At 45.2% G+C, this 144,179-nt stretch overlaps 1 protein-coding gene across 1 annotated transcript; it reads right to left on the bottom strand.

Moving 5' to 3' along the window:
* Positions 1-26,026: 26,026 nt before the first annotated feature.
* Positions 26,027-104,557, bottom strand: LOC141155453 (vomeronasal type-2 receptor 26-like). The gene is made up of 6 exons (XM_073642318.1): positions 104,431-104,557; positions 43,593-43,708; positions 41,492-42,247; positions 29,409-29,621; positions 28,038-28,161; positions 26,027-26,931 (listed from the first exon to the last, which is right to left on the bottom strand). Exons 1-6 carry the CDS (start codon positions 104,555-104,557, stop codon positions 26,027-26,029), a joined length of 2,241 nt encoding a protein of 746 aa, XP_073498419.1.
* Positions 104,558-144,179: the final 39,622 nt, after the last annotated feature.

Raw genomic sequence — 144,179 nt, 5'->3', positions numbered from 1 at the left:
GTGTAGCTTTATGTCTCAGGATATCGTCCCAGTTTATTTCACTAACATCATCTCTCAACCGTTGGAAATTTGCCTTCCTAAAGTTTAGTGTCCTTGTAACCCCTCTACTACACATCTTATTAAAGGTTACATGAAAACGTATTATTTTGTGATCGCTATTACCCAAGTGACCCCCAACTCGTATTTTTGATATGCGGTCTGGCCTATTGGTTAATATTAGGTCTAGCAGTGCCCCCCTTCTTGTTGGGTCCTGAACCAGTTGTGAAAGGTAATTGTCTCTCATAGTTGTCAAAAACCTATTACCTTTGCTTGAACTACAGGTTTCTGTCCCCCAATGTATTTCAGGGTAGTTGAAGTCCCCCATAATAATGACTTCTCCTTGAGTTGCTGCTTCATCTATTTGCTTTACGAGGATATTCTCCACTGCTTCCATTAATTTTGGAGACTTATAACAAACCCCTATCAGTAATTTATTATTTTTTTCCCCCTCCCCTTATCTCCACCCACAGAGACTCTACATTTCCATTAAATTCACATATATCCTCCCGCAAGATGGGTTTTAAGGATGATTTTACATATAAACACCCCCCGCTTGTTTGTACGGTCATTTCTGAACAGACTATAGCCCTGTAAATTAACTGCCCAGTCATGGCTCTTGTCCAGCCACGTCTCAGATATCCCTACCATGTCATAATTATTTTCCAACAAAATTAATTCTAATTCCTCCATTTTGTTGGTGAGGCTTCTGGCATTAGTGTACATGCATTTTATGTATCGCTCTGTACCGCTATTCCTTCTTACTTTATTGACTGCTCTAACCCCACCCCCAATTTCTTTATTTGGGCCCAGGTCACTATCTCCACTATCTTCCCCACCAATAAAATGAATACCCTCCCCCCAATCCCTAGTTTAAACACTCCTCCAACCTTCTAGCCATTTTCTCCCCCAGCACAGCTGCACCCTCCCCATTGAGGTGTAGCCGGACCCTAGCGTATAGTCTGTAGCCAACTGAGAAGTCGGCCCAGTTCTCCAGGAACTTCCTTCCTACACCAGTTCCTGAGCCACTTATTTATCTTCCTAATCTCCCATTGCCTCTCTGGCGTGGTGCTTGATACCGGTAGTATTTAAGAGAATACCACCTTGGAGGTCCTTGCTTTCAGGTTGCAGCCTAATTCCCTGAAATCATCTTTAAGGACCTTCCACCTACCTCTAACTTTGTCATTTGTGCCAATGTGCACCATGACCGCTGGGTCCTCACCAGCCCCTCCCAGTAATCTGTGAACCCGATCAGCGATGTGCCGGACTCGAGCGCCAGGTAGGCAGCACACTGTTCGATGATCCCTGTCTTTGTGACAGATTGCCCTATCTGTTCCCCTAATAATTGAGTCCCCCACTACCAGCACCTGCCTGGCCTGCCCTGCTCTCCTATTTCCCTCCTTACTGGAGCTGACACTCCTCCGGCTTTCAGGGGACATGCCTTGCTGCAGCAGTGCTACCCCTGTACCGTCACCCCCCTCATCTGCCAACTTTGCAAAATTATTGGGGTGTGCTAGATCAGGACTAGCCTCCCTGGCACACTTCCCTCTACCCCCCCTTCTAACTGTCACCCAGCTAGCGGCCTCACTGTCCTGCAGCTCCCTACTACCACCCTCCCCCACATCTACCCCAGTGAGCAGCTGCTCAGTGAGCAGCAGTCTCCTTTCCATATTGTCAATGGATCTCAGTGTTGCCAGATACTCATTTAGATCCAGGACCTTGGCTTCCAAACGCACAATCTGCATACATCTCACGCAGCAGTATGCAACCCCGACCGGCTGTTCAAGGATTGCATACATGTGACAAGATGTACACTGGGTAGCATTGCCAATAATGGAGCTAATTTCCTAATGGGGATTGCACTAGATAGAAATGTTAAGTAAAAAGAAATGTACAGAATTAATAAAATACAGACAGCAATTCAGTCCAAATTCCACCCTTCCAAACTCCCTGAATCCAAAGTCACAGAAAAACAAGTCACACACTTACGTCCGTTTGCACTTACGCTCCGGTCACACTCGGTTCATTGACACTCGCTAAGGAAGAAGATTTAAAGAGTTTTTTTTCCCCCTTTTGCAGCAATGCACCCTAAAGCTCAATGAACTTCCAATGACACACTAAAGGAAATTTTTAATGGAGGCCTGAAATAGCAGTATTTTCTGACAACGTATATGTGATCCGTGTGACGGAGAAAACAGAGTTTTGAATACCTGGCCTGTAGGTAAGTAGTTTGAACAGCACAACAAACTGCAGTGAATTGCTTCAATGACACACTAAAGGAAATTTTCTGACAACGTATATGTGATCCATTTGACGGAGAAAACACAGTTTTGAATAGCTGGATTTCTAGCGCTCTAATATGGAAAGGACCTGGCTGTATTCTGCAGTGCCAACAAGCAAATGGTGCAGAAAAAATGGTGTTCTCTGGATTGCTTTTTAAGCAAATAATGAGGATTAAGATTCAAAGAAAAGTAATCCTGGCCCCTGAGACCTGGGCCCTTGTATAGAAATATCTAACAGCAGCAGAAGGCAGAATTGGAATGGAGCCTCTTGTGTTATATGCACTGCAGTCTGCTATATACACTGCCTGCCTAAACACCCTGCCTGCCTATACACCCTGCCTGCCTGATATCTCTGCAGATGGATTAGTCCTCAGAAGGACTGTTTGTTAAGATGGATATGTGTAATGTACGGTTTTTCTCCCTACACTACCTAATACACAAGCAATTCTGTCGCTGACACAGCAGCTCCTCTCCCTACACAAGCAAATGGTGCAGAAAAACAGTGTTCTCTGGATTGCTTTTTAAGCAAATAATGAGGATTAAGATCCAAAGAAAAGTATTCCTGGCCCCTGAGACCTGGGCCTTTGTACAGAAATATCTAACAGCAGCAGAAGGCAGAATTGGAATGGAGCCTCTTGTGCTATATGCACTGCAGTCAGCTATAAACACTGCCTGCTTATATACCCTGCCTGCCTGATATCTCTGCAGATGGATTAGTCCTCAGAAGGACTATTTGTTAAGATGGATATGTGTAATGTACGTTTTTTCTCCCTACACTACCTAATACACAATCAAATCTTTCCCTGACGCAGCAGCACCTCTCCCTACACTGTCTGATCCGGAGTGACTGTGACGAGCACAGCGGCGCCAGGTCTGATATAGACCAGATGATGCTGTGCGGCCAGCCAATCACTGTAATGCGAACAACCAACATGGCTACGGCATTACAGTGCATGGCAGGCAATCCCTGCATGTTCATTGGCTCTCTGAAGAGCGCCAAACATGCTGGGAGGGGACTCGAGTTCCCGCCCAAGCAACCCGGAAATACTCGGCGAGCGCTGAGCATCTCGAGTAGTGAGATGCTCGGCAAGCACTGAGCAGTAGCGAGCATGCTCGCTCATCACTATTGTTATTGATATAAACTTTAAATTGTTCAAAATTATTTATGTCCCCTATAAGGATCATTATAATATTGTCCACATACCGCTGTAAAAAAAGAATTTGTTCTTTAAAAGCATTGCAGTCAGAAAACATCATTTTCTCCTCCCACCATGCAGCGTAAAGAAATGCCATGGAGGTGGAGAAATGTGAGCCCATCGGGGAACCTGTTACCTGTATAAAATACTCTGAATTGAACATAATAATAATAATAATAATAATAGTTTTTATTTTTATAGCGCCAACATATTCCGCAGCACTTTACAAATTTTAGGAGTTTTTCCATCTTATGTGTGCGCCATTTTTATACTTTGCATCTTATGTGTGTTATCGTACCCCTATTGCTAATAAATTTATACCTTTTTACCATTATGGATCATCCCTTTTTTTGGGCTTTGGCCCCCTCCCCCCTCTTTGTGTAGTGCTACACGATGATCCTTTATTATATTAGTCCGTAGGTGGGCAATCTACTATAGATATGGAACACATTGTGCGTACTAGGATCACCATAACTATTTTGCCTCTATCCATTAAGCTCCTTTGTCTAATTATTTCTGTGTTTTGCACAGGTTTTGCTGTGGATACAATGGACTATAGAGCCAAAGAAAAAGCTTGGCTCACACAAATTGAGCAAACGCTTGGGGGTGATCATGTGGATGTTTCTTTGCATGGCAATCACAGTTGGGATGAACAGTTCACTGATATTCAATATATGATGATCAAAAGAACCAAATTGTGGTGGAACCGGGTGTTCCTTGAAAGATACATTAACCGTAAAATAATTCCGAGAGGCCTAAGAGTAAGGGTGGTCCCCACTTTCCCCATAGATGATGAGAATTTTATTTCAAAATGGGAAGAAGCATGTAATGTCTGCTCCAATAATTTTATGACACTACTGATTGAGTCTAATACCAATACTATTACGCATCTAGACAAATTGATTGATGTAGCACAAACTAACTTGAAGTCTAATTGTCCAACTGATAAACTGACGCAATTTGAATTACAAATGGACACTACTATTGACAGTATGGTCAAAAAGATCCATGACTCGCAAAGCAATAAGCTTAACCGCGATATGCGCGATTACCAAATGAAAACGGTTTACCGTTGGCGTCAGCCTAGAAACCACTTTTTCCATTCGTCGCGGACTCCATCCGTTACTTCGGTGACGTCTTGCAGTGAGGCTTCGGACACCTCATCATCATCTATGATGACTAGATCAAGCACCGCTAAACAACATGGTTATAATTTTCATCCATATAGAAGACATGAATCCAGTTCAGCAGCCAAAAGGAGAAAAGATAATAAGGTAATCAACCTTAGTAATCATGTCCTCTCTGTGGATGATCTATCCTTACTACCTAAGGGTCTCACCTTCTCCCCTTCCTCTGGGTTTGATCAATTCACTGCCATTAAAGATTTACATATTTTTGCTAGGTCGTTGATGTTCAAACGTTATTTCCATGACACTAATCTTGACAAATTGTTCCCAACAGAAGAGGAACAACTGACCTTAAGAACCCTTGAAGAGCTTGCCATTGAACATGCCACTTCTGAGCATGGTAAGATTCCTCCATCTATTGCACCTCACTCCAAGAAGTTTCCTCCCCTTTCGAGTTGTACCAATGTGGATTTGTTTGTACAAATTGTAACGAATGAGTTCCGTAATATACCCAGTCAAATCTATAGTGATAACCTTACTAGGGTTGAACGGACTAGACTACAATATTTGAGTAGCCTGTCCGATGTCGTGCTGAAACCTGCGGACAAGGGTGGTAACATTGTAATCTGGCCTAAGAATATGTACGAGCGTGAGGCATTTCGCCAGTTAAATAATAATACATGCTATAAAAAACTGACCTATAACCCCTTGTCCGCTTTCAGCCGACAACTACAGGCTATTCTCAACAAAGCATTGGATAATAAAGTGATTACTCGTGACCTTTTTTTGGCATTAACTATTAGTGAACCTACAATACCTACTCTTTACCTCTTACCTAAATTGCATAAAAATGCATCTAATCCCCCCGGTCGACCTATAATATCTGGGGGAGGAAACTACTTGGAGTCGGTCAATAGATGGATTGACTCTAAACTCCAACCCCTTGTCGAGACCTTACCTTCCTTTATAAAGGATACCATGGACCTACTACGTAGGATGGATGGATTATATCTAGATACAGATACTATTTTTGTAACAGCTGATATAGAGTCGTTATATACGAACATTAAACACAAGGATGGCTTAATGGCAACCAAATATTTCTTAGATGGGTCTGACATCCCAGAGTCTATTAAAAAATTGGTACTCGAATTATTAGAATTTACCCTCACTCATAATTTTTTTACTTTTAAGGGGTCCTTTTTTCTGCAGCTCCAGGGGACAGCGATGGGAGCGGCCTTTGCGCCCTCCTACGCCAACCTGTTCCTGGGGCTGTGGGAAAGGGACCTCTTCCTGTCAGATCGACTGCCGTCAATGTGCCACGTCCTGTCTTGGACGCGGTACATCGATGACATTTTGATTATCTGGCAGGCTACAGATTCTGATCTGGTACCATTTATGGAAATGTTGAACATCAATGACCTTAATATTCATATTACATATCAATTTAGTGCAGTGAAGGCTGAATTTTTGGATATTTCCCTGAGGAAGGATGGAGAGGGTCGAGTACAGACCAATATTTATAGGAAGCCTACTTCAACTAACATGCTTCTACATGCTTCATCATCTCACCCTCACCATGTAATACAGTCGGTACCAATCGGACAGTTCCTGCGCTTGCGCAGGATCTGTTCGACGGATTTAGACTTCGAAAATCAAGCTAAAGATTTGATATCGAGATTCCGTGAACGAGGCTATAGTGGGAGATCCCTTAAAAAAGCTTATCATAGAGCGAAATTTTCATCACGCCACGATCTATTATATAAGACGCAAGACAAGCCACGGAAGGAGGTAGTTAGATTCATTACTAAATTTCACACACAGGTCCCTGCTATGAAAAATGCTTTAACTAAAGCATGGCCAGTGTTAAAATGTGATCCTATATTATCCAAATTTGTTTCTTCTACACCATCTATTACATTTCGCAGATCTAAGAACCTTCGGGATCATCTCACTAGAAGCCACTATGTGGGTGAATCCAATCCTTCTTTTCTTGATATGTTATCAAAAAGAAATGGTTGTTCACCATGTGGCCAATGTAGAGCGTGCAGTAATGTCGATAGAGCTTTTGATTTTTGTGACTCCAGTGGTGAGAAAGTTTATAAAATCAAACAACGCATTAATTGCCTTACCAAGAACGTAATATATTATGCCACATGTCCGTGTGGCCTTATCTATATTGGGTTAACTACACGACAACTCAAGATAAGGATTAGGGAACACGTTCTGGGTATTTTTGCGGCATTGGAGCAGACTGACATGTCTAGTCTTAAAACTATCCCACGCCATTTTAAACAGCATCACCAATGTAATGGCAACTTGCTGAGAGTTAAAGGAATTGATTGCTTAGATATGGGGATTCGTGGGGGGCCCATTTCCAAACGTCTGGCCCAACTTGAGGCCAGGTGGATTTGGACACTTAATACCACCAATCCACATGGCCTCAATGAGAATTTAAGTTTCGTTCCCTTCTTGTGATTGCCATTTTCCCCCCTTCCCCCTCCCCCTTCCCCCCCCCCTTCCCCCCCCCCTCCTTCCCCCCTTCCCCCCCCCCTCCTTCCCCCCTCCCCCCCCCCTTCCCCCCTCCCCCCCCCCTTTCCCTCCCCCTTATATCCCCCCCCTCCCTCTTCCCCCCCCCGTCCTTTCCTCTCTTTCTTCCCCCCCCCCCTTCCTCCTTTCATCCACGTGTACACCATGGATTCATTGTATTTGTGTTTTTTTTTACATCTGCTTTGATTTTAATTTATACCTTTTATCTTAGGTACTTCCTCCAATGTCCTACTCTGCGTTTTCATGATGCTTATGATCATTCAAGATCTGAATTATGTGTCATGATGTATACAAAAAGCCTCCCCGCACAACCACAATCGGCTCTACATTATTATGTTGTATGAGATCTTGGTTCTTACATTTATAATGATTATATTGCTGCTAATATATTATACTGCATTTTCTGTATTCATATATCCTCTTTTTTCTCGGTGTATTGATTATTATCATATACATTATCACTGCTTTGTCTATGTATGTTGTAATTATTTCTGTATATGTATTCCATTGCAATTTTATTTTCTTACATATTGGTCATTAGACAAGAGGTATTCTAATTTGCATATACTCGGATACATTGCTGATATATTACTACATACATATGATACTTTGTCTTAATTGTCCATAAATCTTACATATATTTGGCTGTATATATTCATCTTTAACCCACTCCTTGGGTATTTAGATTCACATTTTTTGTGGCTGTAACCCCTCCCCGCCTCTTTAACCCGTTTGGGTGCTTTGCTTACCTGTACGCGCGCGTCCCGTGGTCCCTGCACTCCCTCCAGCTGGCGACGTCCTAGTGACGTCGCTGCTGGAGCGCGTCCTGGTTACCTCGGGAACGGGCGCGTCATTTCCGGTTTGCGCTTTGCATTCCTGGGTAATATGTGTGGGCGTCTCCTTCAAGCTACATGTTAGTCTCCATGACAGCGGTATATTACTTCCTATTAGCGCGTCACGTGCGAGACACTCGACAAATACTTTGCTGTTGCATAATTAATTGGCGGGGGGGCGCGGCAGATTGGACCTTTTCTATTGGCTAGTCGTACCTTTTTATACTGCACTTTGATCACTTTGTACATACCCCTTGACAAAGGCTGCCCGCCGAAACGCGCGTCGGGGTTTGCGCACACATACCAGGTACAGGTAGATTATTCTTTGGAGACTTACTGTTATGCTATATAGTAAAGTTTATGTATAATTCAAGGTCTCTATTTACTATGTTGGACATTATAAATGCTATATGTTTTAGCCAGTTCTAGTCTTCTGGTTATTGGTTACCATATGTATATCTCACCTGATCCTGAGTTTTTCCATCTTATGTGTGCGCCATTTTTATACTTTGCATCTTATGTGTGTTATCGTACCCCTATTGCTAATAAATTTATACCTTTTTACCATTATGGATCATCCCTTTTTTTGGGCTTTGGCCCCCTCCCCCCTCTTTGTGTAGTGCTACACGATGATCCTTTATTATATTAGTCCGTAGGTGGGCAATCTACTATAGATATGGAACACATTGTGCGTACTAGGATCACCATAACTATTTTGCCTCTATCCATTAAGCTCCTTTGTCTAATTATTTCTGTGTTTTGCACAGGTTTTGCTGTGGATACAATGGACTATAGAGCCAAAGAAAAAGCTTGGCTCACACAAATTGAGCAAACGCTTGGGGGTGATCATGTGGATGTTTCTTTGCATGGCAATCACAGTTGGGATGAACAGTTCACTGATATTCAATATATGATGATCAAAAGAACCAAATTGTGGTGGAACCGGGTGTTCCTTGAAAGATACATTAACCGTAAAATAATTCCGAGAGGCCTAAGAGTAAGGGTGGTCCCCACTTTCCCCATAGATGATGAGAATTTTATTTCAAAATGGGAAGAAGCATGTAATGTCTGCTCCAATAATTTTATGACACTACTGATTGAGTCTAATACCAATACTATTACGCATCTAGACAAATTGATTGATGTAGCACAAACTAACTTGAAGTCTAATTGTCCAACTGATAAACTGACGCAATTTGAATTACAAATGGACACTACTATTGACAGTATGGTCAAAAAGATCCATGACTCGCAAAGCAATAAGCTTAACCGCGATATGCGCGATTACCAAATGAAAACGGTTTACCGTTGGCGTCAGCCTAGAAACCACTTTTTCCATTCGTCGCGGACTCCATCCGTTACTTCGGTGACGTCTTGCAGTGAGGCTTCGGACACCTCATCATCATCTATGATGACTAGATCAAGCACCGCTAAACAACATGGTTATAATTTTCATCCATATAGAAGACATGAATCCAGTTCAGCAGCCAAAAGGAGAAAAGATAATAAGGTAATCAACCTTAGTAATCATGTCCTCTCTGTGGATGATCTATCCTTACTACCTAAGGGTCTCACCTTCTCCCCTTCCTCTGGGTTTGATCAATTCACTGCCATTAAAGATTTACATATTTTTGCTAGGTCGTTGATGTTCAAACGTTATTTCCATGACACTAATCTTGACAAATTGTTCCCAACAGAAGAGGAACAACTGGCCTTAAGAACCCTTGAAGAGCTTGCCATTGAACATGCCACTTCTGAGCATGGTAAGATTCCTCCATCTATTGCACCTCACTCCAAGAAGTTTCCTCCCCTTTCGAGTTGTACCAATGTGGATTTGTTTGTACAAATTGTAACGAATGAGTTCCGTAATATACCCAGTCAAATCTATAGTGATAACCTTACTAGGGTTGAACGGACTAGACTACAATATTTGAGTAGCCTGTCCGATGTCGTGCTGAAACCTGCGGACAAGGGTGGTAACATTGTAATCTGGCCTAAGAATATGTACGAGCGTGAGGCATTTCGCCAGTTAAATAATAATACATGCTATAAAAAACTGACCTATAACCCCTTGTCCGCTTTCAGCCGACAACTACAGGCTATTCTCAACAAAGCATTGGATAATAAAGTGATTACTCGTGACCTTTTTTTGGCATTAACTATTAGTGAACCTACAATACCTACTCTTTACCTCTTACCTAAATTGCATAAAAATGCATCTAATCCCCCCGGTCGACCTATAATATCTGGGGGAGGAAACTACTTGGAGTCGGTCAATAGATGGATTGACTCTAAACTCCAACCCCTTGTCGAGACCTTACCTTCCTTTATAAAGGATACCATGGACCTACTACGTAGGATGGATGGATTATATCTAGATACAGATACTATTTTTGTAACAGCTGATATAGAGTCGTTATATACGAACATTAAACACAAGGATGGCTTAATGGCAACCAAATATTTCTTAGATGGGTCTGACATCCCAGAGTCTATTAAAAAATTGGTACTCGAATTATTAGAATTTACCCTCACTCATAATTTTTTTACTTTTAAGGGGTCCTTTTTTCTGCAGCTCCAGGGGACAGCGATGGGAGCGGCCTTTGCGCCCTCCTACGCCAACCTGTTCCTGGGGCTGTGGGAAAGGGACCTCTTCCTGTCAGATCGACTGCCGTCAATGTGCCACGTCCTGTCTTGGACGCGGTACATCGATGACATTTTGATTATCTGGCAGGCTACAGATTCTGATCTGGTACCATTTATGGAAATGTTGAACATCAATGACCTTAATATTCATATTACATATCAATTTAGTGCAGTGAAGGCTGAATTTTTGGATATTTCCCTGAGGAAGGATGGAGAGGGTCGAGTACAGACCAATATTTATAGGAAGCCTACTTCAACTAACATGCTTCTACATGCTTCATCATCTCACCCTCACCATGTAATACAGTCGGTACCAATCGGACAGTTCCTGCGCTTGCGCAGGATCTGTTCGACGGATTTAGACTTCGAAAATCAAGCTAAAGATTTGATATCGAGATTCCGTGAACGAGGCTATAGTGGGAGATCCCTTAAAAAAGCTTATCATAGAGCGAAATTTTCATCACGCCACGATCTATTATATAAGACGCAAGACAAGCCACGGAAGGAGGTAGTTAGATTCATTACTAAATTTCACACACAGGTCCCTGCTATGAAAAATGCTTTAACTAAAGCATGGCCAGTGTTAAAATGTGATCCTATATTATCCAAATTTGTTTCTTCTACACCATCTATTACATTTCGCAGATCTAAGAACCTTCGGGATCATCTCACTAGAAGCCACTATGTGGGTGAATCCAATCCTTCTTTTCTTGATATGTTATCAAAAAGAAATGGTTGTTCACCATGTGGCCAATGTAGAGCGTGCAGTAATGTCGATAGAGCTTTTGATTTTTGTGACTCCAGTGGTGAGAAAGTTTATAAAATCAAACAACGCATTAATTGCCTTACCAAGAACGTAATATATTATGCCACATGTCCGTGTGGCCTTATCTATATTGGGTTAACTACACGACAACTCAAGATAAGGATTAGGGAACACGTTCTGGGTATTTTTGCGGCATTGGAGCAGACTGACATGTCTAGTCTTAAAACTATCCCACGCCATTTTAAACAGCATCACCAATGTAATGGCAACTTGCTGAGAGTTAAAGGAATTGATTGCTTAGATATGGGGATTCGTGGGGGGCCCATTTCCAAACGTCTGGCCCAACTTGAGGCCAGGTGGATTTGGACACTTAATACCACCAATCCACATGGCCTCAATGAGAATTTAAGTTTCGTTCCCTTCTTGTGATTGCCATTTTCCCCCCTTCCCCCTCCCCCTTCCCCCCCCCCTCCCCCCCCCCTCCTTCCCCCCTCCTTCCCCCCTCACCCCCCTCCCCCCCTCCCCCCCCTTACCCCCTCCCCCCCCTTTCCCTCCCCCTTATATCCCCCCCCCTCCCTCTTCCCCCCCCCCCCGTCCTTTCCTCTCTTTCTTCCCCCCCCCCTTCCTCCTTTCATCCACGTGTACACCATGGATTCATTGTATTTGTGTTTTTTTTTTACATCTGCTTTGATTTTAATTTATACCTTTTATCTTAGGTACTTCCTCCAATGTCCTACTCTGCGTTTTCATGATGCTTATGATCATTCAAGATCTGAATTATGTGTCATGATGTATACAAAAAGCCTCCCCGCACAACCACAATCGGCTCTACATTATTATGTTGTATGAGATCTTGGTTCTTACATTTATAATGATTGTATTGCTGCTAATATATTATACTGCATTTTCTGTATTCATATATCCTCTTTTTTCTCGGTGTATTGATTATTATCATATACATTATCACTGCTTTGTCTATGTATGTTGTAATTATTTCTGTATATGTATTCCATTGCAATTTTATTTTCTTACATATTGGTCATTAGACAAGAGGTATTCTAATTTGCATATACTCGGATACATTGCTGATATATTACTACATACATATGATACTTTGTCTTAATTGTCCATAAATCTTACATATATTTGGCTGTATATATTCATCTTTAACCCACTCCTTGGGTATTTAGATTCACATTTTTTGTGGCTGTAACCCCTCCCCGCCTCTTTAACCCGTTTGGGTGCTTTGCTTACCTGTACGCGCGCGTCCCGTGGTCCCTGCACTCCCTCCAGCTGGCGACGTCCTAGTGACGTCGCTGCTGGAGCGCGTCCTGGTTACCCCGGGAACGGGCGCGTCATTTCCGGTTTGCGCTTTGCATTCCTGGGTAATATGTGTGGGCGTCTCCTTCAAGCTACATGTTAGTCTCCATGACAGCGGTATATTACTTCCTATTAGCGCGTCACATGCGAGACACTCGACAAATACTTTGCTGTTGCATAATTAATTGGCGGGGGGGCGCGGCAGATTGGACCTTTTCTATTGGCTAGTCGTACCTTTTTATACTGCACTTTGATCACTTTGTACATACCCCTTGACAAAGGCTGCCCGCCGAAACGCGCGTCGGGGTTTGCGCACACATACCAGGTACAGGTAGATTATTCTTTGGAGACTTACTGTTATGCTATATAGTAAAGTTTATGTATAATTCAAGGTCTCTATGTACTATGTTGGACATTATAAATGCTATATGTTTTAGCCAGTTCTAGTCTTCTGGTTATTGGTTACCATATGTATATCTCACCTGATCCTGAGTTTTTCCATCTTATGTGTGCGCCATTTTTATACTTTGCATCTTATGTGTGTTATCGTACCCCTATTGCTAATAAATTTATACCTTTTTACCATTATGGATCATCCCTTTTTTTGGGCTTTGGCCCCCTCCCCCCTCTTTGTGTAGTGCTACACGATGATCCTTTATTATATTAGTCCGTAGGTGGGCAATCTACTATAGATATGGAACACATTGTGCGTACTAGGATCACCATAACTATTTTGCCTCTATCCATTAAGCTCCTTTGTCAAATTTTAGGGGGGACATATGCAGACAATACAGAATAAGCATATCTCATATCGAAAGGAGTGAGGGCCCTGCTCGCAAGCTTACAGTCTATGAGGAAATGGGGGAGACACAAAAGGTAAAAAGTACATATATTGTATAATGCAGCCTTGATATACTAAATAGGATAAATAATAATACATGGACTGGTCGCCAGCCAGTATGTGTGCAGTCCTGACAGAGGCTATTATGTGCATGGTTGGTATGAACCTGAAGTTGAAGAAGATTTTAATATGGGGGAAAACTGGGACGGACAGAGTGTGTTTAGGCGATACGTCAGTCTAAACAAATGTGTTTTTAGGGTTCGCTTGAAACTGTGGGTATTGGGAATTAATCAAACTGTCCTGGGTAGTGCATTCCAAAGTATTGGCGCAGCACGCGAGAAATCTTGGAGACGGGAGTGGGAAGTTCAGATTATGGAGGATTTTAGATTTAAGTCATTTGCAGAATGGAGGGCACGTGTAGGGTGGTAGACTGAGACAAGGGAGGAGATGTAGGGGGGTACTGAAGCATGGAGCACTTTGTGGGTAAGCGTGATAAGTTTAAAATGAAGTCTATATTGGATGGGCAACCAATGCAATGACTGGCACAGGGAAGAGGCATCGGTGTAGCGGTTGGCGAGGAATATGATCCTGGCTGCTGCGTTAAGGACGGATTGGAGAGGGGAGAGTTTAGTAAGAGGGAGACCGATTAGTAGAGCGTTGCAGTAGTCAAGACGAGAATGAATAAGAGCTACAGTAAGAGTTTTGCTGAGTCAAAGGTGAGAAAAGTCCTGATTCTTGAGATGTTTTTGAGGTGTAAATGACATGAACGAGTGAGTGATTTGATGTGAGGAGTGAAAGAAAGATCTGAATCAAAAATGACCCCAAGACAGCGGGCTTGTTGCTGGGGAGTAATGGTGGAGCCACAAACGGAAATGGCAATATCAGGCACAGGTAGGTTAGTGGAGGGAGGAAAGACGAGTAGTTCAGTTTTTGACAGATTCAGTTTTAGGTAGAGGGAGGACATAATGTTAGACACAGCAGAAAGACAATCACTGGTCTTTTGTAGTAATGCAGGGGTGATGTCCGGAGCAGAGGTGTATAATTGGGTGTCATCAGCATACAGATGGTACTGAAAACCGAATCTACTGATTGTTTGTCCAATAGGAGCAGTGTATAAGGAGAAAAGAAGGGGGCCTAGGACTGATCCTTGAGGAACCCCGACAGTAAGGGGAAGTAGTGAGGAGGAGGAGCCGGCAAAAGACACAGAGAAGGAGCGGTCAGAGAGATAGGAGGAGAACCAGGAGAGAACAGTGTCCTTGAGGCCAATAGTGAGGAGCATAGTGAGGAGGAGCTGGTAATCCACAGTGTCGAATGTTGCAGAGAGATCCAGGAGAATCAGCAGGGAGTAGTGACCATTAGATTTAGCTGTTAGTAAATCATTAGAGACTTTAGTGAGGGCAGTTTCAGTAGAATGTAAAGAGAGGAAACCAGATTGTAAAGGGTCAAGAAGAGAGTTGTCTGAGAGATAGCAGATGAGTCGGGAGTGGACCAGGCATTCCAGGAGTTTAGAGATAAAGGGAAGATTGGAAACAGGTCTGTAGTTGGCCGTGCAGTTCTGGTCAAGGGATGGCTTTTTAAGTAATGGTTGTATGCTGGCGTGTTTAAAAGAAGAGGGAAAGATACCAGATGAGAGGGAAAGGTTGAAAATTTTAATTAGGTGAGTGGTGACAGCTGGAGCAAGGGACTGAAGGAGATGTGAGAGAATAGGGTCACTGGTGCAGGTGGTAGGGCGAGAAGATGCAAGGAGCCTGATCACTTCATCTTCCGTGACTGGTTCGAAGTCAGAAAATGAGCAAGATACAATGTGGTGGGGGAGAGCATGCATAACATTTGGGGATTGTGAGAAAATTTCCTGTCGGATATGGTCAATTTTTTCTTTGAAATAATTGGCCAGATCGTCAGCGCTGAGGTCAGTGGTCGGGGCCTGTGTTGTTTGATTGAGGAGAGAATGAAACGTGTCAAAGAGTCGTTTAGGATTATTGGAAAGTGAGATTATGAGGTTGTTAAAGTAGGTTTGCTTGGAGAGGTGAAGCGCAGAGTTATATGTTTTCAGCATAAATTTATAATGGAGGAAATCTTCGGGCAGATTTGATTTTCTCCACAGCCGTTCAGCGCACCTGGAGTACCTTTGGAGAAGACGTGTTTGAGGCGTGTGCCAGGGTTGTCACCGTCTATGCCAAATTTTTCTTTGTGTAGGAGGTGCGGCTTCATCCAGGGCGCATAGCATTATTTTGTTATAATGCTTCAATGCAGAGTCGGGACATGAGAGGGAGGAGATTGGGGCCAATGATGATTGCAACCTTTTTATAAATTTCTGGTTGTTAATGGCGCGTAAATTTCTATAAGTGTGGACGGTGGGAGTGTCTTGAGTAGAGTCACAGTTCTTGACAGAGAATGAAAGAAGATTATGGTCAGAGAGTGGAAGGGGAGAGTTAGTAAAGTCATGTACTGAGCAAAGCCGGGAGAAGATCAGGTCCAATGTGTTCCCGTCCTCATGTGTAGGAGAATTAGCAAGCTGTTAAAGGCTGAAGGAGGAGGTTAGTGATAAAAGATGCGTGGCAGATGGGGAAAGAGGATCGCCAATTGGGATGTTAAAATCTCCCATGATTATCGTGGGGATGTCGCAGGATAGAAAATTTGGAAGCCAGGCAGCAAAGTGATCCAGGAATTGATGGAGGGGACCTGGGGGGCGATAGACAATCGCCATTCGCAGGGAGAAGGGCCGGTAGAGTCTGACTGTGTGGGCCTCAAAAGATGGGAAGATAAGGGAGGGTACAGGGGGGATAACCTGAAAAGTACATTTTGTTGAAAGAAGCAGACCAACACCTCCCCCTGATCTGTTGTCAGGTCGCGTGGTATGAGAGAAATGTAGGCCACCATAGGAGAGAGCTGCAGTGGCGGTGGTGTCCGACTGCTGGATCCAGGTTTCAGTGAGAGCCAGAAGGTTGAGGGAATTAGAGAGGAAAAAGTCATGGATGTAAGAGAGTTTATTACATGCTGAGCACGAATTCCAAAGGGCACAGTTGAATGAGACAGAAGATATGCAGGGAATATTAATGAGATTAGCAGGGTTTCTGAATATAACAGGGAAAGAGTTAGTGTTATTATTACTGGAGGGTCCTGGGTTGGGAGAAATATCACCTGCGACTAATAGAAGGAAGATACAGAGAGTGAGCAGATGATTGAGTGATTTGTGAGAGCGTTTCCTGTGTTGTATGGTGGGAATGAATGGATCTGCGTGGTATAACATTGTGAAGAGAGCATGACAACTGTACATAGGAGAAGAGAGGAGTGAGGGATTAATATGGATGAAGTGTGCCGCATTTGTGGGAGAGTGGTGAATGTGGATGATTGTAGCAGCCAGAATATAAATGGCACAAATACAAATGGTGAATGCTGTTTGCCAAAAACATGACCTGGAAGCAAGTTTGTTTAAATGTCTTGCATGTCTCCTGCCCTGTCCAACTGCCATTTTCTAACTGCCAGGGCACTTTGATAAATTATGGCACTACGATAAAGTATGCATAAATGCTATATGCATAAATGCCCCCACATAAATGCTGCCCCTTGGCTATTTCTCAATATATAGGGACATATCTGCTTAGATCTACACGGATTTAACTTGTTAGCAATCAATCACTAGCTTAAGAGACAACAGGAGACCATAAAGTGCAGGTAAAAAAAAAAAAAAAAACAGACTGGCAAACTGAACATGGATCATAAACTCTTAAAGTAAGTGTGATGACCTTAAAGTATCATGGATTAAAAAACGTAGAGGAGTGAAAAATATATACCAGTGATTGATAGGCTGCAGAGCATTGCATGGAGGTACAATGCAGTTTTCAGGATAGATCACACAAGCAGTGAAAAATATATACCAGTGATTGATAGGCTGCAGAGCATTGCATGGAGATACAAGGCAGTTTTCAGGATAGATCATAAAGAAATTATGTGCAAGTAGATATTCTGTACTCCGTATTATCATCTCTTTTATTTCATCGGTGTAAGCACTATATCTCTGGAGATGATAGTTAATTGCTTCTATAGCAAGCTCATGTGGAATACATGAAAATAGGTTTACTATATCACATGTAACAAAGTACATGTCTTTTTCCCCACTGAAATTTCTTGATGGATTCAATCACTGCAGTAGTCTCTTTTAAGTAGGCTGGTGTTCTCTGTACAAGTGGTTGCAAATGGAAATCAACCCATTTACTAAGTCCTTTGTTTAGTGAATTTATACTAGCTATAATTGGGCGAAGAGGTGGGGAAAAGACCACCTTATGCGTCTTGGGAAGACCATGAAAGATGGGCATAATGGGATTTTGTGGGAGCAGAGTTTTTTTTCCTCTATCTGAAAAAACTCCCATTCTCTCACCATCCTCCACAAGACGCACTAGAGCTCGCCTGTAATCCTCAGTGGGATGTGACATGACCTTCCTATATGTATTATTATCATCAAGAATATCATAGACTGATTTTTCATACAACAGAGAGTCCACCACGATAACACAGCCAGCCTTATCTGATTTTTTGATAACTAAATTTTTATTCTTCGACAGTATCTTTATCGCAGACCATTCATCTACAGAAAGGTTATGGCTACGCTGCTGTGATGACTCAATACTTTTCTGCAATTTCCTTAGATCTTTTTCTACCAATTTCTGGAATACAGTGATAGCTTCTACCCTCGATTCTTTGGGTAATAACTTGGGTTAGGTGTTTGGAATTGTCGATCATCTACTGTAATCAAGTTGCTTTCTTTATTGTCATAACTTAAATGCTCTAACACAAGATGTGCACATTGTTCACTATAGGTAAGTCGATTAATCATATCACTCTTGTAAAGGACATTTTCAGATTTTTTACTAAACAAGTCTAAAGATTCTGACTTGTGAGTCACTCGGAACAATAGCAATATTATCAATATCAATGTTATTAAGACTTCGACTGTACATTCAGTTTCACAACCAAAACTATTACAAGAAAAAAAATATTTCTTAACAGTAAGAAGACGGGCCAATTTATTAACATCAAGCATAGTCTGAAATATGACAAAATCTGGACATGGCCAAAATTCATACCTCTGCTGAGAATTTTTAATTCTGGTTGTGTAAGTACAGTGGGAGTTAACACCATTACACTTGATATATTATCGTCAATCAATGATATTTGACTGCCCTCGTATTGTATCTTGGAGGGTCCTGGCCAATTACCACGTTTCCTCGGCCTCCTCCTCCATCAGTTTTTGATATTGTAGGGGAAACATCACCACATGAGCTAGTTATAGAAAAGTCAGTGGGAGGGTCAGTTATTTCTCCAACTTTAGTTGTGAAACTGACTTTTCGCTGTGATTTCTCACCGTTCTTTATACGATTTCTCAGAATTGATTTAGGAACAGGTGTACACGGTGTATTAGTCCTTTTCCAATCGTACACGGTGTCATTTTTATAATCAAGTCTCGTCGACTGTGGAAACCTTCAAAAAGAGCCTGAAGACCCACCTCTTCCGACAAGCCTACAACCTGCAGTAACCACCGCTCCACCATAAAGCTGCACGACCAGCTCTACCCTCACCTACTGTATCCTCACCCATCCCTTGTAGACTGTGAGCCCTCGCGGACAGGGTCCTCGCTCCTCCTGTACCAGTCGCCGTCACATTGTGTTCAAGATTATTGTAATTGTTCTTGTATGTATACCCCTTCTTCACATGTAAAGCGCCATGGAATAAATGGCGCTATAATAATAAATAATAATAATAATAATAAATCCCGCTGAAATTTTCTTTTCTTGGTCCTCATTATAGTTGACTCCAATTTTTCTATATTTTTCAACAGTTTCGCTTGTAACTGATCATATTCAGCAGTGTTGTTATAAGTGGAAAGATCAGTTTTTACTTGCTCAGTTTTTTTTATCAAGATGAATAAGTCTCTCCTCCTCCTCCTCCTCCTCTATAATAAGCTTGATAAGGTCAGTAGAGCATTGTCTTAAGATCTTATTCCACTTTTATATATTTTATTATTTTGCACAAATAAAGTGAGAATTATTTTTTATTGGATACCTTTCCCACTTTTTATTTATGCTCTTAAACATACTGGCTGATGACCGGATCATGCAGTCTTATATGAAAATCCCTACTTATTATAATTGCCAGACCTGAAATAACCTGAAATAACAAGCACTTTTCCCCTATTGTGTCCACCCTTTTCCTTGTAGACTGTAAGCTTGCGAGCAGGGACCTCACTCCTAATGTAACTGTTTAAACTGTCTTACCTTGCATTGAATTTATTGTCTGTACATGTCCCCGCTTAATTGTAAAGTGCTGCGGAATATGTTGGCGCTATATAAATAAAAATTATTATTATTATTACCATTTCCAAACTCATGTTTGTGCATTTGTGTCTGGACAAGGTATTGCAAGTGTGGCTGCTTTTTCTCTTTCAGTGATGTTTTTATTGATTTTTATTGCCTTTTTCCCTTTAGTCCCTTTTTCAGTGAATTGAGATCAGCATATGGCCTGCAATGTCCCCGGACTTTTCTCCAATCGAGCACATCTGGAACATCAATGTTTGGCAATTGCAAGGGGAGCTGCCAGCAGGGGATCTTGATGATTTGTCCAAGTGCTTTCATTGTGGCAGAACATTTCTGAGACAACCATTAATAACCTCATTGATAGATCGCTACTTGATACTTGCTACTGAATAAATCGAGATGTTTTAAAAAATGGTCTTAATTTTTTTAACAATTTGCACATGAATAACAAATCTATCAATTCTGTGATTTTTAGAAATCCACGACTCTTCTTTCTTGCAATTTCTATTTTGAGGAGTTTATTAAAAAATGTATAAAAATTCAAGTCATTCCCCTTTTTATTAAAACTAGTGATTAGCGAGCGTGCTCACTACTGCTTGGTATTCGTCCGAGCATCTCACTGTTCAAGATGCTCGGCGCTTGGCATGTTCAGACGGGAGCTCGAGTCCCTACCCCGCATGTTTGGCGCTGTTTACTCAGCGCATAAAAATGCGGGGATTGCCTGCCACTCACTGAAATGCCGCAGCCATGTTAGTTGTGCCATTACAGTGATTGGCTGGCCGCATAGCTTCATCAGGTCTCTATAATCTTCTTTTCTCATGATGCCAGCTATTTTGTGAAGTGCACCAATCCCTCCTGCAACAAAACAACCACACAACATGATGCTGTCACCCCCATGTTTCACAATTAGGATGGTGTTCTTAGGCTTCCAAGCTTCTTCCTTTTTCCTCCAAACGTAACGATGGTCATTATGCCCAAAAAGTTTCATTTTAGTTTCATCAGACCGCAGGACAAGTCTCCAAAAATTAAGGTATTTTTTCCTGTGTGCATTTGCAAACATTTATCTGGCTTTTTTATGTTTCTTTTGGAGTAATGGCTTCTTCCTGGCAGAGTAGCCTTTCAGCCCATGTTGATACAGTACTTATTTCACTGTGGATATTGACACGATCTTACCAGTTTCCACCATCATCTTCACAAGGTCTTTTGCTTTTGTCCTTGGGTTGATATGCTCATGTCGGACCAAATCACGTTCATCTCTGGAACACAGAACCCATCTCCTTCCTGAGCGGTATGATGGCTGGACATTCCCGTCTTGTTTGTACTTGTGTATTATTGTTTGTACAGATGAACAAGGCACCTTCAGGTATCTTGAAATTCTACCCAAGGATAAGTCAGACTTGTGCAAGTCCACAATTCTCTTCCTGATATCTTGGCTGATTTCGTTAGACTTTCCCATGATGCTACACAAGGAAGCAGTCTGTTTTAGGTGTGCCTTAAAATACATTCTCAGGTGTGTCTCTAATTTACTCAGATGTTGGCAAAAAAAATATTAGAAGCTTCCAAACACATGACATCATCATATGGGCAGCCCAGAATTGTTTAAAGGCATAGTAATCTTAGTGTATGTAAACTTTTGACTTTGCAGTAAATAATAAAAATGCCTTAAAACATTCTCTCTCTCTAATTATTCTGGCATTTGGCAAATGTTAAAATTATGATAATCCTAATTGACCTAAAACAGGAAAGGTTTATTCTGATTTCATGTCAGATATTGAGAAAAACATGCAGATGTGTCTTTATATATAGTGGATGGAAACTTCTGGCTTCAACTGTATATATACATCTGAACTAACAGTCCTTCAAAGGACGAATCCAGCTGCATATATTAATCTGGGTGACAGCAGGAGTTTGTGGAGAGTGTATAGAGCAGAATAGGGTCTATGGCATGTGCTGTCTGCTGCTGCTGTTACAGATATCCATAGCCCTAAAAATCATGGCTAATATTCTTCTTGCTCTTAATCCTGAATATAATACACTATTTTACTGCTCCATTTGCTTGTTAGCAGCCTACAGCTAGATTTGTTTCATTTTATTTGCATTGCTGTATTGTGGAAGCAGAGAAACTTGTCAATCATCAGACGTGATCCGATATTACTGCGGCAATAATAGTGACATTTTGTGGAGCGTGCCAAATATTACACTCCATTTAAAGTCAGCCAGTTGTGTGTTGTTCAACCTATTCACACTTGGTCGCTGACCAATACCATACTATAGGGCCACTGCTTATAACAGTGGTCATCAGACGTGATCTGACATTACTGAGATAATAATCCTTCAATTTATTGGGAACATGCCAAATGTTATTCTCCATTTAAAGTCTGTGTGTTGTTCAAACCTATTCACACTTTGTCACTGACCAATAGCAAATCTGGGAACAATGTTGTCAGAGTATTACACCACTTTTACGGACTGACAATAAAACATACAAAGACGAAGCTAAAATAGAAGAAATTTTCCTGGAAGAAAATTTAAGAAACATTCTTTGCAGGGTTATGACTTGTATATAAGGCCAAATAAATGACAAAAAAGCTCCTCCACACTGTGGCCTATGTTCACACATAGTGTTTTTGATGTGTTTTTGCACTTTGGCATTACTTTCGATGGTAAAAAATACATTCACCAGTAAATGTAATTTTAACATTTAATTACCTTATCTGGCCATGTGGTGTGTGAGACACGATCAGACACATCCTGTTTCATTTATGAAGGAGGGACTCTGAGACTCTGAATGTCACAAAGCCTATTTTTACAGGGCCATCAGGCACCCCTTACTATTGTTAAAGGGCCAGCAGTTGGCCCTCACTATTGTTAGAGGGCCATCAACCAGCTATGATTTTCATATCCACACATTGCTATTGCAATATAATGTATCCTTCTGAGGTGGTCATATTTTATTTTTCGTATATATTCTGTCAAGTTCGAAATTTCATGTCTATCAGACGGCCCTCACAATTTATGGATGTCCAGCAGGCCGCCCACACATTTTATAGTGTGACAGCAGGCAGCCACAACTATTTTTAGAGAGCCAGCAGGCGTATTGGGGACAGATGAGACCAAGATAACGTTTTTTGGTAAATCAGCACATCACTCAACTGTTTCCTGTAATTGGAATGAGGCCTACAAATTAATGGAACACAGTATTTACAGTCAAATATGGTGGAGGTTCAAATATATTTAGCGATTGTTTTGCTGCCTCTGTCACAGGGTGTGTGACTATTTAGGAGGCTATGTGGGGGCTCATACTGTGTAGGGAGGAGCTATGTGGGGCTCATATTGTATGTAGAGGGCTATATGCGGGCTCTTATGGTACATAGGGGGCTCTGTGTGTAGGCTCAAACGGTACATAGGGGGATGTGAGCATACTTAATTCTGCTCAATAGTAAGTGATACAGTTAATATTAATATAACATAATAATTCTATAATTATAATTAATATGTTAATATTAATATTGAGCAGAGTTATTTTTCAGTTTATTTGTTCAGCACAAAATCACAGATTATAATGGAAGTGTATAGTATTTAAACAAGTTCACCCCAAAAATACACCTAAAATCTTATGTTTATTAGTATCATTAAAGATTCAATTGTAACTGACCCTGGAAAAAACAAACAAAAAACACCAAAAAATGGTTAAAAGGCTGTAAAATATTCTGAGCCCAAAAAGAGATTCTCATAAAGTGGGGAAGGGGCAATGCCCTAAGCTGACCCCTAATCTGTCCCTACCTCACTGCGGAGGTTGGCATCCTCTTGAATGCAAATGGCGCCCCCGCTCCTCTTTGGCTCACCCTAAAGGATCCTATAAGTCCCTGATTAGGTGAGAGTGGTGGGAGTCAATTATCAGTGTAAGGGGTCGCATTCAATCCCCAAGACAGATGGGCCACCACCACTGCACCTGCAGTGTAAAGGTGTGGTAAATTAAAAAATAGGAAATTAATGGGTATTCATTTCCTAACAGTCAGTTATCTTAACGGCCCAGATACTCAAGAGGAAATCAATCATCAAACAATTAGTAATACTTTATATAGATCTCAATCTGGCTGTAAATACAGAACAATTATATGTGTATTAGTAACAAAAATGATCCCAGGGAATATTCTTGCGTCCCTCACCAAACCTGAAAATAGATGTCACTTTATACCAATATATACAATAGACCAATCTTCAAGTACAATAAGCATAAAAAGATTCACTAGTCAGCCAGAAAGTCAAGAGATAAAGTATGGAGGTGTCCTTGGACCCTCCTATTCATAGGGACAAGATCAGCAATGCAAATAGACCAACCCCACAACTACACCGCTAAGTTCAAATACAGATGCAGGTATGTATTGCTCGACGTTTCTCCTGCTAATCGGCTCATCAGGAGCCACATACCCTATAAATTTAGATAATATAGTATGAATGCTTAATAAGAAAGACTTTGCTTTGATGAATCTTGTTGGTAGGTGTCAGTAAGGTGCCAGTAGTCAGTGTAGGTGTCAGTAAGGTGCCCTTACCCTGGTGATTTTGGCCTGATAACATGCACAGAATTTGACACACATGGGTTTGAATGGCTACTAAAGGTAACATCCTCATCTGTGACCTGTTTGATTGTAATCAGTGTGTGCATAAAAGCTGAGTGAGTTTCTGGGATCCAGACAGACTCTTGCATCTTTCATCCAGCCACTGACATTTCTGGATTGTGGGTCATGGGTAAAGCAAAAGAATTGTCAACGGATCTACGGGAAAAGGTAGTTGAACTGTATAACACAGGAAAATGATACAAAAAAATACCCAAGTAATTGTTAATGTCAGTTAGCAGTGTTCAAGCTGTGATTAACAAATGGAAAATCAGAGGCTCCGTAAAAACCAAACCACGGTCAGGTAGACCAACAAAAATTTTGGCCACAACTGCTTGGCCAAAATTGTTTGGGATGCAAAGAAAAACCCACAAATAACATCAGTTAAAATTCAAGACTCTCTTAAAACTAGCGGTGTGGCTATTTCAAGATGCATAATAAGGAGGCACTTGAAGAAAAATGGGCTGCATGGTCGAGTCACCAGAAGAAAGCCATTACTGCGTAAATGCCACAAAGTATCTCTCCTACAATACGCCAAACTGCACAGAGACACGCCTCAAAAATCTGGTACAAGGTAATTTGGAGTGATGAGACCAAAATTGAACTTTTTTGGCCACAACCATAAACGTTACATTTGGAGAGAGGTCAACAAGGACTATGATGAAAGGAACACCATTCCTACAGTAAAGCACGGAGGTGGATCGCTGATGTTTTTGGGATGTGTGAGCTACAAAGGAACAGGAAACTTGGTAAAAGTTGAAGGAAAGATGAATGCAGCACGTTAACAGCAAATTTGCACTCATCAACCCGGAAGCTGCGCATGGGACGTACTTGGACTTTCCAACACAACAACAATCCAAAACACAAGACCAAGTCGACCTGTCATTGGCTAAAGCAGAACAAAATGAAGGTTGTGGAGTGGCTATCTCAGTCTCCTGACCTCAATATCAATTGAACCACTCTGGGGAGATCTCAAGATTGCAGTTCATGCTAGACAGCCCAGGAATTTAAAGGAACTGAAGGATTTTTGCCAAGAAGAATGGTCAGCTTTACCATCTGAGAAATTAAAGAAGCTCATCCACACCTACCACAAAAGACTTCAAGCTGTCATTAATGTTAGAGGGGGCAGTACACGGTATTAAGGAATGGGGTATGGGAACTTTTGATTAGGGTCATTTGGATGTTTTTGGTTGTTATTAAGATTTAAAAAGAGAAAACACAGTCGTTTGACAATAAATGACTTCACCCAACCAATAACCATGAGTGGAGAAAAAGTTCTTTTGTTATCATTCATATTCTCTGAAACAATTCCAAGAAATGAAAAATTCTGCCGGGGTATGTAAAGTTTTGAGCACAACTGTAAGTATGAATATTTTTATTTGTTACTTTTGTTAGAATAGACCTCATTTAGCTGACATTAGTAGTATTAATAGTAGTAGTAGTACAGCTACTTCAGTTCTCAAAATATAAAAATACAATAGAATCACACTTAGTACTTTTTATTATTTTTTTTTAGTAATTTTTATGTGTCTTCTATCATTGAGCTCTGGCTTTAGAAGGATGACATAACATTTTGGGGTAAAAATACACACCAACAATCCTGCTGTAGAGATTAATATGGCAAAAACTTCTACTGCTACCGTGTACTTGCCCTTAGTGCTCAGGTAAGTGGGTATAAAGGACAGCCAAACACTGCAAAACATGAGCATGCTGAATGTGATATGCTGAGCCTCATTGAAGTTGTCTGGAAGTTTTCGAGCTGAGTAGGCGACGATGAAACTTAATAAAGCCAGAAAACCAATATAGGAAATTGCAAGATAAAAGTAGAGCATAGATACATCCATACACTGCAGTATCAGCTTATCATATGATGTCTTACTATCAAATTCTACAATTGGGGGGGCACATATTGTCCAGGTAACACAGATGAGAAATTCCCCTAAAGAACATAAAGTAGTCAAGCCTATGGAGACCCTTGAACCCATCCATTTTTTAAACCTGCTCCCCGGTTTGGACGCATTAAAGGCAGCGATGACTGTAATGGTTTTTCCCAACAGAGAGGATATGGCAACTGAAAATACAAAGAGAAATAGTGAATGTCTCAAGAGGCAGGTGACTTCTGTGGGATGACCAATGAATAAGAGTGAGCAGATGAAGGACAGGATAAGTGCTATGAGGAGGACATAGCTAAGGTGCTGGTTGTTAGCTCTGACTATAGCAGTGTTCCTGTGCTTGACAAAGGTGATCATTACTAAAGTTGAGGCTACAGCAAAGGTTATGGCTATGGTAGCCAAAGTTGATCCAAGATGGTCATCATAAGAGAGATATTCTATGGTCTTTCTTATACAAACAGTCCGGTTTATGCTTGATGAGAAAGTTTCAGGGCACTTTATACAGTTTTCCATTCCTACGATTAAAAAAACATAGTTTAAAACATTCTCATTAATGATATAAATGCAAAATACTATATTTACATCTATCTATGCTTATACCTTCCTACAAGGACCTACTGTAATATCATTCCCTATTAGGGTTGAGCAAGTATGTTCTGTCCGAGTATGCTGCTCCATTCTGACACCCATGTCTTATTATGTTTTCTGAAGCTGTGATTTATTTTAGTGCCTTTCTTCCTGTTATTCCTCCTTGTTTGTGAGCTCGTATTTTGTTTTCTCCAGTGCCACCATGTTCTGTTCATCCATGCATTACAGAGAGAGGGTTTTCCTTTGACCTTCTTTATCACGTCATTTCTCAAAGTCCATTCTGTAAATTACCAAAAAGCTCCTCCATAGCATCTTCTACACTGGATTGTCAAAATGGCCTACATGTTATAGTCCTAGCTAGAGAAGTGTTGCTAGAGAGTTCGCTATCTTCCATTGTTGCTACACATCCCTCAGAGACCTCAGAATGCTATTGATTGCAGATGAGCTGATCACTTTGTGCAACCCTGGTCGACAGACCAGAAAAGTGCTCTCTGGCTATGGACAGGAACCATGTGAATTTCCGTACCCTCATGGATCTCAGGCTCGGCTTATGATTAGCCGAGAAAGAGAGATTTCACCTGTGCATCGGTGAATCAAACACCATAACAATGAACCCAGAAGCACTGGGAATTCACGTAGCTCCCGCCCACGGCCAAAGAGCACTGACCGTAGGGTTGGGCAAAATGATCTGCTCATCTCTATTATTAATACTTTTATGATGCCTTCTGTATATTTTATGTCTCTTATTCATCCTACTGACCCCATCTCTAATACAACAATCTACCTAAAATTATCCATACCTAGTTATTAGACTTTGGCAGATTTGTTTGACTTGAATTTAATTCTTGTCAAATTTAACAAAAAACAATATTCTCCAGAATGCAGATTTTTTGTAATTCGCTCCTCGCAAATTTAGCAAGATGGAGGCTGGTCACCTTTGGCCGCCATTGTGCCAAATTGTAGAGGGCTGACAAAACATTTAAAAAAAACAATCTATCTAATCTGTTACTAATATACTTTGTTTAAACCGCACCAGATATATTTGCTATTTCCCCATCGGAGCATGGAACACAGTCAAAGCAGCAGGGTAACATTCCCATTTGGAGGGATTTTCTTTTTCCATGAGTACATATCTCCCTGCACATGGACTGAGGAATCTTAAAGAAATATAAGTATAAAACAGATCAACAAATCAATATCATTTGACAATTTTGGAAAAAATATAAAATTGTGTGATGTGAAGCTTTCCTATAAAGTCAAAAACATCTCCGTTTATGGAAATCTGGTGAGCTTCTCATGTCAGTGTTGTGATGGTGACATGGAACAACCACTTTAGGGGACACATAATCTATAGCTCACACTATGCAGCAAGGTAGTAAGGTTCAAGCTAATAGGTTTTTTTTATAGTTTTTTATTAATTTAACAATAATTTATAGTAGAGTTGAGCAAAAAAAGATTCACAGGTCCCTGGTTCAATAGCTACATCTGTAGTCCGTTGTCCGCTGCTGCCGGACGAGAACACTGCAAACCTCCAATTACTAGAAAAATTACTAATTATTAAGGCCTTGCGAAGTCATGTCTGTGTCTTACCCCAACATAGTGACATCTGTCATGGGGCCTACTGATCAGAAGAGGCGCTTAACATGCCATGGGCAGTTAGAGATTCCGATTGCTCTGGTCCAGCGCCCTACCAACATGGCTACATGACCAAGGTCTTATAAATCTTTTTGCTCATCTCTAATATACAGTACAAGGAATGTATGACTTATATTAAGGCTGTTGTCTAATTTCTCAAAATTTCCAGAATTTGTAGTTTGAAAGCCAAAGCGTGCCAAATATATTTTTTGCAGTGGTCACTACAAGGAAATAAGCAGAATTTCATGTAGCCGGTGGTAATAATGACTGTCTATGCAAGTCACGGTTTGTTAGAGACTCTTCACTTTGTCTCATAGTGAGAATATCCTCTATGATGTTCATATCCCCCAATAGTTGGGGTTGGTGCCAATTGATTCACACAATCCTGTCCATTGTCTATGACAGTGGCCTGTAGTCGCTGGATAAGAATAGGAGAATTGTCTCTCACCTGATTGTATCTGCTACTCTTTTTTGGATTAGCCGGCCTGGCGCGACGTCACCTATGCATCATGCCACAACAATTCCGTCACGTCAGGCCGTCTAATCAAAAAAGAGTCACCGCACAAGGTAAGAGTTCGTTCTTCAACTCCCGTTCGGCAACTACAGACTACTGTGATATTGAAGAACTGGATCATGCGAATCAATTCGCACCAACCATATTAATGGGCAATATAGACTGAGGAAGTCCTAATGGGACACCTCTTTTAGTAATTGGGTAAATTATTGTTTATTACTTGAATTTATGAATTCTGGAATACTCTGTTCTTACCTTTGTAAAATATGGATTCCACATAATAGCACTTGTATTAATTGCTAATTTCTGTGATGGCAAGAAAGTACCGACGTGCCTGCTCACATCTGTGCCGTTTGGATAAAGGACCCAGTTTAGAATAACAAAGCTATTCACTATATCACCCTGCGGGGTGAAAAAGATGTCTTCTCCCATTTTTCTTACATGAACATGTTTCAAATAAATATTCAGCTAAAGATAAGATAAGATACATGTTCATTTTACTTGTTAACTTTACTCATTGTGGCACATTCATGTGATATTGTACTGCTTATTTGACTGTTTCTGTAACTTCCATAGACTCCAAGTTCACGGAACTACTGCCAGCTGCCTATTCTGCAGAATGGAGTGGAACATTGGCTTTCTCATAGTTGAGGTGGCAGAGGAAGGACTTCTACCTAACAGACATGTTTCGTTTAAATCATAAAGTTTTTTGTATAATTTTATAATTACAGCCCCCATTGTAAAACCTTTAAAAGAGGTTGTCTCAAATTAAAGCAAACCCAGTGATCATCTGATTGATCCAGGTCCAGGTTTAGAAATCTCTGATGCTAGCCAGCCTGTTTAGAGGAAATGTAGTGCTACATGCCACAGCTGACCATCCAGAAGCCTCTGCAGAGGAACATAGTGCTACACGCCACAGCTAACCATATAGCAGCCTCTGCAGAGGGGTGTAGTGCTACATGCCAAAACTATCCATACAGTAGCCTCTGCAGAGGAGTGTGGTGCTGCCTGCCAGAACTATCCATACAGTAGCCTCTTCAGAGGAGTGTAGTGCTACATGCCAAAACTATCCATACAGTAGCCTCTGCAGAGGAGTGTGGTGGTACATGCCAGAGCTGACCATCCAGCAGCCTCTGCAGAGGAAAATAGTGCTACATGCCACAGCTAACCATATAGCAGCCTCTACAAAGGAGTGTGGTGCTACATGCTAAAACTATCCATACAGTAGCCTCTGCAGAGGAGTGTGGTGCTACATGCCAAAACTATCCATACAGTAGCCTCTGCAGAGGAGTGTGGTGCTACATGCCAAAACTAACCATACAGTAGCCTCTGCAGAGGAGTGTGGTGCTACATGCCAGAGTTGACCATCCAGCAGCCTCTGCAGAGGAGGCCTGTTGGGGATATAAAAAGGGAAGGTGGAGCTACCCAGTCAGTCAGTCTGCTGCAGCCAGAGAGGTTGTCAGGTCAGTACAGACTCAGTGAGCTCAGTTAGTGAGCCTAGGGCGTGCCGACGCCAAAAGAGCGTGAAGAATAGCGAGGCCTACTGCCCGCGTGAAGCCTAGTGAGGGCCCCGAGCGTGGCCAAAGCCGAGTGGAGTAAGCAAGCTACATAGGGGGCAGAGGAGCTTAACTAGCTCACCCTAAAACCATTTACCGGACACCGGGTCCGCGTCTGCAGGGATCCTTTACATCCAGCAGAAATAACCGGAACCCCTGGAGAACTATATGTCCCAGGAACACCAAAAGCTGATTACGTATCCGGGTCAGGAGTCACGGAGGCCCAAGAGACCAGGGAGTGTGATCTCCAGCAGAAGGCCCTACCACCAGGTCAGCAGGTGCAAGACAGAAACTAAGTTAGGCCTAGCACCAAGCAGGTCAGAAACTTGTCAAAGAAAGGCAAAGAACAGGAGGCCCCACACCCGCTCACTGGAGAGAGTCCTGATATGCACCCTTCACCCTGAAGTACCCTGGACTTTGCCAGAAACACCACCAGTAAAGGTACTGAAGTGAACTGTTGTGTGTGTGCCTATTCTTCCTCTGACCCGGCTGGGTCCCCTCTGTCCTGTATCCCTACACTTATGCTGCCCTGAGGCCCCGCTCCACCTGTGGGGAGCCGCACCAACTAAGCTGCCTGAACACCGGCCTCAGAGGACTGTAGCAGCGCTGGTGATCTTCACCAGACACCACGGGTGGCGTCACGAACATTCCCTAACACATATAACTTCCCCCCTTTCTTTAAAGAGTGACCCCAGGGTACGGGCCCGGGAGCCGACCACCGCGACATCCCCCAAGGTCAGGCAACAACAAGGCCTAGGCGCCGAGTCGTCTCCATCCCCTGGGCGTGTCATCTCTTCCTGGCGTCACGAACAGGATTCCGTGCCCGCTGCAATGACGGAGTGTTGTGCCCGTTGCCACTGGGTACTGTGCACCTTTAATCAGAACTGTGTATTTAACTGTGGCGAAGAACACCGCCATTGTTGTGCCGCCGAGCGGGAAGAAGGGCGTAGCCGCGGGAAACTGAGAGGTGTACCTGCTGAAGCGCGCGAATCCCCGGACACGCCCCACGCCTCGACGTCAAACCAGGAAGCGCCAGGTCCTCGAAGGAGCCCCAGCTAGCGCTCTGACGTAGGACGCAAATGACGCAAGGTCCTGAAGGAAGACCGTCACCTGCGGAGCTGCGGCCTACAGGAAGAAAAGAAAAGAAGGTAGGCCATGGTTCACTAGGGGGGCGCCAGAATGTCCGAAGAACAGCACAATGCCAGAGTACCGGTTAACCGCCCTGATGAACATCCCGCGTCCGGCGCCGAGCAGGCCGGAGCAGCGGCTCCACCAGCAGGGCTTGTAACCCCTGTCATACCCATGGCCCTACCGTACATCCCTGGAGCGAAGTGGCTCCTCCAGTACAGCAGCAAACCAGATACCCTGTCTGGATTCAAAAGGAAAATATGTGGTATACTGGACATGTACTCTATGACAGGCAAGCAAAGAGCCGCTGTTGTATTGGGACAATTGACTGGTGCTGCGGAGCGAGAAGTAGAAACCTGGTCGACCGCAGACCAGGAGTCAGTGTCCGCAATCTTTAAAAAGTTACCGACTGTCTTTGAGGATCGTACTGAGACAGACCTCCGGATGAGGTTCTACAACTGCTCTCAGCAACCGGAGGAAAGTGTTCGGGACTATGCCTGGCGTTTACAAGGGGCCCTGCGAGCTCTGAAACAGGTTAGTCCAACCAGCATCAATAATGAAAATAAAATGCTGAAGGAACAGTTTATCCGGGGACTGAGGTCTCAAGAGGAGAGCAAGACTGTGCGCTGGTGGTCCCTGGATCATCCAGATGCCACCTTTGACACCCTTAAGGACATGGCTATAAAAGGACTGTAGCCCCTGGAAACAACTGCTATCCAATGTTAAAAGGGTGGGGCCACCCCAGTGCCTGCAGCATTTACCTTTTCCCCGGTGGCTGCTGAAGCCAAGGTTCCAGCAACGTCCCCTAGTGAGCTGGACAGCCTGCGCCCTGAAGTGCGTCGGTTGAGCAAAACCCTGACCACTGTACTGAGTGCCCTGCAGCTGCGGACGGAGCCCGAGGAGGAAGGAAGTATCCTGCTAGCTGACAGCCCTGAGGATGTCCCCTGGATGAGAAGGAGGAGGAGGACAGCGCCACCCCCTGGGAGGACCAGCGACCAAAGCCGCCCGCCGAAGGACCCTGTCTGCCACCGCTGCCACAAGACAGGTCACGCCATCCGGAGCTGTCCTTTAAATGAGCAAACCCTGGGGCCGCGGGCCGACACCCAGGAGTAGACCCCTCAGGCCCATCAAACTGGTACCGCAGGTTCGTGGGAGGAAGACCTTTCCTGTCCTTCGTGCTGGACGGCATCGCGACACCTGCTCTGCTGGACACAGGATCTCAGGTAACCATCATGCCTGATGTCCTCTAAAAAGGTTCTGGTCCATAGACGAACTTCACCCACCAGATCCAAATCTTTCCGCGTATGCCTCAAACGGCCTCCCCCTTAACCTAGTCGGAGTTAAGGATGTGGCAGTAAAGGTGGGAAGAGTGGAACTGAAGGACCAGGGACTAATTGTAGTAGAGACTAATCCTGATGATACAGACTTGTATATGGTACTTGGCATAAATATTGTTAGTAACTGTTTGGCAGAAGTGTTGTTCTTGCTCCAACAGATAGCTGACACTGCCAGACCAGGGCAGAGAAGGGCGCTCCAGAAAGAGATCCGCGATATTATGTACCAGCAACAGGTAAAGCTAACAGGAGGTGAAATTGGTAATGTACGGGTGACAGACCCGGTACCCAATGTGATTCCCCCACTGAGTGAAATGCTGATTTGGTGTAGAGCAGCAATGGGTCTCAAAGGACGGAGCTACCAGGCGGTAGTGGAGCCCCTTAGCTTAGAGCATAGACCTACACTCTTAACTGCCAGAGTGGTAGTGGATGTACGCAATGGGAGGGTGCCCGTCTGTTTTCTGAACTATAGGGAGGACGAGGTTAGATTACCACGCTATGCCACTGTTGCCAACCTGTACACAGTAAATAACAACTCCATACACACGGCGGAGTCCTTAACCTCACCAGACGAAGTGGAGGATAATGACCTGGCAACCCAGGTGGAGGATTGGTGTCAACAACTCCATGTTGGGACAGACACCACTCCTGTCCATCAGAAGCAGGGTGTACATCGGGTGGTTCAGCAATACGCGCAGGTATTCAGTAAGCACCCACTTGATTTTGGGAGGATTAAGGGGGTACAACATCATATCCTCACAGGTGACCCTCCACCCATCAAAGAACGTTACAGGCCTATACCACCAGCACACTGCCAGAAGGCGAAGGAGATGTTGCATGACATGAAGAAGGCAGGGGTAGTAAGGGATAGTTGTAGTCCCTGGACAGCTCCCCTAGTTCTAGTCAGGAAAAAGAACGGAAGCATGAGAATGTGTGTAGATTACAGACAAGTAAATCGCATTACACATAAAGATGCATACCCTTTACCACGTATAGAGGAATCCCTGGCTGCCTTAAAGTCTGCAAATTACTTCTCCACCCTTGACCTCACTAGTGGGTACTGGCAAGTAGCTGTTGCTGAGGAGGATCGGGAGAAGACGGCCTTCAACACCCCGATGGGACTCTGCTAGTTCAATAGTATGCCGTTTGGACTCTGCAACACCCACGGAATGTTCCAGAGATTGATGGAGTGCTGTTTGGGACACCGCAACTTCAAGACTGTACTACTATACCTGGACGACGTGATAGTATACTCCAAAATGTAGGAGGACCACTTGAAGCACCTGGTGGAGGTGTTTTAGTCGCTGTCCCGGTATGGGATGAAGCTGAAGCCCTCAAAGTGCCACCTGCTCAAGCGAAAGGTACAGTACCTGGGGCACATCGTTAGTCCAGAGGGAGTAGCACCAGACCCGGAGAAGGTCACTGCCATCCAGAAATTGCCGGAGCCAAAGAGCCTCAAGGAGGTACGTCAGTTCCTGGGACTAGTCGGGTATTACCGGATGTTTGTGAAGGACTATACCAAGAAAGCGGTGCCTTTACAAGATCTCCTGGTAGGACAGTCCGGGAGAGGCAGAAACCCCCCGTTCCAGTGGGGTAAGGAGCAAGCTGAATCCTTTAAGGTGATGAAGGAGATCCTGACCGGCGAAGAGATCCTAGCCCACCCTGACTACAGCCAACCGTTCCTGCTGTACATAGATGTCAGCAACGAGGGATTAGGAGCTGTGTTAAGTCAGAAGCAGAATGGCCGAGAGAAGGTGATCACCCATGCAAGCAGGAAGCTCCGCCCGACCGAGAGGAACCCAGAGAACTATAGCAGCTTCAAGTTGGAGTTCCTGGCCCTGGTCTGGGCCATCACCGAGCGGTTCAAGCACTACCTAGCCTCCAGTAAGTTCACTGCCTTCACTGATAATAACCCCTTGACTCATCTGGAAACAGCCAAGTTAGGAGCCATGGAACAACGATGGATCGCTCGACTGTCAAACTACCAGTTCACCATTATGTACCGGGCAAGCCGCAAAAATACCAACGCCGATGCCCTGTCCAGGATACCTCACCAGTCGGACACTGAAGAAGAAATGGATGACTTGGAGGAGATTGAACTACCTGCTTTCCACCATAATGGAATGGTCCACGAGCAACGAGCCTCCAGGAGGCATCGCGGTAAGATGTTAAACCCCCTGCCTCACAACAGCTGGAAGGAGACCCAGGACAGCGACCCGGTTGACAGCCGTATCAAAGGGCTGATAACCCAAGAAGGTTCCTCCCTGGAGAAGGACACGTCTCTACAAGCCAAGCAGCTGTGGAATGAGAAGAGCCCGTTGTTCATCTATAGAGAGAAACTGTGCCGGAGGTACGTCAACCCCAAAACTCATGAGATGGTATGGCAGGTAGTGGTGCCCAAGACAGACATCCAGATGGTGTTGGAAGCCTACCACGATCAGGCGGGGCACTTTTGCTGGAAGAAGCTAGAAACCCTGCTGAAGTGTCGGTTTTATTGTGTAGGAATGCGCAGTTCCATTGAGAGGTGGTGCAGGAATTGTGGACCCTGTAGCATCAGAAGAAAAGACTACAGCAGCCAGAAGGCACCCCTGCAACCCATCAAGACAACTCAACCTTTGGAGATCGTGGCCCTGGATCATGTCAAGCTGTCACCCAGCATGTCAGGATATTCCTATGCCCTGACCATGGTGGATCACTACTCCTGGTTCCTGGTGGTCGCCCTCGTCAAGGATCTGACGGCAGAAACTGTGGCGAAGACATTTCAGGCGTATTTCTGCAGGCCCCATGGATACCGGGAGCAGGTGCTGACGGATCAAGGCTCAGCCTTTGAAGCCGAACTGTTCAAGGAGTTCTGCCATCTGTACGGGTGTAAAAAGATCCAGACTACACCGTACCACCCCCAAACCAACTCTGTGAAAAGATGAATAACATCATCATCGACCTGCTGAAGACCTTACCACTAGAGGAGAGAAATCAGTGGCCAGACCTACTACCTGACCTGGTAGATCTGTACAACCACATACCTGTGAGTTCCACCAATTGTACTCCAGCATATCTCATGCGAGCAAGACCCGGGAAGTTGCCCATGGACCTGCAGCTTGGGGTAGTAGAACCAGAAGCAGATATGTCCACTGAGGACTGGGACACGACCAGACAGGAGCAGTACAGAAGAGTATAGGCCTATGTCGAAGACAGTCTCACTCGGGTAAGGGACAAGCAGGAAGCCTACTACAATAAAAGTGCGCCCGCAGAACCCTTCACACCAGGAGAAGTGGTGTTAAAGAGGAAAAGGAGAAACCATAAACTTGATGACGAGTGGGAGAGAGAACCCTACACTGTGTTAAATTCAAGATTTGATAACAAGAAGACCTGTTTGATTAGCAAATACGGAGGAATAACAACTGCAACGGTATCTAGAGACCATCTGAAGTTGTGTCCAGACCTGCTAAAGCCCCAAGAAGAAGTGCCTCTCACCGTACCGGAGGAGCCTAAAGAAGCAGTACTCCATACTGACTTAGGAGATTTCCTAGAAGATTGGCCTCAACTAGGAGGAGCAGTAATAATAACTGTGATCCACTTCTTTCAACAGCCAGAAGACCCTCCACAGCAAGTAGAATCTGTAAGTGCTTTAGAGGAGCCTGCTCAAGAAGAATCCCCAGAAGAAGGATCCCCGGTTGGAGCAGAGCAAGAAGGCCCAGCCAATGGTATACTTGCCAGTCCCTTAGAGAGGTTAAGGCAACCCTGCAGTCCCCCAGCACTTAGAACTGACAGAATGAGAGGTAGTGCAAACACTAGTGCCTCACGCATCCCAGTACCAAGTAGGTCGACACGTAGCACACGAGGTCAGACCCCTGTCAGATACAGAGAATAGAGAAGGAAACTCTGACAGTGTAGATAGTTGCCCCTGGGGTTTTGTCTTATGTATTTTCATGTATGTGTATTTTGATATGTGCTTTGCCTTACTAATGGACAATTTAAGTGATATGGACACTTCCCTTGTTAACTCTAGTTACCCGTAAGGGTACATAAAGAACTTTGCGGCTGAGGACTGTGTGCAGCCCAAAACCTGTTTGCTGTAAATAGTTGCACTCCCTGGAGTGCCCCTTTAGGTGACCTCAGAACAAAAACCTATCTGGCGTGGCAGAAGTGGAGGTCCAACTCAGGATCGCCATGCCCTGCAGCCACCCCAGGGCCTACGTTGAGGGTTTGCTTTGGACAGGTCCCTCAAGCTACCAAGTACTCTAACCTGTGAGATGGACATCCTATCGGGGAACCTCACCAGAAGATACTTGAATTCTGAGGTTGCTTATTGAATTGTACATATCTATTTATTGTTTATAATGTTTTATTATGCCGCGTTCAAGCAAAGTGCCTCCCATAAAGGGAAGAGTTATTGTTATTGTTGTTATAAAGAATTACTTCAGTCCGGGAGTACTGAGCTTTGCTGGGGGGAATGTGGCGCCCTGCTGCGCATTGGTGCCACAGATCCCAGAGGGGTGCATGGACGGATTCCTCCACAAGAGGCCCTCATAGCATCCACACACCTCCACCTTCCACCTCAGACCACCAGAGGGAGCCCGTTAGGGATATAAAAAGGGAAGGTGGAGCTAGGCAGTCAGTAAGTCTGCTGCAGCCAGAGAGGTTTTCAGATCAGTACAGACTCAGTGAGCTCAGTTAGTGAGCCTAGGGCGTGCCACGCCAAAAGAGCGGTGAAGAGTAGCGAGGCCTACTGCCCGTGTGAAGCCTAATGAGGGCCCCGAGCGTGGCCGAAGCCGAGTAGAGTAAGCAAGCTACATAGGGGGCAGAGGAGCTTAACTAGCTCACCCCAAAACCATTTACTGGACATCGGGTCTGCGTCTGCAGGGATCCTTTACATCCAGCAGAAATAACCGGAACCCCTGGAGAACTATATGTCCCAGGAACACCAAAAGCTGATTACGTACCAGGGTCAGGAGTCATGGAGGCCCAAGAGACCAGGGAGTGTGATCTCCAGCAGAAGGCCCTACCACCAGGTCAGCAGGTGCAAGAAAGAGACTAAGTTAGGCCTAGCTCCAAGCAGGTCAGAAACTTATCAAAGAAAGGCAAAGAACAGGAGGCCCCACACCCGCTCACTGGGGAGAGTCCTGATATGCACCCTTCACCCTGAAGTACCCTGGACCGTGCCAGAAACACCACCAGTAAAGGTACTGAAGTGAACTGTTGTGTGTGTGCCTATTCTTCCTCCGACCCGGCTAGGTCCCCTCTGTCCTGTATCCCTACACTTACGCTGCCCTGAGGCCCTGCTCCACCTGTGGGGAGCCGCACCAACTAAGCTGCCTAAACACCAGCCTCAGAGGACTGTAGCAGCGCTGGTGATCCTCACCAGACACCACAGGTGGCGTCACGAACATTCTGTATCCCATATAACTTCCCCCCTTTCTTTAAAGAGTGACCCCAGGGTACGGGCCCGGGAGCCGACCACCGCGACATCCCCCAAGGTCAGGCAACAAGGCCCAGGCGTCGAGTTGTCCCCATCCCCTGGGTGTGTCAGTAGTACATGCCAGAGCTATCCATACAGTAGCCTCTTCAGAGGAGTGTGGTGATACATGCCAAAACTATCTATACAGTAGCCTCTGCAGAGGAGTGTGGTGCTATATGCCAAAACTATCCATACAGTACCCTCTACAGAGGAGTGTGGTGCTACATGCCAAAACTATTCATACAGCAGCCTCTGCAGAAGAGTGTGGTGGTACATGCCAGAGCTGACCATCTAGTAGCCTCTGCAGAGGAAAATAGTGATACTTGCCACAGCTAACCATATAACAGCCTCTGCAGAGGAGTGTGGTGCTACATGCCAGAACTATCCCTACATTAGCCTCTGCAGAGGAGTGTGGTGCTACAAGCCAGAACTATCCATACAGCAGCCTCTATGGAGGAAATGTAGTGCTAGATGCCGGGGCTAACCATACAACAACCCTTGTGGAGAAAATGTAGTGCTACATGCCGGGGCTAACCATACAGCAGCCTCTATGGAGGAAATGTAGTGCTACATGCCAAGGCTATCCATACAGCAGCCTCTATGGAGGAAATGTAGCGCTACATGCCGGGGCTAACTATACAGCAGCCTCTATGGAGGAAATGTAGTGCTACATGCCGGGACTAACCATACAGCAGCCTCTATGGAGGAAATGTAGTGCTAGATGCCGGGGCTAAGCATACAACAACCCTTGTGGAGAAAATGTAGTGCTACATGCCGGGGCTAACCATACAGCAGCCTCTATGGAGGAAATGTAGTGCTACATGCCGAGGCTAACCATACAGCAGCCTCTGCAGAGAAAAAGTAGTGCTAGATGCCGAGGCTAACCATATAGCAACCTTTGCAGAGGAAATGTAATGCTACATGCTGGGGTTAACTATCCAGCAGCCTCTGCAGAGGAAATGTAGTGCTAGATGCCGGGGATAACTATACAGCAGCCTCTGCAGAGGAAATGTAGTGCTAGATGCCGGGACTAACCATAGAGCAGCCTCTGTGGAAGAAATGTAGTGCTAGATGCCGGGGCTAAGCATACAACAACCCTTGTGGAGAAAATGTAGTACTACATGCCGGGGCTAACCATACATCAGCCTCTATGGAGGAAATGTAGTGCTACATGCCGGGGCTAACTATACAGCAGCCTCTGCGGAGAAAAAGTAGTGCTAGATGCCGAGGCTAACCATATAGCAGCCTCTATGGAGGAAATGTAGTGCTAGATGCCGGGGCTAACCATACAGCAGCCTCTATGGAGGAAATGTAGTGCTACATGCCGGGGCTAACCATACAGCAGCCTCTGCAGAGAAAAAGTAGTGCTAGATGCCGAGGCTAACCATATAGCAGCCTTTGCAGAGGAAATGTAGTGCTACATGCTGGGGTTAACTATCCAGCAGCCTCTGCAGAGGAAATGTAGTGCTAGATGCCGGGGATAACTATACAGCAGCCTCTGCAGAGGAAATGTAGTGCTAGATGCCGGGGCTAACCATAGAGCAGCCTCTGTGGAAGAAATGTAGTGCTAGATGCCGGGGCTAAGCATACAACAACCCTTGAGGAGAAAATGTAGTACTACATGCCGGGGCTAACCATACATCAGCCTCTATGGAGGAAATGTAGTGCTACATGCCGGGGCTAACTATACAGCAGCCTCTGCGGAGAAAAAGTAGTGCTAGATGCCGAGGCTAACCATATAGCAGCCTCTATGGAGGAAATGTAGTGCTAGATGCCGGGGCTAACCATACAGCAGCCTCTATGGAGGAAATGTAGTGCTACATGCCGGGGCTAACCATACAGCAGCCTCTGCAGAGAAAAAGTAGTGCTAGATGCCGGGGCTAACCATACAGCAGCCTCTATGGAGGAAATGTAGTGCTACATGCCGGGGCTAACCATACAGCAGCCTCTGCAGAGAAAAAGTAGTGCTAGATGCCGGGGCTAACCATACAACAGCCTCTATGGAGGAAATGTAGTGCTACATGCCGGGGCTAACCATACAGCAGCCTCTGCAGAGAAAAAGTAGTGCTAGATGCCGAGGCTAGCCATCCAGCAGCCTTTGCAGAGGACAGTAGTGCTAGATGCCGGGGTTAACTATACTGCAGCCTCTGCGGAGGAAATGTAGTGCTAGGTGCCGGGGCTAACTATACAGCAGCCTCTGCGGAGGAAATGTAGTGCTAGATGCCGGGGCTATCCATACAGCAGCCTATGCGGAGGAAATGTAGTGCTAGATGACGGGGCTAACCATACAGGAGCCTCTACGGAGGAAATGTAGTGCTACATGCCAGTCTTTCAAATTCATAGCTGTTGAACTGACTTTGTCTGCCACCACTCTAGTTGATTGACCGGTCTGTTCCATTTGTGTGCATAAGAAGAGACTTGTCAATTACCTGGATCAGGGAGAGGAGAAGCCGGCTGGAGGCAGCTCCTTACTAATCTAGGCTCTCTCTATGATCCCCGGTTGGCTCCGGCATTTCAGCTAAAAACATACCTGGCTGCAATCCTACAGTCAGCGGCGGTTCATGCTGCCGGTGATTAGCGCAGCATGAATCCATTGACAGATTCCCTTTAATTAAAGAAAAAGACTGTGCTTGCTTGGTATCGCTGTAATTATACTGACCGGGAGGATCATGTAACCAGGTTACTTTTACTGTATAATCAACTACATAGAAACTAAACCCAAAAAGCCGTGGCAGATTTGAGTTCTTTTTTCACATTTCACAGCACTTGGTTTTAATAATCTGTGGCATATGTGGACAATGTGGATCCAAACTGTTCTATCATAAAGAAGCAAAATATCACATGGCTCAAGGAGAATATTACCCTTTTGATTCCTCTCTCGGGAGATTGTCTGACTAGTAAATTTGCGGCATACACTTCATGTAAAGCCTTGGCCAAAAAATACACAGCGTTGTAAATTGTATATGTAAAGATACTGGACAATGTGTTTTCTTTTTTCAAAAATTCCACCCATACACTATTTGCCTCGGGTTTGTCTGTGTTGTCAAGGTGCCAAAAACCAAAGTGGGTGATGTAAAATCTTTGAATAAAATGATTATCCGGCATCTTTTGTAATGAACAATTTAACAAAAACTCACGAAGACCATCGATGTCCTTAATGTGAATCGATATCTTCAGGGAACCATTGACATTAAATAGCAACATTTTGTCATGGAGATCGGTATTTAATATGGTTAGACTGATGGGGAGTATCCACATTTTACTGGGCAGCCTGTTTTGCAGCATTGACATGATAACTTCAGAGGTTACATATAGGATTACAACATTCGATGACGATGTCAACAACACTTTGATGAGTTTGCCAACATTTTTGACTACGGATATAGCAGCCAAAAACTCCACACATATTCCTTTACTTTCCAATAGCTGCTTCAGTTCACCAGTAGCTTTTATGTTGCTGTCATCATCCGTGGATATGATTCCAACAAATGTCCATTTGAAGTGCAGCAGAAGTTGTAGGATCACCTGGAACTGATGATACTCATTCGAAATAGTTCGATAAACTGATGGAAACTGTATCCTATCATTAAATATTGGATCCGTTGCACCGTAGCTGATCTACAAAAGAATGCCATAGTTAACGCTACGTACTGAATGCAAATGTCACTCAAAATTGCAGGACAAATATAGTTTGTTGCTTTTATTTAGTCATCAGCATTCAACACTCCAGAAATAAAAGATTGCCCAACGTTTCTGTCCATATCGGACTTTAATCATGACCAGATAGAAAGGGGCAGGAACATAAAGGCAGAATTCTGCATAAGCACTGATCATGTTTCTGTTCCTTTCTTACTGGTTGTCACGTTACTGGCGATACTGGACTGGAGGTCAGTGGCCGGAGCAGATGTGTACAGGTGACCTGACCGTGGGAAGACTTCAGGAGATGCAGTATATGGCGGTGGTAGTTCACTATGTCAGCAGATGCAGGGGCCCGCCTGAGCAAGGGCCGGCCGGGATCACACACGAGCACCAGGTTCGTTTAGGCAATAGAAGTTCGAGGTAGGAACAGCAGAGTTTTCACAAGAAGCAGGACAGCGCCAGCAGAACACCCTCCAAATTAGGAGCTCAGATAATGCTCAGTTAGACTGAGCACCACAAAATACTCAGCAACAGGAAGCTGCACAGGGCCAGGTATATATTGCAGGTCCAATCAATCTCAATCAGGGCGGCAACAATCAGCAGGGCAGGTGATGATCTCTATCCCAGACGAAGTTAATATGGTTTCAGGCAGGAGTTAAACAAGTCCCGAATAGCTCCACAGCAAAGGAACAGACTAGCAAGCAATGGGCCACAGGGTCAAATCCTAACACCGGTCATGCTCAACGTCTGATGTGGACCAAAACGTTGGCCATTCTTTCATTTTTGGAGAGATAAATGCTGATGATTCAATAGAAGCAACAATCTTTATTTTACCTGTAATTTGGAGTGGGAAATTTCCTTTGGAAGATTGTGTAGGGTTAGCGTTACCACAGTAGCATCTATAGTGGCGTCTTCCAAGAGGAAGCCGCAAGAAGAATGAACCGGTAACTTTTTTTTAACCACTTCAGGGCTTTGAAAGCCGTGAAGTAGTTAAAAGAAGTAAGACAAGACAGAACATAGGCACAGTGAAATGTTTTGACATTGATGTGCATATGTTCTTTCTTTGTGACATTTTATTAGCTCTCTCAGGCAGGTCACAGGCAGAATCCCCCTTTAAAAAACATTATGGCCAAAAAAATAATGGCATTGCTTCATTATTCTTGTTTCTCCAGTTTTCTGGAGTATTTTTTAGTGGCTTTAATATTTGCATCTTTTTAAGTTGTATTTATTTCTAGTTTAAGTCATGCTCAACATGTTACCTCAACAACTTTGCTTATCTAGATATTTTAGACATTAGTAAACTCTGACTTTTACCAAATGTTACATTTTTTGGCATCTCTCTCTTATCACTGCCTGGAGTAAGCTTTGGTGCGAAGTTTAATATTTGGATCATGTTTGGAAAAATGTGCAGCTTTTGTGAAAATATTGTGAACTGTGTTGCTAAAAATTGAAAAAATGATAAAACGATTAAAGTAAAAAATAAAAAGCATTTCTGATTGTGGACCAAATTTTTGAACCGAGTGCACCATTTTGAAGAATTTGGCATGAAAAACGTCAGTGATTACCACAAGACAAAAAAGAAAAATGACTTCAATAAATTGCAAATGATGAATTGGGACAATTGGGACAGTTTTTTTGTATTTTACTGGTTTAAAAAATGCTGAACTGTAAAAATAAACTTGTGTAACTTTGTACTCCGTCCTATCACTTTTTTATTTTTCTGTCTATGGAACTTTTCCAAGTTTGTTTTTTTTGCGTTGGGTGCTTTTTTTATGGTACTATTGTTGGAGGGAGGTATTTGAACTTTTGGAGGGAGGTTCGTACGCAATTTACCATATGAGTTAATTAAATTAATATTTTTGTAGACTGTTTTTTTTTTATAGATGTGGTAATACCAGGATTGGCCAAGGGGGTGGTTCTGGGCAATCTTTTGTCTTACTGCAGACACAGCAGAGAGGACATCCTCTATAATAGCCAAACGTCTTACAGCTGCATTGAACAATGAGAAGGAGGAAGGAAATATGACTGAGCTCTGCTCAAAGATTTTTTTCTCAATTGTAATTGCAATTTGAGACTAAATTGAATTTATGTTTTCTATTTTTGTGTATTTTTTACTGTTCCTTTAAGTCCAAACCCAAAGTCCCACCAATAAATCAAAGTTTAAATTAATTTTGCGAGATTTAGGTTTGACCTTAAACGTCAGTTCTGCAAGGGTCAGAACGACTGATTGGAGGGGCCTTAAATTTATGCCAACCTCTTCATTGTTTGGCTTGGATTTCTTAGTGGATAAGTCTTGTATAGGAACTCAAAGGCGTGACAGAAAAGGTCTACCTGCCATTGCATATGCACCTGAAGTTTGAGTATTTGGGCTTCTAACTTGTAGTATGGGACTTTAGATACTATACTTACCAGGGGGTATCCATACAACTGGGTTATTTGAGCAATTGTATATGTGGATGAAGATAACAAATGGCCAATAAATGCTGCTACTCTTGACATTTTTTCCCAGGAGTAGTTTGGAATAAGACCTTGGCTTCCAGACATTTTATCAGAGTCGGGAGCCACTCAGTCAGCACTCACCACATGTCCCAGGGACTGTACCTTTGGTTTCAGTAGATGGCATTTTGAAGGCTTCACCTTTAGACCAAAGCCTGCCAAGGCGTCAAACACTTCTGCCAGGTGCTTCAGATGATCATCGTACGTTTTGGAATACAACATCTTCCGCCATTTTTGGGTCGGAACCGCTGAAAACGCGCGAAGTCCAAAGCCCCGCCCCACGCACTGACGCAGCGCCAGGTCCTGGAAGGAGCCACAGCACGCGCTGACGTCAGACGCGTGCGACGCCAGGTCCTACAAGGAGACCATCGCCTGCGGAACTGCAGCCTACAGAGGAAAGGAGAAGGAAGGTAGGCCACGGTTCACTAGGGAGGAGGAAGACGCCGGACATGGAGGGAACTTCCACCGCCAGCGCGGCCGCTGCCGCAGTGATGCCATTCACAATGCCCTATATCCCAGGAGCGGTGTGGCTGCCCCAGTACTCAGGGGAGTCGCACACCCTGAGTGATTTCAAAGAGAGACTAAATAGCCTGTTCAAAGTATACCCCCTGTCCGAGGAGCAGAAAGTGAGCATCCTGATAGGCCAGTTGATCGGCGCAGCCCAAAGAGAAGTGAAATCCTGGTCAGTCAGAGAGAAGGGGACTGTAAAGGAGATACTGGCCCATCTAAAGGACACTTTCGATACCCGCACCACCGCCGAGATCAAAATGAAATTTTATGGGTGCAAACAATGGTCACAGGACAGTATACGGGACTATGCTTTGAACTTACAGGAGGAGCTGAGAGCCTTTAGGCAGGTGGACCCTGACAGTGTACGTGATGAAAATAGACTGTTAACAGAGCAGTTTACTGAAGGTCTACTGTCTGGCGCCCACAGAACCCAGTTGCGCATAATGGCCCTGCAGAACCCGGACTTAGACTTTGCCCAATTTAAGGACAGAGCCATCCCGGTGCTCCGAGAACCAGCACCAGGTGGCGCCACAGCTCACAGGCGCCCAGCTATCACTTACCACCAGGAGGTGGCCCCCTCGTCTGCAGAGCCTGTAGGAGCTGAGGCACAGGCTCTGGACAATGCCCCGTCTGCAGACCTACACAATCAGGTCCAAGAACTAACTAAAAGTGTAGCCGCGCTAACCAGAACTGTACAGTGTTTGCAGATTTCTCCCCAAGGAAAGATCCAGCTTGCTTCCAGCCCGGAGGACGTCCCGTGGCGCCAACAGAAGAGGATTTCACCATCGAGAGAGAGGAACAGCGACCGCTACGACCAGGACGGACAACCCATCTGCCGCCGCTACAACCAGCCAGGACATTATGCAAGGTACTGTCATTTAAACGGGCAAAACCTGGGGCAGAGGGCCAACCCCCAGGCATAAGACCACCAAGCCCACCAAGCTGGCGAGACAAATATGTGGGAGGACGACCGGTCCTACCTGTCATGCTGGACGGCTTTCCAATGAGCGCGTTGCTGGACACTGGATCCCAGGTGACCACCATCCCCTACATTCTTTTCAAACGGTACTGGAATGACTCTGATATTACCCGCCGTCCAGATGAACATTTGAGCATTTATGCCAGCAATGGTCAACCCGTGCCTCAGGTGGGGTTCAAGGAAGTGACCATAAAAGTTGGCAAAGTCGAACTGCCAGCACAAGGACTGATTATTGTCGACATTGATCGCCGAGAAAGTCATCCTATGATAACTTTAGGCACTAATGTTATTGAAAATTGTCTTGCAGAGATAATTGTCTTATTGCAGCAGGTTGCGGAAACCGCCAGTTCAAGCCAGCAATGGGTTCTACAAAGGGAGATCAGAACCCTGATGAAAAGGCAACAGGTAGAACTATCTGGTGGTGAAATTGGTAATGTGAGGATGAGTGACCCATTCCCTATCGCCATGCCCCCAAAAAGTGAAATGATGATTTGGTGCCGGGCAGCTATAGGCCTAAGGGGTAGAGATTACCAAGCCATGGTGGAACCCGTCTACTCAGACAGTAGGCCCACCATTTTGACAGCCCGGGGGGTGGTTGATGTCCGCCATGGGAGGGTACCCGTCCGCATCCTGAATATTGGGGAAAGAGAGGTACATTTACCCCGCTATGCCACCCTAGCCAAACTGTTCACTGTCAACCAAGACTCTGTAAAAGCAGTGGAACCCTTGCCTCCATCTCAACCAGAGGAGGATAACGGCTCCAAGAAACAAATGGAGGACTGGTGTCAGAGGCTGCATGTAGGTATTGACTCCACTCCCCCACCCCAAAAACAGGGAGTCTACCGGGTGGTTCAGGAGTATGAAAGAGTCTTTAGTAAACACCCTCTTGACTTTGGGCGAGTAAAGGGGGTAGAACACCATATCCCCACGGGAGACCATCCACACATCAAGGAAAGGTACCGGCCTGTTCCCCCTGCACACTACCAAAATGCCAAGGGAATGTTACGAGAAATGAAGGAGGCTGGGGTAATAAGAGACAGCTGTAGCCCCTAGGTGGCTCCACTAGTTATTGTAAAGAAGAAAGATGGCACCATGAGAATGTGTGTAGATTACAGGAAGGTCAACCGCATAACACACAAAGATGCGTACCCGTTACCTAGAATAGAAGAGTCCTTAGATGCATTAAAAACTGCTAACTTCTTTTCCACTTTGGACATTACTAGTGGGTACTGGCAGGTTCCTGTAGCAGAGGCAGACAAGGAGAAGACTGCATTCACCACCCCAATGGGCCTCAGCGAATTTAACTGTATGCCGTTTGGACTCTGCAATGCCCCAGGGACCTTCCAGCGGCTGATGGAGTGCTGTTTAGGACATCGGAATTTCGAGACGGTCCTGCTATACCTGGACGATGTCATCTTGTATTCCAAAACGTACGATGATCATCTGAAGCACCTGGCAGAAGTGTTTGACGCCTTGGCAGGCTTTGGTCTAAAGGTGAAGCCTTCAAAATGCCATCTACTGAAACCAAAGGTACAGTCCCTGGGACATGTGGTGAGTGCTGACTGAGTGGCTCCCGACTCTGATAAAATTACAGTGATTAAGGACTGGCCGAGACCCTCCAGCATAAAGGAAGTGCGGCAGTTCCTCGGGTTGGTAGGCTACTACCGAAGATTCATCCCCAGTTTCACAAAAATGGCAGCTCCAATGCAGGACCTCCTGATAGGCCAGTCCAGGAAGACCAAAAACCAGAAACCGCCCTTCAGATGGGACAAGCTGGAGGATGAGTCTTTCCGCCAGCTGAAGATGGCCCTCACGGGGGATGAAATCCTGGCGTACCCTGATTACGGCCAGCCTTTTATTCTCCACACGGATGCAAGCAACATTGGGCTAGGGGCGGTGCTGTCCCAGATCCAACAGGGCAGAGAGCGGGTAATCGCTTATGCCAGCTGGAAGCTCCGGCCCACAGAAAGGAACCCTGAAAATTACAGCTCCTTTAAGCTAGAGTTCCTGGCAGTGGTGTGGGCAGTTACAGAACGCTTTAAACATTACCTTGCCTCTTCCAAGTTCACCGTGTACACGGACAACAACCCGTTGACACACCTGGACACTGCAAAACTTGGTGACCTGGAGCAGAGATGGATGGCCCGCCTATCCAACTATGAATTCACCATTAAGTACCGGGCTGGGCGCAAGAATGCCAGCGCAGACGTGCTGTCCAGAATGCCCCACTTGCCGGACGGGGGGGGGATCCGGAAGAGCTGGAAGATATAGAGATCCCCGCTTTCCACCGTCATGGGATCACTCAGTGCTCCCACTGCGTGAAGGACAAACACTCTGCTGCCAAAGAATCCACGTTTAATCCCTTGCCCCATCACGGTTGGGCAGAGACGCAAGACAGTGACCCGGCCATCCGCCTGGTGAAGGAGTTACTGACACAGGCTGATGCCCGCCTTGATCCAGATGCTCCGGAGGAAGCCAAACAGCTGTGGAAGGAAAAGAGCAAGCTGTTCATGTATGGAGGGAAGCTGTGTCGGAGAAATGTTAATTCCCGGACACACAAGCTGGTCTGGCAGGTGGTGGTCCCAAGACGGGACGCGGCTATGGTCTTGGAAGTGTACCACGATGGAGCAGGACACTTCGGATGGAAAAAACTGAAGGTCCTGCTGCGTGAACGGTTCTATTGGGTTGGCATGAGAGGAGCCATTGAGAGGTGGTGTTGGGACTGCGGCCCATGCAACCTGAGGAGAAAAGACCGTACCAGCCAGAGGGCTCCCCTGCAGCCCATCATCACCTAGCAGCCACTTGAACTGGTAGCCCTGGACCATGTGAAGCTATCTCCAAGCAGGTCAGGCTACGTCTAGGCCCTCATCATTGTAGACCACTACTCCAGGTTCCTGGTGGTAGTGCCGGTCAAGGACCAAATGGCTCAGACGGCTGCCAAAGCGTTCCAGCAGCATTTCTGCCGTCCACACGGGTACCCGGAACGTGTGCTGACTGATCAAGGTCCAGCCTTCGAAGCGGAGGTCTTTCAGGAATTCTGCAACCTGTATGGCTGCAAGAAGATTAGGACAATGCCCTATCACCCCCAAACCAACGGGTTGTGTGAAAAGATGAACCAGGTAGTGATAGATCTGCTGAAGACGTTGCCCCTGGAAGAACGCAGTCTGTGGCCTGAAAAGTTGCCTGACCTAGTGGACCTGTACAACCATATCCCAGTGAATTCCACCAACTGCACACCAGCGTACCTGATCCGAGCGAGACCTGGTAAGCTGCCCATCGACCTGGATATGGGAGTTCTGACACCAGAGGACGCCTCACCAGATGCGGATTGGGATACTGAGCGGCAACAGCAATACCGTAAGGTACGGGAAAGTGTTGAAAGAAGTCTGTCTCAAGCAAGAGAAAGGCAGGAGAAGACTTATAATCAACATGCACCTGCTGCCCCCTTGTCACCTGGAGAGCAAGTCCTAAAGAGGAAGAGGCGACTCCACAAGTTGGATGACCAGTGGGAGAAAGAACCGTACTACCATCAAGTCACGAAAACCATAAGGTGTACCTTATAAGTAAGGATGGAGGGGAGACGACAGCAACAGTCTCCAGAGACCACGTGAAGAAATGTCCCGAGAAGCAAAAGTGCTGAAGAAGACCAAGATAGCCCTGAACCCGCAGAGGAAAGGGAAGAGATGGTCAGTACAGTACTCTGAGAATTTCCCCGGTCCTGGACACAAATAAATAATGCCATTGTTGTGCCCGTCCTTACATTTCTCCAGCCAACCCCTCAAGAGCCTACAAAGGATTCAGTAGAGTTGGAAGAGCAATTGGACCCGGAGGCAGAAGATTCCTCGACAGCAGACCAGGAGAATCAACCCTTTGCTAGTAGCGAACCTGTCGTGCCCATGGTAAGTCAAAGGACACGTAGGAAGCTGCACAACCTACCAGTAACACCTCAAAATACCTGTAGTGCAGACACTAGTGAGCCCACTACACAAGAGGTAGAAACGAGGGACCCAGAAAGGACACAAACAGGCAGTGTGATGCGTAGGTCCACCAGGAGCACCAGGGGTCAAATACCCGCCCGCTGGAGAATTTAAATGTGATATACTGTATATACCTGTGTATTGCCACTGCTGAAATGTTCAATGTTTGTTGCCTGAGTACTAATTGTGTTATTCTAATTACCTGAGAGGGTTCATGGACTGGCAGGTTATGGACAATGAATAACCGGAACTGAACCTTGTAAATAGTTGCACCTGTAAAGTGCCCCTTTTTATGCCAGACCACAGAACAAAAACCCGTGGAGGTGGCTGAAGACGTGGTCCAACTCCGGATCATCAATGCCCTGTAGCCACCCCAGGGCCTACGTTGAGGGTTTGGGACGGGTCCCATCAAAGTGCACCTTGTTGGGTGAAAGGACACCTGGTTACAGATGATACTGTGACCTTAAGGACTAAACTGCCTGTAAATAGGTTAATATGTTGATGTTATTGCTTATTACCTGTATGTCTTATAGAATGTGTTTAGTCCCGGAGTACTAAAATTTACTAGGGGGGAGTGTGGCACCCCAGAGGGTCTGGTTGCCACAGTGGTAGCAATACCATGTCTGAGAGCAGGCAGGAGTTTCCTGGTCAGGAGTGCATAACATGCATCACCTCCTGCCCCAGGCCAGGAAGGGGAGGATCCTGCCCTTTATAAACTGGATCTGGGGCGGGGTTAGGGAGTAGTTCCAGAGACAGGGACAGAGCAGCAAAGCAAGGAGCCCTGTAGGCAAGACAGGAGCAGAGAGCCAGGGACGGGAGCGATTAGAGCTCGTCCTGGCTGGAGACACCACGAACCGGACACCGGAGTCCGAGGCTGTGGGGATTATACGCCCAGCAGCAGAAACCAGGGGATTTCAGGTCCTCTGGCCATAGGAAGTCCGGAGGCTCAGCCACACGAAGAGGACTGGTGCCGCCACAGAGGAGCGAGGAATACCAAGGGCCCAAGTCGCCAGCCATACGGGTGAGCACCACACGGTACACTCAGGGACGTGGGCTACCACATGACTACAGCAGGGTAGCCAGAAAGAGTACAGTCAGAACGGCAGGCCTACAACTTCACCTGGCCAGTGGAACTCTTAGTTTGCTCTCAGACCGGCCAGGCCTCCACTGCTAGCCAGTACTCCCAGCGGGACCTTAATAATTGCCATCAGTAAAGGCCCTGAACTGCACTGCCAAGACTCTGAGTCATTACTACTGCTCCCGTGCCCAACCACCACCATAATTAACCTGCGCTGCACTGAAGCTACACTCTTCCTGTGGGGAGTTATACTACACTTGCTGCGCATATCACCAGCTTCAGTGAACTGCTCCGCAGCGGCGGTTCTCCATAACCGCAATCCACAGGTGGCATTGTCGGACTATATAAACCTATACCCATAGACTGCCCCTGGTTTGACCGCCCTGGGTCACAGACCGGGACGCCGCCACGGTGACTACAGCCCCCAGCATTTACAAGGCCCGGCTCCGGGTACCCCCGCACTGCCCAGGGGGCGCATCACAGACACCACCAAAGTGGCATCAATTTCAGTAGAGTAGAAATAGTATAATTAGGACCGACACCTCTTCCACTACAACCAACCCAGCAGAAGGAGACCCAACCAGGAGTGTCAACATTTCCAAAAATTAGGGGCAGACACCACAAAAGAGGCATAAATTTTGCTAGAGTAGAAATAGTATAATTAGGACCGACACCTCTTCCACTACAGCCAACCCAGCAGATGGAGACCCAATCAGGAGTCTTCACATTTCCAAACATTATTGTTAACATCTGCAGCAGCAGCAACAGCAGGCATGAAAAAGATATCACATACTGCAATTACGCGAGATCAATGCAGCACACTAAAAACGACAACATCGCCTAGTCTGTACAATCTGCGATTGGGGTGCAAAACTCCTTGGAGATCAATGAGTTGTTCATCTTGATGAAAGTTAGGTGGTTAACACTTTCAGGGGACAGCCGGCTGCGCTTAACTGTCAGGACACCACCAGCAGTGCAGAAGACACATTCTGAGAGAACACTGGCTACAGGGCATGATAAATCCTACAGGGCATGACAAGCGAGCTCAGGCAACTCTTTCATTTTTGAAGACCAAAATGTAAAAGGGTCCAAACCCTCCCAAATAGTATGGATATTGAGCTCTAGATACTCCTGCACCATCCTCTCCAGTCATTCACCAAGTGTCAGAATTGTACTCTTGTGCTGGTGTACGAGCTGGTCTACAAAATGTGTGAAAGGACTCACAGAAATTGCTTCTGCCACTTACACTGCTGTTGCTGCTGCTAATGTTTTGGCATTGACGAATTGATGTTCCGGAGGTTGGAAGTCTAGAGCTGCGATGCACACTGTGTGCCTCACTGCTTTCTTGGGGAAAACCTCTCTTAAGATTGTGTAAAAGCGTGTTTCGATACTCTAGCATTCGCTGGTCCCTTTCCAGGGTGGGAAGCATCTGGCAAAATTTACTCTTATAACGTGGATCTAATAAAGTGGAAACCCAGTAGTCAGCACTATTTCAAATCATAACTATATGGGGATCCTGTTGCAGATAGTGCAGCAAGTAGGCGCTCATATGTTGGGCTCCTCCATGAGGTCCATGCCCATGGTGTGTTGGTGGCTGGGTAACACTAATGCTTGTTTCCTCCATCCCCTCCCACCAACCATGAACAACGGAGAGGGAATGATTATCCTCTTCATCTGACTGTTGCTCGCCCATCACCTCTTCCTCCTCCATTTGTTCCTTGGCTCTTGCACCTTCACTAACAGTTTGTCTAGCATCACCAGCCCCCCTCGATCTCTGTAATCCACCATACCTTGGCACCCGCCTGTGTGACGACAATCTGGAACTTTGAGACATTGTTATCCCTTCCGCATCCTCCTCTGCTTCCTCCTCTTCTTCTGGGACCACCACCTCCTCCCGCAGGCTATTCAAAGTCTGCTCCAGCATATAGATGACCGGAATCGTGATGATGATGACCTCATTGTCAGCACTAAATATCTTAATAGATATACAACCCCTGGCAAAAATTATGGAATCACCGGGCTCGGAGGATGTTCAGTTGTTTAATGTTGTTGAAAAAAAGCAGATCACAGACATGGCACAAAACTAAAGTCATTTCAAATGGCAACTTTAGGGCTTTAAGAAACACTAAAAGAAATCAAGATTAAAAATGTGGTACTCAGTAAGGGTAATTTTTTTCAGACCAAGCAGAGGGAAAAAAATATGGAATCACTCAATTCTGAGGGAAAAATTATTATATGTCATCCATGAATTAAATCTTAGAAGGGTGTGGATGTATTTATTAGCTGAATTGTCATTGCTGCTTCAACTTGGGGAAACAAATATGTATTCAGTGCATTGTGGAATCTGTGTACTACCTTGTGTCACATACCCATGTTCAGATGAAGCAGCAGGAGAATTCAATGATGTTTTTCTTTGTTTTTTTTTTGTGGATACATGCATTATTTGTGATCATAGACTTGGAAGCTGTGTGTTATCTAATATCGTACTCAATATTGAAAATGAGTAACAAACAAAAAGGGGCGCAATAGTGCTGTTACCCAATAATAACAATGAAAAATGAAAGAAAATATACTCACTAGTGATGGGCGAGCACTAAAATGCTCGGGTGCTCGATGCTCGGGTCGAGCAAATTGGAATACTCGGGTGCTTGACCCGAGCAACAAGCCCAATGTAAGTCTATGGGAAACTCGAGCATTTTTCAGGCGGCTCCCCCCGGCGGTCTGCGGAGAGCCTAAACATTGCCCAAATCGATGAACAGTGCTCAAGTGACATGGGAACAGCATGGGGATGACCCCTGGAAGCATTTCTTCAATGCTGTGAACAACGCTGTCAGAGGCATTACGCCACTTTTACGGACTCACAATAAAACATACAAAAACGAAACCAAAATGGATTTTCCTGGGAAATATGTTAAGGAACATCCTTTCCAGGGTAATGACTTGTATATAAGGCAAAATAAATAATCAAAACCAAAAATACTCCTCCACACCTTGGGCTATGTTCACACGTAGCGTTTTGATGCGTTTTTGCACTTTTGCATTGCTTTCAACCGTGACAAATGCATTCACCGGGAGATGTCATTTTAACATTTTACAACCTTATCTGGCCATGTGATGTGTGAGACATGATCAGACACATTTCATTTATGAAGGAAGGACTTTTAAAGTCAAAAAGCCTATTTTTATAGGGCCATCAGGTGGCCTTTACTATTCTTAAAGGGCCAGCAGTCGGCCATCACTTTGCTTAGAGAGCCATCATCCGGGTATGCTTTGTTGTTCCCATTACTAAAGAGTGGGTATTATTGCGTATGCAGTGAGTGGCAGGGCAGCCCAAAATTTGAATGCACCCCAATACCCCTTTGAAGAAACTTAAAGGAGGGCCTCCTGAAAACAATGTTCAAATTATTAGGAAGTGGGTCTACCATACTGTTTGCCTATGCAGTGTATGCAAGGACTGCCAAAAATTTGGACCTACTCCAATGCCCCTTGGAAGAGACCTAGAGGAGGGCCTCCTGAAAAAAATATTCCCATTATTAGGAAGTGGGTCTCCCATTGTGTTTTCCCACGCAGTGAATGCAAGGGTTGCCAAAAATTTGGAGGCACTTCAATGCCCCTTGGAAGAGACATGGAGGTCAGAGGGCCTCTTGAAAACAATGTTCCCATTATTAGGAAGTGGGTCTCAAATTGTGTTTACCTACGCAGTGAATGCAAGGGTTGCCAACAATTGGGAGGCACTCCAATGCCCCCTGGAAGAGACGTAAGGGGCCTCATGAAAAAATGTTTCCATTATTAGGAAGTGGGTCTCCCATAGTGTTGGAGTATGCAGTGAATGCAAGGGCAGCCAAAAATTGGGAGGCACTCCAATGCCCCTTGGAAGAGACGTAGAGGGCCTCATGAAAAAAAAGTTCCCATTATTAGGAAGTGGGTCTCCCATTGTGTTTGCCTATGCAGTGAATGCAATGGTTGCCAAAAATTTGGAGGTACTCCAATGCCCCTTGGAAGAGATGAGGAGGTCAGAGGGCTTCCTGAAAACAATGTTCCCATTATTAGGAAGTGGGTCTCCCATTGTGTTTGCCTATGCAGTGAATGCAAGGGTTGCCAAAAAATTGGAGGCACTACAATGCCCCTTGGAAGAGACGTGGAGGTGAGAGGGCCTCCTGAAAGCAATGTTCCCATTATTAGGAAGTGAGTTTCCCATAGTGTTGGCCTCTGCAGTGAATGCAGTGCCTGCCAAAAATTGGGAGGCACTCCAATGCCCCTTGGAAGAGACGTAGAGGGCCTCATGAAAAAATGTTACCATTATTAGGAAGTGGGTCTCCCATAGTGTTGGCCTGTGCAGTGAATGCAAGGGCTACCAAAAATTGGGAGGCACTCCAATGCACCTTGGAAAAAATGTGGAGGAGGGCCTCATAAAAAAATGTTCCCATTAGAAAGGACCGGGTCTCCTATACTTGTAATGCCCATGCACTAAGTGTACGGGCTGACAAACATTTACCCCTGGGGGTATACATGAACATACTGTATAAAAAATTTTTTTACGGGCATCATAAACACCCTTTAAAAAAATGATGTGGGTGTTGCATCACAGACCACAGTCACCTTGGTAATATGGCGGTGGAGGATGAGGCTAAAAAGGAGAACAAGAGCAAATAGCCAAAATCAGGAAGTGTATACCCATGTGTGGGTGTGAAAAGGTGCATGGGAATACACCTCTCAAAAAAGACATTGGATTTGAGTTCATGTTACACTGCTATCATTCGGTGGTGTTGAGAAGTCTGGCCCACTCCAGCTCTTGTTCATTTTTATAAGAGTCAGCCTGTCAGCATTTTCAGTTGACAGGCAGATGTGCTTATCAGTTATAATTCCACCAACCAGCGACACTAAAAACCCGCTCTGATAAAATGCTAGCGGCAGGGCTGGCCAGGACCTCCAAGGCATAGAGAGACAGTTCATTCCAAGTTTCCAGCTTGGATACCCAATAATTATACGGCACAGAGGAATCATGGAGGACGTTGGTACGTTCGACATTGTAATCCCTCAGCATCTTCCCAAACTTTGCACTTCTTGTGAGAGTATCCTGCGCCTCAGTGCCTGTGTGATGGGAGGGTCTGAGAAAACTGTCCCAGAACTTTGACAGTATTCCCCTGCTTCTGCTGGATTGGAGTTGTGTCTTTCTCGGCTGTACTCCTTGGTTGTCCAACAAACTGTGACCTCTGCCACCAGCATTTTCAGATGAGAATTTTTTTTAATAGTTCCGCAACAAGGGCCTTCTGGTACTGCCCCATTTTTGTAGACCTGTCCGCCTCAGGAATAAGAGATAGAAAGTTATCCTTATAGCATGGGTCTAGAAGTGTCACCAACCAGTAATGACTGTCACCCCATATTTTGAGAACGCGAGAGTCATGGGAAAGGCAGCGTAAACTCAGCCATGCGTGCCAGACTGATAACAGGCAAGACTTCCGTGTCCTCACCAAGAAGACGACTGACCATGCTCTCCTCTTCCTCCTCCTCCCTGTCCTCAGGCCATCCACGCTGAACAAATGGTATGACAGTTGAGCAGGTAGTACTGTCATATAGTGCATGAAGCTAGCTCCTGTTCTTCCTCCTCCTCCTCTTCCTCATTGTTACCCAATCCAAGTTGGGATGAGATGAGGCCGGGCTGTGTGTAATCACCCTGTTTGGTTCCTTGCTCCATCTCATTGTGCTCCGTCTGCAATGCATCCTCTTTCATTGTGAGCAGAGAGAGTTTCAGAAGACAGTGAAGTGGGATGGTGATGCTAATTATGGCGTCATCACCGTTCACCATCTTGGTGGAGTCCTCAAAGTTTTGGAGGATGGTACAGATGTCTGACATCCATGTCCACTCCTGAGGTCTTATGTGTGGAGTCTGAACTGAATATCGATGGCCTTGTTGATGCTGGTAGTCAACAACTGCCCCCTTCTGCTGAAAAATACTTCCCAATATCTGCAATGTAGAGTTCCAAAGCATGGGGACATCACACACCAGTCGGTGAGCCGAAAGCTGCAAACGCTGCTGAAGCACGGCAAGGGCGGCAGAAGCTGTAGCTGACTTTTTAAAATATGCACACAGCAGATCCGGCAGCTCCGGGTAGGTTTTGAGAAACCGCTGAACCACGACGTTAAGGACATGGGCCAGGCATGGTACATGTGTGAGCTCGCCACGCCTCAGAGCCACCACCAGGTTCTGGCCAATGTCACACACGACCATGCCTGGCTGTAGGTTCAGAGGTGTCAGTCACAAATCTGCCTGCTCTTTCAGAGCTGTCCACAACTCTTCAGCATTGTGCAATTTGTCACCTAAGCATATTAGCTTCAGCACAGCCTATTGCTGCTTGGGTGAGGCAGTGCTGCAGTGCTTTCAGCTTATAACTGATGTGGTAATTTCAGAGATGGAAGCTGATTGGAGGAGGAGGCTGAGGAGGATGAGATGCAGGAGCTGTAGACTGTGGGGGCAACCCTGATTGACCTAGGGCCCGCAATCCTCGGCGTCGGGAGGTTGTGCTCCATCCCAAGGTCCGACTGGGTACAGGCTTCCACTATGTTAACCAAGTGTGCCGTCAGTGAGATGTACCATCTCTACCCTCAAGCACTTGTCCACGTGTCCTTGGTTAGGTGGACATTCCCTGTAGCTGCATTTTTGAGGGCACGGCTAATGTTGTGGGACACTTGCTTGTGTAATGCAGGAACGGCACACTGGGAGAAATAGTTGTAGCTGGGGACCGAGTACCGAGGGACGGCCGCCGCCATCAGGTTGCAGAAAGTTTCCGTCTCCACGAGCCTAATAGGCAACATTTCGAGCACAAGCAGTCTCGAAATGTGGGAATTTAGTAGTGTGGCTTGTTGGGCGATGGCTGCATATTTGCGCTTGCGTTCCAAGGACTGGGGCATGAACAACTGAACGCTGCGCTGGGACAGGGACATGCTTGCTGATGGTGCTAGTTGATAGTGTGCAATGACAGGTGCAGGGCAGGAGGCATCTTTGCATGCACTATGGACAGGGGATTGGCTTGCATGCACAACAGGGGAAGAAGCAGTCACTCATAGACACTGTTGCTGGACCCTGGTGTTCAGCCCACAAAGTCGGTGCTTTGCTGCCATGTGCCTGATCATGCTGGTGGTGGTCAGGCTGGTAGTTTTGCTACCCCTACTGATGTTGGCCTGGCAGGTGGTGCAAATGGCCCTTTTGGGGTTATCGGCAGTGTCTTTAAAAACAACCAGACTCGGGAAGATCTATCAGTTGTACGAGCAACTTCCGTCGTGTTGGTTTTACAGGGAACTGTAGCTCACCTTCTGTCTGCGGCCACCACACTGCTTCTTCCTGCCTGTTGGGGTGCTCTGCCTCCCTCCCCCTGTGTGCTGCTGTCCTCGCTCTGCATGTCCTCCTGCCAGGTTGGGTCAGTTACTATATCATCCACCACCTCATCTTCCACTGGTCCTCCTCCTGACTTTCTGGCAATTGTGTCTCATCATCGTCCACCTCTTGTGACACTTTCCCATCGTTGCCTTCATGTGACCGTGGCTACTCAAATATTTGGGCATCGCTAATTGCGATCTCCTCTTGCCCCGTTTCAAGTGGACCAGGCAAGAGGCCCGAATCTATAAATGGAAAAGTGAACAGCTCTTCGGAGTGTCCAAGTGTGGAATCAGTTGTCTCTGGGAACTCGGCATGGTGGGAGGAAGTAGGATCAGGGTGAGGAATATGCGGTCCAGACTCATGGCTACTGAGACTTGACCGTGTGGAAGACCGGGTGGTGGTGGTGGCTAAGTGACTGGAAGCATTATCCGCTATCCAACCAATAACCTTTTCACACTGCTCTGTGTTCAATAGTGGTATTCTGCGGTCCCCTATTAATTTGAACAGGAAGGTCGAGCAAGAAGATGTGGGAGTTTGTTGTGGCACAATTTCAGCTTTCCCACGGCCTCGGCCTCTGCATGCACCATCATCAACATCATGTCCAGTTCCCAGGCCCTTGCCACGTGCCTTGCCCATTTTAAATAAAGGACAATATCTTCCACGCTCACTACAAACGGCTGAATTTGGAGCGAACTTATATGTGATGCGTGTGACAGACGAACCACAGTTTTAAATAGCTGGCCTGTAGGTAACTGTTTTGAACAGCAAACTGGTGTCAATAACAATGATACACTGAAACAGAATGTTAATGGAGACCAGAAATGGCAGAATTTTCAGCGTAATTATATGTGATCAGTGTGACGGACAAACCACAGTTTTAAATAGCTGGCCTGTAGGAAACTATTTTTAACAGCGCCGACCTTGCGTCAATAAGTTCACTGACACTGAAGCAAAATTTCATTGAAGGCCAGAAATGGCAATATTTTTAGCGCAATTATATGTGATCCGTGTGAAGGACAAACCACAGTTTTAAATACCTAGCCTGTAGGTAACTATTTTTAACAGCGCCGACCTTGTGTCAATAAGTTCGCTGCCACTCTGCAATAAAATTTCAATGGAGGCCAGAAATGGCAATATTTTCAGCGCAATTATATGTGATCTGTGTGACGGATAAAACACAGTTTTAAATAGCTGGATTGCTCTTTGGTTCTCTGGATTGCTTTTTAAGCAAATAATCAGGGTTAAACTAAAATATATATATATATTCCTGGCCCCTGATACTTGGGGCTATTTCTACAAATATCTGTAAAAGCACCAGCAGACAGAACTGGAAAGGATCCTCTTGCTATGTGCACTACAGTCTGCTATATACCCTGCCTGCCTAGCACTGATATCTGTGCAGCTGGATTAGTCCTCAGAAGGACTGTTAGTTGAGATGGATATGTGTATCTAATATAGTCTAGTATACCTACACTAACTAGAAACAAGTAAATCTCTCCCTATCTCACCAGCACCTCTCCCTACACTGTCTGATTCCGAAGTGACGAGCACAGCGGCGCCAGGTCTGATATAGACCTGATGACGCTGTGCGGCCAGCCAATCACTGTAATTCCACAACTAACATGGCTGCGGCATAACAGTGTGTGGCAGACAATCCCTGCATGTTGATAGGGTGCTCTAAAGAGCGCCAAACATACAGGGAGGGGAATCGAGCTCCTACTGAGCAACCCCGGAAATACTCGGCGAGCGCAGAGCATCTCGAGCAGTGAGATGTTCGAGCAAGCTCTGAGCAGTAGCGAGCATGCTCGCTCATCACTAATGCTCACCTTAATGAGTTGGGAAATGCACAACTCATGGAAATGGTATCAAAGGGCTGCAGACAGCACGAATATTCATGGGATATTGATGATATTCTGTGCAAGGATGAAGATGGTGCTGGGAAAGTGCGTCCTCCTCCGTAAAGACAAAATTGTCAAGGGGAAATTGTACAAACTATTTTATTGACATGACACTACAATACTACGCGTTTCGTGGACGTCCCGTCCACTTTCTCAGGTACATAGCTAAATATGTACAATTTCCCCTTGACAAACTTTGTCTTTACAGAGGAGCGCGGTCTTTCACAGCACCATCTTCATCCTCACACGTACTCATACAGTGCGTATTGTTATAGGACTATTGCTCTGAACTAAGATGTATTGAATGTGTTCTCTTTTTTCCACCTGTTGTATAGCAAACAATTAACATATGGTAATTTATGTCTCAGTGCCATTGGATGATGATTTGGTTAAATAGTATCTCCGCAAGATTATTATTTACATTCTTTGACTAAGGGCTTCGGCCACAAACACGTCAGAATGTTTACTGTTTTTTTATTGTATGGATATCCATCTTTTTAAAGACATGAAATGCATATTGCTAAATTTTATCAGCCGCTAGGATTATATTTTTTCTCCAGTTCCTCTTTGCTTCATTCCGGTGATCAACGGATTGGAATCAGGCTACAATCATTTGGAGCAGCTAAACTACAATACACATGGTAAAGCTTTCTTCCTCTTTTTTCTTACTTCATCTTACTTCATCCTAGTAGCCATTTCAAAACTGAGCACAAGGGTGCAACGGTCCTTAATCTGTGCCCACTCCGTAAACGTGATATGCCCCACATCCATACTGCGTTGGCCCAGGCTATATCACATGACATACCGCAGCAGGGCTCATTGCTGCTGACACAGTCGCTACAACATGTGCAGAGTGGAATCCATTTATAGATTTGGGCCTCTCGCCCGGTCCACTTGAAGCTGGGCAAGAGGAAATCACATGTAGCGATGCCCAAATATTTGAACAGGTCACACGAAGGCGACGGTGGGAAAGTGTCACAAGAGGTGGATGATGATGAGACACAATTGCCAGAAAGTCAGGAGGAGGACCAGGGTGCGGAAGTGGAAGACGAGGTGGTGGATGATATAGTAACTGACCCAACCTGGCAGGAGGACGTGCAGAGCGATGACAGCAGCACACAGGGGGAGGGAGGCAGAGCACCCCAACAGGCAGGAAGAAGCAGTGTGGTGGCAGCAGACAGAAGGCAGGCAACCGTTCCCCGTAACACTAACATGATGGAAGTTGCCAGCATAACTGTTAGGTCTTCCCGAGTCTGGTTGTTTTTTTTTGCAACACCTGCCAGGCCAGCATCAGCAAGGGTGGCAAAATGACCAGCCTGACCACCACCAGCATGATCAGGCACATGGCAGCAAAGCACCCGACTTTGTGGGCTGAACACCAGGGTCCAGGAACAGTGTCTGTGGGTGGCAACATTGCTTCCTCCGCTGTTGTGCATGCAAGCCAATCCCCTGTCCATGGTGCATGCGAAGATGCCTCCTGCCCTGCACCTGTTGATGCACACTCTTAAGTAGCAGCATCAGGAAGCATGTACATGTCCTTGTCCCAGAACAGCATTCAGTTGTCTATACCCCAGTCCTTGGAACACAAGCGCAAATATGCAGCCAACGCCTCACAGGCCACACTACTAAATTCTCACATTTCACGACTGCGTACGCTCGAAATGATGCCTTTTAGGCTCGTGGAGACAGAAGCATTCCGCAACCTGATGGCGGCGGCTGTCCCTTGGTACTCGGTCCCCAACCGCCACTATTTCTCCTTGTGTGAGGTCCCCGCATTACACAAGCACGTGTCCCAAAACATTAGCCGTGCCCTCAACAACGCAGTTACTGGGAAAGTCCACCTAACCACAGACACGTGGACAAGTGCTTGTGGGCAGGGATGGTACATCTCGCTGATGGCACACTGGGTTAACATAGTGGAAGCCGGGACCCAGTCGGACCTTGGGATGGAACACATCCTCCCGACGCCATGGATTGCGGGCCCTAGGTCAATCAGGGTTGCTCCCACGATCTACAGCTCCTGCACCTCATCCTCCTCAGCCTCCTCCTACTCTTCAGCCTTCATCTCTGAAATGACCACATCAGTCACAAGCTGGAAGCACTGCAGCACTGCCTCGGCCAAGCAGCAACAAGCTCTGCTGAAGCTAATATGCTTAGGTGACAAACCGCACAATGCTGAAGAGTTGTGGACAGCTCTGAAAGAGCAGGCACATCTGTGGCTCACACCGCTGAACCTACAGCCAGACATGGTCATGTGTGACAATGGCCAGAACCTGGTGGCGGCTCTGAGACGAGGCGAGCTCACACACGTACCATACCTGGCCCATGTGCTTAACCGCGTGGTTCAGCGGTTTCTCAAATCCTACCCGGAGCTGCCGGATCTGTTTGTTAAAGTACGCCGCCTGTGTGCCCATTTTAGAAAGTCACCTACAGCTTCTGCTGCCCTTGCGGTGTTTCAGCAGCGTTTGCAGCTTCCGGCTCACAGACTGGTGTGTGATATCCCCACGCTTTGGAACTCTACACTGCAGATGTTGGGAAGGATTTGTGAGCAGAAGACGGCGGTTATTGAGTACCAGCATCAACAAGGACATCGGTATTCAGTTCAGACTCCACACATAAGACCTCAGGAGTGGACATGGATGTCCGACATCTGTACCATCCTCCAAAACTTTGAGGACTCCACCAAGATGGTGAGCGGCGATGACGCCATAATTAGCGTCACCATCCCACTTCTCTGTCTTCTGAAATTCTCTCTGCTCACAATCAAAGAGGATACATTGCAGGCGGAGCACGATGAGATGGAGCTAGGAACCATACAGGGTGATTAAACACAGCCCGGCCTCATCTCATACCAAAATGGATTGGGTGACAATGAGGAAGAGGAGGAGGAGGAGGAAGGACAGGAGCTAGTTTCATGCGCTATAGACGGTACTACCTGCACAGCTGTCATACCGTCTGTTCAGCGTGGATGGCCAGAGGACAGAGAAGAGGAAGAGGAGAAGGAGAGCATGGTCAGTCATTCTCTTGGTGAGGACACGGAAGTCTTGCCTGTTAGTAGTCTGGCACGCATGGCTGAGTTTTTGTTACGCTGCCTTTCCCATGACCCTCGCGTTCTCAAAATTTTGGGTGACAGTCATTACTGGTTGGTGACACTTCTAGACCCACGCTACAAGGAGAACTTTATATCTCTTATTCCTGAGGCGGACAGGTCTACAAAAATGGGGCTGTACCAGAAAGCCCTTGTTGCAGAGCTATTAAAAAAATTCCTATCTGAAAATGCTGGCGGCAGAGGGCACACTTTGTTGGACAACCAAGGAGTACAGGCGAGAGAGACACAACTTCAATCCAGCAGAGGCAGGGGAACACTGTCAAAGTTCTGGGAGAGTTTTCTCTGCCCCTCCCATCGCACAGGCCCTGAGGCGCGGGGTACTCTCACAAGGAGTGCAAAGTTTAGGAAGATGCTGAGGGAGTACCTTGCCGACCGTTCCAATGTCCTCCATGATACCTCTGTGCCTTATAATTATTGGGTATCTAAGCTGGATACGTGGAATGAACTGGCTCTCTATGCCTTGGAGGTCCTGGCCTGCCCTGCCGCCAGCGTTTTATCAGAGCGGGTTTTTAGTGCCACTGGTGGAATTATAACTGATAAGCGCATCCGCCTGTCAACTGAAAATGCTGACAGGCTGACTCTTATAAAAATGAACAAGGGCTGGATTGGGCCAGACGTCTCAACACCACCGAATGATAGCAGTGTAACATAAACTCAAATCCAGTGTCTTTTCTTGGGAGGTGTATTCCCATGCACCTTTTCACACCCACACATGGGTATACGCTTCATGATTTTGGCTATTTGCTCTTGTCCTCCTCCTTCTCCTCATCCTCCACCACCATATCACCAGGGTGACCGTGGTCCTTGATGCAACACCCACATAATTTTTTAAAGGGTGTTTATGATGCCCGTAAAAAATTTTTTTTTATACAGTATGTTCATGTATACCCACCAGGGGTAAATGTTTGTCAGCCCATACACTTAGTGCATGGGTATTACAATCATAGGAGGCCCGCTCCTTTCTTATGGGAACATTATTTTTATAAGGCCCTCCTCCACGTCTCTTCCAAGGGGCATTGGAGTGCCTCCAAATTTTTGGCAACCCTTGCATTCACTGCATAGGTCAACACTATGGGAGACCCACTTCCTAATTATGGGAGCATTGTTTTGAGGAGGCCCTTTGACCTGGCACTCACTGCATATGCAATAACAATATAGGAGACCCACTCTTTAGTAATGGGTACAATAAAACATAGCCGGCTGATGGCTCTCTAAGAATAGTTAGGGCCGACTGCTGGTTCTTTAAGAATAGTAAAGGCCACCTGATGGCCCTATAAAAATAGGCTTTGTGACTTTCAGAGTCCCTCCTTCATAAATGAAACACGATGTTCCCGATGATATCTCACCCTCCACATGACCAGATAAGGATGTAAAATGTTAAAATGACATTTCCTGGTGAATGCATTTGTCATGGTTGAAAGCAATGCAACAGTGAAAAAATGCATCAAAAAAGCTATGTGTGAACATAGCCCAAGGTGTGAAGGAGCATTTTTGTTTTTGGTTATTTATTTTGTTTATATACAAGTCATTACCCTGGAAAGGATGTTCCTTAACATATTTCCCAGGAAAATCCATTTTGGTTTTGTTTTGGTATGTTTTATTGTGAGTCTGTAAAAGTGGCGTAATACCTCTGACAACGTTGTTGACAGAAGTAACCTGGGAGTCAGAAATGCTTTCAGGGGTCTTCCCCATGCTGTTCCCATGTCATTTGAGCACTGTTCCCATCGATTTGGGCAATTTTTGCAGACCGCCGCGGGAGCCGCCTGAATAATGCTCGAGTTTCCCATAGACTTACATTGGGCTCGTTGCTCGGGTCGAGCACCCGAGTATTCCAATGTGCTCGACCCGAGCATCGAGCACAGGAGCACTTAAGTGCTCGCTCATCACTAGAGTTTACATTTCCCTAAATTAGGGGCAGACACCACTGAAGTGGCATCAATTTCAGTAGAGTAGAACTAGTATAATGGGGACTGACACCACTTCCACTACAGCCAACCCAGCAGATGGAGACCCAACCAGGGGTGTTCACATTTCCCTAAATTAGGGGCAGACACCACCAAAGTGGCATCAATATCACCAGAATTTTTTTTTACCACTTGAATAAAAAGAATCTATACATGTTTGGTATCTACAAACTCATAATGGGAATCATAATGGCAGGTCAGTTTTAGCATTTAGTGAACATGGTAAAAAAAAATCTCCAAAAAACAACTGTGGAATTGCACTTTTTTTTTGCAATTTTACCGCACTTGGAATTTTTTCCTGTTTTCCAGTACATGAAATGAATGGTGTTGTTCAAACTCACTGTACAACTATGACTCGCCCTCTGTGCCGTGGGGCACTCGGATCCGGGCAATAGGGAAACAGGAGTAGTAGTGGCAACTCGGTTCCGTGGCTCAGGGTGGTCAGACCAATGGTAGTCCGCTATGCACTATTGATAATGTTCGACTACGCCACCCGTGGATTGCGGTTATTAGGAACCGCCGCTGCATGCAGACCGCTAGGGCTGATGAGGTGTGGAGCTAGGGTAGTGTGACTCCCCAGTGAAGAGTGTGGCCCCAGGGCAGTATAATGGATGATGAGAGTGATGGTGGTGAGAGTCCCAGTACCGGTAGTGCTGGAGGCGCGAAGGAGCACACAGACAACAGGTTGCAGTCCAGGGTCTTTACTAGAACAGGTAAACTGACCCATAAACAGTCCCGGCTAGGAGGGGACCTGGATGTCTGAGAGCAGTGGGGAAATTGGCCCTGGTCAGGGTGAGGGTGTAGGCCTACCGTGCTTTCTGCGCTCCTTCTGGCTATCTCCTCCTTATAGGGTCACAGCCCACGTTTCCGAGCTCTCCGTGTATTCTCGCCTGTATGACCTGCGACGTGGGTTCCTTTCTGCTCCCAGCCTTGTACGACTTTGCTGGTCCCTTCTGTTGTGGCAGGGCCTCCAGGCTTCTTAGGCCAAGGAATATACAGTCCCCTGTGGACTGGTTATCTGCAGGGGGATGTGGAATCCTACCAGCCTCAGACACCAAAGTCTGGTGAATTAAGTCCGTTATCTGCCAAGACAGGCTCTCTTCGCCTCTTGTCTCTGGCTTGTGGCTCTTCTCCTGCCACACTTCCTCTTAGGTGCAATACAACTTTCTGTCCCTGCTCTGCTCTGGGACACGTCTCAGTGCTGAGACAGGTCTTCCAGTTCTCCCTAACCCTGCCCCCAGTTGCAGCTTTTATAGGGGCAGCCTGCTCCCCCTACTGGCCTGAGACAGGAGGTATTGCATGTTAATGTTCCCCTGACTAGAGAACCTCCCCCTTGCTCTCAGACACAGCTTTATTACATTTTGTGGCATGCAGGCCAGGGTGACACATTCCCCCCTAGTGAAATTTAGTACTCCGGAACTAAACAATAAACAAGGATTATATGCATGACCATAAAACATTAACAGACAGACGACGCACAGATTGATTTCTTCAGGTCACCGTGTGGTCTGTGACCGGGTGTCCATATCACCAATACAACGGGGAGCCTTAACCAGGTGGGGGTCTGTCCTACCCCAAGTCCTTTACAGTCTTAGTTCATTCCTGGGTTAGGCTCCAAACGCAGTCCATACAAGGTCCCGGTTATAAAAAGTCCATAACCTTTGAGTCCTTACGGTAGCTGCAAGAAACTGAAACACAGAATTACCAAACATGCATGTAACTTTGCAAACATTTCAACATTTGGTAACAGGGTTATTTACAATTTTAGTGCACCCTATATTCTCCAGCGAGCGGGTATCTGCCCCTTTGTGCTCCTGGTTGATCTCCTTAACCCACTGTCTGGTGGTGGACTGACTTGGCTTTCCCCACTAGCGTTAGCGGTGCAGCTACCAGCTGGGTGTACAGGTAGGGCAGGCAGCTGTCTGCGGGACCTTTGGCTTACCGCAGGCATGGCAGGCTCACTGTCAGCAGAGGGTTGACTCTCCTGGGCTGCTGGAACAGGCTCTTCTGCCTCTGGAACCGCTTGCTCCTCTTCACCTTCCGGCTCTGGTGTTGGTTGTTGCTGTGCCGGTTGCAGGAAATGCAGGACGGGTACCACTATGGCATCATTTATGCGAGTCCAGGACTGAGGGAACTCTCCGAGAACGGTGCTGATCATTTCTTCCTTGTCCTCTGCGGGTTCAAGGTTACTTAGATCCTCTTCTGCACTACGGAGTTGCTCGGGGCACCTTTTGAGGTGGTCTCTGGAGACGGTACTAGTGGTTTCTCCTCCGTCCTTGGTGATCACGCACACCTTCGGGTTGTCGTGATCAGACTGCAGTACGGTGTAGGGTTCCCTTTCCCACTGGTCGTCCAACTTATGTAGCCTTCTCTTTCGCTTCAGGACTTGCTCACCAGGTTCTAGGAGACCAGCAGGGGCATGTTGGTTGAAGAGTCTTTCTTGCCTTTCTCTCACCTGGGCCAGGCTCCTCTCCACACTCTCCTGTACCTTCTTGTACTGCAGTTCCCTTTCCGTATCCCAATCTGCATCCAGGGAGGTGTCCTCAGGTGTTAGGACCCCCATCTCCAGGTCTACGGGCAGCTTACCCGGTCTGGCTCGCATCAGGTAAGCCGGGGTGCAGTTGTAGCGTTCACCGGGATATGATTGTAGAAGTCTATCAGGTCCGGCAGTTTTTCTGGCCACAGGTTGCGTTCCTCCAGGGGCAACGTCTTCAGGAGATCAATGACTATATTGTTCATCTTCTCACACATCCCGTTGGTTTGTGGATGGTAAGGCGTTGTCCGAATCTTCTTACAGCCATAGAGGTTGCAGAACTCTTGGAAGATTTCAGCCTCGAACGCTGGGCCTTGGTCTGTCAGGACCTGTTCCGGATACACGTGTGGACGGCAGAAGTATTGCTGGAAGGCTCTGGCCGCTGTTTGGGCTGTCAAGTCCTTTACCGGGACCACCACTAGAAAACGGGAATAGAGGTCCACGATTGTCAGGGCATAGATGTATCCTGACCGGCTGGGAGCCAATTTGACATGGTCCAGAGCTACCAGCTCAAGAGGCTGCGTGCTGACGATGGGTCTCAAGGGTGTCTTCTGGCTGGCACGGTCCTTCCTCCTTAGGTGACAAGGACCACAGTCTCTGCACCATTTTTCTACAGCTCCTCTCATGCCGACCCAAAAGAACCTTCCTCTTAGCAGGAACTCCAGTTTCTTCCAACCGAAGTGCCCTGCTCTGTCATGGTAAGCCCCCAGGACCATAGCTGCATCCCGCCTTGGGACCACGATTTGCCAGGTCAGCTCGTGCGTCCGGTGGTTGACAATCCTTCTGCACAACTTGCCTTCATAGAGGAACAGCTTGCTCTTCTCTTTCCATAGCTGCTTGGCTTCCTCTGGGGCGTCCGGATCCATACGGGCGTCTTCCTGGGTCAGCAGATCTTTCACCAGGCGGATGGCAGGGTCACTATCTTGGGTCTCGGCCCAGCTGTGGTGAGGTAGGGGATTGATCATCACGGTTGTTAGATCCTCCTCCTTCACGCGGTGGGAGTATTTAGCGGCTCCATACCGGTGAAACGCGGGGAGTTCTACCTCCTCCAGCTCCTCTGGGTCTTCGTCACCTTCAGGTAAGTGAGGCATTCTTGATAGGGCGTCCGCGTTGGCATTGGTTTTGCCTGCCCGGTACTTGATCACGATGTCGTAATTGGAGAGACGGTCCATCCACCGGTGTTCCAGGGCACCCAGTCTCGCATTGTCCAGGTGTGTCAACGGGTTGTTGTCCGTGTACATGGTGAACTTTGCGGAGGCCAGGTAATGCTTGAAGCGTTCCGTCACGGCCCACACCACCGCAAGAATTCTAGCTTGAAGGAGCTGTAATTCTCCGGGTTCCTCTCGGTGGGCCTCAGCTTCCGACTGGCGTATGCGATCACCCGTTCTCTGCCCTATTGGTTTTGGGACAGTATGGCTCCCAGTCCCACATTACTGGCGTCTGTGTGGAATCAGGGTAGGCCAGGATCTCATCCCCCGTGAGGGCCATCTTTAGCTGGCGGAAGGACTCCTCTTCCGGTTTATCCCACTTGAAGGGTGGCTTTTGACTTCTGGACTTAGACTGTCCGATCAGGAGGTCCTGCATAGGAGCTGCCATCTTAGTGAACCCGGGGATGAACCTTCGGTAGTAGCCTACCAACCCGAGAAACTGTCTGACCTCTTTGATGTTCAAGGGGCTTGGCCAGCTCTTGATTGCCGTGACCTTGTCAGGGTCGGGGGCTACTCCTTCTGCGCTTATCACGTGCCCTAGGTACTGGACCTTTGGTTTCAACAGGTGACACTTCGATGGTTTCACCTTCAGGCCATACCCTGCCAGGGCTTCGAACACCTCAGCCAGGTGTTTGAGATGGTCCTCGTAGGTCTTCGAATAGACGATCACGTCGTCCAGGTAAAGGAGGACTGTCTCAAAGTTTCGGTGCCCTAGACAGCATTCCATCAGCCGCTGGATGGTCCCTGGTGCGTTGCAGAGCCCGAAAGGCATACAGTTGAATTCGCTCAGTCCCATCGGGGTGGTGAAGGCGGTCTTCTCCTTGTCAGCCTCTGCCACAGGAACCTGCCAGTACCCGCTAGTAAGGTCCAAAGTAGAAAAGAAGTTAGCTGATTTTAGTGCGGCTAAAGACTCCTCTATTCTAGGCAGCGGATATGCATCTCTGTGGGTGATACGGTTGATTTGTCTATAGTCTACGCACATTCTCATGGTGCCGTCTTTCTTTTTCACCAGAACCAAGGGGGCTGCCCAGGGGCTACAGCTATCTCGAATGACCCCAGCTTCTTTCATTTCTCTTAGCATGCCCTTTGCGTTCTGATAATGTGCAGGGGGTACAGGTCTGTGTCTCTCTTTTATTGGTGGGTGGCTCCCTGTGGGGATGTGGTGTTCTATCCCTTTTACTCTGCAGAAGTCTAGCGGGTGCTTACTAAAGACTCTCTCGTACTCCTGTACCACCCGGTAGACTTCTTGTTTTTGGTGCAGGGGAGTGGAGTCAGCACCCACGTGGAGTTTATGGCACCAGTCCTCCTTTTGTTTCTGGGAGCCATTACCCTCCGCCTGTGGAGATGGAGGCAAGGGTTCCACGGCCCTGAAAGCTTTGTGTTCGACAACAAACAGTTTGGCGAGTGTAGCGTACCTGGGTAAGTGTACCTCCCTCTCCCCAATTTTGAGGATGCGGACGGGCACAATCCCATGACGGACATCAACCACCCCCCCGGGCTGTCAAAATGGTGGGCCTGCTGTCTGAGTACACGGGTTCTACCATGGCTTGGTAGTCTCTACCTCTCAACCCGATTGCAGTCCGACACCAGATCATCATTTCACTTTTGGGAGGCATGGAAATGGGGAATGGGTCACTCAGTCTTACGCTACCGATCTCACCACCAGACAGTTCTACCTGCTGCCGTCTCATCAGGGCTTTTATCTCCTTGTTGAGGACTCTCTGTTGGCTGGAACTAGCATTCACCGCCACCTGTTGTAGAATTACAATTACCTCTGAAAGACAATTTTCAATCACGTTAGTACCCACAGTTATTTTAGGGTGACTTTCACGACAGTCAATGTCCACAATAATTACTCCCTGTGCCGGTAGTTCAACTTTACCAATTTTAATGGTCATCTCCTTGAACCCCATCTGTGGCACGGGTAAGCCATTACTGGCGATGATGCTCAAGTCACTGTGTGGATACCGTGTGATATCAGCATCAGTCCAATACTGTGTAAAAAGTACATAAGGGATAGTGGTTACTTGCGACCCACTATCCAGCAAGGCGCTCATGGGGATACCGTCCAGCACCACTGGTAAAACCGGGCGCCCCCCAACATACTTATCACGCCAATTATAAGGGCCTGGTGATCTTATGCCTGGGGTTTGGCCCTCTGCCCCAGGTTGGACCCGTTTAAATTACAGTACCTGGAAATGTGTCAGGGCTGGTTGCATCGACGGCAAATGGGCTGTCCATCCTCTGCGTAGCGGTCTGTGGATCTCCCTCAGAACGACGGGATCCTCCTCTGTCGACGCCACGGGACATCCTACGGACTTGAAGCCAGCTCGATGGGTCTTCACGGGTCCACTTGCAACGCCTGGACGGTCCTGGTCAACGCCGCGACGCTCCTGGTCAGCTCCTGGACTTGGTGGTGCAGGTCTTTCGACGGGGCTTGGTTCAGGGCCTGTGCATCAGCCCCCACGAGGTCCATATAGGAAGGCGCCGCTTCCTGGTGGTAGGTGAGAGCAGGGCGCCGGGGGTTTAAAGCACCAATTGTTGCGGATTCACGGAGCACCCTTATGGCCCTGTCCTTAAAATGGGCAAAGGTCAGATCAGGGTTCTGAAAGAACATGAGGCGCAGTTGGGCCCTGTGGGCGCTGGACAGCAGACCTTCTATGAATTGTTCTGGTAGTAGTTTATCCGTTTCCTGCACACTGCCAGGGTCAGTTTGTTGGATAGCCCTTAGGGCTTCCTGCAAATTTAGGGCATAGTCTCTGATGCTGTCCTGTGCCCGCTGCTTACATCCATAGAACCTCATTTTAATCTCAGCAGAGGTACGTGTGTCAAAGGTACCCCGCAGCCGGGCCAGAATACCCTTCACGGTTCTTTTCTCCTCAGTGGGCCATGATTTTACCTCCTTTTGGGCTGCGCCAGTTAACTGCCCTGTTAATATGCTGACCTTCTGTTCCTCTGTCAGGGGGTAGACTTGGAACAAACTGTACAGCCTTTCCTTAAAGTCAGTTAGGGCATGGGGCTCCCCTGAGTACTTGGGCAGCCAGGCCGCTCCAGGGATGTAGGGCAGGGAAAAGGGCATCACCGCTGCTGCAGCTGCATTGGTGGTAGTGGGCGCCTCTGTGTCCGACATCTTCCTCCCCCCTAGTTAAGCGTGGCCTACCTTCCGACGATCCTCTTCTGTAGGCCGCTGCTCCGCTGATGCTGCTCTGGACGAGGACCTTGTGTCGCGTCCTGATGACGTCAGCGTCGCTCTCTCTCCCTTCCAGGACCTTGCGCAGCGTCGGTGCGTGGGGCGGAGCTTCGGGTCTCGCGCGGTTTGGACGTCCACGCCCCTCTTCTTCCCGCGTGGCGTCCTGAAGATGGCGTCCGATGGGGGGAAAACGGCTGAAGATGACGGGAACCGACGGAAGATGGCGGGAGACGGCTGGAAATGGCGGGAAACGGCTCCGAATGGCGGGAAACCTCTTTTCATGTAACTGCAAAGTCTTTTCTAGGCACGCAATACCAGTTTGTGGCGGGTTGGTTGCAATCCTGCCGACTACGCCAAAGCTGACTCGCCCCCTGGGCCGTGGGGCACTCGGATCTCGGCAATAGGGAAACGGTGGGAGTAGTAGTGGCAACCCGGTTCCGTGGCTCAGGGTGGTCAGACCGATGGTAGTCCGCTATGCACTATTGATAATGTCCGACTACGCCACCCGTGGATTGCGGTTATTAGGAACCGCCGCTGCATGCTGACCGCTGGGGCTGATGAGGTGTGCAGCTAGGGTAGTGTGACTCCCCACGGGAAGAGTGCGGCCCCAGGGCAGTATAATGGATGGTGAGAGCGATGGTGGTGAGAGTCCCAGTACCGGTAGTGCTGGAGGTGCGAAGGAGCACACAGACAACAGGTTGCAGTCCAGGGTCTTTACTAGAACAGGTAAACTGACCCATAAACAGTCCCGGCTAGGAGGGGACCTGGATGTCTGAGAGCAGTGGGGAAATTGGCCCTGGTCAGGGTGAGGGTGTAGGCCTACCTTGCTTTCTGCGCTCCTTCTGGCTATCTCCTCCTTATAGGGTCACAGCCCACATTTCCGAGCTCTCCGTGTATTCTCGCCTGTATGACCTGCGACGTGGGTTCCTTTCTGCTCCCAGCCTTGTACGACTTTGCTGGTCCCTTCTGTTGTGGCAGGGCCTCCAGGCTTCTTAGGCCAAGGAATATACAGTCCCCTGTGGACTGGTTATCAGCTGGGGGATGTGGAATCCTCCCAGCCTCAGACACCAAAGTCTGGTGAATTAAGTCCGTTATCTGCCAAGACAGGCTCTCTTCGCCTCTTGTCTCTGGCTTGTGGCTCTCCTCCTGCCTCACTTCCTCTTAGGTGCAATACAACTTTCTGTCCCTGCTCTGCTCCGGGACACGTCTCAGTGCTGAGACAAGTCGCCAAGTTCTCCCTAACCCTGCCCCCAGTTCCAGCTTTTATAGGGGCAGCCTGCTCCCCCTACTGGCCTGAGACAGGAGGTATTGCATGCTAATGTTCCCCTGACTAGAGAACCTCCCCCTTGCTCTCAGACACAGCTTTATTACATTTTGTGGCATCCAGGCCAGGGTGACACAACTATACAACTCATCCCACAAAAAACAACCCCTCAAATAGCCATATTGCGGAAAAAATAAAAAAGTTATGGCTCAGGGAAGAAGGGGAGCAAAATACAAAAATTGAAAAATGGAAAAACCCAAGGTGGTAATGGGTTAAATGACCAAATCAGACAAATTAGATGGGTCCATCATGTAATAGGTGGAATAATTATGTGGAGACTGAATTGCGCAATTGCTAATAAGGGTGGGATAATTGAGTAGGAGTGGTTAGTATACCTACAGTGGCAAAGGGAGCTGGGGGGATATGTCTGGTTAAAGGTAGAAAGCTAAATCAGTTAGATATCAACAGCACATTTTACGATCCAATGTGACCAATTATTCTGAAATTATGAGTGAGTTTCCCAAATAGACAATTCTTACGGTAAATCAAATGTATTTTATCTAACCATTCTGAATGAGTTGAAGGAGTGGGTTGCTTCCAATGGATTGGGACTAAATGTTTAGCGGCCTCTACCATTAGAGCTAGAATATAATTTTTTTGCTTTTGTTTGGAGGGACAGGACAATAGTATTTCAGCAGACTTTATGTTCCTTGTTATTAAACCTTGATTACGCAAAGTGCAGTAAATATCTATCCAGAATGGTTCTAAGCTAGGGCAATGCCAAAATGTATGTGATAGGTTACCTCTATGGATACCACATCTCCAACACAAGTTGGAATCAGTTAGACCCAGATGATATGGGAATTCAGGGGTCCTATACCAGCCTGATAGTATTTTGTAGGAGTTTTCCTGTAACAGCATACATTTGGAGAAGCCATGTGAATTAGAATACACTTTACTTCAGTATTGGTTAAATTAATACTTAGTTGCTTTTTCGAGGAAGTCAGGAATAGAGATAAATGAATATTTCAATATTCGGTTCGGATTACGATCTGCGATTTTTCAATATTCGACAATTTAAAAAACCAAACGCATACACAATACCTTCAAACAGGCTCAAAAGCTGCCAAAACAGATGAAATTAGGGACAGGCACCAGGAAAGTGACCTCAATTAACCCACTTTACAAATTTTATAATGGCACTGGAGCAATCAGCCATGGACCATGCATGAGGTATCAGGGTCTGGGTCAGCATTTATATCTTTGAATTGAACTTCAAATTAAGACGAGGTGGGTGAGGGATCGGTGTAGGTCTGCTGCACTTGGACCTCTGATACCACATTCAACAGCTCAACCTGCTTTTATGCTCATCCGCACTCAAATGGCAGAAAAATCAGTTTCACAGATTAGTATTGGTACAAAAATTTAAGGATAGTAACACGGGTAGTTGACTGAAAGTAAGTGGAGGCCTACAGGTCTGAGAGGCCTACTGATACAGGCAACACACAAGAACGAGACCCAACCAGGAGTCTCCACTTTTCCAAAAATTAGAGGCTGACACCACCAAAGTGGCAACAATTTCACTAGAGTAGAAATATAATGGGGACCGACACCTCTTCCACTACAGCCAACCTAGCAGATGGAGACCCAATCAGGAGTGTTCACATTTTCCTAAATTAGAGGCAGACACCACCAACGTGTCATAAATTTCACCAGATTAGAACTAGTATAATGGGGACTAACACCTCTTCCACTACAGCCAACTCAGCAGATGGAGACCCAATCAGGAGTGTTTACATTTCCCTAAATTAGCAGCTGACACCACCAAAGTAGCATCAATTAGCTTAGACTATCAATTAGATTAGAACTAGTTTAATGGGGACTGACACCTCTTCTACAACAGCCAACCCAGCAGATGGAGACCCAACCAAGATTGTTCACGTTTCCAAAAATTAGTGTTAGCATCTGCAGCAGCAGCAATAGCAGGGACAGAAGCCACACTAAAGATATCACAGACTGCAATTACGCGAGATCAATGCCGCAGACTAAAAACTACAACATCACCTAGCAATGTGAACTGAGGTCTAAGATGGTACACATGCAAGAAATAGGAGCATGTTCACACTAGCAAAAAGAAGCAAAACCTACAAAAGACAAAAATATATCTCATACCCTACCATCATTATATATAAATGTAAAGCAAAGCTGCATAATAAATATAGGGTACTTAGTGAACTATTTTTGATAAAAAAAAGTATACAAGCCGTTCCACCAGCGACAAGGTGACCCTAAATTGGGACGGTACCTACACTGTCTATATTAAAAACCTTACTGTATATCAAAGTTGAAGTAATGCATATAAAAGGGTAGACAAATAGGACCGGGTCCCAACTTCAGACCACCTAAGCCCGTGGTAAGCTACATATATACTAATCAGCTCAACAAAGGGGATGCCACACCCTTAATTTGCACAGAATGCAAACAAGACAAAAAACCAAGCAATGTGAACTGAGGTCTAAGATGGTACACATGCAAGAAATAGGAGCATGTTCACACTAGCAAAAAGAAGCAAAACTTACAAAAGACAAAAAATATATCTCATACCCTACCATCATTATATATAAATGTAAAGCAAAGTTGCATAATAAATATAGGGTACTTAGTGAACTATTTTTGATAAAAAAAAGTATACAAACCGTCCCACTAGCGACAAGGTGACCCTAAATTGGGACGGTACCTACACTGTCTATATTAAAAACCTTACTCTATATCAAAGTTGAAGTAATGCATATAAAAGGGTAGACAAATAGAACCGGGTCCCAATATCAGACCACCTAAGCCTGTGGTAAGCTACATATATACTAATCAGCTCAACATAGGGGATGCCACACCCTTAATTTGCACAGAATGCAAACAAGACAAAAAACCAAGCAATGTGAACTGAGGTCTAAGATTGTTTGCATCTGTGCAAATTAAGTGTGTGGCATCCCCTTTGTTGAGCTGATTAGTATATATGTAGCTTACCACGGGCCTGGGTGGTCTGAAGCTGGGACCCGGTCCTATTTGTCTACCCTTTTATATGCATTACTTCAACTTTGATATACAGTAAGGTTTTTAATATAGACAGTGTAGGTACCGTCCCAATTTAGGGTCACCTTGTCGCTGGTGGGACGGCTTGTATACTTTTTTTGATCAAAAATAGTTCACTAAGTACCCTATATTTATTATGCAACTTTGCTTTACATTTATATTTAACTAGCTTTAACCCGCAGCTTCGCTCGCGTGGAATTTGGTCTGCCACATTAAGTTTCGTGACAGATCATTTTAATAGTAAAAAAAAATAATCTTAATAGTAAAAAAAAATAATCTTAATAGTAAAAAAAAATAATCTTATTTAGTTACTCGTACATCCAAAATTTCAGATGTCTAACTTCAAAACAGACGGATTCCATACAATCTTTGAACCCCTATAATATGAAGAGGGAAACTCTTGAGGGTGGAATTATCAAAATTCCTTTCTTAGTGCTCATTTAAGCTATAATAGAACCTATCTGCAAATTTCAAGATGCTAAGTTCAGTGGTTTCGGCTGTGCGTTGACCGCTAGGTGTGTCAGTCAATCAGGTTTACAGTTTTATATAATCTTCGCCTGTATGGTGTGTTTATAAAAAGTAGCCCTATGTCCTTCCCCAGGCTTGAAATTATCCATATCAAATTTCATCACAAACGGATTACTAAACACTGATTAATAAACAGGACGGACTGAAGTTACTTGCGTTTAATATTGTTCGTGTTAGTAAAGAATTAGTATGTAATTGGAATAATGGACATCTGCAGGTAATTTATCTATGTGTTTTTACTGCAATATACTCCTGTAAACTATGTTATTTGATTTCTTTCGTTCAGCGAAAATATGTAGATTTTGCGATTTAGAAACACGTGAGCAAGCTACGTATAGCTGACCGTGGGAAAAACAGGGCGCGCCTAAATGTATCCCCGCTACCTTCAAAGTTTGCCCTTGCGATTTATTGATGGTCATTGAAAATGCAACATTAAGTGGTAACTGCAAACGTTTGAAATTAAAGGGTAAGTTATTGGGTATTATGGGGATGCGTGGTATAAGAATATTTTCACCCTTAGCTTCTCCAGTTAAAATTGTGGCCTTTACAATGTGCCTGCCTAGTTCAGTGACTCGCAATCTAGTGCCATTACATAATCTCGGGGCGTCCAAGTTGCGCATTAACAAAACGGGTATACCGACCTTTAATTTGAGCTTATGAGATGGGACCCCGGATAGCTCCAAAGAGTTAAGAAACTCCACGGGGTAGCTCGTACAGTCTTCAGATGACATGACTGTGTCGATGGAGTTGTAGGTTGTTGCATCGCTGGTTACTTGGTCCAAGATAATTTTATTGATTTTCGCAACTGTTTCATTTCTTGGTGCTAGTATAGTTCTTTCACATAGCCAATTTTCATCATGGATGTTTTGTTGCAAATTTGGAAAAACTTGAGCAATAAGTGCGTCTTCCGAATCCACAACATGACAAAATTGGTTAGTAAATAGAACCATACCTTCTTCGTCAGTTTCGATTCGACCTTCACCAATCTTGAGCAGTTTTTCAGCGTACGCGCCCGACTCTAGATCACTGAATAACTGGACACGCATGTTGGTGGTGAGGTGCAGCTTTTCAACTTTGGTCCATAAATATGAGGATTTCAGACATGGGTTAATTTCGTCTGCTGCAGTGCCTCGCTCGATGACAGGCAAAGTTTGCCTAAAGTCCCCAGCCAATAAAACAACCACACCACCCATTATTGTTTGTTTACTGTGTAAGTCTTGTAGACAATGATCAAGAGCTTTGATGGCGCGTTTGTGTGACATTGTGCACTCGTCCCACACGATTAGTTTGCACTGTTGCAGCAGGAGGCCACGGGCGCTGCTCTTGCTGATATTAAACGATGGGGTTTCTTCGTTCACCAGATTAAGAGGTAATTTAAAGACTGAATGTGCCGTCCGTCCACCGCTTAGCAATGTTGCAGCAATTCCAGAGGAAGCCACAGCTAATGCAACGTTATGACCGCTACGAATTTTTGCTAAAAGTAAATTAAGCAAGAAAGTTTTTCCTTTACCACCCGGGGCATCAAGGAAAAAAAGTCCGCCTTCACCATTCTCAACTCGTCCTACTATTTTGTGATAAATCTCTCTTTGATCAGGTAGCAAACGTGGCTCAGTTTTGCAAACGTGAGCATCTAACTGGTTGGCATCATAGCTTAGCTCTTTTATCAACTCGTTCGACAGCTCTCCTCTACGCCACGGTGAGGGTAGACCAAAATCAGACAATTTCTTTCCAGAAATTATTAATATTTTGTCCTCGATAAGCCCCAACGCCTCATTGAAACAGAAATCATCGTTAACGTGATCCATTCTTTCAAATCTGTGCATGATATCCTCTGATAACGCAGTTTTATACTTGTGCCAGAGTTGTAGAGGATTGGATAAACCGCAAGTGCATATCAATATGGCAAACAGCTCTCTTATTTGCGCCGGGGAGTGACATAGCACGGCCTCTTCTAAGGTGGTATCCCAGTGGTTAGCATCTTCCAACAACCCCATCTTCTCACACACCTGCAGAAAAGTTGCAAGTTCTTGACCTTCAAATGTTTTTAAATCCGAGAAGTTGGTTGGACCCTTTATTATATTCAGCAGCATACGCAAGCAATAACATTCAAAATTGCTAACGTGCACCGTGTAAATGCGACCTAGAGCGTCTCCTGCCTTCACACCTGGCCAGCAATCGACAGGTGTTCCTTGTAAACGATGTTTCCATTGCTTCCGTGCCCCATTCCAAGTATAGTAGCGAGGCACGTCAATGTAAAGTAATGTTTTTGCAAACGTATCACTTTGGCACAACAGGAAAAATGCAGTTAGTGTAGTTTTAGGTGGTGCTTCTAATCTCTCTCTAAAATTATTTTCCGTAAAGTAAACCCTCTCGCCATTGGGTAAATGAATCACGAGATGAGTGACGGTTGGGTGTCTCTCGTGCAGAGGCAGACCTAAAATCCGCCACGCTGCTTCATTACTACTAACATATCGGCCGGTTCTAAAGGTCTGCACCTCATCTCTTGGGTCAATGTTAACATTCCCTTGCTGGCGGATGTTAAAAATAGCCTGGTCGCTACCCTTATTCATATATTTACAAATATATTTTATCGCCTGTACCGTATTACAGAACTCTACATTTAAATGAGAATTAAAAATTTTTGATAAGAGTGGAGAATATGGGACCACCCAGCTATTGTCCACCAATATTTCCTGTGTTCCTCTACGGGTTTTTATAATCGTCGTGCGTCCACCATTCTCTGGTGCTCTGCGCCTGTACAAAGGATAACCTTTGTCATTGGTTTGAGTTTCTTTTAAAAGCTTCCTCGGATATTTTTTGGTACATTTTCCTTCCTTCATGCATGGCGATGAAGAATTGAATGTACCACATGGCCCGTGAATCATATTCTTTGTCACTGTATCATAGAGCTTTTGATCGGTTTCTGGGTATGGTATCTCAGCACATATGATTTCGTCAATTTGGTTCGGATGCAATTTTTCCTTTAACCACAGCAGTAAGTGCACATGAGGCAAACCTCGCTTTTGCCACTCGATCGAGTACATGAAGCATTGCATATCACCAAATATGTTACCTTTTGTAAGTAGAGCTACCAACTTCTGTACTTTTATTCTAAATACTCGGGCTGTTAAGTCATGTCTGTCCGTTGAATTTTGACCAGCCATAAGCTCTTTGGTGATTTCTGGCCAAGCGGGGTTGCAAGTCATTGTAATGAATAAATCAGGCCTCCCATAATTACGTACGTATGTGAACGCATCTTGTGTGTATTCGTGTAGGTATCTCGGGCTATTTACAAATGATGACGGGAGAATCACCATCTGACCTAAGTTATTTGGATCCAAATCCGCATCATTTCTTATTGCATCTTGCAAGTGAATATAATTTTCTGCGCGTAGTTTTTTTTGATTTAAAGAAATGAACCTTAAGCGCTCACTTTCCATCTTTACATACATGTCGACCAGAAACTGATGAAGTAGGAGCCTACACTTAAGCATCAAATTAAAATCGCTGCGACGGACCATCAAGTGAAAGGCATAAAAATCTTTGCAGGACACCTTTTTGCTTGGCATTGCTTGTTTGGTAATTGGATTTATCTGAGGAATATCAATGCTGTACCCCTCTTGTCCTTTCCAAAAAATTATTGGGTACTCGAGAGCGTCATAAAATCTTTGTGTATCGGGAACCCTAGTGAGCATGCCATCGCGCGGCTGCACAACGATGTCCCGAGACATAGTTTGTTCGCTACTAACTATTACAGCAGCTATTTCATTTGTAGTAGGGGCATTGAATCGTCTCTCATGTTGACCACATGGTACATGGTCTGGGTGAATCACTACTTTGAAATGATCGTCATTGATCATTCTGTCTCTAGCCGTTTTAAATTCATGCACCAAAATGTTGTGGTCGTGAAGTACTTGTTGTAATTTTTTAACTATGTTTCTATCTACGCTTTGCACGCACTCAGTACGCCTGTTGATTTGTTCTTCTTCGTCACCTATGAAATAAACTTGTAAAAATTGTGGTTGCGAAATGGACGTAGGAATTAAAGAACCGATACGGTTGTATACTTGTCCTTGTATTGTAAAGGTCGGGCAAAACCCTGGCATTGAGACAATTTGATCTGCTGCAAAAGACGTCATATAAAAGCACATGTTGTATTTTCTTATATTATTTAGAAAAAGGCGAGATTCATCAGTTTCATTAGAGAAAAGCTCTTTTAAAGCTTGAACTGGCTCGTCTATATAAGGAAGAGCTACTTTCCCGCCCAAACAACACATACCTGCTGCTTCCTCTTTCCACTTAAGAGCTCCGCAATATTTGCAATCTATGGTCATTGCTTCTATTTTTATAAGCTTGTGAGTTTCATAATCAAGAGTCTCGTCATACTCAAATGCAGCTTTATTAAACAATATCCATGTATTTCTTGTAAATGTTTGACGTCGCTGTGCTGCCCTTTCAGCAACAGTGCGTCTGCGAGATTCGGCCATTTCATAAGTTTCAGTGGCTCTTTGGGACGCCATGTAAGTTGCTTGCTGCTGACGTCGAGCTTGGGACTGTTCTGGAGTTTCAGCAGCCCGTTGAGACGCCAGATACTCCGCATGCTGTTCACGTCGGGCTTGGGACTGTTCTGGAGTTTCAGCAGCCCGTTGAGATGCCAGATACTCCGCATGCTGTTCACGTCGTTCTTGGGACTGTTCTGGAGTTTCAGCAGCCCGTTGAGATGCCAGATACTCCGCATGCTGTTCACGTCGTTCTTGGGACTGTTCTGGAGTTTCAGCAGCCCGTTGAGATGCCAAAAACTCCGCATTCCGTTCACGTCGGGCTTGGGATTGTTCTGGAGTCTCTGCAGCTCTATGTGCCGCACAACGCACCGCCTGCTCAAGCCTTCGTTGCTCGGCTTGTTGAGACGTCTCATCACGTCTAATTATTTTCATAGCTCGGGCTTTATTAGAGCTTTGCGAAATGTTAGACTTACGCTTTCGCGGCATTTTTATAAGTACTAATTACAAAATAGGTACTTAGTAAAGTTCAAACAAAATACTAAAACAATCTAATTAGTTATATTACGATCGCTGTACAGACGATATCAGTTGTATATGTCTGGTCTATGAGGAGCAGCTGTGGCGCGGTTACCCATAGCAACCATTCCCAGTGCTCTGTGGGAGCTGAGAGCAGCCTGCTGGTGCTGTGGGTGACATGCTGCGCTGCACACACACAGGGCTGTGCTGCACACAGGAGGGGAGGACGCCATTTGTGTAGCGCTGCTGCCGCTGCTGTCAGGCTGCAGTGTGTGCATCCTCCATGGAGCCGCGCTCAGGTTACTGCCCCTCCCCGTGTGTGAGTCACTTCCCCTCCGCCCAGGTGAGGCCCTCGGAACTTTCCCGGCTGCAGCATCTGGCGCAGGTGAGCGCATGTTTTATTATACGGTGTTATGTGGAGGGACAATGGCGGCGGGGACCCCCTGTGTGAGGACAATGACGGCCCGGTGCCCCCGGGCAACCTGCAGGAGGAAGCCTCACACTCCCCCTGGGCTGTGGGCACGGGCAGGCTGTGCTGGGACGTGTAGTTCCCTAGTAACCTGTTCCTGACATATGGGCTGTTTTCTGGGCTATTTTTTTTTTTTTTTTAAGTCTGAGAAAATGTCATAAATTATCCTTCTCCCTTCAGCTGTTTCCAGAGTGTAATGTATCAGAGTGAGCTCATGACTGACAGCTGCCAAAGTTTCTACTAAATGTCAGTCCCTGGGGGTCGTGTGTGAACCCCCTGTGCCACACTTGTACCTGGCCACGGTATATGATCACCCATGTATTCTGACTGTGGACAGGCGGCAACTGTGACCTCACTATACAATGATCCACTATGGGCAAATTATTGTATTATCAATCTCTTCTGACTGCTGTAAATCAGCCATTTAAATATCACCTGTGTATGTGTGTATATAAGAGTTTGATAAATATACTAAAAAGTTTGATAAATATACTAAAATGTGCATTGTAAAATAGTACCTAATTTAATTAAATTTATGGTTCACAATTTTGGTCATAGTGGCTTCCACATAAAAGGTAGATATATGCTGTCGCGGACTTTTATTTAGAACTATTCAAGACAAACAATTCTACGGTACATCATCTTTGTGAAACTCCAATGGTTTAGGCAGCGTATGCAAAGATAGCTCTCAGAGGCCAGATTTTTTTACGACTTAATTGACATGTATCGTTATATTACGACTAGTGTTGAGCAATACCTTCCGATATCGGGAAATATCGGATCGGATTGGATTGGACCGATACCGAAAAAGTATCGGATATCGCCGATTCCGATACCGGAAACCAATGCAAGTCAATGGGACAGAAATATCGGAATGAAAATAAACCCTTTCTTTCCTTGTAGGTTAATTCTACATGAAGGAAAACAACTAAGAATAATGTAGAATGTATTGGGGGAGGTGGGGGAGACAATAAAGGCATAGAGGTTTAGCCCAATCAAATGGAATAGCAGGAATTAATATTTTTTTTAAGACGTTCTGAGTTACGGAAATATTGACTATGTTAAGTATTTTTATATTTTGTCAGATATTTATGTTTCACTACTTCCATGCTCTTCACCTTCTTTTTTACTTCTCCGACACTTTCTCCTTCATCATCCTCAGCATCTCTTTCATCCTCTTCTTCTTCACCTTCTTCATCTTCTTCTTCTTCACCTTCTTCGTATTATTCTTTTTTTTTACATTCTTCATATTCTACTTCTTCATCTTCTTCATATTCTTCTTCTTCATCATATTCTTATTTGTGACAGGCATTCCTGTAGTTGTTATCTATAAAAGGTTGGATATTACACCTTTCGTTCTGCTCGTCACAAAAGATTTACAACAGGATTTGTCCGCGTTCAGTTTGGCCTACAGCAGCAGGTCTTTTCCAGGGGCACCACGAGGAGGAACGGACTCACCCCCATACACTGCTTAGTCATCTTCTGCTTATAATTTAGATATTATCTTTTGCTCTGATTTTTAGTCTTATGCTTAATGTTCTTCCGCTTTTTGTTCTGCAGCTTCTTGTATTTCTGCTTCTTGGTTTTCTGTCTCTTGTTCTTCTGTATCTTGGTGCTTGTCTTCTCTTATTTGTCCTCTTGGTCAACTTCTTCAGGGTCATCTTCTTGGTCTTCTTCGGGGTGGTCTTCAGGGTCGTCGTCTTCGGGGGTCCTCATCTTCGGGGTCCTCGTCTTCTTCGGGTTGGTCTTCTGCTTCCTCGTCTTCGGGGTCCTCGTCTTCTTCGGGGTGGTCTTCAGGGTCCTCGTCTTCTTCGGGGTGGTCTTCAGGGTCCTCGTCTTCAGGGTCGTTGTCTTCGGGGTCCTCGTCTTCTTAGGGTTGGTCTTCAGGGTCCTCGTCTTCAGGGTCCTCGTCAGGGAGATCCAGAGTGATTACCAAGAACCATTTCAAAAAGCTTGAACTTGGAAATGTAGCAGAAGGTACAAGAAAGCTGAGGAACTACCGAGAACCAGCTGACGGTACTGGAACCCGGATGGGTAGCAGAAGGTACAAGAGCCAATGGAACTGCCGAAGACCAGCTGATGGTACTGGAACTCGGTTACTAAGCAGGAGGTACCTGTGCCAGAAAGCACTACCAAGGACCAGCAGATGTTGGTGGAACTTGGATACCGAGAAGGAGGCACCTAATCCAAAGGCACTGCCGAGAACCAGCTGACGGTACTGGAACCCGGATGGGTAGCAGAAGGTACCCATGTAAAAAAAAGTTCAAGGCCGCGAGCCGGCCGCAGTTGCCAAAACCCACAGTCCTACAGGGGGTGCTTGTCCTATTGGCACTATGGAACCAGCCTTCATTGCCTGATCCCGCAGCCCACATAGGAGTCACCTAAACTGCAGGCACCATAGAGTCGGCTAACCCGACCGCAACACGACAGGACAATACATTGGAGGCAAAGTGACGTTGACACTACCCGGAAACAGCTGGCGTGCTGGAACCAGGCTGGGCAGGAGGGAGTACCCGTGCCAAAGTCACTGCCGAGAACCAGCTGACGGTACTGGAACCCGGATAGGTAGTAGAAGGTACAAGAGCAAATGGAACTACCGAGGACCAGCTGACGGTACTGGAACCCGGATGGGTAGCAGAAGGTACAAGAGCCAATGGAACTGCCGAAGACCAGCTGACGGTACTGGAACTCGGTTACTAAGCAGGAGGTACCTGTGCCAGAAAGCACTACCAAGGACCAGCAGACATTGGTGGAACTTGGATACCGAGAAGGAGGCACCTAATCCAAAGGCACTGCCGAGAACCAGCTGACGGTACTGGAACCCGGATGGGTAGTAGAAGGTACAAGAGCAAATGGAACTACCGAGAACCAGCTGGCGGTGCTGGAACCCAGGGTAAATACTAAAAACAGAGTGGAGCCAGAGGTGTAATTGGAGCAAGTTTTAAATCAGTAGTACAGTGGATGTGGACAAAGCAGGAGAATTTGCCGGACACACAGCAGGGGAACAGCTGACGTTACTGAACCCCAATAACACTGGAGCAAGCGTTGACTGTGCAGACGGCACTTCTGAGCAGCAACTAGCGGTATTGGAGCCCAGGGTAAATACTAAAAACAGAGGAGCCAGAGGTGTATTTGGAGGAGGTTTTAAATTAGTAGTACAGTGGATGTGGACAGAGCAGGAGAAATTGCCGTCCGCACAGCAGGGGAACAGCTGACGTTACTGAACCCCAATAACACGGCAGCAAGTGTTGACTGTGCAGACGGCACTTCCGAGCACCAACTGGCAGTGTTGGAGCTCAGGGATAATACTGAAAACAGAGGAGCCAGAGGTGTAATTGGAGCAACTTTAAAATCTGTAGTAGTGAGAATGTGGACAGAGCAGGAGAAATTGCCATCCGCACAGCAGGGGAACAGCTGACGTTACTGAACCCCAATAACACGGCAGCAAGTGTTGACTGTGCAGACGGCACTTCCGAGCACCAACTGGTGGTGTTGGAGCTCAGGGATAATACTGAAAACAGAGGAGCCAGAGGTGTAATTGGAGCAACTTTAAAATCTGTAGTAGTGAGAATGTGGACAGAGCAGGAGAAATTGCCGTCCGCACAGCAGGGGAACAGCTGACGTTACTGAACCCCAATGACATGGCAGCAAGTGTTGACTGTGCAGACGGCACTTCCGAGCGCCAACTGGCGGTGTTGGAGCTCAGGGATAATACTGAAAACAGAGGAGCCAGAGGTGTAATTGGAGCAACTTTAAAATCTGTAGTAGTGAGAATGTGGACAGAGCAGGAGAAATTGCCGTACGCACAGCCGGGGAACAGCTGACGTTACTGAACCCCAATGACACGGCAGCAAGTGTTGACTGTGCAGACGGCACTTCCGAGCGCCAACTGGCGGTGTTGGAGCTCAGGGATTACAGTTCAGGTGGTAGAAACATGAACAGAACAGGAGACCTGGATACTTTTGCCAACAATTATTTATTCTGGAAGAGGACTGGCAAATTCATGAGAGATCCAGGCCTTGTTCATTTTGAGAAAAGTAAGCCGGTCAACGTTATCGGAGGATAGTCGCATGCGACGGTCTGTTAGTACACCACCTGTGGCACTAAAGACACGTTCCGATAATTCACTAGCAGCAGGGCAAGCTAGCACCTCCAATGTATACTGACTTAGCTCTGGCCATGTATCTAGCTTACAGACCCAAAACTTGAAGGGAGAAGAGCCGTCTGGGAGTACACTAAGAGGGCAAGACATGTATTCTGTCACCATCTGACGGAAACGTTGCCTCCTGCTGACTGGAGCCGTCTGTGATGGTGTAGACATTTGTGGCGGCGGGGACACAAAACTTTGCCACATTTCGGCCATACTGGTCTTGCCTTGTGCTGAGGCGCTGCTTCTGCTCCCTCTTTGTGCAGAGCTTCCTCCACTGCCTCGACGCACTGAGCTGCTTTGTAAAGCACTAGCAGCACTGCTCTCGGTTGGAATGGAGAACATGATGGAATGCACCAGTGCATCTTGGTACTCCCGCATTTTACGCTCCCGGTTCAACGGTGTTATGAGGCTTTGTAAGTTGTCCCAGTAGCGAGGATCTAGGAGGGTGGACACCCAATAATCAGCCATGTTGAGAATGTGGGCGATGCGGCGGTCGTTTCTCAGGCACTGCAGCATGAAATCAACCATGTGCTGCAGACTGCCAACTGGCCAAGAAACGCTGTCCCCTGCTTGAGGCGTGATCTCTGCCTGCTCTGCATCACCCCACCCTCGCTCTAGATACTGACTACTAGAACATTGTGTACCTCCCTCCTCTGGACAGATGTCTTCCTCATCCATTGACTCCTCCTCATCCTCCTCACAAAGTGTCCCCTGCCTAGGTCTTTGTGAGGAACCACGTTGCGCAGACTGTAGAGAAGCAGATGGCATTTGTGACTCCTCATCCTCCACCTCTTCCAAAACCTCGTCCCTTAGTGCTTGCAGTGTTTTTTCAAGCAGGCAGATAAGGGGGATAGTCATGCTGACTAGTGCATCATCTGCACTCGCCATCCGCGTGGAATAATCGAAGGCACGCAAAACGTGGCAAATGTCCTTCATAGAGGCCCACTCAGTGGTGGTGAAGTGTGAACGGCGCGCACTGCGACTTGTTTGCGCCTGCTGCAGCTGGTACTCCATTACTGCTGCCTGCTGCTCACACAACCTCTCCAACATATGTAACGTTGAATTCCACCTGGTGGGTAGGTCACATATGATGTGATGTTCCGGAAGACGTAATCGGCGCTGCAGAGCTGCAATGCGTGATCTTGCATTGCTGGAACGCCGCAAGTGAGCGCACTCTATGCGGACCTTGTGAAGCAGTGCATCAAGATCCGGATAGTCCCTCAAAAAACTCTGCACGACCAAGTTGAGCACATGTGCCAGACATGGGATGTGAGTGAGGTTGCCTAGGCCCAGAGCTGCCACCAGATTTCGGCCATTGTCACACACTACCATGCCTGGCTGGAGATTCGCTGGCACAAACCACACGTCGCTCTGCTGCTTGATGGCATTCCAGAGCTCCTGCGCTGTGTGGCTTCGATTCCCCAAAGAAATTAATTTTAATATGGCCTGTTGACGTTTGGCCACGGCTGTGCTCATATTGGTCACCATAACAGGTAACCGTTCACGGGTCGATGTGGAGGTAGACCGTGACGGCTCCTGCAGCGCTGATTCAGAGGAACTGGAGTATGAGGAGGAGTCAATGTGTACAGACTGGATTCCTGCAATCCTTGGAGTTGGCAGAACACGTACAGCGCCACTCTCAAGATCTGTACCTGGCTCCACAACATTTACCCAATGGGCAGTGAGGGAAAGGTATCGTCCCTGTCCATGCTTACTGGTCCACGCATCGGTGGTCAGGTGGACCTTGCTACTGACGGCGTTTTGTAGCGCATGTTTAATTTTTCCCTCCACATGATGTTGCAGGGCAGGGACGACTTGCCTGCTGAAATAAAATCGGCTGGGCATGTTGTATTGTGGGACTGCCAATGCCATAAAGTTACGGAATGTGTCAGTCTCCACCAGCCTGAATGATAGCATTTCAAGGGCCAGTAGTTTAGCAATGCCAGCATTCAGAGCCTGTGCTCGGGGGTGGTTTGCCGAGTATGGGCGCCTTTTCTCCCATGCCTGTGCTAACGATGGCTGTAGACTGGCCTGGGAGTGTGAGGATGACTGGGAAAGTGGTGCTGTGGGTGGAATTACACTGTGTCTCTGTACAACAGTGCCAGAGATTCTTCCATGGCGATCCTGTGAGGAAGCCGAACCAGCTGTGTGTGAGCTGGAGGAAGAGGCTACAACACGAGCTGAAGAGGTGGTAGGTGGCGCTGTAGGATGGCCTAGGTCTTCAGTGTGTTTTTGTAACTCCACCACGTGCTTGGTCCGCACATGTTTCCACATATTTGTGGTATTGAGGTTGCTGACACTTTTCCCTCTTTTCACCTTCTGATTACACAGCTTGCATTTGACAAAGCAAATGTCATCTGCAACTGTGTCAAAAAAGGACCAGGCACTGCAAGTCTTGGGAGCGCTCACTTTGGATTTTGGAAGAGCCATGCTCCTAATGGGTGCCGAAGTGGAGGCTACAGGCAACCAAGTCTGCCCCCTCCCTCTCCCTCCTTTTTGGGCTGTTCAGGGAATCTCTTCCTCAGAGCTGCTCCCACCACCTTCCTGTCCCTCACGCCATGATGGGTCAAGGACCTCATCATCTACACCACCCTCTTCAAACAACTGCTTCTCCTGGGTAGTCTCGACAGCACAGTACGCACCAGAAAGTGGCACCTGAGTCTCATCATCAGATGCGTACTGAGGTGTGCTGCTGACCATAGGCACTGGCCCACCCGCCTCTTCAGATTCAGAGAGAAAAAACGGTTGCGCATCACTGCATACTACCTCTTCTTCAAATTCTCGAATTCTGCTTGGCTGGACCCCTCTTTCCAAGCCAAGAGATTCAGAGAACAGAAGTAGAGATGGCTCCTGTCCAGGGCTCTCTGACTGCCTGGGCAATTTGGCAGGTGGTGAAGAGACAGATGGGTGCTCTTCAGTGCTCAGGACCTGAGAGGATCTGGAACTAATTGAAGTCGATGCGTTAGCTGCCATCCATCCGACAACGGCTTCAATTTGGTCCTCCTGCAGCAGTGGGGTACGGCTAGCTCCTACAAAGCTGCGCATAAAGGACTGTTCCCTGGAAAACTGGGGGATGCTGAGTCACTGGTGCCCGCAGCAGGCACAGAATCCCCACATCCTCTCTCTGCAGGCACAGAATCCTCACGTCCTCTCCCTGCAGAAACTCCACGCCCACGACCACATGCCTTACTACCTGCCTTCTTCATCTTGGTAGACTGATAAAGATAGGCAGAAAAGTACTAAGGGCTTAGTGTGCTTATTCCTGAACAGCTGCTAACAGGTATAAGAAACACTAATTTTATAAAGTGTGGACTAGACTTTAATATGAGCTAATGTGGCCTACACAACTGTAAAGTGGAGTGTTTGGTGAACTTTATTTAGGTTTTTTTGTCACAAAAAGACACTGGATGTGCCTAAAGATGTAATAACGATAGTATCACAAACTTTTTGTAGCTATTACAATGTAGGAAGGTAACCTACAATGCAATAGATGAGGCTGCAAAAAATAGGCTAATACTAATCTGGCTGGGGCTGCAGGGCCCAATGCTGCAGAAAGGCTCCTCTAACTACTCCTATATAGTGTGTTTGGAACCAATTTAGCTGAATACGGATGGAACCACCACACTAATAGGAGAAATCAGGAAAAATTATGAATTGGCAAAAAAGGACAATATATGAGGCAGTGACACACACTGAGTGCACTACAACCAGACGTGGTTGAAGCACACACTACAGGGTGAGCTGCACTCACACACCAGACCTTGCAGACAGCGGTGAACAGTACAGATGCAGAGCACTGTGCACTAGTGCTGCAAGACCAAAAAAATTTCTCTATCTACTCCTATATAGGGTGTTTGGAACAAATTTAGCTGAATACAGATGGAACCACCACACTAATAGGAGATATCAGGAAAAATTATGAATTGGCAAAAAAGGACAATGTATGAGGCAGTGACACACACTGAGTGCACTATAACCAGACGTGGCTGAAGCACACACTACAGGGTGAGCTGCACTCACACACAGAGACCTTGCAGAAAGCGGTGAACAGCACAGAGAACTGTGCACTAGCACTGCAAGGCACAGCGATTTATAAAGTAGCTTGGGTAAAGCAGAATAGACCAAATAGGTAGCTAAAACTGTCCCTCAGAACAACAGCGTCCTATCCCTAACTGAATTCACAGCAAAGTGAGCTCAAAATGGCGGCGGCGGCTTTTATAGTGCATCATGACATCATTTCAGCAGCCAATCACAGCCATGCCATTAGTTAAGATGCCTACATGCCTAACAGGATGTGCCCACACTTCTTAGGATCCTCATTGGCTGAATAAAATGAAAATGGCTCATTGCATTATGGGAACTTCCGATTCCGGTATACGATATTGCAAAAGTATCGGAATTAAGTATCGGAATTCCGATACCGCGAATATCGGCCGATACCCGATATTTCAGTATCGGAATGCTCAACACTAATTACGACCAAAATTACATAAAATCATTACAAATTGTAGCCTATATGTTATTCCGATGTATAATCTATATTACTGTAAACTTTCATGCAAATCCGTCCAGTAGTTTTTTCGTGAAAGAGTAACAAACATACATACTCACAAACTTTCGCATTTATAATACTAGATCATCCACCACCTCCTCCTCTTCCACTTGCGCACCACGATCCTCCTCCTCACTTCCTGGCAATTGTGTCTCATCATCGTCCACCTCTTGTGACAGATTGCCAACGTCGACTTCCTGTGGCCGTGGCTGTTCAAATATTTGGGCAACGCAACATGGGATCTCCTCTTCCACCACTTCAAGCGTATCAGGCGAGGGGCCCAAATATGGAAATGGACCAGTGAACAGCTCTTCAGAGTGTCCAAGTGTGGGATCACTTGCTGTCTGACGACATTCGGCATGGTGGGAGGAAGGAGCATCAGGGTGAGGAGGAGTATGCGGTCGAGACTCACGGCTACTAAGAGTTGACTGTGTGGAAGACAGACCGGAGGTGGTGGTGCCCAGGTAACTGGAAGTATTATCTGCTATCCAATTAATAACCTGTTCACACTGATCAGTTCTCAATACTGGTGTTGTTCTGTGCTTCCCTAGTAATTCGGTCAAGAAGTGGGAGCGAGAAGATGTGGCTGTTGGTTGTGGCACATTTTCACCTTGGCCACAGCCCCGTCCTCTGCACGAACCATCACCAGAACGTCCACTTCCACGTCCCTTGCCACGCGCCTTGCCCATTGTAAATGAAGTAAAATAGCTTACACTTGCACTATCAATGGAAAAAGGGTAATAAAGAGTAGATTAGAACCGTGGAAGAGGAAAACCACAGTTATTGTTTACTGGGGTATACCACACTTTTTTAAATAGAGATATTTGCGGCTGAACAGTGAGCGACACACTCAAACTGCTTTTTTTTTAGATACCAAAGGCCCAAAACTGGATAGTACAGCGATTTGACCCGTGGAACTGCGAAACCACACTGGGATGTCGGGCCTACACAAGACTATTTTCAACAGATATATTTTTGTGTCACAACAGTCAGGAGACACTACTGTTTTTCTTTACGGAAAAAACTACCAAAAGCTGAATAATAGAGATTTTTTACCGAGGCATGGCAAAACTACAGTTATTGTTTACTGGGGTATACCACACTTTTTTAAATAGAGATATTTGCGGCTGAACAGTGAGCGACACACTCAAACTGCTTTTTTTTTAGATACCAAAGGCCCAAAACTGGATAGTACAGCGATTTGACCCGTGGAACTGCGAAACCACACTGGGATGTCGGGCCTACACAAGACTATTTTCAACAGATATATTTTTGTTTCACAACAGTCAGGAGACACTACTGTTTTTCTTTACGGAAAAAACTACCAAAAGCTGAATAATAGAGATTTTTTACCGTGGGATGACAAAACCACAGTTATTGTTTACTGGGGTGTACCAGACTTTTTTAAATATATAGATTTGCGGCTGAACAGTGAGCGACACACTCAAACTGTTTTTTTTTTACAAATGGCCCAAAATGGATAATACAGAGGTTTGAACCGTGGAAGTGCAAAACAACACTTCTGTTTCTCTAGCCTACACCAGACTATTTTCAACAGTTATATTTGTGTCTGAAAAATCAGAGACACGCTTTTTTTTGGGGGGGGGACGACACACCAAAAGGTTAATAAGACGGGTATTTGTACAGTGTGAAGGAGGAAAAAAAAAGGAGGATTTAGATGAAAAAAAAAGGATTCTTCCTGACCCCCGACACCTGGTGTTAAGTCCAGCAATTTCAGCAACAGGAGCACACAGGACTGTATTGCAGCGTTTGCTGGTATAACCACTGTGTCTCCTATACATCCTGCCTGCCTGATATCTGGGATGGATATTAGTCCTGAAAAGGACTGTTTGTTTGTTCTGGCAGCCATTACAGACCCAACACTAACTATTTCGCAGTTTATATCTCTCCCTAAATCAGCAGCGCTGTCCCTACACTGTCTAATCCGGAGCGACTGTGTCCAAGATGACGGCGCCCGGTTTTAAATACTCGAGGTGACGCTGTGCGGCCAGCCAATCACTGTAATGCCCACAACCAACATGGCTGCAGCATTACAGTGACTGGCTGGCAATCCCTGCATGTTCATTGGCTCTGTAAAGAGCGCCAAACATGCAGGGCGGAGACGCGAGCTCCCGCCCGAGTAACCCGGAAATGCTCGGTGCTCGCCGAACATCCCGAGTAGCGTGATGCTCGGGCGAGTACCGAGCAGTGTCGAGCATGTTCGCTCAACACTAATTACGACCAAAATTACATAAAATCATTACAAATTGTAGCCTATATGCTATTCCGATGTATAATCTATATTACTGTAAAGTTTCATGCAAATCCGTCCAGTAGTTTTTTCATGAAAGAGTAACAAACATACATACTCACAAACTTTCGCATTTAGAATATTAGTAGGATTAGTAGGATGATGGTAGGGTATGAGATATATTTTTTGTCTTTTGTAGGTTTTACAACATCACCTAGTCTGTGATTGGGGTACAAAAGTCCTTGGAGATGGAACCATGACTTGATCATCTTGATGAAAGTTAGGCAGTCTACACTTTCAGGGGACAGCCGGGTGCGCTTATCCATCAGGACACCACCAGCAGCGCTGAAGACACGTTCTGAGAGAACGCTGGCTGCTGGGCGCGATAAAACCTCCAAGGTGTGACAGGCGAGCTCAGGCCACTCATCTATTTTTGAAGACCAAAATGTCAAAGGGTCCAAACCCTCCCTGATGGTACTGATATTGAGTTCTATATACTCTTGCACCATCCTCTCCATTCGTTCAACATGTGTCAGACTTGTACACTGTTGTGCTGGTGCATGAGCTGGTCTAAAAAATGTGTGAAAGGACTCGCAGAAATTGCTTCTGCCACTTACACTGCTGCTGCTGCTAATGTTTTGGTGTTGATAAATTGATGTGCCGAAGGTTGTAAGTTTAGAGCTGAGATGCAAACTGTGTGCCTCTCTGCTGTCTTGGGGAAATCATTTCTTAAGGTTGTGAAAAGCATGTTTCGATACTCCAGCATTCACAGGTGCCTTTCCAGGGTGGGAAGCAACTGGCAAAACTTACTCTTATAACGTGGATCTAACAGAGTGGCAACCCAGTAGTCAGCACAATTTCTAATCATAGCTACATGGGGGTCATGTTGCAGATAGTGCAGAAAGAAGGCACTCATATGTCAGAGTCTTCCATGAGATCCAAGCCCATGCTGTGTTGGTGGCTGGGTAACTCTAATGCTTGTTTTCTCCGTCCCAACTCGCCAACCATGAACAACAGAGAGGGGATGATTATCTTCTTCATCTCCTGACAGTTGCCCGCCCATCACCTCTTCCTCCTCCGTTTGTTCCTTGGCTCTTACACCTTCACTAACAGTTTGTCTGGTATCACAAACCCCCCTCCATTGCAGTAATCCACCCTCCATTGGCACTCGCCTGTGTGACGACAGTCTGAAACTTTGAGACATTGTTATCCCTTACGCATCCTCCTCTTCCTCTGGGACCACTACCTACTCTGGCAAGCTATTGAAAGCCTGCTCCAGCATGTAGATGACCAGATTAGTGATGCTGATGACGGCATCGTCAGCACTAACTATCTTAGTAGCCATTTCAAAACTGTGCTGTAGAGTGCAGAGATCCTTAATCTTTGCCCACTCCGTAAAGGTGATATGCCCCACCTCCATACTGCATTGGCCAAGACAATACGACATAAAGTCAGGGCTCGTTGCTGCTGCCACAGTCGCTGCAACATGTGCATAGTGGCACATGTCACCATGTCAGCACAATACATATTAACCTGTTAACTGGCGTGGACAAAGACTTCTGTATTGATGCAAGTCGATGACCTGAGGGGTGCGAATGGCAGAAATGAGCACACAGCTTCCGTGTTTTCTGCAGCAGCTCATCCAAGCCAGGATAGTGGCAGAGAAATTACTGTACCACAAGGTTGAGGATGTGAGAAATGCAAAGCATGTGTGTGAGCTTGCCTTGGCGTAGGGATGCCACCAGGTTTGCACCGTTATCGGACACGGCCTTCCCTGGCTCCAGATTCAACGGAGACAGCCATTGCTCAAACTCAGCCTGGAGAGCTTTTCACAAGTCTTCAGCTGTATGACTGCGATCTCCAAGGCTTATTAATTTTAACACTACCTGATTGTGGTTAGCCTTGGCTGCACAGTACGAATGTGGTGTGGATTCACTCTGCACTGTGTCTCATTAAGGCAGAGGTTGAGTTCTGCAAACCTTGGTGATTCCAAGACTTGTGGAGCAGCCCCTTCCCTGCCTGCCTCCTCAACCACCAGAGTCACCCAGTGCCCAGTCAGTGAGATGTAACGCCCTTGGCCATGCTTACTCGCCCAGGTGTATGTGGTGAAATGCACCATGGCAGACATAGATTTAGTCAAGGAATGGGTGATGTTGTCTGCAACATGCTGGTGTAGTGCAGGCATAGCTTTCTTAGAGAAGTAATGGCGACTGGGCAACTCGTACTGGGGGAGTGCGACAGCCTTCAGCTTTCGGAAACAGTCAGTATCTACCAGGCATAAAGGCAGCATTTCCGTGGCCAACAGATTGGAGGTGGTGGAGTTCAATATCTTCGCTTTGTCATGTGTATGAGAAAACAATCTTTTATGTGACCACAACTGTGGGACCGAGGGCTGGCTGCAGTGCTGAGATAGAGCGTAGAATGGTGAACCGGACAAATTGCTGGACCATGAGTGAGGTGTAGGCGGAGATGTCATGGTGGATTGAGAAAGATGTGGTGTGCTCTTTCTCTGAGATCGACCAAAAACAGCAGGTATGTCCGCTTCCGTTACAGATTACAGGCTCTCACTCAGCGTGACTGGAGTGGGTAAACAACCGGAGGTTCTGTGGTGGGAGACCTGGGTGACAATACTTGGCATGGTAACAGAGGAGAAGGAAGAAGCAACAGATGTGGTTGATGGGGTGCCTGATAGTTGTTGAGGTCCGATGGTCTGCATTTCATTACAGTGAGATTGCCAGAGTAATGCATGTTGATTGCTCAAGTGAAGGTTCATGCATGTAGTGGTCAAATTATTGCACTTTTCCCTTCTACTGAGTTTTTTCTTGCAAAGTTGGCAGAGAAGGTGAGTTGGCTCATCCTTTGCAGTGTCAAAAAAGGCCCAGGCAAGGCAACCCTTGCCACCCCTGCAAGCTGCAGACCCGTGACCACTGCTGGCCACAGCCACAGTTGTGGCTAAGGATGCAATGCTTGTCTTGGTTGTATCACACCATGTCTGTGCCGTAGAGCGCAACGTAACCTCATCATCTTCCTCCTCCTCCACCTCCTCAGATGAACTGCTCAGCTGCATGCCTCTGGGTGCACACCAAGTGGGATCTACAACCTCATCATCATCCAATGTGTTATCCCATTCCACGCCCAGAAAGTCACCCTCCTTTTCTTGCCCTGGCAGCACAGTACAGTCCGCGTGAGCCTCAGGTGTCTGAGTCTCATCAGGATCACCTCCTGCCCCGGGGGTTAACGTCTGGACATTGCATTTGCTTTCCTCCTCCTGACTCTGTGAATCTGTGGAGTACACTTCTGATGCCCATGGCATAGAATGTGTGAACAGCTCTGCAGACTCACCCATCTGTGGTTCCCTATAGTCAGATGGGCGGCTGGACAGTTGTGACACGGGGGGGAAGCAAGGGTAATTGGGGTGCAACCTATGTGGACTGTACTGTATGCTATGTTGAGGTGGAAGAAGAGCAGGAGAGGCCACTTGAAGCAGCGCTTGCCATCCACTGGAGCACATGCTCTTTCTGGCCCTCATCAACAAGACGTACCGCTGTCCGGCTGCCAAAGAAAGGCAGTGGAGTAGCCCGTCTAGTAACAGAAGTTGTCAGTTGTCTTTGGCTAGGATGTGACAGTGTTAGTTTACTGGTGCTTTCACTAACATCACCACCTACCCCATATATAAATTGAACACCAAGCCTATTCCCTTTCCATTCCCTTTCTGCACAGAGCTGAATTTCAGCGGTACTAAATGACAAGGTAAAATATGGCTTGCTGTATCACGTTAGCAACTGAAAAAAAAATATATTTTTTTACTTTGCAACAGCTCTGCACACAGCTGAGTTTCAGCAACACTAAATGACAAGGTGAAATAAGGCTTGCTGTATCACTTTAGTAACAGAAGAAAGTATTTTTTTTTACTGTGGATCAGGCCTGTATAACAGAAGTGTAGCATCGGCGTCTCTGCCCCTTGCTAGGCAGAGACGCCGTCCCTCTCACCTCCCCGCTCCTGGCGCGGCGTCCTCTAGCGCTTCTCTCCCCCTGCTTCCGGCACGCGCTCCTTCCCCGGCTGTGTGCTTAGGGCGTGCGCGCGCGCTCCCCCTCTCTTAAAGGGACCGCGCACGCCGTCCTATGGAGTCCCCGGCCAATTGCCGGAGGACCTCCCATATATAAGGAACCTCCTCCAAAATGGGGGTGCCCGAGCAAAGTTGTTTGCACTGTGTCTGATCTGTGCTTCAGCCCTCAGGTCCCGCTGCTAGCCTGACTTCTCGTCCTGCCTGCCAGCCTGTTATCTGCCCGTTACCTGCCAGCCTTCTCACCTGGAGCGCTCACCTATTACCAGCCGGTTACCTGCCTTGGCTATCTGTCTGCTCACCTGGGATCATCCGCCTGCCTTGTCTGTCAGACCGCTCACCTGGGAGCGCCCACCAGTTACCTGCCAGTTACCTGCCTCGTCTGTCTGGCCACTTACCTGGGAGCACCCGTCTGTTACCTGCCTCGTCTGTCTGGCCGCTCACCTGGGAGCACCCGCCTGTTACCTGCCTCATCTGTCTGCCGGCTCACCTGGGAGCGCCCACCAGTTACCTGCCAGTTACCCACCTCATCTGTCTGCCCGCTCACCTGGGAGCACCTGCCTGTTTCCTGCCAGCCTGCCTGGAGACCCTGCCATCACTTGCTGTGACCACCTTCCTGGTAAACCTTAAGACTGCTACTTGCCCTGCTTTCTCCAACTGTGACCACCTTCTCTGCTACCAGAGACTTCCGCCTGCTTGCCATGTCCATCCACCATACTGGTCAGTCCCAGCCATCTGACCCGTGGGAGCCACCTGCTCTCTTACAAGGTCGTCCCCAGAGTAGCACCTGGTCCCTCAGCCCGGATCCTCCCTGGTCACGGTGTCATTTGCTGCCGTACGACCAGGGTCGGTTCGAATGGATACTTAGTCACGCCCCTCTGGGTCCTTCCTTGCACCTCGGCACAGAGGTTCCACCACCCGGACCCGTAACAAGAAGATATGCTCCTAACAATTTCAAACTGAGATCTCCCCTACTGTATCACGTTAGTAACAGAAGAAAGTATTTTTTTACTGTGGATGAGGCCAGTATAACATAGAATATATGCTCCAAACAATTTCAAACTGAGATCTCCCCTACTGTATCACATTAATAAAAGAAGAAAGTATTTTTTTAGTGTGGATGAGGCCTGTATCACATAGAAGATAAGGTCCAAACTATTTTAAACTGACATCTAGCCTGCTGTATCACATTAGTAACAAAAGAAAGTATTTTTTTAGTGTGGATGAGGCCTGTATAACATAGAAGATATGCTCCAAACAATTTCAAACTGAGATCTCTCCTACTGTATCATGTTAGTAACAGAATAAAGTATTTTTTAGTGTGGATGAGGCCTGTATAACATAGAAGATATGCTCTGAACAATTTCAATCTGAGATTTCCCCTACTGTATCACGTTAGTAACAGAAGAAAGTATTTTTTTAATGTTGATGAAGCCTGTATACAATAGAAGATTTGCTCCAAGAAATTTCAAACTAAAATCTAGCCTGTTTTATCACTTTTGTCACAGAAAAAAATAGATGTTTTTACTCTGCATACAGCTGAATTTCACCACCACAAAATGACAAACTGAGATATGGCGTGTCGCATCTTGTTAGGAACAGAAAAAAATTTTTTTTTTACTCTGCAGTGCACCAGCTCTGCACACAGCTGAATTTCACCACCACAAAATTACAAGGTGGGCTATGGCATACTGCATCATGTTAGTCACAGAAAAAAAATTGATTTTTGTACTCTGCATGAGCTCTGCATACAGCTGAATTTCACCGCCACAAAATGACAATGAGATATGGCTTGCTGGATCACGTTAGCAACTGAAATTTTTTTTTTACTGATCAACAGCTCTGCACACTGCTGAATTTCAGCGACACTATATGACAAGGTGAGATATGGCGTGTTGCATCACGTTAGCAGCTGAAAAAAATAGCTTTTTTTACTCTGCACACAGCTGAATTTCACTGACCACAAAATGACAAGGTGATATATGGCTTGCTGTATTACGTTAGCAACTAAAAAAAATAGATTTTTAAAGGTGTAATCGTGCATGGAGCACAATAAAAGCAATGCACAACAGACTTCTATGAAATGTGCCCTACTGTCTTTGTCTGGACCTCACTAATCGGCACAAGAAAAAAAAATCTGCTGTAAGGCCGATTTCACAGCCACCCAGGACACTAGCTATCTAAACTATCTAACATAGAAGCAACCGCAGAGCTAACTAGCTGAAATATCTAATGAATCCAGAAGCAGCGTCAGGAGTAGCCTCTCTGACCTGTTATAATCAAAAAATGGCATTAAAACAACATGTCCACTCTACATTCACCAGTAAATGTAATTTTAACATTTTACTACCTTATCTGGCAATGTGGTGTGTGAGACATCATCAGACAAATACAGAATGAACAATTATTTCCAGCTGATAATACAATTTAGCATCTGTCCCTATTTTAAAAGCAGCTAACATCATTATCAATACGAAATAGTTTTTTTTATTTTTTCAGCACGGAGTATAATACAAGAATCCCTGACTAGATGCCTGTAAGATGCTATCCCAATTGCTATAGGTCACCCGTATACGAATCTCAGATAAGAGAGATAATATAGGACAATAGAAAATAGAATTTAAATGGCTCTGAAGAGGTTTTTTGCACCACCAAGCTGTGAAGGATTGCAAGCAACCCTGTCTGCTTTCATCAATTTCTAATTACAGATCACCATTAAAAATTATGAATCGGTCAATGAATGCATGTAAAAAAGTTATGGATTGTTGTAGGGATGTATGCGACCAGAACAAACACTCATTTTCAGCTGATAATATCATCAATCCAGCGTTATCAATAGGTAATAGGTTTTTTTTTCAGCACGGAGTATAATACAATAATCCTTGACTAGATGCCAGTAAGATGCTATCCCTGCTGCTATAGGTCACCCATACACGAATATCAGATAAGAGAGGTAATATTTTACAATAAAAAATAGATTTTAACTGGCCCAAAAAAAATTTTTTTGGACATGGCAGCAACAAACTGTGAAGGAACGCAAGCAACCCTGCCTGCTATCATTAATTTGTGACTAAAGATCACTGTTAAAAAATATGAATTGGTCAACGAGTGCACGGAAAATATCAAGTAATGCACTGTGGAAGTGATGTATTCAACGACAATGAACAACACTCATCTCCAGCTGATGATACCTTTCACCTGTTCCCTATTGTAAATGCAGATAACAGCAGTATCAATAGGGAATAGAATAGATTTTTTTTTCCACAGCAGCAGCAACAGTACGCAGTATAAGGCAATAATACTGGGCTGGATTGGTGTAATATGCTATCCATATTGCAATAGCTCAAACGTAAACAAATTTCAGATAAGAGAGGTAATATTGTAGAATATAGAATCTATTTGATCTGGCCTTTCCATTATTAAGGAGTGGGTCTCCTATACTGTTATTGTGTATATGGTATAATACCCCTGGTGGCACTAAAAACCATCTCTGAAAAAACGCTAGCCGCCAGGACCTCCAAGGCATAGAGAGACAGTTCATGCCACGTGTCCAGCTTGGACACCCAATAGTTGTAGGGCATAGAGGAATCACGGTGGATTGTGTAAGGCGGGATGGCACACCGGGAGAAATAGTGATGGCTAGGGACTGAGTGCCGAGGGACAGCCGCCACCATGAGGTTGTGGACAGCTTCTGTCCACACGAGCCGAAAAGGCACATTTCCAATGCAAACAGTTCAGAAATGTGGCAGTTTAGTATTGTGGCTTGTGGGTTGGTGGCTGCGCATTTGCGCTTGCGTTCCAAGGATTGGGGTAGGGATAACTGAAAGCTGCCCTAGGACAAGGACGTGGTTGCTGGCGGTGATGGCTGCAAGTGTGCAACGACAGGTGCCGGGTGGGAGGCATTTTTGCCTGTGCCATTGACAGGGGAGTGCACACACAACAGTGGAAAAGGCAGTCGTGTCACACGCAATTTCTGGACCCTGGCGTTTGGCCCACCTAGTCGGCTGCTTTGCTCTCATGTGCCTGATCATGCTGGTCGTGGTCAGGCTGGTAGTTTTGCTACCGCTGCTGATGCTGGCATGGCAGATGTTGCAAATAGCCTTTTTGAGGTTAACTGGACAGTCTTTAAAAAAGAGCCAGACTCTGGAAGACCTAACAGTTGGACTGGCAACTTTCCTCCTGTTGGTGTTCTGGGGAACAGTTGCCCGCCTTATGCCTTTGTCTGTGGCCACCCCACCACTTGTTTCTGCCTGTTGTGGTACTACGCCTCCCTCCCACGATGCGCTGCTGTCCTTGCTATGCATGTCACCTTGCCAAGTTGGGTCAGTGACTTCATCGTCCACCACCTCGTCTTCCATGTACACACCCTGGGCCTCCTCCTGACTTGCTGGCAATTGTGTCTCATCATCATCATCCACCTCTTGCAACAGTAATTGCACTTTCCTACTGTCGCCTTCGTGTGACTGTAGCTGCTCAAATATTTTGGCATCGCTGCATGCGATCTCCTCTTGCCTCGCTTGAAGCAGGCTGGTCAAGAGGCCCAAATCTATAAATGGAAAAGTGAACAGCTCTTCGGAGTGTCCTGGTGTGGGATCACTTGTCCTAGGGCGCTCGGCATGGTGGGAGGAAGGAGGATCAGGGTGAGGAATATGTGGTCTGGACTCCTGGCTATTGAGACTGGACCCTCTGGAAAACAGGGTGGTGGTGGTGGCAAACTGACTGCCATCCAACCAACAACCTTTTTACACTGGTCTGGCTTCAAGAGTGGTGTTCTGTGGCCCCCTGGAAAGTGGGACAGGAAGGTATGCTGACATGATGTGGGTGCTTATTGTGCTCCCTCAGCAAGCACAATTTCAGCTTGCCCATGGCCTTGGCCTCTGCGTGCCCCATCACTATCACATCCACTTTCCTGTCCCTTGCCGCACACCTTGCCCATTTTAAATGGAGTATAATATTTGTCACGTTTCCAAAAATGTCAGGATTATTACCGAAGTAATATAGGATCATGTCTCATGACCACGGTTTTAGGCTGTGGCCTTATAGACATGGTATTGGTCAACGACCAAGTGTGAATAGGTTTAAGCACACAACTGGCAGACTTTAAATGGAGTAGAATACTTGTCACGTTCCCAAAAATGTCAAGATTATTACAGCGGCAATATCGGATCACTTGAGATGATGGGCAAGTTTCTCTGCTTCCACAATACAGCAATGCTATGAAAATCAACCAAATCTGGTTAAATGCTGCTAACAAGCAAATGGAGCAGTAAAATTTGTGTATTATATTGCTTTTCACCAAAATAATCAGGATTAAGAGCAGAAACATTATTAGCCCTGATATCTAGTACTATGGATATCTGTAACAGCAGCCGCAGACAGAACGTGCAACGGACCCTATTCTGTTGTATACACTCTCCACAGACTCTGCCTGCCTAACTCCTGCTATTACCAGGATTGATATGCATCAGGATTAGTCCATAGAAGGAATGCTAGTGTAGATTTGTAATTCTGTGGAATACCTCACTAAAACAACCGCCAATTCTCTCCCTCACTCAGCAGCACCTCTCCCTTCTCTGCCTGCTTGACCGGTACACTGTGATGAGCATAGGGTCCCGGGTCTTATATAGACCTGATGACGCTATGCGGGCAGCCAATCACTGTAATGCCACAACCAACATGGCTGCTGCATTACAGTGACTGGCAGGCAATCCCTAGACATAACGTTGATTTTTCTATTTTTATTGGTGCACTGATTTTTTTTTTCCTTACTTAAGGAAAAAAAAAAATCAGCGCACCAATAAAAATGGAAAAATCAACATTATGTCTAAACAGCGCCAAACATGCCGGGCGGGGACTTGAGCTTCCACCCGAGCATTTCAAAATTACTCGCCAAGCATCGAGCATCTCGACCACTGAGCTGCTCAGGCGAGTACTGAATAGTGGCAAGCATGTTCGCTAATCACTAGTGGTTGTATATTTTAGAGATCATCTTGAGGAAGGGGAAGGGAATTTTTGAGAGTAAGTCAAGCCAGGACCAGTTTCCCGCTGTCAGGAATTTTAGTTTAAATTAAGAATGTGAATGACATGGATATGTTGTTGGAAGTTGATAGGGTGTTTCTTAGCTTCCTTTGGCCATGAGTTTTCCATGGGGACTTTGTTAGTTAAGAAATAATATATTTTAACAAATAGGACCATAAATCATATATATTCACATATTTGGGATCAAGAAGGTATGGTATGGTGCAAATGGGAGCTAAAGCTGATGGGCTTTCTAAAGGTGGTAAGGTCTAAACTTGAGCCCTCTTAATTTTTAGGGTCATGGTAGTAGTGTCATCTAAATTATTATCTGTTAGGGGGAATAATTAGTCTTGATGTATTGACATGATTGTCTGCCAAGTAGGAGTTCAGAGTCACCTTTTTTAGCTTGTTTCTTGGTATGAACCAATTTCAATCATCTACCAAGGTGGATCACTTTATAGTAGAAGTGGATTTCTGGCAGTCGAAGGCCTCCTAATGATTTAGGGTGGGTATGAAGCTTATGTGATAGTCTAACTTTCTTATATTTCCATATGTTGTTCACTATCATCGTTAGGAAAGGCCACGTGATGCAAATTTCCCAGCATTATAAAAATCTAGGCTCCTCTAACCTTGTGCCAAAAAACAGCAGCTATGGGTTCTTCTCAGTAGCTGCCTAGCACTCCGAAAAGTCAAATGATGGAGGCCAACAAAGCTATAAGAAGGTAGCAAAGCATTTTCAAGTTGCACTTTCCTCAGTTCAAAATGTAATTAAGAAATGGCAATTACCAGGAACAGTGAAGGTCATGATAAGGTCTGGAAGACCAAGCAAAATTTCAGTGAGAGCTGCTCATAGTATTGCTAGAGAGTCAAATTGGAACCCCCCGCTTAACTACAGAAGACCTTCAGAAAGATTTAGCAGACTCTGGAGTTGTGGTACATTGTTCTACTGTTCAGAGACACCTGCACAAATATGATCTTCATGGAACAGTCATCAGATGAAATTTCAACAAATTCTTGATTCAAACATAACACCATCTGCAAAAAAGCTGAAGTTGAAAAAAAGGATGGTTTCTGCAAATGGATAATGATGTTAAACACATGTCAAAATCCACAATCGACTACCTCAAAAGGTGCAAGCTGAAGGTTTTACAATGGCCCTCACAATCCCCTAATCTAAACATCATTGAAAATCTGTGGCCAGTTCTCAAAATAGCAGAGCATGCAAGACGACCTGGGAATCTCACAGAACTGGAAGAATTTTCCAAGGAAGAAAGGACGAAAATCCCTCAAACAAGAATTGAAAGACTCTTGTCTGGCTACAAAAAGCGTTTACAAGCTGTGATACTTTCAAAAGGGGGCGCTACTAGGTACCAACCTTTCAGATTGCCCAAACTTTTGCGTTGGCCCTTTTTCCTTTTTGTAATTTATAAAATGTAAAATATGACAATATTTTTTTGCGTAAAATACAATGCATCATCTTTAACTTTAGGCCTTTTAGATATCATTTCATCTTCAACTTGCTTTGCTGTTCACAAGTTCACAATAACAGTAATTTTGACCATGGGTGGCCAAACTTTTACATGCCACTGTACATGGTTTAAATACAGAAAACAATGTTAAAAAAAAGACCCAAGAGGAAAGGAAGGAGTATATACAATCACATGTCAAGACACTGCGCATGAGGTTGCACAATTACATACACTGCTCAAAAAAATAAAGGGAACACTCAAATAACACATCCTAGATCTGAATGAATGAAATATTCTCATTGAATACTTTGTTCTGTACAAAGTTGAATGTGCTGACAACAAAATCACCCAAAAATCATCAATGGAAATCAAATTTATTAACCAGTGGAGGCCTGGACTTGGAGTCACCCCCAAAATTAAAGTGGAAAAACACACTACAGGCTGATCCAACTTTGATGTAATGTCCTTAAAACAAGTCAAAATGAGGCTCAGTATTGTGTGTGGCCTCCACGTGCCTGTATGACCTCCCTATAAAGGCTGGGCATGCTACTGATGAGGTTGCGGATGGTCTCCTGTGGGATCTCCTCCCAGACCTGGATTAAAGCATCCGCCAACTCCTGGACAGTCTGTGGTGCAACGCGATGTTGGTAGATGGAGCAAGACATGATGTCCCAGATGTGCTCAATCGGATTCAGGTCTGGGGAAAGGGCAGGCCAGTCCATAGATTCAATGCCTTCATCTTGCAGGAACTGCTGACACACTCCAGCCACATGAGGTCTGGCATTGTCCTGCATTAGGAGGTACCCAGGGCCAACCGTACCAGCGTATGTTCTCACAAGTGGTCTGTGGATCTCATCTCGGTACCTAATGGCAGTCAGGCTACCTCTGGCGCGCACATGGAGGGGAGAGAGGACATCCCTGTCGGGTTCCATTTTGGATGTTAAAGCTCTGGCAAAAGGAGCCATGGACTCTAATTTTTGCTGAGGGTTGGGAGTAGAGTGTTAGAATCGCACCTGTAAATGCAGTTTGAATAGTGAATCTTTCCAGCGTGCTAGTCATAAAGCGCCAGCTGATTCTATCAATCGCTTTCTCTGCGTCGGTTGAAATGAGGGTCAGGGAATTGTTTGTTTTTAAAGCATAAGAGATTTAGTGTAGGACCCTAGCGGAGTTATCCTTCCCTTCTCTGCCTTTCACAAAACCAGCTTCGTCTGGATGTATTAGTTTTGGTAGTGTGATGCTTATGCCTCTAGCTAGTATCTTAGCCCATAACTTCGTGTCTGTGTTCAACAAGGAAATAGGATGGTAGCTACTGCATAGCAGAAGGCCATTACCTTCTTTAGGGATAATTGAGATGAAGGCTTCCAATGATTGTTTGGAGAGGGGACACAGAGAGAAACGATTTAAAAAGATTTACTAAGAGGGGAAGTAGGAATTTGATGAACTTTTTATAGCAGATACTTGAGAAAGCATCCAGTCCAGGGCTTTTACTGTTGGGAATAGTTTTCAGTGTATCTAATACTGAGCTAATACATTTGCTCAGTTTGAGTTTAGGGAGAGACCACCAGTTTAGAAAGTTGTTTATTTTATTGGAAGCTTCTAGTGCAGGGGTAGAGAACTTAGGGCCTGTGAGCCATTTACGGCCCTCGATGACCTTTTATCCGGCCCCGGGCAGATTCCTGGGGACCACAGTGCTTGGGCTGGCAGCTGTACTTTGCCGGCTGCCAGCGCATTCATTTCTTCTTGATCTGTAAGCACACAATGTTCACTACTGAGCGCAATGAAAGATTAAGTCCTGACACGGGTGCCAGCATCAAGACGTACTTTGTGGTTGGAGTTAGCGTGCGATTTGTATGGCCCCTGAAATATGGTATAATTATTAGTGATGAGCGAGCACTCACAAGTACTCGGTATTCGCCCGAGCATCTCAGTACTCGAGATGCTCAGACCTCGCCGAGTACTTGCGAGATGCTCGGGTGGATGCTCGGGTCCCCTCCCTGCATGTTTGGCGTTCTTTAGAGTGCCAATCAACATGCAGGGATTGCCTGCCACTCAGAGTAATGCCGCAGCCATGTTGGTTGTGGCATTACAGTGATTGGCTGGCCGCACAGTGTCATCAGGTCTATTTCAGACCTGGCACCGCTGTGCTCATCAGTCTACTCCACAATCAGACAGTGTAGGGAGAGGTGCTACTGAGCCAGGGAGAGATTTGGTTGTTTATTAGGTAGTGTAGGGAGAAAACAAGTACATTACACATACAGTATCCATCTCAACAAAGAGTCCTTCTGAGAACTAATCCAACTGCAGAGATATCAGGCAGGCAGTGTATATAGGCAGTCAGGCAGTGTATATAGCAGACTGCAGTGCATATAGCACAAGAGGCTCCATTCCAATTCTGCCTTCTGCTGCTGTTAGATATTTCTAGACAAAGGCCAAGGTCTCAGGGGCCAGGAATATTTTTTTTTTGGATCTTAATCCTCATTATTTGCTTAAAAAGTGATCCAGAGAACACCGTTTTTCTGCGCCATTTGCTTGTTGGCACTGCAGAATACAGCCAGTTCCTTTCCATAATACAGCGCTAAAAATCCAGCTATTTAAAACTGTGGTTTGTCCGTCACACAGATTACATATAATTGCGCTGAAAATACTGCCATTTTTGGCCTTCATTAAATTTTTTTTTTAGTGTGTCAGCAAAGTTTTTGACACTGGTTTGCTGTTCATAATAGTTACCTCCAGGCCAGGTATTTAAAACTGTGTTTTTTCCATCACACGGATCACATTTACATGTAATTGCGCTGAAAATACTGCCATTTTTGGCCTTCATTCAAATTTTTTTTAGTGTGTCAGCAAAGTTTTTGACACCGGTTTGCTGTTCAAAATAGTTGCCTACAGGCCAGGTATTTAAAACTGTGTTTTTTCCGTCACACGGATTACATTTACATTTAATTGTGCTGAAAATACTGCCATTTTTGGCCTTCATTCAAATTTTTTTTAGTGTGTCAGCAAAGTTTTTGACACCGGTTTGCTGTTCAAAATAGTTGCCTACAGGCCAGGTATTTAAAACTGTGGTTTTTCCGTCACACGGATTACATTTACATTTAATTGTGCTGAAAATACTGCCATTTTTGGCCTTCATTCAAATTTTTTTTAGTGTGTCAGCAAAGTTTTTGACAACGGTTTGCTGTTCAAAATAGTTACCTACAGGCCAGGTATTTAAAACTGTGGCTTCTCCATCACACGGATTACATATAACTTCGCTCCAAATTCAGCTATTTTTAGTGAGCGCGGAATATATTGTCCTCTATATAAAATGGGCATGGCGCATGGCAAGGGATGGGGAACAGGACGTGATGGTGATGGTGCATGCAGAGGCCAAGGCCGTGGGCAAGCTGAAATTGTGCCACAACAAACACCCACATCTTCTCGTCCGACCTTCCTGTCCCAATTCCTAGGGGACCTCAGCACACCACTATTGAACCCAGAGCAGTGTCAAAATGTTCTTGGTTGGATAGCGGATAATACTTACAGTCACTTAGCCACCACCACCACCCTGTCTCCCTCATGGTCAAGTCTCAGTAGGCGTGAGTCTGGTCCGCATATTCCTCACCCTGATCCTCCTTCCTCCCACCATGCCGAGGGCCCGGAGACAAATGATCCCACACTTAGACACTCTGAAGAGCTGTTCACTTTTCCATTTATAGATTCAGGCCTCTCGTCCACTTGAAACGGGGCAAGAGGAGATCACATGTATCAATGCCCAAATATTTGAGCAGCCACGGTCACACGAAGGTGACGGTGGGAAAGTGTCACTATAGGTGGGCGATGATAAGACACAATTGCCAGAAAGTCAGGAGAAGGACTAGGGTGCGGAAGTGAAAGACGAGGTGGTGGATGATATAGTAACTGACCCAACCTGGCAGGGCAGGAGGACATGCAGAGCGAGGACAGCAGCACACAGGGGGAGGGAGGCAGAGTACCCCAGCAGGCAGGAAGAAGCAGTGTGGTGGCCGTAGACAAAAGGCAGGCAACCATTCCCCGTAACGCCAACACGAAGGAAGTTTCCAGTACAACTGTTAGGTCTTCCCGAGTCTGGTTGTTTTTTAAAGACTCTGTCGATAACACCAAAAAGGCCATTTGCACCAGCTGCAAGGCCAGCATCAGCAGTTGTGGCAAAACTATCAGGCTGACCACCACCAGAATGATCAGGCACATGGCAGAAAAGCACCCAACTTTGTGGGGCCAACCCCAGGGTCCAGTAACAGTGTCTGCAGGTGGCACCATTGCTTCTTCCGCTGTTGTGCATGTAAGCCAATCCCCTGTCCATGGTGCATGCGAAGATGCCTCCTGCCCTGCACCTGTCATTGCACACTCTCAAGTAGCAGCATCAGGAAACACGTCAACGTCCTTGTGTTAGCACAGCGTTTAGTTGTCCATACCACAGTCCTTGAAACACAAGCGCAAATACGCAGCCAACGACCCACAGGTCACACTACTAAATTCCCACATTTCACGACTGCTTGCGCTCGAAATGTTGCCTTTTAGGCTCGTGGAGACGGAAGCATTCCGCAATCTGATGGCGGCGGCCGTCTCTCGGTACTCGGTCCCCAGCCACCACTATTTCTCCCGGTGCGCTGTCCCCGCATTACACAAACTTGTGTCCCAAAACATTAGCCGTGATCTCAACAACGCAGTTACCGGGAAAGTCCACCTAACCACAGACACGTGGACAAGTGCTAGTGTGCAGGGACGGTAAATCTCACTGACGGCAAACTGGGTTAACATAGTGGAAGCCAGGACCCAGTCAGACCTTGGGACTGAACACGTCCTCCCGAAGCCAAGGATTGCGGGCCCTAAGTCAATCACGGTTGCCCCCACAGTCTACATCTCCTGCACCACATCCTCCTCGGTCTCTTCCTCCTCTTCAGCCTCCATCTCTAAAATGAACACATTAGTCACAAGCAGGAAGCACTACAGCACTGCCTCGGCCAAGCGGGAACAGGCTGTGCTGAAGCTAATATGCTTAGGTGACAAACCGCACAAAGCTGAAGAGTTGTGGACAGCTCTGAAAGAACAGGCACATCTCACACCGCTGAACCTACAGCCAGGCATGGTCATGTGTGACAATGGCCGGAACCTGGTGGCGGCTCTGAGGCGAGGCGAGCTCACACACGTATAATGCCTGGCCCATGTGCTTAATCTTGTAGTTCAGCGGTTTCTCAAATCCTACCCGGAGCAGCTGGATCTGCTTGATAAAGCACGCCACCTGTGTGCCCACTTTAGAAACTCACCTACAGCTGCCTCCGCTCTTGCCATGTTTCAGCAGCGTTTGCAGCTTCCGGCTCACCGACTGGTTTGTGATGTCCCCACATGTTGGAACTTTACACTGCAGATGTTGGGACAGATTTGTGAGCAGATGAGGGCAGTTGTTGAGCAGCAGCATCAACAAGGCCGTCGGTATTCAGTTCAGACTCCACACATAAGATCTCAGGAGTGGACATGGATGTCAGACATATGTACCATCCTCCAAAACTTTTAGGACTCCACCAAGATGGTGAGCGTCGATGATGCAATAATTAGTGTCACCATCCCACTTCTCTGTCTTCCGAAATACTCTCTGCTCACAATCAAAGAGGATGCACTGCAGGCGGAGCACGATGAGATGGAGCAATGAACCATACAGGGTGATTACACACAGCCCAGCCTCACCTCATCCCAATGTAGATTGGTTGACAATCAGGAAGATGAGGAGGAGGAAGAACAGGAGCTAGTTTCATGCGCTATAGATGGTACTACCTGTACAGCTGTCATACCGTCTGTTCAGCGTGGATGGCCAGAGGACAGAGAGGAGTAGGAGGAGAGCATGGTCAGTCATCCTCTTGGTGAGGACACGGAAGTCTTGCCTGTTAGCAGTCTGGCACGCATGGCAGATTTTTTGTTACGCTGCCTTTCCCATGACCCTCGCGTTCTCAAAATTTTGGGTGACAGTCATTACTGGTTGGTGACACTTCTAGACCCACGCTACAAGGAGAACTTTATATCTCTTATTCCTGAGGCGGACAGGTCTACAAAAATGGGGCTGTACCAGAAGGCCCTTGTTGCGGAACTATTAAAAAATTCCCATCTGAAAATACTGGCGGCAGAGGTCACAGTTCGTTGGACAACAAAGGAGTACAGGCGAGAGAGACACAACTTCAATCCAAGAGAGTCAGGAGAACACTGTCAAAGTTCTGGGATAGTTTTCTCAGACCCTCCCATCGCACAGGCCCTGAGGCGCGGGGTACTCTCACAAGGAGTGCAAAGTTTGGGAACATGCTGAGGGAGTATCTTACCGACCATACCAACGTCCTCCGTGATTCCTCTGTGCCTTATAATTATTGGGTATCTAAGCTGGACACCTGGAATGAACTGGCTCTCTATGCCTTGGAGTGCCTGGCCTGCCCTGCCCCAGCATTTTATCAGAGCGGGTTTTATTGCTGCCGGTGGAATTATAACTGATAAGCGCATCCACCTGTTAACTGAAAATGCTGACAGGCTGACTCTTATAAAAATGAACAAGGGCTGGATTGGGCCAGACTTCTCAACACCACCGAATGATAGCAGCGTAACATAAACTCAAATCCAGTGTCTTTTTTTGGGAGGTGTATTCCCATGCACCTCCTCACACCCACACATGGGTATACGCTTCCTGATTTTGTCTATTTGCTCTTGTCCTCCTCTTTCACCTCATCCTCATCCACCACCACTATATCACCAGGATGACCGTGGTCCGTGATGCAACACCCACATAATTTTTTTAAAGGGTATTTATGATGCCCGTAAAAAAAAAAATGTATACACTATGTTCATGTATACCCACCAGGGGTAAATATTTGTCAGCCCATACACTTAGTGCATGGGCATTACAAGTAAAGGAGGCCCGCTCCTTTCTAATGGGAATATTTTTTATGAGGCCCTCCTCCATGTATCTTCCAAGGGTCATTGGAGTGCCTCCCAATTTTTGGCAGCCCTAGCATTCACTGCATAGGCAAACACAATGGGAGACCTACTTCCTAACAATGGAAACACTGTTTTCAGGAGGCCCTCCTCTAAGTCTCTTAAAAGGGGTATTAGGGTGCGTCCAAATTTTCAAAGTGGTATTGGGGTACGTCCAAATTTTGGGCAGCCCTGCCACTCACTGCATACGCAATAACAGTATAGGAGACCCACTCTTTAGTAGTGGGAACAATAAAACATAGCCGGCTGATGTATCTCTAAGAATAGTGAGGGCCAACTGCTGGCTCTTTAGAATAGTAAAGGCCGCCTGGTGGCCCTCTAAAAATAGGCTTTGTGACTTTCAGAGTCCCTCCTTCATAAATGAAACACAATGTGTCTGATGATATCTCACACACCACATGGCCAGATAAGGTTGTAAAATGTTAAAATTCTAATTCCTGGTGAATGCATTTGTCACGGTTGAAAGCAATGCAAAAGTGAAAAAACGCATCAAAAACGCTATGTGTGAACATAGCCCAAAGTGTGGAGGAGCATTTTTGTTTTTGCTTTATATACAAATCATTACCCTGGAAAGGATGTTCCTTAACATATTTCCCAGGAAAATCCATTTTGGTTTCGTTTTTGTATGTTTTATTGTGAGTCCGTAAAAGTGGCATAATACCTCTGACAACGTTGTTGACAGAAGTGACCTAGGAGTCAGAAATGCTTCCAGGGGTCTTCCCCATGCTGTTCCCATGTCATTTGAGCACTGTTCCCATCGATTTGGGCAATTTTTAGGCCATCTGCAGACCGCTGGGGGGAGCCGCCATAGACTTACATTGGGCTTGTTGCTCAGGTCGAGCACATTAGAATACTCGGGTGCTCGACCGGAGCATCGAGCACCCGAGCATTTTAGTGCTCGCTCATCACTAATAATTATCCAAATGGCCCTGTGCAGAAAAAAAGATTCCCCAACCCTGTTCTAATGGGTCTTTCACGGCATTAGAAGTCTCTAAATTATAAAGGTCTTCATAAAAGTTTTTAAAGGACTTTGCATTTTTTTCTGTTTGCATATAGAATTTTTACTTACATCTTTCGTAGAGATTGGCTGATTGTATATTACATATATCTTTAAGTTTATTTCTCTAGTTAGAGAGGTCAAGCTGTATTTTTTGCCACTGATTTTTATGGATGCTTTCCAGAGTACTTTTTTAACGTAAGATAAATGCTATTTCTTTATCTTTTTCTTTTTTTTTAAATGGGAGCTTAAAGCGATTAATTTGCCTCTTAATACAGATTTATGGGCTTCCCAGAATACAGGAATGATGTGGCCTGCTATTAAATTCTCCTTGAAATAAAGTTCTTGATACTTTTTATTATCTATTAAAGTTAAATCTACTCCAGGTTTGGACGCGGTAGCGTAGCAATAGTTAGATCTCTAAAAATAGGAGCATGGTCCAAGAGGTTATAGAGAATATAGATGTGGATTTGACTAGAGGGAGGCTGTTATTTTGGATGAGTAAATAATCTAATCTATGATATAATTTATGTGGCTGGGAGAAGAAGGTGAAATCCTTTGCAGTCGGGTTATGTAGTCTTCAGGAATCTATTAGCTGGAGGGAACTCAGTGAGAAGTGAATTTTCTTAATAGCTTTTTGTGATTGGGCGTTATGGCCTGTGGACGTGATTAGGAATAGATTCAATGGGATATAAAGGTCTCCATTAGTGATGAGTGAACGTGCTCCCCACTGCTCGGTAGTCGCCCTAGCATCACTGTACTCGACAAGCTCGGCGAGTATTTCCTGATTGCTCAGGCGGGAACTCGGGTCTCCTCCCTGCATGTTTGGCGCTCTTTAGAGACCCAATGAACATGTGGGGATTGCCTGCCATGCATTGTAATGCCATAGCCATGTTGGTTGTGGGCATTATAGTGATTGGCTGGCCGCATAGCATCATCAGCTATAAGACCGGGCGCCGCTGTGCTCGTCACAGTGTGCCCCAGAATCAGGCAGAGTAGGGAGAGGTGCTGCTGAGCTAGGGAGAGATTTGCTTGTTTATAGTTAGTTTAGGTATTCCACAACATATATATATATATATCCATCTGAACTAACAATTCTTCTGAGGACTAATCCAGCTGCATATAATCAGTGCTAGGCAGGCAGTGTACGTGGCTGACTGCAGTGTATGATACAGCACAAGGGGGTCCATTGAATGTCATGTCTGCTGCTGCTGTAATAATTACAGATATTTGTAGACATAGCCCCAGATATCAGGGGCCAGGGAAATTTTTTTTTTATCTTGGTTATTTGCTTAAAAAGCAATCCAGAGTACACAATTTTTATGCTCCATTTGCTTGTTCTCACTGCAGAATAAAGCCAGCTCTGTTCCTTATTTCAGCAATAAAAATCCAGAAATTTGAACTGAACGCGGAAAATATTGGCCTCCTTTTCTATTCTGTTACAATGTGTCGGTCAAGCTATTCACACTAGGTCTCTGTGAAGAATAGTATTAGTAAATTACAGGGCTGCTATTTAAAACCGTGGTTCTCTGTCAGACATATCACCTATAAGAGTGTTCCAAAATCAGCCATTTCTTCCATTTTCATTCCGTTGCGGTGTGTCGGTCAAGCTATTCACACTAGGTGTCTTTGAAGAATAGTATTAGTAAATTACAGGCCTGCTGTTTAAAACTGTGGTTCTCTGTCAGACGTATCACCTATAAGAGTGTTCCAAAATTAGCCATTTCTTCTATGTTTATTTCGTTGCAGTGTGTCGGTCAAGTTATTCACACTAGGTGTCTGTGAAGAATAGTATTAGTAAATTACAGGCCTGCTATTTAAAACTGTGGTTCTCTGTCAGACATATCACATATAGAATTGTTCCAAAATCAGCCATTTCTGCCTTCCATTTCGTTGCAGTGTGTCGGTCAAGTTATTCACACTAGGTGTCTGTGTAGAATAATATTAGTAAATTACAGGCCTGCTATTTAAAACCGTGGTTCTCTGTCAGTCGTATCACATATAACTGCGTTTCAAACCCAGCCATTTATACTGAACATGGAAAATATTGTCCTCCATTTATAGATTGTAGCAGTGTGTCAGTATACACCATTTTACAGTTCCATTTGCTTGTTCGCAGAATACAGCCAGATTTTTTTTAGTTTTTTTCATATTACTGTATTGTGGAAGCAGAGGAACTTTTTTCAATGATCAGACTCACGTGATCCATATGACTTCCAAAGTAATGCAGAAATTTTGTGGAGCATAACAAATATTCCACTCCTTTTAAAGTCAGCTACCTGTGTTTTGTTGAACCAATTTAGTGATGGGCGAGCACTAAAATGCTCAGGTGCTCGATGTTCGGGTCGAGCAAATAGGAATGCTCGGGTGCTCGACCCGAGCAACGAGCCCAATGTAAGTCTATGGGAAACTTGAGCATTTTTCAGGTGGCTCCCCCCGGCGGTCTGCAGAGGGCCTAAAAATTGCCCAAATCTATGGGAACAGTGCTCAAATGACATGGGAACAACATGGGGAAGACTCCTGGAAGCATTTTTGACTCCCAGGTCACTGCTGTGAACAACCTTTTGTCACGGGTGGGTCAGAAGTGACAGGCAGTCGCCCTGCAATGGTTTTCAGGAGATCTCCACATTTGGCAATGCAGACAGCTGCCTAGATAGGAGGCTGTGTTTAGGACCCAGTGACTACCTCCCTTTAGTCTGGGTGTATATATATCTGGTGTGTCTAGGTAGGCGTTGCCAGTTATATTCATTTCTACTTGGAACTTGGCTGAAGCAGCATCATGTCCTCTCTGGAGTCTTGAGGACGTGTGCCCTGTTGGAGTTCTTGTAAAGCTGAGTTGTTGTTCCCCTGTGTTGTCTTCCCTTTTTGTCTTTAGAGTGCTAGCGGATGTTGACTAGTGCTCATCTCCTTCCTCCCCCAGCTATAGTCTTCCGCCACGGATAGTAGGGTGAGGCATGTGATCGGCGACAGCTGCCGAGGCTGCATAGGAACGTTAGGGGGAGATAGGGTGAAGCTAGTTGAGATTAGGAGGTCACTTCTTCCCCCTTTTCCTAGTGTCTGGGCTCCCTTTCCCCTCTGTGTTGCACTCACCCCTGGCGTGACACGTTGTCAGAGGTATTACGCCACTTTTACGGACTCACAATAAAACATACAAAAACAAAACCAAAATGGATTTTCCTGGGAAATATGTTAAGGAACATCCTTTCCAGGCTAATGACTTCTATATAAGGCAAAACAAATACCAAAAACAAAAATACTCCTCCACACCTTGGGCTATGTTCACACGTAGCATTTTTGATTAGTTTTTTCACTTTTGCATTGCTTTCAACCGTGACAAATGCATGCATCGGGAGATTTCATTTTAACATTTTGCAACCTTATCTGGCCATGTGGTGTGTGAGACATTATCAGACACATCCTGATTCATTTATGAAGGAGGGACTATGAAAGTCACAAAACCTATATTAATAGGGCCATCATTACTATGCAGTGAGTGGCAAATTTGGATGCACCCCATTACCCCTTTGAAAATTTGGATGCACCCCAATACCCCTTTGAAGAGACTTAGTGGAGGACCTCCTGAAAACAATGTTCCCATTATTAGGAAGTGGGTCTCCCATACTGTTTGCCTATGCAGTGAATGCAAGGGCTGCCAAAAATTTGGACCTACTTCAATGCCCCTTGGAAAAAACTTGGAGGAGGGCCTCCTGAAAACAATGTTCCCATTATTAGGAAGTGGGTCTCCCATACTGTTTGCCTAGGTAACTAGAAGGAATATAGAGCGCACATAGGGTCTTATCTGAGATAAAGGAAATATATGTGAAAGAGAAATCAAATTCACTCACCTATTGGGGTTGTGTAAGACACAACCACTGTACTTAGCATTGGCGGCTGCTGCAAACCCCGAAACAATGATCCTTTGTTGGGTGAAGAGAATGGGGCATCAAACTGCGCTGCTCGCCTGTCTGAATTATGTACCAGAGGAATCCAAGTCGATGTAATAATAAAATAGACTTTATTTCTACGCGTTTCGTGGTGATCACACCACTTCCTCAGGACAGTCTATACACATACACATACAGGGTCTGTTATTTATAGCAAAAGGATACACATGGAGAAGCCTCCCTTACAAAAAATCACCACACCCAGTGGGCGGGGAATCAGACTAAATGAATGTATACACCGTAAAGCACACACAAAACAATCATAAAGCATAATGGAATATATCGCTTAAACATTTAAAAATATGACTGCTGTTTTTTTTTTTTTTTTAATATATTAAAAAATTATTAAATAAATTATATAAGCTAGGGGTGTGCTTGAACCTATGATGTTGACCCATTTGTTCATTGTCAGCACCCTGCTGCTACTGCTGCTTTAAACCAGTAAGCCATGGATGAATTTGATTTGATCTCTTTATTTGGTAATGGTTTCACAAGAATCAAAATAAATGAAAATAATATTAATGATAATAATAATACTAATGAATAAAAGGAGCTCCAAAGCTCTTAGACTAGTTTAAAAGAAGGGATATTCAATTTTATAAGAAATTGCAGTTAGGTGTAGTGTTGAGCCACCCCCGTAGTGTTCGAGTTCGGTACGGTTCGTCGAACACCCGTGTGTTTGTCGAACTGTTCGTCGAACACCTTCGAACACCATTAAAACCAATGGCAGGCAAACAAAAACACATAGAAACACATAGAAAACACCTTCAAATGTGTCCAAAAGCTGACAAACTGCTCAGAAGACACAACTAACACATGGAAAAGTGACAAGTACATATAGTCATGCGAAAAGAAAAGAGGTGGAGGAGTAAAAGGAGGGGGAGACACAAATATAGGCATGTCATGCCCTTCTAAAATCCAAAAAGTGAGAAGCCGACACGTTCAGTCCGCTCCTGCCCGTGCCACCTCCGTGTCGCCGGGTTTGTGCCAGAGCCGCGGTGAACCCTGACGGCCAGCCCCCCTCTCCCAATACTGGTGCCTGTCCGCTGGTGGGTTGAGCGAGCCCCCCTGTGGTGGAGGCAGCTCTAAGCTTTTTAATTTAAATTGTCTCTCTAATTTGAATGAATACACTTTAAATCCATTTACAAGGATCTATTGGAGGGCAAGTCTCATGCCAGCAGCCGCGTAATTCCAGCTCCAGTAGCGTCCACTAAAGCTGCTGCAGTTAAAAAGCTTTTATAAGGATCGAGCTCGGCTGTCCACCGCAAGGCATCCTACTGCCAGTCCCAGCCCCTATGCCTTGGGGTGCCTCCTGATGCCTTCACTGAGTATCCCATGGTCCCGAAGCATTTCCTTTGAAAAAATTAAGTGTCCAAACTACAGGTGGTGTAGCTTGCTTAACAGCCGGGATAATCCGCTGACTAGCAGACACTGCTACTAGGCACAAAGTATTTCCTGGGCTAGATGCAGTTAAAAATTTGTAATTAGATACTCTCGTTGGATGCTGAGAAAGCATTCCATAGAGTCTCCTGGCACGCCATATATGATTCTCTTAAAAAGCTTGTGGTAGGGGTCTAGGGGACCCTTTTATAGCCAAAATCACGGCCCCGTATCACAATACGTCACCTAGGCTGAAGATAAATGGAACTGTAGCACCCTGAGGGCTCGGTTGCTACAGAGGTATTGCACCTCACCCAGAGGTGTGATATCTCACTCTCAGGTAAGGATGGAGTGTGGATCAGGACCCGACACCTGCATGCATTACACCACATTGCCGTGGGGCAGGGCGACCAATATGCCTCTGAGATGGGCACGACAGTCCCTGTCCCTGGCTGGAGTGGGGCGAGGGAACACTGAGGAAGGGGATCCCTGTAGTGCAGGAGCAGGGAGGAAGCAGTTCCTGGGTGCATTGAGAAGGGAGTATAAAAGGTGGGCACCATCTTAGTTCAGTGCAGAGAAGTCTGAGCAGAAGTGGCAGGGAGCAGGGGCTCTGCATGAGCTCTGCTGCGGAAGCGGGCCTAGTAACAGAGGCCCAGGCCTGGAAGAGGGAGAAGGAAGGAAGAGGAGCGGAGAAGGCTCCAGGAACGAGGAATGAAGGGATCCCAGGGGTGCAGACGGGCGAGTCGTCACCGCACGCCCGAATCCACCTGCGTGGAGGGGTCAGGCCAAAGGGGGAGACCGGTCCCCGAAACTAGTGGAGGCAGGAAACGACCCTCAGCTAGAAACCGGAGGCTCTGACATTTTATGTGGCGCAGCCCCTCGCTACACCCGCTAGGAAGGCACCACATAGGGTCAGGGAAACTGGCGCCAAGTTTACCAAGAGGAGGCCCGAGGCAGCCGGACAGAAGGGTTGGTAAGAAAGGCCAGACAAAGGACACACAAAGGGGGTCCTGTGAAGCGCTCCAAAGTTATCTGGGAGTTGTCTGAGCCCCTCACCTGGTGAGCAAAGTACGACGTGGGCAGCCGTTACCTGCAGACGTGGTCTGGATAATAAGAACTGTGAGTAAAGGCCCTGGACTGCATCACTGACTCTGTGTCGTTACTGCTGCTGCCCTGCACCATCACCCCCATCCTCCGCATACACTGCCCTGAGGCTATACTCCTCCCGTGGGGAGTTATGCTATGCTCTGCTGCACCCACAACACCAGCCTCAGCGGTCTGCCCTGCAGTGGCGGTTCACTCTGACCGCAATCCACGGGTGGGTAGTCGGACATTTAAACATCAAAACCACATAAATAGTTCCGCCACTGGTTTGACCACCCTGAGCCACGGAACCGGGTCGCCGCCACGAAGACTACAACCACCAGCATCCACCAAAAAGGGTCCGGCTCCGGGTGTCCCAAGGCCCAGGGGGTGCATCAGAACATTTTCATCACCTTTCACAATCACCAATGGGACAAGGCAGGGATGTCCTCTGTCCCCTCTCTTATACATCCTAGTGACGGAGCACCTGCTCTCATCAATTCGCCATAACCCCAATATTAGGTGGATTGAGGTGGGAGGCACCGAGTACAAGTGCTCTCTATTTGCTGATGATGTCCTAGTATATATCACTCAATCACATATATCCATCCATGCTGTTATGGCTGAAATAGATCACTTTGTTACATGGTCAAATTTTAAAATCAATGCAGCGAAGTCTGAGGCCCTCGATGTCTCCCTCCCCAAATCCATATAGGATTCCATCCAGTCCAACTTTCCCTTTGCCTGGCCCTCACAGGGTATCAAATACTTAGGAATTCCTATTCATAGAGACCTCTCCCATCTATGTTATCTTAATTTTGGGCCCTTTATTGAACAACTCCATACAGACCACGGTTGGCAAGTTAGAACTGTAAGATTCACTACGTGAACCACTGGTGTTTTGTGGAAAAGCACATGTACACCGTGTTCCAAATTATTATGCAAAAAGTGTTTAGGAGTGATAAGGGAAGAATTTGTTTGTTTGTCAGTTAAACTCATTGATGGTGATGTGTGTCAGGGCTCTTTATATCACTGTAAGCAATTGTAGACACCTGTGCTAATTAGTTTGGCAGGTGTGTCCAATGAAAGGCAAGACTACTTAAGAAGGCTGTCTCACATTATTAAGCAGCCTACATTTTCTGCCAAAATGGGAAAGAAGAAGGATGTGTCGGCTGCTGAGAAGCAACAAATTGTGGAGTGTTTAGGTCAAGGCATGACTACAATCAACATTGTGCGATGATCAGGATAAAGTGTCTTGGCAATCAAGAAGTATGTAGCTGATTCACAGTACACACGTGTGCGTGCTGATAAGGGCAAATTTAGGACTCTTTCCTACAGGCAATTACGTCAGGTTGAAAGAGCAGCGGCAAAAAAGCCTTGTCATAGCAGCAGACAAGTTTTTGAAGCTGCTTGTGCCTCCAACGTCCCCCAAACAACAAGATGCAGGGTCCTTCAGAGGTTTGCAGCTGTGCATACGCCATCCTGTCGACCTCCTCTATCCACTTCACACAAGCAGAATCGGCTCCAGTGGGCTAAACATTACATGAAGACTGATTTGAAACAAGAGGGGATTGTAGGGAGAGAAAATAGGAAGCGCAGGCTTCTAAGTGTAGTAGTTAGATTCCAAGGGTATATACTCAGTATAAATCCACTCACCTATTTGGTATCTTGAGGTAAAGCATGTAAATCCAATCAGTGGATCACTCCATTCCTCTTTCCATTCAGTTTGCTGCAGAAATCTGGGAGCTGATGAGAGCACTGGACAGAGCTTTCATAGGCAATACCACTTTGTAAATGTTTTTTCCCAGCAATATGCGCTCCTGAAGGATGATGATGGAACTTGATATTCGGATTCAAAGAATTTTTATTTCAAACTGAAATACAACCGGTTTCGACTTCTTTGAGTCTTCCTCAGGTATAACATCATGCATATAAACAGATCTATCTACACACTTTTTATAGCAGATATCTTTGCTTGTCATTTTGGGTGGAGACTGAAAGATCTGTTTTTCAGACACACCCAGATACTCAGATATGCAGGATTTTGCACTCTGAGGAATCTAACAAAACAACAAAACCCATATACTAAATGACTTTCATACAGTTTAAAAAAAAAAAAAAAAAAAAATTTTTACACACAAATTTTTTCTCTTTTTCTTTCCTTCCTTCCTTCACACAAAAAGTATTTTCTTTTCTAAAAACACTATAAATATAATTATAATTTTACCATATATAAAATGTCTTCTAAAATGTTATTGAACATACTAAAAGTTTAATTTCATACAGAAATGTAAAATCCTGCAAAAATGTACATTATGACAAAATTTAAAACCTTTTCTTTCTTCATATTAAAACCATTATCAAATACAATTTGGTAGAAAAAAAAAAATATATATATATATATATATATATATACATACATACACACATATACACATACATGCACACATGCATATATACACACGAAAAAATATATATATATATGCATGCACATGCATACCTGTCGACATTTGCATGTCAAATACCCTCTATAATATCATTTAATCCATCTGGGTATAATGTACCCAGACGGAAGATCCAATATGATTCTGTCCGGTTTAAATTTTGTACCCTATTAGTACAATTCTCAGGTATGAAGACTGATTTCAAAACTGTTTTGTTCACGGATGAGTGCCGTGCAGCGCTCGATGGTCCAGATGGATGGAGTGGAGGATGGCTGTTTGATGGACACCCCACGCAAACACGGCTACAGCGCCAACAAGGAGGAGGTGGAGTAATGTTTTGGGCTGGAATCATGGGGAGAGAGATTGTCGGCCCCTTTAGGATCCCTGAAGGCGCTAAAGATGAACTCCATAATGTATGTGGATTTTCTCAAACAGCACTTCCTGCCATGGTTCAAGAAGAAGAACCGTGTATTTCACAGCAAGATCATTTTTTTGTATGATAATGCACCATCTCATGCTGCACATAAAACATCTGCATCTCTGGCTGATATGGGCATAAAAGGGGACAAACTTATGGTGTGACCCCCATGCTCCCCTGACCTCTACCCCATTCAGAACCTCTGGAGCATCATTAAAAGGAGTGTCTATGATGGCGGGAGGCAGTTCACATCTAAGCAACACCTCTGGGAGGGTATTCTGTCCTCATGCAAAACAATTGAAGCAGAAACCATCCAAAACCTGACAAATTCAATGGACGAGAGAGTTCAGAAGCTCCTTTCGAACAAGGGGTCCTATGTGAAAATGTAACATCACCTAGAATAAAGTTTTGAGTTGAAAACTGTTTGATTTCAGTTTCTAATAACCTGCTAATGCTTATAATTTCAAAAATGACCATTTTTTTGGTCTTTATTAAAATGAAAAGGTTGATCGAAAAGTTTGGGGGATCTAAGAGTGTGGCAACCCAGTAGTCATGATTACTTCGAATTCTGACAATATGAGGGTCATGTTGCAGGTAGTGCAGCAAGAAGGCACTTATGTGTCTTGCGCATCTCGGAGCCCCAAAATTATTTTCCGGGCTAGATGCAGCTAAAAATTATTATTAATTTTAAATCTGGTGGAGCTTAGTATAGATGGCCTAATAGGATCAGTGCTGCACACTGCTACAAAGCCCAAATTATTTTCCAGCCAAGATACGGATAAACATGATTAGTAATTTTAAATCTGGTGGAGCTTATTATAGATGGCCTAATAGAATCAGTGCTGCACACTGCTACAAAGCCCAAATTATTTTCCAGCCAAGATACATGTTAGAACCTTGCTCTTAGGTTTTTTTTCCTTTGCTGGTCACATGACCTTGTTGGCCTATTTAATCCTGCTCCGCCCTTCTGGCTTTGCTGGACTTCATTGTATAACTACTTTCTAGCTAGCCTGTGCTCTGTATCTAACTCTGTTAGTTTGCTTGGTCTACGGACCTCAGTGTTCTATATATTTTGTTTGTTTGTCTGTCTGCTACTATTTCTGTTAGGAGGTGTCCCATTTTCCTCCCAGTCCTTAGTACTTGTAGGGATTCCTTCCCCACATCTATAGGTCTCCGTACAGACTAGCTTAGGACTTTAGCAGGTCTGATCGCAGGATCAGGTTCCCTGTTACATCGTAGGGATTCAGCTGAGTTCTATCGTAGGGACAGATTTCCTCTCTTTCCTTAGCTCTGGTAGCAGAACATAACAGTAAGTCCAGCCTGCAAATTCTCTAAGGAAAGATTTTTCTGTTCCATCATGGTGTCGGTTCAGGATTTGGCTCATCGCCTGCAGGGACTCTCTCTGGAGGTGGCCGAGCTCCGTCAGCACGTGAGTAACTGTCCTGGAGCACATTTCTTGGAGCCTAAGGTATGTTTGCCGGATTTATTTTTTGGTGAACACCGAGAATTTTTTTCATTTAAAAATGCTTGCTTATTGTATTTTTGTTTGAGACCCAAGTCCTCTGGGGATGAATCCCAGCGCATAGGGTTCATAATGTCACTTTTGCGCAAAGAGCCTCAGGAGTGGGCCTTTTCTTTGCAACCTAGTGATACATGCTTCAGATCAGTGGATAGTTTTTTTTCTGCTTTGGGACTATTATATGATGATCCTGACCGTGTCGCATCAGCTGAGACTGAGTTAAGACGTTTGAGACAGGGATCAGGTAATGTGGAAAAATATTGTACTCATTTCCGTCGTTGGTCTACTCAAACAGGGTGGAACGATTCTGCTCTGAAAAGTTTATTTCTTGCTGGGCTCAATGAAAGGGTTAAAGACCTGCTAATTGCTTATCCTACACCTGAAGATTTGCAACAGGCTATGCAATTAGCTATACGGGTGGATAGGAGACTGCGTGCAAGGGTTAATGAGAGCAAATCCTCTGCTATGTCAGTTTCTGGTTATGAGAATGTGTGTACTAACAGTGGTGAACCGATGGAGATTGGATCGGTGGCACCTCGCTCTCAAGAAAAAGACCGTCGATTTTCTGAAGGCTTGTGTTTCTATTGCGGAAAATCTGGTCATTTGATTAAAGGCTGTGAGCTTCGTATGAAGAAAGAAAAAAAAATGGTCAGTCATGCCCGTATTGCCTGTTTAAATTCCAAGGGTGTATTTTTAGCTGCTTCCACGATTGCTCAGGAAAAATTAATGGAATTTCGGGTGTTTGTCGATTGTGGGTCTACTCTGAATGTAATTGATGGGGGATTCTTGGAAAGACTCAATTTAAAACCCGAACCTTTATCATCCCCCATTGCTGTGGTTTCTGTGGATGGTTCCCCTTTGAAGAATATTACTCTCAAGGTCTGTGAATTTCCTCTCACTATTAATGGTGTTCACCATGAGAAATTGGATTTGGTAGTTTTGAATAACTTGCCTTCTCCAGTAATATTGGGATTGCCCTGGTTAAAATTTCACAATCCTGTACTGGATTGGTCTACCAATGAAATTAAATCCTGGAGCCATAAATATTATGACAAGTGTTGTAACGGGCGTATTGCAGCTTTGGATAGGGGAGAATTGCCTGTTCCTATTTAGGATTTTTGGAGAGTTTTTTCTGAGAAGGAATCGCAGGTTTTGCCTCCCCATAGAGACTATGATTGTCCTATTGAATTTGTCCCTGGAGCGACTCTTCCTAAAAGTCGTTTATTTAACCTTACTATTCCTGAGAGGAAGGCTTTGGATGAATACATACAGACAAGTTTGGCCGCCGGTCACATTAGGCCCTCTAAGTCTCCTGTGGCGGTTGGATTTTTTTTGTAAAAAAAAAGGACGGCAGTTTACGTCCTTGTCTGGATTTTCGTGAGATTAACAAAATTACTGTACGCAATCCTTGCCCACTGCCATTGATTCCTGATCTGTTTAACCAGTTAATGGGGGCCAAGTGGTTCTCTAAAATTGACCTTAAGGGGGCATACAATCTGTTGCGCATGAAGGAGGGTGACGAATGGAAGACTGCTTTTAACGCTCCTGTGGGTCATTTTGAGAATCTGGTTATGCCTTTTGGTCTTACTAATGCTCCTGCATTTTTTCAGAATCTTATTAATGACATCCTTAGACCTTTGATCGGCAAAAATGTGGTTGTGTATTTGGATGACATTTTGATTTATTCGCCGGATCTGGAGTCTCATTGGCAGAGCGTACGTGAGGTATTACAACTGTTAATGGACAATTCGCTTTTTGCTAAGCTGGAGAAATGTGAGTTCGCTGTACAGAGAATTAGTTTTTTGGGTTACATTATCTCCAGCGAAGGTTTTGAGATGGACCCGGTTAAAGTTCAAGCTGTACAGGAATGGCCTAGGCCTATTGGTTTGAAATCGATACAGAGGTTTTTAGGTTTCGCCAATTATTACAGAAAATTCATAAAAAATTTTTCTAGTATTGTCAAACCTCTGACCGATCTCACCAGGAAAGGTGCTGATGCGGTTCAGTGGTCTTCTGAGGCCATTGAAGCTTTTGTGTATCTCAAGGAGAGGTTCACCTCTGCTCCCATCCTTATGCAGCCTGATGTGACTAAGCCGTTTTTGGTTGAGGTTGATGCTTCTTCGGTGGGGGTTGGCGCAGTATTGTCTCAGGATAACGGGGATGGATTACATCCCTGTGCCTTTTTTTCAAAAATTTTTTCGGAGACTGAACTGAATTACGATATTGGTAATCGGGAATTATTGGCTATTAAACTCGCATTTGAACACTGGCGCCACTTCTTGGAAGGTGCGGAATTTCCCGTTCAGGTTCTTACGGATCATAAAAATCTGATATATCTTGATGCTGCCAAGCGCCTGAATGCCCGTCAGGCTAGGTGGGCACTGTTTTTCTCGCGGTTTAATTTCTCCGTTACTTACATCCCTGGTACTAAGAATGTTAAGGCGGATGCCTTGTCTCGCAGTTTTTCTCCCATAGTCGGTGCTGAGAAAGAGGAGAACATTTTACAAGAAGGTGTTGTGATAGCTGCTTTGGACTCCGTTTTGGAAGATGAGATTCTTAAAGCACAGGAGAATGCCCCATCTAACACTCCTCATGGGAGGTTGTTTGTGCCTGGGACCTTTAGGAGAGATTTGTTTGTTGAGTGTCACGAATCTCGGTTGGCAGGTCATCCCGGAATCTTTGAGACCAAGAGACTGGTGGGTCGCAGTTTTTGGTGGCCTGGATGGCAGAAGGAAGTCATTAAGTGGGTGCGTCAATGTACTATATGTGCTAGATCTAAGTCCTCACATACTCCTGCTGCGGGGTTGCTTTGTCCTTTGGAGGTTCCCAGTGCTCCTTGGACACATTTGGCTATGGACTTTATAACTGACCTTCCCCCCTCTGAGGGTTTTACTGTTATCTGGGTGGTCGTGGACCGTTTTAGCAAGATGTGTCACTTGGTTCCCTTCGTCAAACTGCCCTGCGCTAAAACTCTCGCTAAGGCCTTTGTCAAGGAAATTGTCAGACTTCATGGCGTTCCTACTGACATTGTTTCTGATAGGGGTCCTCAGTTCGTGGCTCGTTTTTGGCGTGCCTTTTGTGACAGGTTGGGAGTTCATTTGTCGTTCTCGTCCGGATATCATCCTGAATCTAATGGCCAGACAGAAAGGAAAAACCAGGATGTTGAGCAGTTCTTGCGTTGTTTTGTGGCAGACAATCAAGAGGGGTGGTCTGAGTTTCTGCCACTTGCTGAATTTGCTCTGAACAATCATACATCTTCTTCTGCTGGTTGTTCGCCTTTTTTTTGTTGTTCTGGGAGACATCCGTCGTTTGGGTCGTTCTCCAAGTTGGGATCTGCCGTGCCTGAGGAGGAGAATTTTTCCGGTGATTTGGAGAGAGTTTGGACGGATGTGCGTGGTAATCTTCAGGAGGCCAAAAGAAAATCTAAAGACTACTTTGATAGGAAACGACAGGAGGTTTTGTTCGCTGTTGGTGACATGGTTTGGTTGTCCTCTAGGAATCTGCGGCTGAGGATTCCTTCTAAGAAATTGGGTCCCAAGTTTGTAGGGCCCTTTAAGGTGCTTCAGGTTGTCAACCAATCTGCTGTTAGGTTGGAGGTTCCTACCTCCTGGAGAATTAATCCGGTATTTCATGTCTCTCTGTTAAAAAAAGCTGTTGTGTCGGATGGTAACGCCTCTGCCTCTGTTCCTCCTGTGGTGGAGGACGGGGAATATGAAATTTCTCGCATCCTTAACTCTAGACGGTATAGAGGTAGTTTGCAGTATCTGAAGGCCTGGAAAGGTTTCGGACCCGAGGATAACTCTTGGGTGAGGTCAGATGATGTTTCCGCGTCCAGACTTATCAGAGCGTTTCACAGGAGATTTCCTGATAAGCCTGGTCCTAGGGGATCCGGAGGATCCTCTTAGAAGGGGGGGTACTGTTAGAACCTTGCTCTTAGGTTTTTTTTCCTTTGCTGGTCACATGACCTTGTTGGCCTATTTAATCCTGCTCCGCCCTTCTGGCTTTGCTGGACTTCATTGTATAACTACTTTCTAGCTAGCCTGTGCTCTGTATCTAACTCTGTTAGTTTGCTTGGTCTACGGACCTCAGTGTTCTATATATTTTGTTTGTTTGTCTGTCTGCTACTATTTCTGTTAGGAGGTGTCCCATTTTCCTCCCAGTCCTTAGTACTTGTAGGGATTCCTTCCCCACATCTATAGGTCTCCGTACAGACTAGCTTAGGACTTTAGCAGGTCTGATCGCAGGATCAGGTTCCCTGTTAGATCGTAGGGATTCAGCTGAGTTCTATCGTAGGGACAGATTTCCTCTCTTTCCTTAGCTCTGGTAGCAGAACATAACAATACAGATAAACATGATTAGTAATTTGAAAGCTTAAAATGGTTGGTAGGGTGATTTTAACCAATCATCAAGCTTTTACTCTCCCCAGGATGACACAGGGGTAGAAAAGTCGTTTCGGATCCATGATTTGTTCATCTTTATGAACGTGAGTCTGTCTACATTATCAGTGGAGAGCCACGTGCGCTTATCTGTCAGCACACCACCAGCAGCGCTGAACACACGTTCAGACAGAACGCTGGCTGCGGGGCATGACAAGATCTCCAAGGCGTAAGTGGCTAGCTCCGGCCATTTATCCAGATTGGAAGCCCAAAAAGAGCAAGGGTCCAGTGACACAGTCATGGCTTCAATGTTTACTTTGAGATACTCCTGTACCATTGTCTCTAGGCGTTGACTATGTGTCAGACTTCTTGATTCCTGTGGCCTTGCAAAGGATGGGCTAAAAAAGTGGTGAAATGATTCCGCAAAATTGATGTTACCAGCAGATACTGTGGTTCTGTTACGGTTTGAGTGCTGAACACTTGACGGTCCCACGGTTGGCAAGTTGGAACTGTGAGATTCACTACGTGCACCACTTTTGTTTTGTGGAAAAGCACATGTAAGATTCTGCAACAGTCTCTGCGGATACTCCTGCATGCGTGCATCCCTTTCTATGGCAGGAATAATTTCGGCAAATTTACTTTTGTACCGGGGATCTAACAGTGTGGCAACCCAGTAGTCAGGATTATTTCTAATTCTCACAATTCGAGGGTCATGTTGCAGGTAGTGCAGCAAGAAGGCACTCATGTGTGTTGCGCACCCAGGAGCACCAAGTCCCTGTTGTGTTGGTGGCGAGGTAACAATCATGCTTCCTTCCTCTGTCCTCTCCCCCCAACCTCGCACAACAGAAATGTGATCAAGGTCTCCCTCATCTGATGAGTCTTCCATCAGTTCGTCCTCCACTTCTTCCTGGGCTCCTGCACCTTCCTCACTAGTTTGGCTGCTACCATGCGCCCTGGTAAAACCATCTCCCCCACCCTCACATGCCTGCCGCCTTGGTGCTGCCGACCGTCTGGACCTTGCAGATGTTAGCCCTTCCGCATACAACTCCTCCTCCTCTACTTCCTCCACCTCCTCTTGTGCCACCACCTGACTCCGAATTCTGTTTAACATGTGCTCCAGCATGTAAATCACCGGAATAGTCATGCTGATAATGGCATCGTCAGCACTAAACATCTTCGTCGCCATTTCAAAACTGTGCAGAAGGGTGCATAGGTCCCTGATCTGAGACCACTCCTCCAGCGTGATTTGCCCCACCTCTGGATCTCGTTGGCCCAGGCTATACGTCAGAACATATTGCACCAGGGCTTGTCGGTGCTGCCACAGTCGCTGCAACATGTGCAGAGTTGAATTCCACCGGGTAGGCACATCGAATTTTAGCCGGTGAAGTGGCAGGCCCAACGACTTCTGTAGAGATGTAAGTCGCTGAGCTGCGGGATGCGAACGGCGGAACTGAGCACACAGCGACCGTGCCCTCTGCAGAAGGCCATCTAGTCTGGGATAGTGGGCTAAAAATTGCTGGACAACCAGGTTCAACACGTGAGCCATACAAGGCACGTGTGTGACATTGCCCCGGCAAAGGGCCGCACCCAGGTTTGCAGCATTGTCGCACACGGCCTTCCCTGGTTTCAGGTCCAGTGGAGACAACCATTCATGAAATTGGTTCTCCAGAGCTGACCACAACTCCTCAGCTGTGTGACTCACATTTCCCAGACATTTCAAAGTAAAAACCGCCTGATGACGTTGAGCCCTACTGCCAGCATAGTAAGGAGGTGTGCAGGATCCCTTCTGCTCAGTTAGAAAGCTTGTGGCATGACCAGACAGGCTTTGGGTGCAGGTGGAAGACCGAGAGGAGGTTGAGGAGGCAGAAGCAGTGGAGGAACTTTGACATAAAGAGGATTGACGCACAACTCGTGGGGACGGCAAGACTTGGACAGCAGCCCCTTGTCCTGCTGTCACCATAGTTACCCAGTGCCCAGTCAGCGACATGTAACGCCCCTGTCCATGCCTACTCGTCCAAGTGTCTGTGGTGAAATGCACCCTGTCACACACAGAGTTTCTCAAGGAAGCGTTGATGTTGTGTGCGACATGCTGGTGGAGCGCAGGCACACCTTTATTTGAGAAGTAGTGCCGACTGGGCATCTGGTACTGGGGCACTGCGACGGACATAAGGTCTCGAAAATCCTCTGTGTCCACCAGGCGGAAAGGCAGCATTTCTGTAGCCAAGAGCTTGCAGATGGTGAAATTCAACCTCTTAGCTTTCTCATGGCTAGGAGGAAATGGTCTTTTACTTGTCCACATCTGAGGGACCGAGGGCTGGCTATTGTGCTTAGACGGGGTTGATAAGGGTGTCCCCGGCAAACTGCCGGTCTGTGAGGAAGATGCAGGCGGACATGTTAGGTTGCCTTGATCCAAAGGTGGTGCTATCGATGTCGGACAGCGCTGAACACCAGCTGGTGTTACCACCTCCAAAGAAAATGATGACCTGCCAATCACGCTGGCTGTTGCGGGTAAAGAGGTGGCAGGTCTGCGCCCCAAAACAGGTGTGACTGCTGTCCCCCCAGTCACAGAGGATGAAGAGGCCGCGGATGCACAAGATATGGCAGACGGTGGTTGGCCCGGCCGGCTAGGCCGCATTGTAGCACACTGAGCTTCCCACTGCAACTTATGCTTCATGTCCATGTGCCGGTTCATGCATGAAGTACTCAAACTATGTATTTTTTGGCCTCTACTTAGCTTTTGCGGACAAATGTTACAGATAACACGAGCTGGGTCATCTTTATCGATCTGAAAAAATGCCCAGGCTATGCAAGGCTTAGCACCCATGCGACCTGAAGAGCCACCACGACTTGTGGTGAGAGGCAGAGTTGTGTTTGAGGATGCAGTTGTTGACGTGCTTCAAGTACTACATCTCTGTCCAGGAAGGCGCAACCTGACCTCGTCGTCACTAGCATCTTCCTCCACCTCCTCTGCTGACCTCATCTCTTGGCTGACTGTGGGTTGACAGTAAGTGGGATCTCCAACCTCATCATCATCACCCTGTGCGTTATCACACCCGTCGTCCTCAGAGCCAACCTGTTCCTGCCCTGACAAAAAACTAAAGTTGTCGCTCCAATCAGGTATTTGAGTCTCATCATCGTCTTCCTCATTGTCTCCACCAACAGGAGTTACAGTTTGGGAATGAGGGTCTACATTATGGTCAGAACCTTCTGCGTCTGGTCCTGGATCCGACTCATAAAGATTCTGGGCATCAGTGCAGATCATTTCCTCGTCTGGATTCACAGAAGCGCTGGAGTCGACCTCTGATTCCCAGGCTATAGTATGAGTAAACAGCTCTGCAGACTCAACCATCTGTTCTACCTCATACTCAGACGGGCAGCTGTAGATTTGGGAGCTGTGAGGAAGCAAGTGCGATTGGGGTGACACCTTTGAGGACTGGAGTATTTGTGATGTTGAAGTTGATGTGGAGGAGAGCCCACTTAAAGGAGCACTTGATATCTGTTGAAGCACCTGCTGTTTTTGTGCCTCATCTGGAATTTGTAGCGATTGGCGTGGGCGTAAGAAAGGGATCTTATCACATTGTCCGCTAAAAGAAGTAGATATTTTAGTTTGGCTGGAAGATGGTCTTTCTTCTGCAGATGTTACTGTTGCTTTAACACCTACCCCACGGACACAACCGTTTTTCCCCTTCCCAACACGCCTATTCCCCTTTCCACCAGCAGCAGGCCTTTTTCCACTCATTTTGGTGGTTAACTAATTCACAACTCTGGAGTTGTTTGCACAAAAAAACAATGGATGGGAACCGAGCAGAGCTGAGTGGCCAAACTGTGGTATTAGGCCAAAACAATTGGCTGGGTTAGATGGAGAAAAAAATTATATTCGATTTGCAACCTGATGGAGGTCAGTATAGATGGACTAATAGAACAAGTCCCACACACAGCTAGAAGCCCAAATATTTTTTCAGAGGTAGATGCAGAAAAAAAATATATTCAGTTTGCAACCTGATGGAGGTCAGTATAGATAGACTAATAGAGAAAGTCCCACACACTGCTAGAAGGCCAAATATTTTTTCAGAGCTAGATGCAGACAAAAAATTATTTTGAATTTGCAACCTGATGGAGGTCAGTATAGGTGGACTAATAGAACAAGTCCCACACACTGCTAGAAGGCCAAATATTTTTTCAGAGCTAGATGCAGACAAAAAATTATTTTGAATTTGCAACCTGATGGAGGTCAGTATAGGTGGACTAATAGAACAAGTCCCACACACTGCTAGAAGGCCAAATATTTTTTCAGAGCTAGATGCAGACAAAAAATTATTTTGAATTTGCAACCTGATGGAGGTCAGTATAGGTGGACTAATAGAACAAGTCCCACACACTGCTAGAAGGCCAAACATTTTTTCAGAGCTAGATGCAGAAAAAAAATATATTCAGTTTGCAACCTGATGGAGGTCAGTATAGATGGACTAATAGAACAAGTCCCACACACAGCTAGAAGCCCAAATATTTTTTCAGAGGTAGATGCAGAAAAAAATTATATTCATTTTGCAACCTGATGGAGGTCTGTATAGATGGATTAATAGAACAAGTCCCACACACAGCTAGAAGCCCAATATTTTTTCAGAGGTAGATGCAGAAAAAAAATTATTTTTAATTTGCAACCTGATGGAGGTCAGTATAGATGGACTAATAGAGAAAGTCCCACACACTGATAGAAGGCCAAATATTTTTTCAGAGCTAGATGCAGAAAAAAATTATATTCAGTTTGCAACCTGATGGAGGTCAGTATAGATGGACTAATAGAACAAGTCCCACACACAGCTAGAAGCCCAAATATTTTTTCAGAGGTAGATACAGATAAAAATTATTTTTAATTTGCAACCTGATGGAGGTTAGTATAGATGGACTAATAGAGAAAGTCCCACACACTGCTAGAAGGCCAAATATTTTTTCAGAGCTAGATGCAGATAAAAAATATTTTTAATTTGCAACCTGATGGAGGTCAGTATAGATGGACTAATAGAGAAAGTCCCACACACTGCTAGAAGGCCAAATATTTTTTCGGAGCTAGATGCAGATAAAAATTATTTTTAATTTGCAACCTGATGGAGGTCAGTATAGATGGACTAATAGAGAAAGTCCCACACACTGCTAGAAGGCCAAATATTTTTTCAGAGCTAGATGCAGAAAAAAATTATATTCAGTTTGCAACCTGATGGAGGTCAGTATAGATGGACTAATAGAACAAGTCCCACACACAGCTGGAAGCCCAAATATTTTATCAGAGGTAGATGCAGAAAAAAATTATATTCAGTTTGCAACCTGATGGAGGTCTGTATAGATGGATTAATAGAACAAGTCCCACACAAAGCTAGAAGCCCAATATTTTTTCAGAGGTAGATGCAGATAAAAATTATTTTTAATTTGCAACCTGATGGAGGTCAGTATAGATGGACTAATAGAGAAAGTCCCACACACTGCTAGAAGGCCAAATATTTTTTTCAGAGCTAGATGCAGATAAAAATTATTTTTAATTTGCAACCTGATGGAGGTCAGTATAGATGGACTAATGGAGAAAGTCCCACACACTGCTAGAAGGCCAAATATTTTTTCAGAGCTAGATGCAGAAAAAAATTATATTCAGTTTGCAACCTGATGGAGGTCTGTATAGATAGATTAATAGAACAAGTCCTACACTCAGCTAGAAGCCCAATATTTTTTCAGAGGTAGATGCAGAAAAAAAATATATTCAGTTTGCAACCTGATGGAGGTCTGTATAGATGGATTAATAGAACAAGTCCCACACACAGTTAGAAGCCCAATATTTTTTCAGAGGTAGATGCAGAAAAAAAAAATATTCAGTTTGCAACCTGATGGAGGTCAGTATAGATGGACTAATAGAGAAAGTCCCACACACTGCTAGAAGGCCAAATATTTTTTCAGAGCTAGATGCAGAAAAAAATTATATTCAGTTTGCAACCTGATGGAGGTCAGTATAGATTGACTAATAGAACAAGTCCCACACACAGCTAGAAGCCCAAATATTTTTTCAGAGGTAGATGCAGATAAAAATTATTTTTAATTTGCAACCTGATGGAGGTCAGTATAGATGGACTAATAGAGAAAGTCCCACACACTGCTAGAAGGCCAAATATTTTTTCAGATCTAGATGCAGATAAAAATTATTTTTAATTTGCAACCTGATGGAGGTCAGTATAGATGGACTAATAGAGAAAGTCCCACACACTGCTAGAATGCCAAATATTTTTTCAGAGCTAGATGCAGATAAAAATTATTTTTAATTTGCAACCTGATGGAGGTCAGTATAGATGGACTAATAGAGAAGGTCAAACACACTGCTAGAAGGCCAAATATTTTTTCAGAGCTAGATGCAGAAAAAAATTATATTCAGTTTGCAACCTGATGGAGGTCAGTATAGATGGACTAATATAACAAGTCCCACACACAGCTAGAAGCCCAAATATTTTTTCAGAGGTAGATGCAGATAAAAATTATTTTTAATTTGCAACCTGATGGAGGTCAGTATAGATGGACTAATAGAGAAAGTCCCACACACTGCTAGAAGGCCAAATATTTTTTCAGAGCTAGATGCAGATAAAAATTATTTTTAATTTGCAACCTGATGGAGGTCAGTATAGATGGACTAATAGAGAAAGTCCCACACACTACTAGAAGGCCAAATATTTTTTCAGAGCTAGATGCAGAAAAAAATTATATTCAGTTTGCAACCTGATGGAGGTCAGTATAGATGGACTAATAGAACAAGTCCCACACACAGCTAGAAGCCCAAATATTTTTTCAGAGGTAGATGCAGATAAAAATTATTTTTAATTTGCAACCTGATGGAGGTCAGTATAGATGGACTAATAGAGAAAGTCCCACACACTGCTAGAAGGCCAAATATTTTTTCAGAGCTAGATGCAGATAAAAATTATTTTTAATTTGCAACCTGATGGAGGTCAGTATAGATGGACTAATAGAGAAAGTCCAACACACTGCTAGAAGGCCAACTATTTTTTCAGAGCTAGATGCAGAAAAAAATTATATTCAGTTTGCAACCTGATGGAGTTCTGTATAGATGGATTAATAGAACAAGTCCCACACACAGCTAGAAGCCCAATATTTTTTCAGAGGTAGATGCAGAAAAAAAATATATTCAGTTTGCAACCTGATGGAGGTCTGTATAGATGGATTAATAGAACAAGCCACACACACAGCTAGAAGCCCAATATTTTTTCAGAGGTAGATGCAGAAAAAAAATATATTCAGTTTGCAACCTGATAGAGGTCAGTATAGATGGACTAATAGAGAAAGTCCCACACACTGCTAGAAGGCCAAATATTTTTTCAGAGCTAGATGCAGAAAAAAATTATATTCAGTTTGCAACCTGATGGAGGTCAGTATAGATGGACTAATAGAGAAAGTCCCACACACTGCTAGAAGGCCAAATATTTTTTCAGATCTAGATGCAGATAAAAATTATTTTTAATTTGCAACCTGATGGAGGTCAGTATAGATGGACTAATAGAGAAAGTCCCACACACTGCTAGAAGGCCAAATATTTTTTCAGAGCTAGATGCAGAAAAAAATTATATTCAGTTTGCAACCTGATGGAGGTCAGTATAGATGGACTAATAGAACAAGTCCCACACACTGCTAGAAGCCCAAATATTTTTTCAGAGCTAGATGCAGAAAATAAATATATTCAATTTGCAACCTGATGGAGGTCAGTATAGATGGACTAATAGAATGATGCTATGCCCAAAAGAATTTACTTCACTAGGTGCAGCAAAAAAAATGGTATTCTATACACAGGTGGTATGTCTTGCAACACAGATAGGCTACTCCACTGACTAACACACTCTGCAATAGGCCAAAAAGGATTAGCTTTGCTAGATTCAGCCAAATGCTGTGAAAAAAACTTGCACAGCACTGGCACAGACCTGCCTGGCAAAAACTGATAGGAACTGATGTAACCTAGTCCTGAAAAGGACTGCAATTACAATTAGTCTTTACTCCCACAATCTATCTATTTAAGAGCACAGACCTGCCTGATAAAAGTCGTAGGAAATGCTGTAACCTAGTCCTTAAAAGGACTGCAATCACAACTATTCCCTACTCCCAAGCTATCTGTAGATTTGTGCGAAAATTGGCTTGAAATTAACAAGGTATAGCGCACACAGCAACAGCGGTGCCGTCTAACATGCAGCTGCAGCAGTGAGAAAATGGTGGCGACGGGGAAAATGGCTTGGTCTTATAGGGCAAGGACATGTGACATACACCGCCAATGACACATGCCCTTGCTTGTGTGAAAAACAGCAGTTCGCTCCGTGTGTGCGCTGCTGATAGGCTGACAGACTGCACCTCCCCACTGCAAATGCGGGAAAGAGAAAAAAAAAATGGAGATCTTCATTATTCCTGCAGAGATCCATCCCCTGCCCCTCCCCCCACCCCGCTGTACACTCAAACTGCGTATTAACATTAATTTTCATCATTACTGAGAAAAAATCCAGTTATGATTTTGGTGCGCGAACAGTTATCGAACATAACCTCGAACAGCCGAATTTTTCTCAAATCGTTCGTGTTCGCCGAACGGCTCGAACACCGCCCAAAACAGCTCGAATTTGAGATTGGCGAACAGTTCGAGTAGAACAATGCTCATCTCTAGTTAGGTGATCCTTATAAAAATCACATAGCAATTGATGGGTCAAAAATAATGGAAAAAACGGGGGTTAGATAAAAGGGAGCAAAGACAAACCACACTGAAAGGGATGAAACCCCTTCCTAGAAAGAGCTGACTTTTTTCAGTAACATTCATTATTACAAAATACAAAGAAAAAAAGGAGGTGGGTTGTACAGAGGAACAAAGCAGAGTCCATAAATATATCTCAATTAATTGAACAAATCAGTTGTTTCATTGAGTCCATGTGGATTTATAGTGTTCAGCTTGTGAATCCAGAAGATCTCTTTCCTGTTAAGAGTCTGGACTCGGTTGGAGGTCTCATGGGGGATATGGTCAATGGGGATCACCCGAAATGAGATCCTTTTATTGTGATATATCGCATAATGCCTAGAAAGGCCATGTTGTAAAAATCCTTCTTTTATATTATACCTGTGTGAGTTTATTCTTTTATGTAGCTGTTGTGTTGTCCTTCCCACATATAATTTCTTACATTCGTATATAATGACATAGATGACGAAACTGGATTGGCAAGTCAAATGATATTTGATTTGGAACTCACCGGGATTTTCACTGTCTGGTGGAAAATTTTTCGCATTATGAATGATGCTGGAGCAACATAGGCATCTCGGGATGCCACATCTATAGGAGCCTTGTCTGGGCTTTTCTACAGAGGGAGTAAAATCCTCTTTTTTCTTTAGCCGACTTGGGGCCAACATATTTTTTAATGTCGGGGCCCTTCAGAAGGTTATCAGGGGGTTGTTGGGTAGAAGCCTCCCCAATATGGGATCATTGAAAAGTATACCCCAATGTTTTTTCAGAACTAAACGAATTCTCTTGTTCTGGGCTGAAAAAGTGGTGATAAAATTAAAATTAAACGTAGTGTTGGATGCTGATTTTTTTGTTTTTGTATTATTAGAGATTAAATCTATCTGTTCTATTTTTTTGCTTTCAGAGAATGCTCTCTGGATCAATTTTTTCGGGTAACTTCTTTCAAGAAATCTATGTGATAAAACTTTTGATTGGTTGATGAAATCTATGTCCATACTACAGTTCCTCTTAATTCTTTTGAGAGATCTTGAGGAACCTCCTGGACATGTAACAAGGTAACTAGAAGGAATATAGAGCGCACATAGGGTCTTATCCGAGATAAAGGAAATATATGTGAAAGATAAATCAAATTCACTCACCTATTGGGGTTGTGTAAGACACAACCACTGTACTTAGCATTGGCGGCTGCTGCAAACCCCGAAACAATGATCCTTTGTTGGGTGAAGAGAATGGGGCATCAAACTGCGCTGCTCGCCTGTCAGAATTATGTACCAGAGGAATCCAAGTCGATGTAATAATAAAATAGACTTTATTTCTACGCGTTTCGTGGTGATCACACCACTTCCTCAGGACAGTCTATACACATACACATACAGGGTCTGTTATTTATAGCAAAAGGATACACATGGAGAAGCCTCCCTTACAAAAAATCACCACACCCAGTGGGCGGGGAATCAGACTAAATGAATGTATACACCGTAAAGCACACACAAAACAATCATAAAGCATAATGGAATATATCGCTTAAACATTTAAAAATATGACTGCTGTTTTTTTTTTTTTTTTAAATATATTAAAAAATGAATAAATATATTTTATTAAATTTTACAAGCTAGGGGTGTGCTTGAACCTATGATGTTGACCCATTTGTTCTTTGTCAGCACCCTGCTGCTACTGCACCCAATATCATCATTTACAAACGTTACATAGATGATTTATTTTTTATTTATGATAATTCAAAGGATGATGTGGGGTCTTTCCTCAGGAGCATTGAAAATAATACCTGGGGTTTGGGTTTCACCCCCGTAGTAAACCCGGACAAAGTCGACTTCCTTGACCTCACTTTCTTTCATGACAATAAAGAAATTCACACAAGAACCTACTTTAAACCTGTAGATGCGAACAGTTATGTCCATTATCAAAGTGGACACTACACTAAATGGTTGAGGAATATCCCGCTCAACCAATACAAAAGAATTAAGAGGAACTGTAGTATGGACATAGATTTCATCAACCAATCAAAAGTTTTATCACATAGATTTCTTGAAAGAAGTTACCCGAAAAAATTGATCCAGAGAGCATTCTCTGAAAGCAAAAAAATAGAACAGATAGATTTAATCTCTAATAATACAAAAACAAAAAAATCAGCATCCAACACTACGTTTCATTTTATCACCACTTTTTCAGCCCAGAACAAGAGAATTTGTTTAGTTCTGAAAAAACATTGGGGTATACTTCTCAATGATCCCATATTGGGGAGGCTTCTACCCAACAACCCCCTGATAACCTTCCGAAGGGCCCCGACATTAAAAAATATGTTGGCCCCAAGTCGGCTAAAGAAAAAAGAGGATTTTACTCCCTCTGTAGAAAAGCCCAGACAAGGCTCCTATAGATGTGGCATCCCGAGATGCCTATGTTGCTCCAGCATCATTCATAATGCGAAAAATTTTCCACCAGACAGTGAAAATCCCAGTGAGTTCCAAATCAAATATCATTTGACTTGCCAATCCAGTTTCGTCATCTATGTCATTATATGCGAATGTAAGAAATTATATGTGGGAAGGACAACACAACAGCTACATAAAAGAATAAACTCACACAGGTATAATATAAAAGAAGGATTTTTACAACATGGCCTTTCTAGGCATTATGCGATATATCACAATAAAAGGATCTCATTTCGGGTGATCCCCATTGACCATGTCCCCCATGAGACCTCCAACCGAGTCCAGACTCTTAACAGGAAAGAGATCTTCTGGATTCACAAGCTGAACACTATAAATCCACATGGACTCAATGAAACAACTGATTTGTTCAATTAATTGAGATATATTTATGGACTCTGCTTTGTTCCTCTGTACAACCCACCTCCTTTTTTTCTTTGTATTTTGTAATAATGAATGTTACTGAAAAAAATCAGCTCTTTCTAGGAAGGGGTTTCATCCCTTTCAGTGTGGTTTGTCTTTGCTCCCTTTTATCTAACCCCCGTTTTTTCCATTACTTTTGACCCATCAATTGCTATGTGATTTTTATAAGGATCACCTAACTGCAATTTCTTATAAAATTGAATATCTCTTCTTTTAAACTAGTCTAAGAGCTTTGGAGCTCCTTTTATTCATTAGTATTATTATTATCATTAATATTATTTTCATTTATTTTGATTCTTGTGAAACCATTACCAAATAAAGAGATCAAATCAAATTCACCCATGGCTTACTGGTTTAAAGCAGCAGTAGCAGCAGGGTGCTGACAAAGAACAAATGGGTCAACATCATAGGTTCAAGCACACCCCTAGCTTATAAAATTTATTTAATCATTTTTTAATATATTAAAAAAAAAACAAAAAACAGCAGTCATATATTTAAATGTTTAAGCGATATATTCCATTATGCTTTATGATTGTTTTGTGTGTGCTTTACGGTGTATACATTAATTTAGTCTGATTCCCCGCCCACTGGATGTGGTGATTTTTTTGTAAGGGAGGCTTCTCCATGTGTATCCTTTTGCTATAAATAACAGACCCTGTATGTGTATGTGTATAGACTGTCCTGAGGAAGTGGTGTGATCACCACGAAACGCGGAGAAATAAAGTCTATTTTATTATTACATCGACTTGGATTCCTCTGGTACATAATTCTGACAGGCGAGCAGCGCAGTTTGATGCCCCATTCTCTTCACCCAACAAAGGATACTGTTTGCCTATGCAGTGAATGCAAGGGCTGCCAAAAATTTGGACCTTCTCCAATGCCCCTTGGGAGAGACGTAGAGGAGGGCCTCCTGAAAACAATGTTCTAATTATTAGGAAGTGGGTCTCCCATTGTGTTTGCCTATGCAGTGAATGCAAGGGCTGCCAAAAATTTGGACCTACTTCAATGCCCCTTGGAAGAGACGTAGAGGAGGGCCTCCTGAAAACAATGTTCCCATTATTAGGAAGTAGGTCTCCCACTGTGTTGGCCTATGCAGTGAATGCAAGGGCTGCCAAAAATTTGGACCTACTCCAATGCCCCATGGAAAAGACTTAAAGGAGGGTCTACTGAAAACAATGTTCTAATTATTAGGAAGTGAGTCTCCCATTGTGTTTGCCTATGCAGTGAATGCAAGGGCTGCCAAAAATTTGGACCTACTTCAATGCCCCTTGGAAGAGACGTAGAGGAGGGCCTCCTGAAAAAATGTTCCCATTATTATGAAGTGGGTCTCCCATTGTGTTTGCCTTTACAGTGAATGCAAGGGTTACCAAAAATTTGGATGCTCTTCAATGCCCCTTGGAAGAGATGTGGAAGTCAGAGGGCCTCCTGAAAACAATGTTCTAATTTTTAGGAAGTGGGTCTCCCATTGTGTTTGCCTATGCAGTGAATGCAAGGGTTGCCAAAAATTTGGAGGCACTCCAATGCCCCTTGGAAGAGACGTAGAGGGCCTCATGAAAAATGTTCCCATTATTAGGAAGTGTGTCTCCCATAGTGTTGGCCTATGTGGTGAATTCAAGGGCTATCAAAAATTGGGAGGCACTCCAATGCACCTTGGAAAAGACGAAAGACGTGGAGGAGAGCCTCATAAAAAATGTTCCCATTAGAAAGGAGCAGGTCTCCTATACTTGTAATGCCCATGCACTAAGTGTATGGGCTGACAAAAATTTACCCCTGGGTGGTATACATGAACATACTGTATAAAAAAGTTTTTATGGGCATCACAAACACCCTTTAAAAAAATTATGTGGGTGTTGCATCACGGACCACGGTCACCCTGGTGATATAGTGGTGGAGGATGAGGATGGGGAAAAGGAGGAGGACAAGAGAAAAAATCAGGAAGCGTATACCCATGTGTGGGTGTGAAAAGGTGCATGGGAATACACCTCCCAAAAAGGACACTGGATTTGAGTTTATGTTACGCTGCTATGATTCGGTGGTGTTGAGAAGTCTGGCCCAATCTAGCCCTTGTTCATTTTTATAAGAGTCAGCCTGTCAGCATTTTCAATTGACAGGCGAATGTGCTTATCAGTTATAATTCCACCAGCGGCACTAAAAACCCGCTCTGATAAAAGCTGGCGGCAGGCCAAGACCTCCAAGGCATAGAGAGCCAGTTCATTCCTCGTACCCAGCTTGGAAACCAAATAATTATAAGGCAAAGAGGAATCATGGAGGACGTTGGTACGGTCAGCAAGGTACTCTCACAGCTTGTTCCCATACTTTGCACTCCTTGTGAGAGTACCCCTCGCCTCAGGGCCTGTGTGATGGGAGGGGCAGAGAATACTCTCCCAGAACTTTGACAGTGTTCCCCTGCCTCTGCTGGATTCGAGTTGTATCTCTCTTGGCTGTACTCCTTGGTTGTCCAACGAACTGTGACCTCTGCCGCCAGTATTTAGAGATGGGAATTTTTTTAATAGTTTCGTAACATGGGCCTTCTGGTACTGCCCTTTTTTTGTAGACCTGTCCGCCTCAGGAATAAGAGATATAAAGTTCTCCTTGTAGCGTGGGTCTAGAAATGTCACCAACAAGTAATGACTGTCACCCAAAATTTTGAGAATGCGAGGGTAATGGGAAAGGCAGCATAACATAAACTCAGCCATGCGTGCCAGACTGTTAAAAGGCAAGACTTCCGTGTCCTCACCAAGAGGACGACTGACCATGCTCTCCTCGTCCTCTTTCCTGTTCTCAGGCCATCCACGCTGAACAGACGGTATGACAGTTGTACAGGTAGTACCATCTATACAGTGCTGGCCAAAAGTATTGGCACCCCTGCAATTCTGTCAGATAATACTCAGTTTCTTCCTGAAAATGATTGCAATTACAAATTCTTTGGTATTATTCTCCTCATTTAATTTGTTTGCAAGGAAAAAACACAAAAGAGAATGAAGCAAAAATCAAATCATTGATCATTTCACACAAAACTCCAAAAAAGGGCCGGACAAAAGTATTGGCACCCTCAGCCTAATACTTGGTTGCACAACCTTTAGCCAAAATAACTGCGAACAACCACTTCCGGTAACCATCAATGAGTTTCTTACAATGCTCTGCTGGAATTGTAGACCATTCTTCTTTGGCAAACTGCTCCAGGTCCCTGAAATTTGAAGGGTGCCTTCTCCAAACTGCCATTTTGAGATCTCTCCACAGGTGTTCTATGGGATTTAGGTCTGGACTCATTGCTGGCCACCTTAGAAGTCTCCAGTGCTTTCTCTAAAACCATTTTATAGTGCTTTTGGAAGTGTGTTTTGGGCCATTGTCCTGCTGGAAGACCCATGACCTCTGAGGGAGACCCAGCTTTCTCACACTGGGCCCTACATTATGCTGCAAAATTTGTTGGTAGTCTTCAGACTTCATAATGCCATGCACACGGTCAAGCAGTCCAGTGCCAGGGGCAGCAAAGCAACCCCAAAACATCAGGGAACCTCCGCCATGTTTGACTGTAGGGACCGTGTTCTTTTCTTTGAATGCCTCTTTTTTTTTCCTGTACACTCTATGTTGATGCTTTTTCCCAAAAAGCTCGACTTTTGTCTTATCTGACCAGAGAACATTCTTCCAAAATGTTTTAGGCTTTCTCAGGTAAGTGTTGGCAAACTCCAGCCTGGCTTTTTTATGTCTCGGGGTAAGAAGTGGGGTCTTCCTGGGTATCCTGCCATACAGTCCCTTTTCATTCAGACGTCGACGGATAGTACGGGTTGACACTGTTGTACCCTCAGACTGCAGGGCAGCTTAAACTTGTTTGGATGTTAGTCGAGGTTCTTTACCCACCATCTGCACAATCTTGCGTTGAAATCTCTCATCAATTTTTCTTTTCCGTCCACATCTAGGGAGGTTAGCCACAGTGCCATGGGCTTTAAACTT

This window comes from Phyllobates terribilis, unplaced genomic scaffold, assembly GCF_046119375.1.
Source record: "Phyllobates terribilis strain yellow unplaced genomic scaffold, ASM4611937v1 Scaffold_7__3_contigs__length_470593459, whole genome shotgun sequence".
In the NCBI taxonomy this organism is placed as follows: Eukaryota; Metazoa; Chordata; class Amphibia; order Anura; family Dendrobatidae; genus Phyllobates; species Phyllobates terribilis.
Note: the sequence above shows the minus strand (reverse complement) of the source record. Positions and strands in the feature narration are given on the sequence as shown.

Excerpts from the sequence above, each read along its gene's own strand:
- LOC141155453 (XM_073642318.1), bottom strand. The coding sequence starts at position 104,557 with ATGATAGTGAACAACATATGGAAATATAAGAAAGTTAGACTATCACAT. Across the intron at positions 42,248-43,592 it reads AGAGAGAGATGCCAAAAAAT|ATCAGCTACGGTGCAACGGA; the intron begins GTAACATTTGGT and ends ATTCTTTTGTAG. Across the intron at positions 29,622-41,491 it reads CCGAGAGAGGAATCAAAAGG|CTGAATATTTATTTGAAACA; the intron begins GTAATATTCTCC and ends TCTTATCTTTAG.